This window comes from Eschrichtius robustus, chromosome 8 (genome assembly GCF_028021215.1).
Source record: "Eschrichtius robustus isolate mEscRob2 chromosome 8, mEscRob2.pri, whole genome shotgun sequence".
NCBI classification, from domain to species: Eukaryota; Metazoa; Chordata; class Mammalia; order Artiodactyla; family Eschrichtiidae; genus Eschrichtius; species Eschrichtius robustus.
The window spans coordinates 80,004,270-80,148,448 of NC_090831.1; the positions used below are offsets into that span (position 1 = coordinate 80,004,270).

At 41.3% G+C, this 144,179-nt stretch overlaps 1 protein-coding gene across 7 annotated transcripts; it reads left to right on the forward strand.

Moving 5' to 3' along the window:
* The first annotated feature begins 26,604 nt into the window (after nucleotides 1-26,604).
* On the forward strand, nucleotides 26,605-100,550 carry SNX10 (sorting nexin 10). 7 transcript variants are annotated; one of them, XM_068549178.1, is made up of 7 exons: nucleotides 26,605-26,793; nucleotides 75,391-75,437; nucleotides 87,354-87,440; nucleotides 91,237-91,337; nucleotides 91,888-91,986; nucleotides 99,066-99,278; nucleotides 99,734-100,548. In XM_068549178.1, exons 2-7 carry the CDS (start codon nucleotides 75,414-75,416, stop codon nucleotides 99,813-99,815), a joined length of 606 nt encoding a protein of 201 aa, XP_068405279.1. In that variant the 5' UTR covers nucleotides 26,605-26,793; nucleotides 75,391-75,413; the 3' UTR covers nucleotides 99,816-100,548. The 7 variants fall into 7 exon arrangements, with proteins under 7 accessions (XP_068405279.1, XP_068405280.1, XP_068405285.1 ...); XM_068549179.1 differs by lacking the exon at nucleotides 26,605-26,793 and adding an exon at nucleotides 26,847-26,920 and having other exon boundaries at nucleotides 99,734-100,550; XM_068549184.1 differs by lacking the exon at nucleotides 26,605-26,793 and adding an exon at nucleotides 27,869-27,944 and having other exon boundaries at nucleotides 99,734-100,550.
* Nucleotides 100,551-144,179: the final 43,629 nt, after the last annotated feature.

Sequence of the window (144,179 nt, forward strand, 5' to 3'; positions counted from 1 at the left end):
TTAAGAATCAAGTGAGGGCTTCCCTGGTGGCGCAGTGGTTGAGAGTCTGCCTGCCAATGCAGGGGACACGGGTTCGAGCCCTGGTCTGGGAGGATCCCACATGCCGCGGAGCAACTGGGCCCGTGAGCCACAATTTACTGAGCCTGCGCGTCTGGAGCCTGTGCTCCACAACAGGAGAGGCCACGACAGTGAGAGGCCCGCGCACCGCGATGAAGAGTGGCCCCCACTTGCCGCAACTAGAGAAAGCCCTCGCACAGAAACGAAGACCCAACACAGCCATAAATAAATAAATAAATAAATAAATAAATAAATAAATAAATAAACCCAAAAGTTAAAAAAAAAAAAGACTTTTAAGAATCAAGTGAAAGAATAGGGAAATATTTCTAAACATGTCAACATCATCATTTCAAAATGACAAATATTGACATTATGAAACAACGTGGGAAAATGTTTTCAAAATAAGTGAAAAAGAAAACATCACATCCTTGCACAGACACACTGATGACACTGATATAAAACAGGTGTTGCAGTAGAACAGGGAGTAATATTTTTACAGTATTTTATTGAGACGTAATTTACATACAATAAAATGCCTAAATCTTAAGTTTACAGCTCAATGACTTTTTTCATAGGTATACAACTATTGGACAATCACCCAGATCGAGGTAGAGAACGTTTCCTTCTTCCCACAGAGTTCATTCACGGTCATTTCCAGTCAATCCTCACCCCCACCCCAGAGGTAATCTGACCTTCATTTTAACCATAATGTTAATGTTTAAAGGTTGGTCAGGAAATTCCTGGCAGTCCAGGGACTCTGTGCTCTCACTGCTGAGGGTCCAGTTTCAGTCCCTGGTCAGGGAACTAAGATTCCACAAGCCGCGGGGAAAAGGTTATTCAAAAATCCATTCAAGGTCATTTGACATGGAACCTGAAGTCCTGGGTTCATGCCTGAGATCTGCCCTTTCCTATGGGGAAGTCACAAATGCTTTTTGTGCCTCCCATTCCTCATCTGTTTAATGGGAATGATAATTCTCCCATGGCCTTCGTGGCTGTGGGGAAATTTAAAGCACCATGAGTGAGTCCTGTTGCGGTGCCTGCTCACGGGATGCACTTCACAAACGTTTGTTGCTTGTGTATTTTTCCTGTAGTGATTAGTGTTCCAGGGGCTGAAGTCCTGGGTTTGGATCTCTGTTGTCTCCCAACCCAGCTGAGCGACCTCGGTCAACTTTTAATCTATCTCTTTCGCAATTTCATCATCTGTAAATTAAATACCTTATTGTTTTCAGAATATATAACGTGCAGAGAAAGGCACAAGAATCTGCATGCAAAAAGATTTTGAAAGCTGGAGCTAGGGCACTATTCTGAACACTGGGAGGCTTTCCCAGGTCATTGTTTTAAACCCTTTTGGAAATGGGCTCAGAGGACCTTAAACACAGTGGATTAGTGACGGAAGTAAGATCAGCTTTGTGTCATGTCCAGGTTTGACCTTCACACCACCAGACATCTCTCTTCATAGCCATATAATTTAAAAAGAACAATGAAAGCATAAAATATTATAGGGAAACCACTGTCAAATTTTCTTTCACTGACAATTTTTTTTAAAACAGGACTATTTTGTCTCAGAGACTACATAATTACTTTTTGTTATCTTGTCATCACAAAATTTTTTTTCTTTTTAATTCATCTAGTTGATCCATGCTTATTGAGTCCTTCTGTGTGCCAGGCACTGTTCTGGGCACTGGACATAAGCAGTGAACAAACCAGACAGAGACCCTATTCTCATGGAGCATACATTCTGGTGTGGGAGGTGGTGGTTGACAGAAAATATATACAGCTCCCTGATCTCTTATCTCCAGTGATGAAACTGAAAAAGCTACGAAGAAGTAGTACCCTTGTCCCTAAACAGTATTCTTTTTATAAGGAAATATTTGTTTGGATTTACCTAAAAGTCAATCACTTTCTACGCTCACCATCTTTTCTTTTTTTTTTTTTTTAATTTTATTTTATTTATTTTTTTATACAGCAGGTTTTTATTAGTTATCCATTTTATACACATCAGTGAATACATGTCAATCCCAATCTCCCAGTTCATCACACCACCACCCCGCCGCGGCTTTCCCCCCTTGGTGACCATACGTTTGTCCTCTACATCTGTGTCTCTATTTCTGCCCTGCAAACCGGTTCATCTGTACAGTTTTTCTAGGTTCCACATATATGCATTAATATACGATATTTGTTTTTCTATTTCTGACTAACTTCACTCTGTATGACAGTCTCTAGATCCATCCACGTCTCAACAAATGACTCAATTTCGTTCCTTTTTATGGCTGACTAATAATCCATTGTATATATGTACCACATCTTCTTTATCCATCCATCTTTTGATGGGCATTTACGTTGCTTCCATGTCATCACATACTTCTAAGCCAACATGGTGTCATCTATATCCATGACAACAGCTTCCAGTGCCTACTTCTGCCTTCACCATGGGAACATGGAAAAACACAAGCATAATTGAGAGAAAAATCCCCAGAAAACTGGATTTAATACAAAGTAAAAAAGGCAAGCTTGGCAAAGCAAGAACTATTAGTAAAACACCTTGATGGTAAGAGCAAAGTGGAAGCTGAGTATTTACAGTATATTATTAAAGGCAAAGCAGGAGAAGTTGTGCTTAGGAGCATTTCTAATAGCATTGTTTTATTTTTCAATTCCAAAGGTAATTCTTATTCATTCTAAAAAAGAAATGCTAAAATTGAGAAAAATTCACTATGTGAGTGTTTTGATATATATTCTTCAATCTTTTTCATGCATACTTTAAAAAATCTTAGAATCATATTAGATATAAACTCAGCTGTGCAAGGACTGTAACTTTTGAAACTCTTCTATATAAATGAACTTAATATTTTTTTCAAGCCCCCTTCCATCTAGGAGTAGAAATTGACTCTCAGTAGATTTAATATCCCTCCCCTTTCTCTGCCCAAGGTTGGGGGGAGGAAAGAGCAGGCTAATGCCAGGTCTGAGCTCATTTTCATCTATCTACACTGGCTTCTTCAACTTTTGAATCTTAAAAATCTTCATCTCTTCCACTGAGATGATGACTACCACATATTGAACGGGGAGAGAGCAAATGGTTCTAGGAAATGTGGGGGATCCTTTCTTAATCTCCCCAAAACATAATTACATTTTGTTCAACTGCAACTTATTCCCTCATATGGATATTATAATTTATTTAACTACCTTCTATTATTAGATATTTTAGGGGGAGTTTTATTTGCTTCCTTAGCACAAATTCCTTCAACTGAGATTGCTGCATCATGTGATATGCTAATGTTTAAGGATTTTGAAACAAAATGTCAAATTATCCTTGATTGTAGGAATTTACCCTTCCATCATAATATGAATTTCTATTTATTTGTACATTCCACACAATATGGTTTTGATCTCTCAGAATTGAAATAAATCATAAAATTAATATATGTTAATTTAAAAAATTAAGCAGTGCCAAAGACCAATCAGCAGAAAGTGAAAACCCTGCTTCTCCCAACTCTACTCTCCACTGCTTTATCAATATCTTTCCAGGATTTTTTCAGATAGTAAGGTAGAGATAGATAGATGATAGATAGAGAAAGGGGGGGGCCAGAGAGACAGAGACAGAGAGACAGAGACATAAAAAATATATATAATATAATGTAACACAGAGATATATATGTTTTTAAAAAACAAAAAATAGAAACATACATATTGTTTTATAACTTTTTAAACCTAATATATTATAAACGGATTCATCTAATAAATATTACTGAATATCTACAATAGTATATAAAACATTGTTTTCTATGCTATTTTTCCATGTCAATAAATATAAATCTGTATAATCATTTCAATGGGTACATAATATTCCATGCTATAATACACCATAAGTAATTAACAAATTCTCTACTATTATCATTTAAAGCTGCATTTAATTCTTGTACAACCACCTTTGTATTTTTGGATTATTTTCTTAAATTAAATTTCCAGAAGGGGAAATGCAGAGGCAATGGACATGGACATTAAAAATGTTAATACAGGGCTTCCCTGGTGGCGCAGTGGTTGAGAATCTGCCTGCCAATGCAGGGGACACGGGTTCGAGCCCTGGTCTGGGAAGATCCCACATGACGCGGAGCAACTAGGCCCGTGAGCCACAACTACTGAGCCTGCGCGTCTGGAGCCTGTGCTCCGCCGCAACGAGAGGCTGCGACAGTGAGAGGCCTGCGCACCGCGATGAAGAGTGGCCCCTGCTCGCCGCAACTAGAAAAAGCCCTCGCACCGAAACGAAGACCCAGCACAGCCAAAAATAAATAAATAAATAAATATTTTTTAAAAAAATGTTAATACATACTCCCAGATTTATCCCAAGAGATGGTTAACCTCACCAATAGGGTATGAGAATTCTTGCTTCTCAACATCTTTACCAAAATGGGCACTCCTTGTCTTCTTAATTTTTGCCAACCAGATAGTCAAACAAACAAAATAAAAACCTCAGCTTGCTATTCTATTTTGGTTTTAATTAGTACTTATTTCTATACATAGTTGAGAGAGCCAATGAAACTTCTGAGCAGGGAAGGAAGGACTTTGCTCATCAATGTGAGGGCTGGAGTTTCAGGAGGAGGCCTAGAGGCAGGGAGACCTGATGTGAAGTACTGAGGTGTGAAGCAGGCTGTGAAGGTGGGATTGGCGCTTCAGGGTAGTCAAAATCCAATTAAAATCATCTGGATGAAATATCAGGACAGTGTGGACTGATGTGGTTATGACTAAGAAAGATCAAACTGAATCATTTATATAGTCCTTTAAGAAAGAATTAACAAAAAGAGGATGATATGCATGACAAATTTGGGTGCATTTAGCCAGTTGTATGGAGGGGAGAGGGAACCTGACCCTAATGCTCATGAATGAATAAATGACCTGCCCCAGTGTACCCTGGGGGGGAGAGCTAGATAGTTCATTCAAACCTACCATGACCTGGATTTTTTTTTCTATTTAGCAGAATAATTTTTTTCTCCTGAAGGAAATCATGCTCACAAGGGAAAAAAAATCAAACATTACTAATATTTATACAACAAAAAGCAAGTGTCCTTGTCTTAAGATTGCCAGAGTTAGACACTGCTTTCCTTCCCTCTCTAGGTGTAGTAATGATAATAGCTCACATTTTTTTTTAGTGGTTACTACGTGCCAGAAACTAAACTTCCTACATATATTAACTCATTCAACACCCCCCCAACTCTCAGAATATGTTCAGTTTATGATCTCATTTTTCAGCTGAGAACACTGTATCACAGAGAGTTCAGTAACTTGAGCAAGGTCGCAGGATTTATAAGCAGTGGAGCTGGAATTCAAACCCAGATGGTCTGGCTTCACAGCCTGTTTGCTTAATCTAATCACACTGCCCAAAGTTCTTTTCAAGATAGAGGGATGGACATTTGTGTCCAGAAATGACACAAAGAGACAAGGGCCACTAAAAGGGCTTTACATTATTTCCTATCACAGGGATGCTAAGCAGATTTCATCTACCTGACTTCAGAGATGGTGTGGCCCCCTGACTGGTAGGGGTGGACCCAAGTGGTTTGTCCATAGCTGCACATTATTACCATTTCTCATCTGTCCTTCCTGGGTTATATAAGTATAGGGATAGTGTCTCTATATAACTTTTAACAAAGTGGTTACAAATTCACCTTGGACATTATTATTTTTCAATCCATAACTACCTTATTCTTTTTTATCAGCTGATATTCCATTTCCTTATTTAACCAATCCTCTGGTAATAGATATTTAGATTGTTTCTAAACAATGCTGCAATGAATATCTTTGGGTAGAAGTCCTTTCCATAAGTGAAAGCCACACTATATTCCTAGTTGTGAAATCATTATACCAAAAGGTATATGCATTTTAAAGTTTAACAGATTGTACTTAATTGCCCCCCCAAGGTACACCAATCTGCATTGCCATCAAAGTGTATGAGAGCATCCACTTCGTGGATTAAATACAGTTGACTCTTGAACAACTTGGAGGTTAGGGGCGCCAACTTCCACGAAGTCAAAATCCACATATAACTTTAGAGTCGGCCCCCCATATAAGTGGTTCTGCATCCTGGGATTCAAAGAAATGTGGATCATGTAGAACTATAGTAGCTATTTAGTGGAAAAAAAAATCTGGTATAAGTAGACAGCACAGTTCAAACCCTTGTGGTTCCAGGTAAATATACCTCTGTCTGACCGTCCCCACCCTCACCTCCAGAAATCCATACACTGACTCCGTGCTTCCAGGAAGCTTTTTTTTTTTTTTTTAATATTTATTTATTTATTTATTTATTGGCTGTGTTGGGTCTTCGTTTCTGTGCGAGGGCTTTCTCTAGTTGTGGCAAGCGGGGGCCACTCTTCATCGCGGTGTGCAGGCCTCTCACTATCACGGCCTCTCTTGTTGCGGAGCACAGGCTCCAGACGCGCAGGCTCAGTAGCTGTGGCTCACGGGCCTAGTTGCTCCGCGGCATGTGGGATCTTCCCAGACCAGGGCTCGAACCCGTGTCCCCTGCATTGGCAGGCAGATTCTCAACAACTGCGCCACCAGGGAAGCCCTCCAGGAAGCCTTTTGGTCAGTAATTCTGCCCCCTGGGCAGAAGAGGAATACAGTTGATAGAGGACATGCCTATTCCCTTCACTGGATACTTATGTGCTCTTCATTGTAAAATTAACAAATAGACATGGCATGCTTAACCTAAGCCTGTCTGCTTAACTCTGGCTTATGGACAAAAGCAAATTTCTAGAGCCACAAATCTGTGCATGAGACCCCAAAATGCTGTGACAACATCAAGGCACTGGTCATCACAGGTGGGGCCTTATGCTTTCAATAAGTTTATTTGTTTGTTTGTTTTAAGTCAGATATGACTCCAGTTGTCTTTTTTAAAAAATATTTATTTATTTGGTTGCATTGGGTCTTAGTTGCAGCAGGCAGGCTCCTTAGTTGCGGCTCACCAGCTCCTTAGTTGTAGCATGCAAACTCTTAGTTGCAGCATGCATACAGGATCTAGTTCCCAGACCAGGGACTGAACCCGGACCCCCTACATTGGGAGCGTGGAGTCTTAACCACTGTGCCACCAAGGAAGTTCCTTGATAATAAGTTTTAAAGTTAACATTACTGGGGGTAGAGGGCGTAGAACATGTAGAACCTTGTAGATCACTGAAAGGACTTTGGCTTTTACTCTGTAGTGGGAAACTATTGAAGGATTGCCATCAGAGGAGGATCTTTAAGGGGAAAAAATGCAGTAGAATTATCCTTTTCTCACTGGTCCTCCAAAGGGATTTTGTGAGAACTTTGTTAGTTGGTGTCACATTTAGAAGCCCTCTACTTAGTTGTTCTTTCAAGTCAGAAAATGAATCAATCAAGATTTTATATGCAGTATCATCTTTTAGATTTGGTGCTTACGTTATATGGCGTGGCTGTGGCTGGATCTGCTCCACATAAGCAGATAGGGACGATGCATCACCTTACAGGGAATTTCACCACTGTTCTGTTAGGACCAGCAAGGATCTGGTCTTCAGATATCAGCAGGAACACTTAGATTTGCGATTGGATACTTTCTATACTTTGTTCTCCTTGATTTCTGCACTCCAAGGAGGTAGTTAGGCTCTTTAAATGTCCTTGTCTTCTTATGTCTTTTTTACAGGACTTGAAGAAAGAAACTTCTTGAAAATGGCTATTCCTGCCTTTTGTGAAGAGATTATGCTAGGAATCCAGGAGTGGGCATGGAGGACAATGGATCGGGAATAGATCCCGGGAGAGGTGGGCAACAGGCCGCAAACTTGGGAGTGTCCCCAGCAGGGGGCAGGCAAGCTAGACCCAGACAAAGGGATCCTAGCCTCTGCAGGGATTCCTGGTGCCCCACTCCCACTTCACAGGGTGGCCAGACTTAACAGGGACCATGTGGCTTGGAAATGATTATATGAGTGGTGACTGATGGAATGGATATGACCTAGAAATCTGAGGTCCTCTGTTGTTTTCTAGATGCCCTGGAGCCCTCCAGTCTCTTGTGTGGAAGGTAAGAGAGCCCCAATAATGACTGAGATTGAATTTCTCACCAGTGTGGTGGGATGAAGACTCAATAATAATTAGATTGATTTAGAGAAAATAAAGAAAGGCAATACTTTGTTCATAATCCTTTAGCAAGAACACTGCATAGGTGATATTGTGTATTTCTGATTGCATCACATCAGAAGATCCCCTTATTTTAATTCTGTTTACACAAGGGTCTAGCTCTGTCACCTTGAGCAAGTTACTTAAACACTCTATGATTCAAAATTCTCATTAATAAAATGGGGAAAATAATGGTACTACCTTATAAAGTTTTATAAAAATTAAATAAGTTAATATATACAAAGCACTCAAAATAATGTCTGTATGTAGTGTTTGTTGTTATTATTATTCTCTATTTAAGTCATTATAATTCTTATTATAACCAAAACATTAATTTTTGGCTCGACACAAATAGCTGGTGGGAGCTCATCATGGCTATAGAGATGAATGTTGTTGGACCTGGAAATATTTCTCAAGTCAAAACCAAAGCTTTATATCTGTACAACTGTTACTATTCACAAACTTCTTCTGCATGCATGATTTCATTTGGTTCTTTAAACAAACCTTTGCAATGGGCAGATAAGGACTTCTGATTCCCATTTTATTTTTTATTATTTTTTATAAATTTATTTATTTAATTTTGGCTGCGTTGCGTCTTCATTGCCGTGCGCGGGCTTTCTCTAGTTGCTGCGAGAGGGGGCTACTCTTCGTTTCAGTGCCCGGGCTTCTCATTGCAGTGGCTTCTCTTGTTGCGGAGCATGGGCTCTAGGCGTGCAGGCTTCAGTAGTTGTGGCATGTGGGCTCAGTAGTTGCGGCCCGTGGGCTCTAGAGCACAGGCTCAGTAGTCGTGGCACATGGGCTTAGTTGCTCCACGGCATGTGGGATCTTCCCAGACCAGGGCTCAAACCCATGTCCCCTGCATTGGCAGGCAGATTCTTAACCACTGCGCCACCAGGGAAGCCCCGATTCCCATTTTAAAGAAGAGACATCTGAAACTCAGAGAGGTGTCTTTTTAAAAATCTGTCCAGAAGAATTAGTTTGTATTTTAAGAGTATTAGGGCACCTGTGAAAAGGCTTGACAGATGACATTTTACTACTATTTTACATTTACAATATACATATTATATCACTATTGTTGCAATTTATCACATATTATATATTACATATTACTTATTATTGTTGTTGTTGTTATGAAGAAACAACACTGCTTAGGTTGGTAGCTCCAGTCTGGCTTCAGGTCATTTAAAATCCAGTACAGAGGATTTAAAGGCAGCTTAACTCAATCTACAGTAACAAGTCTTATTTGCACCTGCCTTAGAGTGAAAAGGGAATGATATCTTGGTCATGCAAAGACACAATCTCTTTGAAATTCTGCTTAATTACTGTTGGCTTCTTTTGGTTCTCGGACGCACCTTATGGTGCACGGCTCTGAAGAGCAGGCAGTCATTGAGAAGCAAAGTCCTCTTCTAGTCATTCTTATTTGCTGGTGAGCTAACAAAGGAACAATTATATTGTTTCTGGCTATAAAATGAAGAGAAAATTCCCATTTCTCACCAATCTGAACTATATATACACTTGAAATTTGAGGTATTTGGTAATCAAAATTGACAATAACAAGTAAAAAAGCACCAGCAGCCTTGAACTTATGAAGAGGCTATTTTCTAATAGTTCATTTATCAGCCAGCTGTTTGGAACTAGGGCCAGAATTGCCTATTTCACCTACAAGAAATGCATAAGACAGTTAGACCATGCTACTGGGACTAATAACAGATGGAAGACAAATTCCTACTATCCCATCCTCAACCCTGTGTATATTAATATCCATGACCACTGCTTGAGCAGGTATTATATATGTTGTAGAATATATGCTATTGAGCACTTACTATTTATTGCCCTAATAGTCCTAATCAAGCCTCGAGTTGCAAGTCTCTTGGGAATCTCCCAGACGCCCAATACCTTGTGAGTTATTTTAAACCTCTCTGATTTCCCTTGGGGAAAGGCAGGCAGACAAGAATAAACCTTGTGGTATCGAATTGGAGGCACTGATGTATCTCATGATTTTGAATACATATACATATATTAGAAATTGAGATAGATATAAGTGTATATATGTGTATACATACTTACATTTCCCAGCTCTGTCCATTGAGAGGGACTAGAAGCAAGACATACCAGAAGCAATGAGCACACCCAGCACCCAGGTCTTCATTTCTAAATTAACTAAACATCATTCTCCCTGAAAAGGAATCAATGCTCCTTGAGAAATGACTGATTCAGGGCCAGGGCAGAGAAACTACAAATGGTCCTGGAACGTCTTATTGTGCTGAAATGCAAGGAAGTGCTCAAAGAATTATGGGGGCATGTCAGAAGGACATAAAACCAGTATTGAGGGGCTCCCACTGTACAATATGTAATAATTTGTGCTATAAAAATAATTTTGATTTATATAAGCCATTGCATCAGATTATAACCTATTGAATAAAATAGGAATCCTTGAGTCGGTTGTCACAAAAATAAATGAATGGATAAACAAGTGGAGAAAGTAAATTTCTACCTTTTAGTAATATGCCAACAAATAAATGTAGAAGGAATGACAAAATTAGAAAAACACCAATTGCCAACCACTGTAATAGTAATAAATGAATCATCAATAAATCCTAAAGAATCATCAATATATCCTAAAGTTTAGGGTTGAAAGCTGGATGAGAAACAGGATATTTATATAAAGTATCTCTTTACAGAAATAGTCATTGATTACTTATTAATAGTACAAAATACTTACTAATTAACTTTACAGTGGGAAAACATGGGAGACATTAACTTAACCAAGTGATAAGAGTTAACATCACCAGTAGTAGAACAAATAGACATGATGTGCCTTCTGATATGTTACACTGAGAAGAACACAGCATCACTTGTGTGGTTTTTTTTGCCAACAGTGCATAGCTTGAACATAATCACAACGAATCATCGGGCAGACCCAAATTTCAGTGCGATCTACAAAGTAACTGAACTGTTCTTTTAAAATATGTGAAGGTCATGAAAGACATGAAAGACAAACTGTTCCAGGGCTTCCCTGGTGGCACAGTGGTTGAGAATCTGCCTGCCAATGCAGGGGACACGGGTTCGAGCCCTGGTCTGGGAAGATCCCACATGCCGCGGAGCAACTAGGCCCGTGAGCCACAACTATTGAGCCTGTGCGTCTGGAGCCTGTGCTCCGCAACAAGAGAGGCCGCGATAGTGAGAGGCCCACGCACCATGATGAAGAGTGGCCCCCGCTTGCCGCAACTAGAGAAAGCCCTGGCACAGAAACGAAGACCCAACACAGCCAAGGGAAAATAAATAAATAAATAAATAAATTAAAAAAAAAAAAAAAAAGACAAACTGTTCCAGAATGAAAAGACTACAGAAGCATAACAGTAAGTGCAATTTTGACCTTGGACTGGATCTCAGACCTTAAAGGACATTATTGGAACTAACAGTGAAACCTGAATAGGGTCTGTGGATAGATGGACATATAATATCTATGTTAATTTTGTTGGTTGTATGTGGTTATGTAGAAGAGCATTTTTGTTTTTAGGAAATACACCCTGAGGAATTAAGAGGTAATAAAACTTCATGTCTGCAACTTATTCTTAAATCTCTCAGAAAAATACATATGTAACATAAAGATAAAAATAAGGCAAATATGATCAAATGTTAACAATTGGGGGAATCTGGGTAAAGGATATACAGGAATTCTTTGTAGTGTACTTGCAACTTTTCAGTAAGCTGAAATTATTTAAAAACAAAACATTAAGACAATGTTGAAAAAATAAAACAAATCACCATGCCTACAAGAAAATTCTGCTGAGCTTTCAAGGAATAGACCATTTCCAACTTAATAAAAGCCTTCCAAAGAATACAAAAGGGGGACTTTCCTAGTGGTCCGGTGGTTAAGAATCTGCACTTCTACTGCAGGGGGCATGGGTTCCGTACCTGATCAGGGAACTAAGATACCACAAGCCGAGAGGTGTGGCCAGAAACCAAACTAAACCAAACCAAAACAAAAAAACAAAAGGAAGAAACACTCCTTAATTCATTCTGGAAGAAGGGGAAATTACAGACCTATCTCATGCATGAACATAGTTGAGAAACCCTAAACAAAATATCAGTAAACTGAACCCAGCAATGTGCAGAAAAGATAATACACCTATACCAAATTCACTGTATTCCTGGAATACAAGTCTAGTCTAGCATTAAAAGTTTTATAAATGCAATTCATTACATTAAAAGATTAAAGAAGAAAAACCCTATATTCTCAATAGTTGTTGAGAAAGCATTTGTGGAAAAAACCTTGGCAAACCAGGATATAGAGTGAAATTTCTTTAGCCAGATAAAGAGTATCTACAAAAAACCTACAATCAAAATAATTCTTAGTAATAAAACATTAGAAACTTTCTCCTTAAAAACCAGGAACAAGAAAAAGATGCTCACTATTATCACTTCTATTCTACACTGTACTAGAGTTTTAGCCAGTGCATTAAGGAAGGAAGGGAAAGAGGGAAGAAGGAGGGAGGAAGGGAAGGTAGGAAGGAAGGAGGGAAGAAAGGCAGGCAAACATTAGGGTCAGAAATGAAGAAACAAAATTGGTTTTATTCACAGATGATAAATATCTACACAGAAAACCCAAGATTATTCAGACAAATTAATAAATTTAGTAAGATGGCCAGATATAAAGCCAATATACAAAAAGTCCGTTATATTTAGATTCACCAGCAACAAAGATAACTTAATTTCCAAAATACCATTAACAATAGCAAAATAAAGACCCTAGTAATGAGACAGGCTGGGACCTGGGGCCCTTTACTGCCATGCTTGCACCTGGACACACGTCTCCTCCAGCAGCAGAATACAAAGAAACTGTAAGAGACTAAAAATAACTGCAGGCATGCACAGTTGCGGCACATTATGAAAGAGATACTCAAAGGCCAAAACCCAACTGCCACTTCTGAGGTGCAGGGAGCAAAAGCAAGGTACTACCACGTGATCCCTGCACACACCACCACCAAGGGGGGTGGGCAGACCACCTAAGCCACCCCTCCCGCCCAACCCACAGGTCCGCCCCCAACCCTCTTTGCATTTAAAGGACCAGCTCCCCACCCCCGCCTCCCCCTCCAAGGAACAAGCAAGGGCATCTGTTACTTGTTCTCTCTCCCACTCACTCCTGCTCCACGAGTCCCAATAAAGCCTTGCCTGAATTCCTCATCCGGCCTCTTATCAATTTCTATTGATTAAAGAGTCCAAGAACCCAGGTCCTGGACTTGGTAATAAATTTAGTAAAAGTATACAAGACATTAAAGAACACCTAAACGCAGATATAGCCATGTTCCTGGACAGGAAGATATTATCTTTAAAACGCGGCTCAAGAGCATAAACTCTGGATGCAGATTGCCTTTGGCTTTGCCACTTTGCAGCAGGCAAGTTACTTAAGCCCTCCGTATCTCCGTAATAATAGCACTTACGTCATAAAGTTAAGAGGATTACATGCAGTAATGCATATGAGAGGTTTAGAACAGTACCTGTCACGTAGGAAAACTTCCAGAACACATGGTGAACTTGGTGTCGAAGCCAGGCGTTGTGGAGCAACAAAGTAAAAGCGTATTCCCTAACCAATGTGTACCGGCCTCTCAGTTCTTATGTTAGAAATACACTTCTATCTTGTTTAAGTCTCTCTTGTTTGGGGTTTTCCGTCCCTTATCCCTGAGCTTTATCCTAATACACTGGCCAACTCAAGCGCCATGACCAAGCCCTGCTCTCTCCTCCATCTTCCACCAGAGCGGCTCTCCCAGCCTCTCAACAGCTGAGGGAGCCCACGTGACCCAGTTTGACCAATAGGCTGTAAGAGGAGTCCTCAGAGGGCTTCTGGGAAATTCCCCCTCCCCCCAGAGGGGAGAGCACCAGGGCAATAGGGCTTCTGGTGCTGCTGTCACTCACTTCCTGTCCCCTTATAAGCAAACTCTGAAGCAAGGATTTGAGCATCAGTGGTTTATTTGGAAGATGTTCCCAGGAAACATTGGTAGGGAAGTGGGGAAGAGAGACCGGGAAGGTCAAGAAGCCAATAAAAGATGAGTTATCAAGGCAAGTCACCCAGTGTGGCTGAGACATATTCCCCCTGGGGGGGAGCAATGTAGAACATAACTTTAATGTGATTCCCCCTTCCAGGGGCGAAGGAGCAGGATTTACTCACCAACTCTCATCAACTATTGCTTGAGTGCTGCTCAAGGAGGTTTGGGTGGCCAGAGAGAGACCTCAGCAGGGTGAGGGATGCTGGCAGTTGGAAGTGGGGTGGTGGGTTGCTGGCAGTTGGAAGCTGGGCCAGCACCCCTGAAAATGGAACAGGCCATAGGAATATGGGGTGATCGCATCTGCTACACACACCTTGCTTGCCCTGTTGAAATGGTTGTGAGAGCCACTGCAGCCATCTTGCAGCCATGATGGGAAGGTAGATAGAACTCAAGAGATGCGGACCCAGAACTCTGGTATGGAAGAGTTTCTGAACCCAAAGAGCAAAGCCCTACCTCAGGACTATCTGTTGTATAAGGAAAAAAGAAACTTCTCTTTATTAAACCACTGTTTGTTGGATTAAATGCATTCTTTTTTTTTTTTTTTTTTAAAACTTTGGGGTTTAAAAATTTTATTTATTCATTTATTTATTTATGGCTGTGTTGGGTCTTCGTTTTTGTGCGAGGGCTTTCTCTAGTTGCGGCAAGCGGGGGCCACTGTTCATCACGGTGCGCGGGCCTCTCATTATCGCGGCCTCTCTTGTTGCGGAGCACAGGCTCCAGACGCGCAGGCTCAGCAGTTGTGGCTCACGGGCCTAGTTGCTCCGCAGCATGTGGGATCTTCCCAGACCAGGGCTCGAACCCGTGTCCCCTGCATTAGCAGGCAGATTCTCAACCACTGCGCCGCCAGGGAAGCCCTAAATGCATTCTTAATAGTCATACTGATTTTTCTTGATGTGTCACACAGGGACACTTAGGGTAATCTCAGTGGGGTTAGGATTTTGGAAACCAGCCAGGAGACTTAATGATATTTCTGGTTTTTGCTTGAATGGAGAGAAAAAAAAAAAAAAAAAAAGGAAAGCACTGTGGATGAGCAAGAGGTGGGGAGAGGAGAAGGAAGAATATGAGATAATATCTTTAAAATATTATCCTGCCACAGTGGTTCATGATGGCTGGAGCTTAGCGTGTGGAGGCCAGGCCCGCATCTAGGTTAACACCCCAGGCCCAGCTCTCACCTCAGTGTGTAGTCCTATTGTCCCTTGCAGTTCTCTGTCCCACTCTCAGGTAGAGACCTGAGAACTGACAAGACCATCAAGAATTCAAAACAATTCTGAAAAAGTCTGAGAACAACCTAAGTATGTAATTTGTTTCCCTGACCATACGTGTTGGGTTTAAACTGATGTGGAGAAAAATCTGACCGGATATTGGAGTGTGGGAAGAGACTACTTAGAGTCACAAGGAAAGAGTGATACTTTCTGGGGAGAAATTACACAGCCTACTCTTCTTCCTTACGCTATCTTGGCCTCTTGTGTTTCTCTGTCAGGATTAACCTTATGGTTGCCTGCATTCGGTGCCTGAACTTCCTCTTTTAAAAGCTGCTCCTTCAGTGACTGGTAGAAATTAACCTCAGCCTTAACAGGATCCTATTCCCTTGCTTCTTGTGGTTCTGTCCCACAGTACTGTGTCCATATGGCCACCGTGTTCAGCCAAGGCTGGCAGATTTATAACTGCCTTCTACCCTTCTAGATACTATCTTCAGTGTATTGTTCTAGCTTGAACATTTTTTTTCATGTTTTTTTTTCCAAACTTATCACCTTTCCAGAATCTTAAGGGAAGGGGAATGACAACATGTCAGAACTTTAGCTAGATTTACTCATATGTTACTCTCCCTATCACCCTGACAAGGTGTTGTTCTACCCATTGTGAGATCATTGACGGAGACATTTTTCAAGGTGTCCCAGAGGGATTGAAAGAAGGGGTTGCCTTTGAGATGTTATGTGATGGAAAGATTCCCTGGACGGAAGGTACGTGAGTCCTCCAAGAAGGACCACCAAAAGTTTGTTCTGCCTGGTAGAAAAAACTGGAGGCCCTCCTGCAAGGGTGCCCCAGCCTAAAATCTTTACATGAGTTTATATTTGGGTCCTAGACCCTCTTCCAGACTGCAGGCTGGGTAGTTTGTCTTAACTACACACAATGCCTCTTTCTGAACCCTGCCTGGAAGGACTGGGTAGCTGCATTTCATTTTCTGGCAGGTCCAGGGCCCTGGGAGGCCTATGGGCTTGGTGGTACCTTTAGAAGTCTGACCTATGACAAATGACCTCTGGGTTTTACCGAAGATCCTTTCCTCCTGCCAGGCATGAAAGAGGCAGAGCCTGGGCTCTAAAACTGTGGGTGACTTGATGGTAACTAGCATAGGTTGTTATCTGATGACCCAAGGTCTCCTTCGTCCCTTGGCACTGTGTAAGACCCCAAGACATTTGCCCAACCACAGCAGAGGTAGCCCCAAGAATAACTAAGATTGAATTTCTCACAGGTCAAGTGAAATGGGGAACCAGAGCCAGGTGGTTGATATAAAGAAAGTCAAGATGTTTCTTGCACACCTGAATTTATAGAGTGACATTAATATGGGTTACTTATAAACAAAGAAATTAAAGCTCAGAGAGTTTAAATAACACATCCCAGACTACACAGCTAATAAGCAGCAGAGTTAAAAATTGAATGTACTTTTCCTTCCAAAATCCAGGCTTTTCCCATTCTAACTTGCTACCTCTCAGGCATTATGAGAATGGCATTCTTTTCTGAAATTACTGCCAATCAAACCACTTGTAGTTAATCAAGACTGTCAATTTTGCTTTCTGAATGTTTCTCAAAACTTTTCATGTTCTCCACATTCATTGCCAACACCCTAGGCCATCATCTCCTACCTACACATTTGTAATAGCTTCCTAACTAGTCTACTTGTATTCACTCTTCTCCATCCCACTCCCTTCCCCATTTCTACACAATCCAGAGTGATCTTCTTCCAAAAGAAAGCTGATCATATTCCTGTCCTATGTAAAATGCTTCACCGGCTTCATGATGTTTTAGAATTTAGCCCCAAATCTCTAACCTGGCGATTATCTATCCTATAACCACCTTAGCAGCTTCATCTCCTGCTGTCATCCCCCAGCTCTGTGCTTCAGCCACAGGACCTTTGCACGTGCTGTTCCAAATGCCTCAAACACTCTCCTGTGTTCTTTCCCTATCCTTCCAGATCTTGTGTCAAATCCCATTTTCTCAGTGAAACTTCGCTTGATTCCCCCAGGTCAGGTCTTTTGGTTTTTACTTTCATAACATGCAATACTTTTTCTTCACAGCACTTAATACAGATGATACTTAATTATTAACTTTTTGACTATTAGATTAACATCTGTCTCTCTTATTAAACTGTTAGCTCCATGAGGAAAGGGACAATATCTAGTGAACCAACTAGCTTGTGGACTGACACCTAGTGGGTACTCAATAAATACATATTGAATGAATGAATAAACTTTAAGAAGATAAATATAAACCAAAGCAGGGGCAAAGGAAAGGGTGGCAATCATCTATGGTTCTGAGTTTACTTTGATGGCCTTTCTTACACAGAGGGAATTGTGGAGAACAGAGATTTCAATATTTTTTAAAAAATAAGTAGGTATGGAGGTGATGTTTTCTAACTAGGGTATTGATATACAGCTGAAGTATATTAATTTCTGTACAGGAAAAATACTCCAGAACAGCCTGTGACTGGCTTCATCTGGTCCACACTAATTTCCAGGAAAAGGGAATCACAGTGAAACTGAAGAAAGAGAAATATTCTAAATAAGGCACTGGAAAAGGACAGACTGTGATTAGCTTTGTCTCAATGCTGCCTCATGCAATTCAATGCTACTTGTATTGATTACAAAAGGAACTGAACATTTCTATTGTTAATTTCATTTTCTCTCAACTGGAAATTAAAATAGGCTTTCTAGATAGTAACACTTTAAAAAAATTCCAGAACCAAGCTATAATCTTTTTAGGGCTTGACCAAGGCGTAACCTGAGTTAGAAGAGACATTCTCTTCAAATAACTCATATCTTTGGCTTGATGAAAAGATACGGGGCTGTTTGTTTTCTTCTCAGAAAATTTGTGGGTTTTTTTTCAAGGTTCCCTTTGCTTTATGAAATAGATATTACAGGAAAAATTCACAAACGCTTTCTCTATTCTCCACACAATTCTGTTATTTAGTTGGAAATGTATTTCTAAGGAAAGAAAGGTTACCTTTATGTGTTAAAAATGCACCTAGAATTTGTTTTAATCAGATGTGGTAAGACCACAGACGTGGACATGATTGTCTTGAAGGAAGATGTTTATCCTCCCTAAACCCTAGATACAGGAGGCATACCACGCCGTCCACACAGGGCCACATGGGGAAGGACCAGGGACAGTCAGGAGGCACAGGAGTGGGAGAGGGCAGAGCATGGCCCAGAGCCTTATCGAGATTCTTTCTTTTGGAAAGGAATGGCCAGGCAGAGTAGGTACACTGAAGAGATTTAGTACTGGATGGTTTGAATAATTTCAGCAGGCTCTGGGCTATTTGGGTGGTCCCTAATTGCCAGTACCTGGCCCTGGGGCATTGTAGGGCAGGGAGAATACTGGCTTGATGTGTGAGAGTTTGATAAGGAGAGAGGGTTGGGGTGAGAGCGCTGGATTGTCTGGATTGGTTGGTTCCTTTGTATATCAAAAGCGTACTTGCACGGGAGTCATTTGTTTTTTCTAGGAATTAGCTGGCCCTGGGGATGGGGTGGGGAACAGTCTCTCCAGGATCAAGACCCCAAATACCAGAGCATCAAATATAGAGAAAACAAGTCAATACACTTTAGGATAAGCTGACTGAGGCTTTCTCAGCGGGTTTGTTTGGTTTTTTTTTCAGAGTGTTCCTTTTAGCTCGCTTCCTTTTTCCTTTCCTTTCCTTCCCTCATCTCCTCCCTGTTCCATCCTAGTGACTATTTATTGAGGCCCTACTGTCTGTGTGTCAGGCACTGTGTCTGGAGCTACAGATGTCTGCAGGCACAGTTCTTGCCCTCAGGAAGCTCATAGTCTTGTGGGGAGGGTGGACATCAGCCTTGTGGTGGGGTTGGAACTTCAAGTATCTTTTCAGACTTGCTTTCAAAAAGTTTTTCTCCCTCTTTGCTGGCGTTGTCATATCTACCTCTAACATTTTCTGTCCACTTCTGCTTTCTGGGCTACCTGATAGTGAAGAATTGCAGTAAATTAAAGGAAAAGAGGTCTGGCTGAGTTTTAAGGGTCTCCTACCTGTGAGATGTTGGGCCTTAGGAATGGGGCTTGTACCTTCTTTGTAATAATCGTGTAGTTTTGTTGCAAGCAATTGTGCTGGCCAGAATTCTCTAGTGAGTGGAGGTATTATTTTCTATTTCATCTCATCTGGAAAATGTGTAACACTATTCCCCAAGGATGTCAAGCAAATGAGTTATGGCAGAGACAAAGTAACGCATAACAAGGAATACCTGTATTTCCCCCATTTGACATTTATGTACTTTGACCACTCCCATGGCAGGGGCATTGAAGGATAAAATAAGATGGTGCATAAGAATGCCTGGCACATGGGACACCAATGCATGGCAACTGTTTTCAGAGCCAGTGCATTTTCTCGGCAACACCTGATCTCACTGTGGGCCAGAGCTGTGGCTGCTTCAAGAGCCCTGATTTTGTTTGTTTGTGGGTAGGAAATTCCCTTCATCTATGTGTATCTCAAATTTTGATTTCACTCTTGCATGATCACTTAGCTGGATAAAAAGTTCTAGGTTGTCAGTTGTTTTTGCTAAGCATTTCTGATATCTTGCTACCACTGAGAATTCTATGGCCAGTGTAAATAATTTTTATAATCTGCTTTTTCTCTCTGGTAGCTTCATGGATACCTGTTTATCCCTGATGTTCTAGAATAGCACTTTTATTGCTCTAACTGTAGTTTTATTCTTATTTTTCCTTCTTGGATTTTAGAGTGAATTTTCTATCTGAAGAATCATGCCTTTTAACAATTCTGGGTAATTCTCAACTGTCATCACCTTAAACATCACTTCACTACCATTTAATCCAGTGTCTTCTTTTTGAGCACTACTTGTATGTATTTTGGATTCTCTCAATGTTATTATCCACATCTCTTAACTGTCTCTGTGATACATTCTGGGCAAATGCTGCAGTTATGTTTTCCAGTTTAATAATTCTTTCTTCACCTGTGTCCAGCCTAGAGTTTATCTCATGCATTGACTTCTAAATTTCATTGACTACAGTTTTCCTCAGAGTTTTAGTTGGCAATTTTTTATATCCAATTATTCTTGTTTTTCTTCTGCCTATTATGGATTTATAATTTCTTTTTTCTTTAATGGAATTGCTCATTTATTTGTCTCTTTTAACATCCTTAGAACATTCAGTGTTTTTTTTCCATGCAGCTTCATCAAATTCCATGGCACAGAAATAACATAAAAGGACCATGAGACTTTGGACAATGGGCATCTCAGTGAGAACCAATGGAGACTAGAGATCTGAAACTTCCTCAGATATTTAGCTCTGAGTAAAATCTCTGGCTCCTTTTTTAGCGGGGCACGGAGGCAGGAATTGGATTGTGGGGGAAGGCATTAAGAGGCCTTTAGTAATGCCTAAGATTGACTTTCCCACTAATCCAGTGCAGTAGGGTTTAGAGTCTGATTTATTTTCATAAACAAAATAGAGAAATGGGTCATATGCTGAAAAAATGAGATTATGGTTACCACTTTGTACTTACTATATGTGCCTTCTCTAAGAAAACAAAAATGAAAGGGTAATTTACATACCTTTTATAACCTGCCATTTTCCACTGCTTCTTTCCATCCTTACGTATTTTCTCTTGCTTTTGTTAACTTTTTAAAATTGATCCCATGTAGGTTATGACACACACACACACAAAAAAAAAATTGAAATATAGTTGACTTACAATGTTATGTTAGTTTCTGGTTTATAGCAAAGCAATTCAGATATATATATTCTTTTTCAGATTCTTTTCCATTATAGGTTATTACAAGATATTGACTATAGTTCTTTGTGCTATACAGTAGGTCCTTGATGTTTATCTATTTTATATATAGTAGTTTGTATCTGCTAATCCCAAACTCCTAATTTACCCCTCCCTCCCTTTCCCCTTTGGTAACCATAAGTTTGTTTCCTATGTCTGTGAGTCTGTTTCTGTTTTGTAAAAAAGCTTATTTGTACCATTTGTTTAGATTTCACATATACTGATATCATATGGTATTTGTCTTTCTCTGTCTGACTTACTTCACCTAGTATGGTAATCTCTAGGTCCATATGTTCATTTTATTCTTTTATTTTGTTCATTGTTCAGATCAGTTGCTCCTTTATTTCTCCCATTTTCTCTTAATCCACTGTCTTTGTTTTGTTAATGAACTACTTGTGGGCATCCTAATTTTGTCCTGTGGATGGAAGCTGGAGAGTGTGCTCCTTCAGGCCTGTCTGTTGCCATGGAGACAGAGACCAGCTGCTGCTGGGAGGCTTGTAAAGCAGAGCCAGTGCCAGCCAGGGTAGGAAGGGAAACCATAGCTGGCAGGAAACCATTCTGAAGTTGTCAGGTTGTCTGAGTCCCTGAAATGCTCCTCAAAGCTGCCTTGCCTTGAAGAAAGAGCTAAATGTCTTCTCCTGCGCAGTGACATAGCAATAGGTGGACTTGATTGGGGCAGTCTGTCTCATGCACTGGAGAGCAATGTGGGAGAACATCTGGGCAAGGTCAGGGTTGAAGTTCACACGAGAGGAAAGAGACAAAGTTTCTCTCCCAATTTGCCTCCATCACAGCAACCAAGGGGAAATTCCTTGAAGTAGATTTATGGGCAGTGGACAGTAATATGGGATTGTTGGAGCAGGAGAGGAAGAATATGATGACATGCATAACATTCATATTCTAAGGTAAGTCAAGGAAAATTTAAATATAAAAATCTTTGTCTGCCCCTTGGCCTCCTCTCCCTGCTCTACTGTGCATTGTGTATCTGCATTATGCATCTACCAGACCTACCCACCAGCAGAAATGCCTGCTCAACCATAAAGAACAGCATTCTCCTAGCACCAACAGGACAACTCCTTAAAGATAACATTCCTTCTTGATTTCGTAAGGAGTCACACACAGTGACCCACCACTGTGTACCTGCAGATCCGGATGGTGAAAACTATGTCATTTAATATACAGCCCTCTGTCTCAAAAACCTATATAACAGTGCTTTGACCTCTAACGGGCAGAACAGTTCTCTGAGCTTTCTGAGAGGCTGTTCCTGGGTTATAATCCTCCATTTGGCGTGAATAAAATTTTCCATTTCTTTCTTAGATTGACTGATTAATTTTTCATCAACAATAGTCAAGAGTGATTATTTTTATTCACATTAATCTATATGTCTTCATACTATTGAAAAAAGATTATGATGTAAAATGAGAAATCAAAATCCAAATTAATTGTTTAAAATTTTTGCTCCCATCCCATTATTAGTTGTTTGAGGATAAAACCATCTTCTGTACAGTATGTGTATGTACCATGACAGTGTTTCTCAAGAAGGCGGGACAATTCATGTAAATTTAAAGATAGAGTTTTGGATAGTATAGTATCAGTTAATTATAACTTCTGAACACCAAGTTCAAGCAGCTTCCATTTTTATTGTCTGTGGATTTTGCAGTTTTCCCAGGAGATGGACGAAGGACTCAGTGTCTTTTTATTGACTCTTGAGTTAGAGGCAGGGCACAAAGCTGGCTTTCCCTAATAGGTCTAACTAAGGGCACTTTTTTTTTTTTTTAAACAGTGAGTCTGATGGCTTTTGATTCTGAACTCTCTTTTAACAAGGAAGGTAATTAATAGACTTTTACTTTTTTTTTTTTTTAAAGTATTTATTTATTTATTTATGGCTGTGTTGGGTCTTCGTTTCTGTGCGAGAGCTTTCTCTAGTTGTGGCAAGCGGGGGCCACTCTTCATCGCGGTGCGCGGGCCTCTCACCATCGTGGCCTCTCATGTTGCGGAGCACAGGCTCAGTAATTGTGGCTCACGGGCTCAGCTGCTCCGCGGCACGTGGGATCTTCCCAGACCAGGGCTCGAACCCGTGTCCCCTGCATTGGCAGGCAGACTCTCAACCACTGCGCCACCAGGGAAGCCCTAACTAAGGGCACTTTACCTGGAGATGGAAGAGATTCAAGAAGAGGATCACGTTATAATAACAGCATTATAATGCTGTCAGAATCTTGGCTCCCTGTACACAGATGCCGAAATGAGATACGGAGACAGAGTTTTGGAGGAGAAAGAAAGGGTGGCTTTATTCTTTGCCAGGCAAAGAGGGGAACACAGCAGGCTGGCACGTCAAGAACTGTGCTCCCCTCCCTGGGGAATAGGGAGAGGTCTTATAGTCAGGGCTTGTGGTCAGGGGTATGGGATAAGGATCAAGGCAGCAACAGTCCTGCATTCTTCTTTCTTCTGCAGAGTTTCAAAAGGGTGGGGTTGCTGACAAGATTAGGGTGTGTGCAGGGTCTCAGTTGGTCTCCTAATCTATTTTTAATAATTAATTAATTAATTAATTAATTATTTTTGGCTGTATTGGGTCTTCATTGCTGTGCGGGGGCTTTCTCTAGTTGCAGCGAGCGGTGGCTACTCTTCCATGCAGTGTGTGGACTTCTCATTGTGGCGGCTTCTCTTGTTGTGGAGCACGGGCTCTAGGGGCACGGGCTTCAGTAGTTGTGGCACACAGGCTTAGTTGCTGCATGGCATGTGGGATCTTCCCAGACCAGGGCACTAGGGCTCTAACCCATGTCTCCTGCATTGGCAGGTGGATTCTTAAGCACTGTGCCACCAGGGAAGTCCCAGTCTCCTAATCTTGATGAGCTTCTCTGGTCCCTTTAATCTTGTCTCAGGTGGTTTCCTGGCTGCTCCTCCCTTGATTTGCAACTGTTGAATCTGCCCTTTGGACCTCAGGGAAGATCATGGAGGCTGGAGTCCTGCCTACAAGAAATGGGGGACAAAAAGGCCTCCGTGCCTGGGAGCCCCATAGGGCCCCGCTTGGTTTCAATAATAATGAATAAAATTTATTGAGCACTTACAATGTATCTAGCACAGTTCAGGAGCTTTACCGGATTATTTCACTCAACCCTCACAACAACCTTATGAGGGTGGTTCTATTATCATCATTATTATCATCTCCCCTTTATTATCATCTATTATTATTATTATTATCTCCCCTTTTCAGATGGTAAAATGAGGCCCACAAAGTTATTTTCCCAGGATCACATAGTGAGAGGTAGTAAAGCTGGGGTTTGAATCAGTTAACCTGACCCTAGGAGCTACTGCAGAGGCAGGATTAGGGCAGGTAAGGGAATTTCTTCTTAAAAGCAATTTTATGGTGATTTTATTAGCATGCTAGGATTTCTTAAGCACAAGAGAGTCCCAGTTTTTTACCTGCCCACTGATAGTATAACAAAAAGTCACAACTTAAAAAAATTGGTGGTCACTTAGCTCAGTCCCCTGGATTCAGGTTGCACAGTACAATTCTTAAACTAGAAACACCACCTAGCAGCTACCCTGATGGAGTGGATTAAAATCCATTGCGTCATTCTATTCTGAATTCTTTTCAGATTCTTCCTTTCTTTTAGGGCCATAATTCTAACAGATATTTAAATGACCTCCTATAGACCCTCTAAAGGTTTTTTTTTTGCTGCTCTGCCCACATTTGTAAGGGTGCGCTCCTGATGATAATAATCCAGAAAGATTTTAATTTTGCAGAAGCTCTTAGGATCTTAGACACATATTGCATTTTGTTTTCCAGTCAATGCTTTTCTTTGTGGACCATAGGGAAGAGAATTTGAAAAATACACTTTAATTCGATTTTCAGAAGTGATCATGTTTACATTCACTTGTGTGTTATAACTGGGGTGTAATTTTAGGAAATTAAATACAGGTGATTCAAGATTCAGTGATGCAATGTCAGGACCCAAGATGCTAAGACACAACATTGTAGATTTAGAAGTTTTGTTATGTTAAGCCAATTTGGGTATGGAGGATAGACGTGTACATTTTCAGGTGGGCCTGTAATGGCCCTGAATGATCATCAGAGCTGGCTGTGTCTAATGGGAAAATTCATGCTTAAATAATGAAATGTTAGGCTCCTGTTAAAAAAAGAGACAATAGGCCCCAAATGGAGTCACTTATGCTAAGCACTTATGCTGAGACATCACCAAATGGGAACTTAGTACCTAACTTTTTTTTGGCTGTGTTGGGTCTTCGTTTCTGTGCGAGGGCCTTCTCCAGTTGCGGCAAGTGGGGGCCACTCTTCATCGCGGCGCGCGGGCCTCTCACTATCGTGGCCTCTCTTGTTGCGGAGCAGAGGCTCCAGACGCTCAGTAGTTGTGGCTCACGGGCCCAGTTGCTCCGCGGCATGTGGGATCCTCCTAGACCAGGGCTCGACCCCGTGTGCCCTGCATTGGCAGGCAGATTCTCAACCACTGCGCCACCAGGGAAGCCCCTTAATACCTAACTTAATAGTGGTTTCAGCCTCTCCCAGTAAAGGAATGCAGTCAATCTGCAATTACCTGGTCAGCACTGGCGAGGTAAATCTCCTTGATAGACCCCTGTCTTTTCCTAGAGGAAAGACATGACCTTGCCATGACCAATCTGCTTTTTGCTGTGATAGCTTCCTTGTCTTGCCTCCTTATGTCTGTAAAAGTCTTTCATTTTGTACAGCTCCTTAGAGCTCCCTCCTATCTGCTGGATTGGATGCTGCCCAATCATGAATCACTGAATAAAGCCAATAAAATCTTTCAAATGTACTCAGTGGAATTTCTTTTTTAAACACTACGTTTATTATTCTGCCATGTAGTCACCCATTAGCGGTTTAAGTGATTATTGCGGTTTTCCATGCAAACACGTGGGTCAGATGCAGCCCAAGGTGCCACCTGGAAAATGGTTTACTGATTCAGGCTCCTTGGCAGACCTCATTTCTTTCCCCCCAAAGTTTCCTTGTGAAAAATTTCAAACATACATAAAAGTTGAGTTTTTCGGTAAACACCCATATGCCCACCACCTAGGTTCTATTATTGACAGTCTACCGTTATCTACCATCCCTCTTCCCCATTCATCAATCCTCCCCTTAACTAAGGGGGCGGGGAGTGGTTAGCAAGCTCAAGGTGGCTTTCCAGTGGCGATTCCAAGGGCGCGACTCGCACCCCTTCAGTCTCAGCTTGGGGCCAAACACGGATGCCTCCTCCGCAGCCCCATTTCGCGGACGCGGGAGCGGGAAGCGGGCTCCGAGCGCGCTGCGCCCCCCGGCGGCCGCTCGGCTCTCCCTAGCCCCCGGGGCCGAGGAGCCGCCTCCAGGTCCGCGGCAGGGGGCGGGGCGGGCCGGCGCCGGGCAGCACCTGGGCTGGGCGGTGCGGTGGCCAAGGAAGCGGGAGGCGGGCGCGGGGCCGCTACGTGAGCTGGGAGCGCGGGGCTGCGCTCGTGTGCGCTCGCCGCCGCCTCCGACGCGCCTTTGAGTCAGCAAACTCCGCCGCCCGCCTGCCCGCCTGCCCGCCGGCCCGCCGGTCCTGCTGTGCCAGGCTCTGCCCGGAGGTGCAGCCCGTAAGTGACAGGAGACCTGCTGGGGAGGCCTCCCCCGCGCCGCCGGGGGGAGGACCGCGGCTGGGAGCGAGCCGGCCGCCCTTTCCTTTCCTTTCCCGAGGCGTGGGGCCCTTCCTGCTGCGCCCAGGTGCCACTCCCTGCGGGCTGGGAAGAGGTTTGGGTCTCCTGGGATTGGAGCCGGGCGCTGCCTCCTTTCCTGCCGGGGAGGAGAAATTGGTCGGCCTGTTTGCCAGGGGAGGGCAAGGATCGGATCGATCCGGCTAAAAAGACACCCCGGGGAGAGGGTGGGGCAGAGGTGGAATCCTGGATGCCTGGAAAAGTGCTGAGGCACCTTACACCAGGCCGGGTTGTGGGTGGGTATTTTTTAATTCACGGAAGGGTAAATTGGGAGGGGTAGGCAGGGGGTTTTCGTGGGATTGTGGGATTGCGGGGAAAGGCCAGAGAGAAAATCCACGTTGACTGATTACTAGGTCTGGTGCCACGGGAAGGCAACAGCCTGTTTTTCAGTTCTGATGCATCATACGTCTTTTTTTTTTTAAATTTAATTTAATTAATTTTTATACAGCAGATTCTTGTTCGTTATCTATTTTATACATATTAGTGTATATATGTCAATCAAAATCTCCCAATTCATCCCACCACCCCACCCCGCCGCTTTCCCCCATTGGTGTCCATACGTTTGTTCTTTGATGCATTATACTTCTGTAAGATGGTCTGCGGGTGATTGAGGGGAATGGTCACGGGGACGTAGAGCCACATGTCCTGCTTGAAAGGAAGGGCTTCTATTTCTGCAAGGCACGTTTACGTGTAAGAATAATGGAATTAGAAATTTAGAGCAGGAAGGAGGCTTTCATGTGATCTCCTTCAAACCTTTCATTTGAGGGATGGGAAACTAAGGCCCCAGGGAGGAGAGTCGTTCAGCCGGGTGGGAGCAGAAACAGGCCTAGATTCTGGCGGACTTCTGACTCCAGCGTTCTCCCGACTCCAGCGTTCTCCCCACCCCCTGGGGGCCTGGGGTGGGTGTAGGCTTGGAATACATAAACAACCTCTTCTCCCCGGGGAGTGGGCTGGGTGAGTGAAGCCACTGGGGAGAACTGGCTGCTCCAACCTTGGACCAAGCTCAGCTGGGTTGCCTCAGTCTGAGAATGGAGGTGAGTGAGGTGCTTCTCCTGCTTCTACCATCCCTTCCAGTGATGCCTAATCCTAAGGCCTTTTTTTTTTTTTTTTTAAAGGCATGGGAGATTTAAGGTTGCCTAATGGGACTGTTTTCAATAAAGATACAAAATAAAATACATCCAGAAGTAAATATATATAAGATGTGAAGTAAGGTGATTAGCACTGACCTGTATTTCACTGGATCACCCTGTTTCGCCTGCCGGTCTATTTCATTCTCATTTCCGAGGTGACTGTTTCACTAGGGAGGATATTGGTGTTGAGAGTGGGGACTTCTTGCTCAGGTGACACTGCTCCTCTCCAGATGTCTCTTGACTGACTGGCATTCTGCTTCTCCCCCCACCATACTGGGCTGTGGTAACTTCCTCTTATTTTACTTAGGGGAAGGCCTCCCGGATCTTGGTATCCAAACATAGAAATAAACACCTTCATTCTTTCCCACATAAAAGTTTGTGGTTTAAAGGCTAATGTTGTGTTCTACTGCAGCATTTCTACTTGATTTTGGAGCATTCTTTTTTTTTTTTTTTTTTTAACATCTTTATTGGAGTATAATTGCTTTACAATGGTGTGTTAGTTTCTGCTTTATATCAAAGTGAATCAGCTATACATATACATATATCCCCATATCTCCTCCCTCTTGCATCTCCCTCCCACCCTCCCTTGGAACATTCTTAATAATAGCTTTTCTCAGCCTTAGGGTCTCTACTTTCATTTTAGAGGGCTCAGTTTGTTAGTTGAGCTATTATGGGAAATGGCTTCTTTTTCCTCTTCTGGTGTCAGGGCTGCGGTTTAAGAACCACTTGAGAGGGGTTTAGAATTGACTAAGACCAGGGTCCAGCCTTTGCAGTCTTCCGTTTCTAAGAGTGGCAAAGGAGGGCTTTTGGCCAAAGTCATGGTTGACCTCCATGGAGAATTCCCCGCATTTTGAACCGTTATCACCAACGTCTTTTTTTTTTTTTTTCTCTTAGAATCTAGTAGGTATGAATCAGCTTTTATGTTCTCTAAGCCCTGTTCAAACTAAGAGGTTATATGTGGTAGTGGTTACAGCTTCTGGTTTCAGACTCATTAGAGTTGAAATCTGGGATAATCATTTGCTAACTGAGGTACTGTCAGCAGGGCACTTAACTCTCAAAGTCTGATTTATCCTTTATTCAGAGATAAAAAAAGGAACTGATAATCCTTGCCTCCCAGAATTGTTCATAGCATTAGTTGACACTTAATGAGCACTGATTATGTGCTAGGCATTGTGAAAAGAGTTTTTATGTGGCAGGGTCATTAATCTTTACAACAAACTTCTTTTTTTTTAATTTTTAAATTTTATTTTATTTATTTATTTATTTATTTTATTTATTTATTAAATTTATTTATTATTTATTTTTGGCTGCGTTGGGTCTTCACTGCTGCACGTGGGCTTTCTCTGGTTGCGTTGAGTGGGGGCTACTCTTCGTTGCAGTGTGTGGGCTTCTTATTGCGGTGGCTTCTCTTGTTGTGGAGCACGGACTCTAGGCACACGGGCTTCAGTAGTTGTGGCACTCAGGCTCAGTAGCCGTGGCTCGCGGGCTCTAGAGCGCAGGCTCAGTAGTTGTGGCGCACGGGCTTAGTTGGTCCGCGGCATGTGGGATCTTCCTGGAGCAGGGCTCGAACCCATGTCTCCTGCATTGGCAGGCGGATTCGTAACCACTGCGCCACCAGATAAGTCCCTATTTTATTGTTTTAATACAGCAGGTTCTTATTAGTTATCTATTTTATACATATTAGTGTATATATGTCAATCCCAATCTCCCAATTCATCCTACCACCACCACCACCACCACCCCCCGCCACTTTTACCCCCTTGGTGTCCATACGTTTGAATCCTTACAGCAAACTTCTGAAGCAGATTCTGCTTACATCTGGGAGAAAATGAGTTATCAAGACATCTATGGCTTTCCTAAACTCTTCAGCTCACAATCTTAACCACCCAGTAAATGTGTCCCAGATTTCTATAATATGGAATAGTTATTTAGGGCTTAGTGTGTGCCAGGCCTGGTTTCAAATACCATATGTGTATTAACAATCCTTGAGATAGGTATTGTTTTAATCCTCGCCTCCTTTTTTCTTTTCTTTTCTTTCCTTTTTTGTTTTTTTTTTTTTTTTAATAACAGAAGAAGGAACAGGCACAGAGCCTAAGTCAATTAGTAAATGATGGAGCCACGATTTGAACGAGGCAGCCTGGCTCTGGAATGGGTACTCTCCCTCAGCCACTCCTCTGTGAATGTAGGTAAAGGGCTTAGTCAGACCTTAATCAAGGGCAGCTCTTAATTGGCATTTTCATTTATTTTTCCCTAAGTAACCACTTCCTCCTCCCAGTCTCTGCGGAGGAGATGCTTTTAGTTCTGGAAATGATTCAACTTCGCTTAAGGTTTTGTGATTCTGCATACATTTCTGTTGTACTCTCTGTTATTTTTAAAAAGCTTATGGTAGGTCTCAGTGATCTTGACCTTGGGAATACAGAGATAGGCTTTAGGGAGTCTGTGAACTCCCTGAAAATGTGTGATTTCATACTCTTGTGCAAGAGTATATCATTCTGGGGGTGAGAATGCACAACTTACTTTAGATTCTTAAAGGGTCACCCATGGTAGAAAGAAAGGTTAGTAATGACTATTCTAGTCCAATAATCTCGTTTTACAAATGAGGCAGCCGAGGCCCAGTGGAGAGGCAGCATAGTTTAATCTGAACTATGCAGCTAATTAGAAGTAGAAAGGGGACTAAAACTCAGGTCTCCTGACTTCCAGCCTCATATTCTTTCCATCACACCCCAATACCTCCTTTTGGAATGAGTGGTGCCAGGTGAATAAATTATGAAATGCCAAAAGACGCCCGACTCGCCCACTAGGCTTCCCCACTGTTGGGAGAGACCAGCGAAGCTTCCTGGAAGCGCTATCAAAATATATCATCCTTGGCATGCCATTTTGTTAGCTCAACCACTCTACAGTGATTTAGGATGGGAATCTACAATGCTGAAAAATACAAGCCAAGAGGATAAAATTTGGGGAAAAGACTTGGAAAGAGTCAGAAAATGCATTGGTTGAGGCACAAGGAGGCCATTTAGGCCTCTTGGTAGAATTATAGTGTTGGAAAGTTTTTGCTGAGAGATTTGTAAATTCAAGCAAAATTCCAGTAAGTCTGAGATTAAGGGTAGGGTGTGAATCACTGGGAAGCCAGGCCACCTCTTAGCCAAAGCTTGACGCCCCAGTGACTAAATAGGACTAATATTTAGTCTTATTAGAAAGGTTTAGTCCTAAACCTCATTAGTATCAGGTAAGTGTGGATTAAAAGCAACCATGGTGGGACTTCCCTGGTGGTGCAGAAGTTAAGACTCTGCACTTCCAGTGCAGGGGCCTGGGTTTGATCCCTGGTTAGGGAACTAGATCCTGCATGCCACAACTAAAGATCCCGCACGTGGCAGTAAAGATCCCGTGTGCCGCAACTAAGACCTGGCTCAGCCAAATAAATTTTATAATTTTTTTAAAAAAAGAAAGGAAAAAAGCAACCATGGTGAGGGCGTGGGAAAATAGATTGTCACCATATACTTCTCTGGGGAGTGTAAATTGGTACAGCTTTTTGGAAAGGCACTGTGGCAGTATTTATAACATTTAAAACTTTGCCTACTTTCTGATGTATCAGTTCCCCTTCTAGGACTTTATCCCTCAGAAATACTTGCCTCCTTGAACAAAGGAGGAAATTGCTATAAATGAGCTGATATGGAGAATGTCTATTATATATTAAGTAATGAAAACAAAGTACAGAGCAGTAGGTATATTATGATCTCATTTTTTTGGGGAAAAAATAGTCTGTAAGGATATACCCCTAATCTGTAGACAGTGATTATGTTTGGGCAGTGGAATTGAAAGGGGTTGGTAGTATGGAGGATTTCATCAGTAGATTCCTATTTTTAAAAATCTTTTAAATTTTGAAATGATTTTAACCTTACAGAACAATGAACAAAAGTAATAAATCTTTTATTTTTAAAAATAATGAGTATATAGTACTGAAAATAAAAAAACATTTCTTAAGAATGCTTTTGATAAAAAAAAGGACATAATATGACATAAATGCCTGGGTAGGGTATGGTTTCCCATGCGTGGAGGACCCAGTCCTCTGGATTTCCAGGCAAGCTGTCCTCTCCCCAGCTGCCCTTTCTGCTACTCATTCCAAAGATGTGCCCCAGCCCCCACTCCTGAAGGCAGGAGTTGTATGTAGCAAGGAAGTTGCTCAGTTCAGAAGTACATTGGCCCTAGATTACGTAGTCTTTAAGCATTTAAAAAAATATCAGCATTCATCTCTCAATTTAGTTTTTGTTTCCTGGGTATAGCGCAAAACTAGTTCTGTTACCCTTTCATGGTATTTTCTCAGCATCCCCCCTCCACCCCGACCCCAGTAAATGTCTAACCTGGGCTTTCTGACTTTGAGAGTCCAGATTGCATATTATCCACCTATGCAGTTAAAAACTGCACTCAAGAAATCTGTTCTCTTGAGAACATATTCTCCTGCAGAAGAGAATATAAGGGAAGTATATTCTCTCTTACTCAACAAATCTGGCTCATTAATAGTGGAAATTATAATGAACTACATATGTAGATATCTTTGATGTCCGCCGTCCCCCCCCTCCCCCCCCGACAGCCTGGATACCCTTAGGAAGATAAGAAAAGGAAATCTCGAACCCCTTTCGGATTCAGACTGGAAATTCCTAATTAAATTCCTAATAGCTGATGCCCTCCTTTAGGGAGTGCTGGATTCCTGGAGATGGAAAAACAGAAAGAGGGAAAGGGGGAGGGGAATAAAAGGGGGCACCAGAGGGCAAGACAGACTTCATCTAGTCCTAGTTCTGTGTCCAGGCATGTGATAAAGCTTTCTGACTTGTTTCCAGGAAAATTTTTTTTATATGTTTGGCATGATGGCAGGTTTAGGAAAGAGATGGGGACCGACACCTATGCAGAATTCACCACACACTGTGCACGGCCTTGGGCACTTTGATTTACATTATGTCATTGACCCCTGTGAAATAGGAATTATTATAGCCATCTTATACTGTTCAGAGATATTTCATGACTTGACCAAGTGGATAAGGCAGGAATTGAACCCACAGCTGCTTCCATGCCTGATTTTTATTTTTCTTCAGTGCTCTATTTTAAAATTCCCACCATTGTGTTTACTTTTAGGGCCAAGATGGCATGCTCTCTGACAAAACGATTAGGGGAAATTTTTGAAAGCCATACTGGGTGCATTATTAGCTATAGGACTCTGAGGTTTCCATTTCTGATCCTCAGACATTCTCCATGCAGATTATAAAAGGCTGTAATTTGGAGGCTGCGTTATCATAAAGATTTTCAGTGATATCATAGGCCGCCAGGGTTTTGTCCTAATTATTTACGAACCGTGAGGTAGATTTAACACTTCAGAGCATTTTAGCTTTGAAATCAGTGGTGCAAAGTTATTTTCTTCTCCTTTTTTCCACCCTCCTTTCCCACTTACCATCGCAGGTGTGCATTTTCCTTCTTTGTGCCTTTTTATGCTTCCCTGATTCCACTGAGGCTCCTGCAGCATTTGGCCAAAGTTCCCTGGACATCAGAGAAAACATGGAAGGACACACGCAACTCAAGCCTCGGGGGCCCAGAACCTTAAAGGGCTGTCATCAGTGTAGGGCACCTGTCCCTGCTGAACCAAGCAAGCTGGGGTGGATGTCCCTTCAGTCTTTTCAATGCATTCCTCTGGTGCTTAGATGTTAAATAGTAAAATTAGACTATCTTTAACTAGTTTTGGAGAAGAAAGACACATTCTTTTCTAACCTAGGTGTCCTCTGGGGGCCTGCCAGTCCTTGTTCCTTAGAGAACCAATTAACCTTTGTGAGAACCCACGAGCCCATGGCCCAGGGAATTCCAAAGGCCTCCCAGGTTTGCTGCTGATTCCCTGGGCTGTGCGTTGGGGGAGGGCTCACGTGTTCTTCCTGGTTTACCTTGGTGACAGCCCTGACATGTTGATGGAGAAATCCACCCCACCACGTGCTTTGCTGGTTCAGAAGACTTTACTAAGCTAGTGGAGCAGTCACCTTGCGGGGCTCCTGACCTTCCACTTTCTCCTGGGTCCCTCTCTCGGTCTCTCAGCCCTGCCCCTCCCTCTCCCCCCTTTCCCATGAGCTCCAGGGTCTTTTCTCTTTATTTTGATGACTATGGATGCTCCCCAGTTCCTCTCAGACTTACAAACCCAAATGGTTACAAGTGCGGAACAGAGCAGGGGGCATTGTACGTAGGGAACCTATGCTTCTTAGAAATTATAAACACAATACACAGGAAGGAGGTTTCTATTACTGATAATTATCCTCCCCTTTGTCACTGACACAGCGGCTCTGTTTGCTGTAGAGTGGCATTTGGGACAGCTGAGGAGAATGCAGGTGTTCCCACAGCCCTGGGTTCTGGTGTCTCAGAGTGGGAGACGTGGAGCCTTTCAGTGGGCTATCTCTGGGTGATCAGACCCCGAGAATCGGGACTCCTTCTGCCCAGGTGCACGTGAAAATTCCTACACCAGGAAATCAACTTAACCTTTTACAGGGAGGCACAGACTGGTTGCTGGCTTTTTGTAGCCAGCTCATTTCCCTGACGGTTGGGAGATCTTGAAAAAATGTGACCTCCGTTTTGAGAACTTTGCCAAACTGAGTCTGTGGACAGATACGAGTCAGATGCCTTGGATTGCAGTCAGTGCTTCGGGCAGATAGTTTAAGGAATAATAAGTTTGGCATTTTACTCACTTTTAAAAGGACTTTCTCTATGTCTTATCTCAGCCTTCTTTGGTCAAGGCCAGGCATTGGACACCCGTGGGTAAGTATGTGCCGCAGGGAATGGCCAAGGTGTGTGCTTCACCACATGGGCTGTTTTATCAGAGCATATGGATTTAAAATATTCTGTTCCTGTGAATATTACTGTCCCACCTGACAAATCAGATACTTGAAGGTGACATTTTAAAAAAGGCACATTTTTAAAAGGCACAGTGCTCTGTGATCATCAGGAAGAGACCTCAGCATTTCCCCCTTCAAGGGTCTTAGAAAAATCTAGACAATAATGAGCAGTGACAGTAGCTGACACAGTGAGCTTCAGGTGCGTACCTCCACATTCGCTCATGTGATCTTTACAGTGTATCCATGAAGCAGGCTCTTATCCTCATTTTACAGATGAGGAAGCTAAGGCACAGAGACGTGAAAGAATTTCCCTGGGCAAGGGGCAGAATAAGAATTCGCAGCCAGGCTTTTTGGCATTCACTGTGCCCTTCCTACTCCTGTTAGGGGGACACTCCTTGCTCAAAAGTGAAATCTCCCTTCTTGCTGGTCCCTCAGATGACTTGCCAGTTCTTCCTATCTGGACTGATGTCACTTTGGGGAGAGTTGACTTGACCAGTAGATCACTACCCCTGGTGCTGCTGTCTTCCCATGTAATTGAACTTGCCTCCCCAGTGGCAGTTCTTTGTGACAGAGGTGGCGAGCTTGGTGGGAAGACTATTTCCAGTGTGTTGCAATGATTTCCTTTTTGAAAGAGAATTTATCACTCAGTTTAAAAGGGGAACATTTAATGCTGACTTTTGTCTCCAATTTGCATGCCTGTACCCTTTTCTTATCTCAACCCCAAACTGTTCTCCAGGTGCCTGAAGACTGTTCCGTGTGGATGTCCATCATCATCCTAGCTTGTTCCTAACTGAACTCAGCTTCTTTCTCTCTTACCTCCAAAAACAGACCTCCTTTCCAACTTCCCCATTGCTTATGACCCCAGTCACCCGGCTGGTGAGTCACCCTTGACTCCCTTTCTTCCATCATGCTCTGTCTTCAAGTTATTCTTGTTACGTACATCTTTTTTTTTTTTTTTTAAGGTTTCACATTATTTATTTATTTATTTATTTATGGCTGTGTTGGGTCCTCGTTTCTGTGCGAGGGCTTTCTCTAGTTGTGGCAAGCGGGGGCCACTCTTCATCACGGTGCGCGGGCCTCTTACTAGCGCGGCCTCTCTTGTTGCGGAGCACAGGCTCCAGACACGCAGGCTCAGTAATTGTGGCTCACGGGCTTAGTTGCTCCGCGGCATGTGGGATCTTCCCAGACCAGGGTTCGAACCCGTGTGCCCTGCATTAGCAGGCAGATTCTCAACCACTGCGTCACCAGGGAAGCCCACGTACATCTTTTTTAATAAACTTGATTTTTTTTTCTTGGCTGCACAGCTTGTGGGATCTTAGTTGCCTGACCAGGGATTGAACTGGGCACCCCCTGCAGTGGAAGCACAGAGTCCTAACCACTGGACCACCAGGGAAGTCCCTAATAGACTTGATTTTTTTGGTTGTTGTTGTTATTTATTTATTTATTTTTAAATGACCATTTCGTATTTATTTATTTTTGGCTGCGTTGGGTCTTTGTTGCTGTGCGTGGGCCTCTCATTGCGGTGGCTTCTCTTGTTGTGGAGCATGGGCTCTAGGCGCACGGGCTTCAGTAGTTGTGGCATGTGGGCTCAGTGGTTGCAGCCCGTGGGCTCTAGAGCACAGGGTCAGTAGTTGTGGCACACAGGCTTAGCTGTTCCGCTACATGTGGGATCTTCCCAGACCAGGGCTCGAACCCAAGTCCCCTGCACTGGCAGGCGGATTCTTAACCACTGCGCCACCAGGGAAGTCCCTAGACTTGATTTTTAAGAGCAGTTTTAGGTTCACAGCAAAACTGAGGGAAAGTACAGAGACAGCCTATGTCCTGCCTGCCTCCCCTCTCCCATTATCAACCTCAGCATCAGAGTGTACATATGTCATTACAATGAACCTGTATTGACACGTCATTGTCACCCAAAGTCCACACTTTACATTGAGGTTCATTTAACTCATAGTGTTGTACACTCTGGATTTTGACAAGTATATGATGTGTCCACCATTATAGTATCACATGGAACGATTTCACTGCCCCCCAAATCCTCTGGGCTCTGCTTCTTGTTATTTTCAAATGCGCTTGGCCATCCCCTCTCCCACCTTGAGTTCATGATCTCTTCTGCTGGCCGGTGCATTCCAGCAGCCCTGTGATGAAGCTCACGGCCTATCAATCCATCCTCCACCCCATCCCCAGATGAGTCGTCACCATCGTGGCAGGTTTCCGTGTACTACGTCCCTGCCTTCTAGCAGAAGTCAGCATTCCTCCTCTCATCATTCAGGACTTCCCCATCCTAGGATGCCCACTGAAGCTCTTCCAGACTTACCTCCTTGTGATATTCTGCCAACACAGTCCCTTCACTCTTGGTTGACTGGACCCCTAGGTCTACTGAAAGTGGTGCTCCTGCTGCTGCTTTTGTTTATTTTTTATTTTAGGCCATGTGGCTTGCGGGATCTTAGTTCCCCAACCAGGGATCGAACCCGTGCCCCCTGCAATGGAAGCTCGGAGTCCTAACCACCAGACCGCCAGGGAAGTCCCATGTGGTGCTGCTTCTTAATCACCCCAAGCTGGTCCTGTTTTCTCTGCTTGTCCTCATGCAAGCATCGAGGCCTCATCAAGTGCTACGTTCTTCGTGAAGCTTCTCTCTCTCCACTGTCCTCCTTCCTGTAATCCTGTTACCAGTGCTATTTTTTTTGGCACATACAGTGAACTCTGCATTAGAAGCAAACTGTTTCATGTCTGTGTCTGGACATCTTTAGGTCTTAGAACTCAGGGAGTGTGACCTAACCCTCGCCAGGACCAATCCTAGAACCATCACACAGTGGGCTCTCAGTGATTGCTCATTGAAGTGGATTGTTGTTGTCCTCTAGTTATTCTTGGGGGTCCTCCTTTGTAGCTAATGACCCTAAAGAGGTCATATGAAGGCACTACACTTCTCTCAATATTACCTCCTTTCTGAGGATGAAAAAGTCATTTCCAGATGTTTGGTTGTTGGCTTTCCCAGTTCATGTATAGACAGAACTCTGCCCCCAACCTGACATCCCTAAAGCGTTTGAGACATTAATAACTCAATTTACTGGTTGATATTCTCCACTCATTGCTATCTTTTAAGCATTTACCTCTAAGCATGTAGCTTGGATGCCATATTAGATGTAGGCAGGTACCGTGTGGTACCTAGCTGGGTTTGGACCCTGGCTCCTTCACTTACTAGCTGCATGACCTTGGACGCTGTTTCCTTATTTGTAAAATTGGGGTAATAAGACTTGCCTGTGGGGCTATCTTGAGGATGAGATGAGATCTTTCATGTTATAGTCTTTGTACAGTGTCTGGCCCCATAGTTAACAATCAGTTATTTTTCGTTGGGTTGCTGTTTTTGATTATGAATGGTGTGACTTTAACATCATTCTCCAGTCTCATCCTCCACAGTCTAGTGGAGTTAGGTCAGGAGGAAAGAGAGAAAACAATAGAGGAAGGCACATGGCCTTCAAGACATTCCATCCTGGACTGTTGCTGGATAAATGCTTTCTTTTCTCCCAAGATGAATGAGTAACCATGAGCAGAGGTGGGCTGCGGGAGGGGCCGGGAACGTGTTCTCTGTCCATCCTCCGAGCCCACGTGGTTGGACTGCTTAGAAACTTGATGGTGATGCAGAAATGGAGAGAATTAGCTGGGACTAATTCAGTCAAACTTAATTGACCCTATTTTAAAAAAAATTTTTAAATTAAATTTAATTTTTTTATACAGCAGCTTCTTATTCGTCATCAATTTTATGCACATCAGTGTATATATGTGAATCCCAATCGCCCAATTCATCATACCACCACCCCCACCACCCTGCCGCTTTCCCCGCTTGGTGTCCATACGCTTGTTCACTACATCTGTGTCTCTATTTCTGCCCTGCAAACCAGTTCATCTGAACCATTTTTCTAGGTTCCACATATATGCGTTAATATACGATATTTTTCTCTTTCTGACTTATTTCACTCTGTCTGACAGTCTCTAGATCCATCCACATCTCAACAAATGACCCAATTTTGTTCCTTTTTATGACTGAGTAATATTCCACTGTATACATGTACCACATCTTCTTTATCCATTCGTCTGTCGATGGGCATTTAGGTTGCTTCCATGACCTGGCTATTGTAAATAGTGCTGCAATGAACATTGGGGTGCATGTGTCTTTTTGAATTATGGTTTTCTCTGGGTATATGCCCAGCAGTGGGATTGCTGGATCATATGGTAATTCTATTTTTAGTTTTTAAAGGAACTTCCATACTGTTTTCCATGGTGGCTGTATCAATTTACTTTCCCACCAACAGTGCAACAGGGTTCCCTTTTCTCCACACCCTCTCCAGCATTTGTTGTTTGTAGATTTTCTGATGATGCCCATTCTAACTGGTGTGAGGTGATACCTCATTGTAGTTTTGATTTGCATTTCTCTAATAATTAGTGATGTTGAGCAGCTTTTCATGTGCTTCTTGGCCATCTGTATGTCTTCTTTGGAGAAATGTCTATTTAGGTCTTCTGCCCATTTTTGGATTGGGTTGTTTGTTTTTTTAATATTCAGCTGCATGAGCTGTTTATATATTTTGGAGATTAATCCTTTGTTGATTGATTCATTTGCAAATATTTTCTCCCATTCTGAGGGCTGTCTTTTTGTCTTGTTTATGGTTTCCTTGGCTGTGCAAAAGCTTTGAAGTTTCATTAGGTCCCATTTGTTTATTTTTGTTTTTATTTCCATGACTCTAGGAGGTGGATTAAAAAAGATCTTGTTGTGATTTATGTGAAAGAGTGTTCTTCCTATGTTTTCCTCTAAGGGTTTTATAGTGTCCGGTCTTACATTTAGGTCTCTAATCCATTTTGAGTTTATTTTTGTGTATGGTGTTAGGGAGTGTTCTAATTTCATTCTTTTACATGTAGCTGTCTAGTTTCCCCAGTACCACTTATCGAAGAGACTGTCTTTTCTCCATTGTATATCCTTGCCTCCTTTGTCATAGATTAGTTGACCATATGTGCGTGGGTTTCTCTTTGGGCTTTCTATCTTGTTCCATTGATCTATGTTTCTGTTTTTGTGCCAGTACCATATTGTCTAGATTACTGTAGCTTTATAGTATAGTCTGAAGTCAGGGAGTCTGATTCCTCCAGCTCCGTTTTTTCCCCTCAAGACTGCTTTGCCTATTCGGGGTCTTTTGTGTCTCCCTACAAATTTTAAGGTTTTTTGTTCTAGTTCCGTAAAAAATGCCATTGGGAATTTGATAGGGATTGCACTGAATCTGTAGATTGCTTTGGGTAGTATAGTCATTTTCACAATATTGATTCTTCCAATCCAAGAACATGGTATATCTCTCCATCTGTTGGTATCACCTTTAATTTCTTTCATCAGTGTCTTATAGTTTTCTGCATACAGGTCTTTCGTCTCCCTAGGTAGGTTTATTCCTAGGTATTTTATTCTTTTTGTTGCAATGGTAAATGGGAGTGTTTCCTTAATTTCTCTTTCAGATTTTTCATCATTAGTGTATAGGAACGCAAGAGTTTTCTGTGCATTAATTTTATATCCTACAACTTTACCAAATTCATTGATTAGCTCTAGTAGTTTTCTGGTGGCATCTTTAGGATTCTTTATATATAGTATCATGTCATCTGCAAACAGTGACAGTTTTACTTCTTCTTTTCCAATTTGTATTCCTTTTATTTCTTTTTCTTCTCTGATTGCTGTGGCTAGGACTTCCAAAACTATGTTGAATAATAGTGGTGAGAGTGGACATTCTTGTCTTGTTCCTGATCTTAGAGGAAATGCTTTCAGTTTTCACCATTGAGAATGATGTTGGCTGTGGATTTGTCATATATGGCCTTTATTATGTTGAAGTAAGTTCCCTCCATGCCTGCTTTCTGGAGGGTTTTTTATCATAAATGGGTGTTGAATTTTGTGAAAGGCTTTTTCTGCATCTATTGAGATGATCATATGGTTTTTATTCTTCAATTTGTTAATATGGTGTATCACATTGATTGATTTGCGTATATTGAAGAATCCTTGCATTCCTGGGATAAATCCCACTTGATCATGGTGTATGATCCTGTTAATGTGTTGTTGGATTCTGTTTGCTAGTATTTTGTTGAGGATTTTTGCATCTATATTCATCAGTGATATTGGTCTGTAATTTTCTTTTTTTGTAGTATCTTTGTCTGGTTTTGGTATCAGGGTGATGGTGGCCTCATAGAATGAGTTTGGGAGTGTTCCTTCCTCTGCAATTTTGAGTTTGAGAAGAGTTTGAGAAGGATGTGTGTTAGCTGTTCTCTAAAAGTTTGATAGAATTCACCTGTGAAGCCATCTGGTCCTGGACTTTTGTTTGTTGGAAGATTTTTAATCACAGTTTCAATTTCCTTACTTGTGATTGGTCTGTTCATATTTTCTGTTTCTTCCTGATTCAGTCTTGGAAGTTTATACCTTTCTAAGAATTTGTCCATTTCTTCCAAGTTGTCAATTTTATTGGCATAGAGTTGCTTGTAGTAGTCTCTTAGGATGCTTTGTATTTCTGCGGCGTCTGTTGTAACTTCTCCTTTTTCATTTCTAATTTTATTGATTTGAGTCGTCTCCCTCTTTTTCTTGATGAGTCTGGCTAATGCTTTATTAATTTTGTTTATCTTCTCAAAGAACCAGCTTTTAGTTTTATTGATCTTTGCTATTGTTTTCTTTGTTTCTATTTCATTTATTTCTGCTCTGATCTTTATGATTTCTTTCCTTCTGCTAACTTTGGGTTTTGTTTGTTCTTCTTTCTTTAGTTCCTTTAGGTGTAAGGTTAAATTGTTTATTTGAGATTTTTCTTGTTTCTTGAGGTAGGCATGTATAGCTGTAAACTTCCCTCTTAGAACTGCTTTTGCTGCATCCATAGGTTTTGGATCATCGTGTTTTCATTGCCATTTGTCTCTAGGTATTTTTTCTTTTTTTAATTAACTAATTTATTAATTAATTTATTTTTGGCTGTGTTGGGTCTCCGTTTCTGTGCGAGGGCTTTCTCTAGTTGTGGCGAGCGGGGGCCACTCTTCATCGCGGTGCGCGGGCCTCTCACTATCGCGGCCTCTCTTGTTGCGGAGCACAGGCTCCAGACACGCAGGCTCAGTAGTTGTGGCTCACGGGCCTAGTTGCTCCGCGGCATGTGGGATCTTCCCAGACCAGGGCTCGAACCCACGTCCCCTGCATTGGCAGGCAGATTCTCAACGACTGCGCCACCAGGGAAGCCCTCTAAGTATTTTTTTGATTTCCTCTTTGATTTCTTCAGTGATCTCTTGGTTATTTAGTAACGTATTGTTTAGCCTCCATGTGTTTGTGTTTTTTATGTTTTCTTCCCTGTAATTCATTTCTGATCTCATAGCGTTGTAGTCAGAAAAGATGCTTGATATGATTTCAGTTTTCTTAAATTTACTGAGGCTTGATTTGTGACCCAAGATGTGATCTATCCTGGAGAATGTTCCGTGCGCACTTGAGAAGAAAGTGTAATCTGCTGTTTTTGGATGGAATGTCCTATAAATATCAATTAAATCTATCTCGTCTATTGTGTCATTTAAAGCTTCTGTTTCCTTATTTATTTTCATTTTGGATGATCTGTCCATTGGTGTAAGTGAGGTGTTAAAGTCCCCCACTATTATTGTGTTACTGTTGATTTCCGCTTTTATAGCTGTTAGCAGTTGCCTTATGTATTGAGGTGCTCCTATGTTGGGTGCATATATATTTATAATTGTTATAACTTCTTCTTGGATTGATCCCTTGATCATTATGTAGTGTCATTCCTTGTCTCTTGTAGCATTCTTTATTTTAAAGTCTATTTTATCTGATATGAGTATGGTTACTCCAGCTTTCTTTTGATTTCCATTTGCATGGAATATCTTTTTCCATCCCCTCACTTTCAGTCTGAATGTGTCCCTAGGTCTGAAGTGGGTCTCTTGTAGACAGCATATAGATGGGTGTTGTTTTTGTATCCATTCAGCAAGCCTGGGTCTTTTGGTTGGAGCATTTAATCCATTCACGTTTAAGGTAATTATTGATATGTATGTTCCTATGACCATTTTCTTGATTGTTTTGGGTTTGTTTTTGTAGGTCCTTTTCTTCTCTTGTGTTTCCCACTTAGAGAAGTTCCTTTAGCATTTGCTGTAGAGCTGGTTTGGTGGTGCTGAATTCTCTTAGCTTTTGCTTGTCTGTAAAGCTTTTGATTTCTCCATTGAATCTGAATGAGATCCTTGCTGGGTAGAGTAATCTTGGTTGTAGGTTCTTCCCTTTCATCACTTTAAATATATCATACCACTCCATTCTGGCTTGTAGAGTTTCTGCTGAGAATTCAGCTGTTGACCTTATGGGAGTTCCCTTGTATGTTATTTGTTGTTTTTCCCTTGCTGCTTTTAATAATTTTTCTTTGTGTTTAATTTTTGCCAATTTGATTACTATGTGTCTCGGCGTGTTCCTCCTTGGGTTTATCCTGTATGGGACTCTTTGCGCTTCCTGGACTTGGGTGGCTATTTCCTTTCCCATGTTAGGGAAGTTTTCGACTATAATCTCTTCAAATATTTTCTCTGGTCCTTTCTCTCTCTCTTCTCCTTCTGGGACCCCTATAATGCGAATGTTGTTGCATTTAATGTTGTCCCAGAGGTCTCTTAGGCTGTCTTCATTTCTTTTCATTCTTTTTTCTTTAGTCTGTTCCGCAGCAGTGAATTCCACCATTCTGTCTTCCAGGTCACTTATCCGGTCTTCTGCCTCAGTTATTCTGCTATTGATTCCTTCTAGTGGAGTTTTCATTTCAGTTATTTTATTGTTCATCTCTGTTTGTTTGTTCTTTGATTCTTCTAGATCTTTGTTAAACATTTCTTGCATCTTCTTGATCTTTGCCTCCATTCTTTTTCCAAGGTCCTGGATCACCTTCACTATCATTATTCTGAATTCTTTTTCTGGAAGGTTGCCTATCTCCACTTCATTTAGTTGTTTCTCTGGGGTTTTATCTTGTTCCTTCATCTGGTACATAGCCCTCTGCCTTTTCATCTTGTCTGTCTTTCTGTGAATGTGGTTTTTGTTCCACAGGCTGCAGGATTATAGTTCTTCTTGCTTCTGCTGTCTGCCCTCTGGTGGATGAGGCTATCTAAGAGGCTTTTGCAGGTTTCCTGATGGGAGGGACTGGTGGTGGGTAGAGCTGGCTGTTGCTCTCGTGGGCAGAGCTCAGTAAAACTTTAATCCACTTGTCTGCTGATGGGTGGGGCTGGGTTCCCTCCCTGTTGGTTGTTTGGCCTGAGGCGACCCAACACTGGAGCCTACCTGGGCTCTTTGATGGGGCTAATGGTGGACTCTGGAGGGCTCACGCCAAGGAGTACTTCCCAGAACTTCTGCTGCCAGTGTCCTTGTCCTCACGGTGAGACAGAGCCACCCCCTGCCTCTGCAGGAGACCCTCCAACACCAGCAGGTAGGTCTGGTTCAGTCTCCTATGGGGTCACTGCTCCTTTCCCTGGGTCCTCAGGCGCACACTACTTTGTGTGTGCCCTCCAAGAGTGGAGTCTCTGTTTCCCCAGTCCTGTCGAAGTCCTGCAATCAAATCCCACTAGGCTTCAAATTCTGATTCTCTAGGAATTCCTCCTCCCGTTGCTGGACGCCCAGGTTCAGAAGCCTGACGTGAGGCTCAGAACCTTCACTCCAGTGGGTGGACTTCTGTGGTATAAGTGTTCTCCAGATTGTGAGTCACCCACCCAGTGGTTATGGGATTTGATTTTACTGTGATTGCGCCCTTCCTACCATCTCATTGTGGCTTCTCCTTTGTCTTTGGATGTGGGGTGTCTTTTTTGGTGAGTTCTAGTGTCTTCCTGTTGATGATTGTCCAGCAGCTAGTTGTGATTCTCAATTGACCCGTTTTTTATTGGGCACTTACTATATGCCAATCACTCTGCTTAGTGCTAAGGTTATAAAGTGTGAATGATTTAGACAAGTCCCTGACCTCATGGCACTTTCGAGAGGACAGGCAATAAACAAGAAGGTAAATTAATAGATAAAAATAATACAGAGTGTGATACATTCTAAGGAAAAAAAATAAAAAGATAGGGCATTACTGGGGAAATTTGCTTTAGTGGGTGGTCAGGCAAGGCTCCTCTGAGGAGGTGTCATTTAAACCAAGGAGCCACCTTGGTGGGTTGGGCTGGGGAGGTGGGGGGATGTCAGAGGGAACAAGAGGTGCAAAGGGCCTGAGGGGGGAGTTTCAGAAATGACCTGGTTAGGGTGACTGGAAACTGTGATGGTGCAGAAGAGTTGGGGTTGGTTGGAGAACCAAAGGGTGTGGTGTGTAGGGATTGTGCAGACACAGACCCTGTCCTCTGGACAGTGATTTTTCAAAAATTTTCTACCATCAGTACACTTGAAGGGGCATGCTATGCGCTCCTGGGGTGGCACTGTTGGGGGGTGGGTGATGGGGAACGCTGGGGTATGTGTGATTTGAAAAGAGCCCTCCATAATTTAAATATAACTCACCTTCTCCCCCTCCATAAATTGAGAAGCACTGCTCTTGATGACCCACTCAGAAGCCTTGGGATCTGGGGACATTTACATCTCTTACTTTTCAATTAAATTTTGCAGGGTTATATAGGCACAGTGTAGAAACACGGAATTCTGTCTGTTGCTGAGAACATTGGCATGGGACGTTTGAGGATGAGTCACTGTTTAATTGGATCACTGTGTGGCCCATTTAAATAAATAAATACTGTTTTTTGAATAGAAAATTATTCACGTTCTGTGGACATTATTCGGAAATGCCCTTGGAGATGTTCTTTTAAGATTTTAATGCATATGGATGTTGTCCTTTTGTGGAGAGAGGCAGTGGAGCAGAGAGGAGAGAACAGCTTCAGGAGTCCTCAGTGTGAGTTTGGACCACACAGTGCAGCGTTGGGTGGTCGTTTACCCTCTCTGGGTATTGGCTTGGGAAGTTCTCTTCTGTAAAATAAGACAGATAAGTCCTGTGCTGCCTGTCTCACTGATTGTCATGGGACGATGTTTTATAAACTGCAAAGTATCAGAAAATAAAAGTTTCTGTATAAAAATTAAAATTTGTTTGCATATGTTATGGCCAGTAGCACATTATGACCAGGATGTAATCCAAGACCATAGAAAATAACTTTTCACTGCTCATAGATGACTAGTCTCTAGAATAATCCAAAGGAGCATATTTTTATAACTTTGCAGTAGGAATGGGCTTTCTAAGTATGGTACAAAACTTAGAAGCTATAAGGAGAAGATTGATAAAATTCATTGCTTAAAAACAGTTAGCATAGCAAAACCCCTGTAAGCAAAACAAAAGACAGATTACAAATGGAAGAATATATTTGCACTTCATGTGTTGCAATAGGGATTAATTTCCCTAATACGTAAAGAATTACAAATCAGTAAGGAAAAGAACAGAACTCTATAGGAAAATGGTCAAAGGATATGAACAAATAATCCATATAAAATAAATTAGTGGCTCCTAAACACATGAAGAATGCTTGACATCACACATAATTTTAAAAATACCGATTGAAGTGCATTGAAATATACTACATCTCACCTATCTGGGGTTGGCAAAAATAAAAGATTTTGATAACCATCCGTGTTAGGGAAGATGTGGGAAAACAGAACTCATACATACACACCTGGCAAATGTGTATTAGTTCCCCGCAGAGGGCATGTTGCCAGTATCAGAGTTAATAATTCACATGGCCTTGCTTGACTCAGACATTCCACTTATAGAAATTTATCCCTCAGACAAATTCACAGGTATTCACTGAGCACTGTTTCTAAGAGCAAAAGAGTATCAGTGGGGGCTGGTGAAATGAATTATGCTGTGGCTGCACAGTGGAATAGTGCACAGAAAGAGAACCAGGGTGCTCTGTGGATAGCTGTGGAGCAGTCTATGTTGTTAAGTAAAGAGGGAGGCATGGGAAGGACTGTATGTGATGCTACCATTTACAGAAAAGAAGGGGGGGAGGTAATAAATAGGAGTATATTCTACTTGCAGATGCATAAAATGTCCCTGGAAGGATACCAAAGATGACTAAGAGGCAGAAGAGAGAGAGTGAGAATGTTTATTCTTGACCCTTTTGCATTTTTTTTACATTTTGAAACAAATGTTGTTTTCAAACATAATAAAAGTAAAATACAAAGCAAAAAACAGAAAGTAGTGATGAGGTAGGGATTGAACCAAATGTAGTAGATTCATTAGCATTGTATTTGATCCTCAGATTATCAAACATCTTTATGTGTCCACCATATGCTATCACTATCTCTGTTTGGGGGTACTCCTTCAAAGAGTTCTCAGTTGACTTGGGGGCACAGAACTAATGTCCACCTCAATCAGAGGCCAGTGAGAGGACCATATAATCAAGCCTTCAGGGGCTGGTGCAGCTGAAGTATGATGGGGACCATGGTGTTCAAGGTTTATGTACAACGATTGTGGTAGGTAGAATAACGGCCTCCAAAGATGTCCACGTCCTAACCCCTGGAACCTGTGAATATTTTTCCTTGCATGGCAAAAGAAACTTTGCAGGTGTAATTAAGTTAAGGGCCTTGATTAATGAGGAGAGTATCCTGGGTTATGCAGGTGAGCCCAATCTGATCATGAGAGTCCTTAAAAGCAGAGAACCTTTCCTGGCTGTGCTCAGGGAGATGTGACCACAGAAGGGTCAAAGAGATGATGTGTTGCTGGCTTTGAAGATGGAGGAAGGGGCCATGAGCCAAGCCTCTGGAACCTAGAAAAGGCCAGGAAACAGATTCTCCCTTAAAGTTTCCAGAAAGAATACGATGCTGCAGATGCCTTGATTTTAACCAAAAGAGATCTGTGTTGGATTTCTGACCTACAGAACTGTAAGATCATAAATTTGTGTGGTTTTAAACCACTAAGTCAATGGCAGTTTGTTACAGCAGCAATAGGAAACTAATACGAAGATGATGTAGAAATACCCCGAAGCTTTACTCATGAGCTTTCTAATCTAGAAGGGGAGAGAAGACAAGAACCTAGCCAGTCCTCACGCCCAGCCAGTGTGGAAAGTGGCATGGAGATTTGCAAGGGGCTGTCCATGAGGGGTCAGGGGAGGCCTGGGGAGAAGGTGGCAGTTGAATTGTGCTGTGAGAGGCACTGCAGCTCCCTGCTTGGGGGCAGGGACTCTGGTGCTGCCTGCTGGCTCTGCCTCCTGCTAGCTATGGGGCCTTGAGACAGTCATGTAATCTCTCTGTGCCTCAGTTTTCTAAATGTGTAAAGTGGGTATACTAATGATGCCTCCTGAAGGGGCTGTTGTGCAGAGGAAAGGAGTGGATGTGTGTAAAGTGCTTGGAGTAGTTCCTGGCCTTCCTAAGGGATGTGGGAGTGTTTGCGGTTGATGTTTTGCCCTCAACTGGGGTGGGTAAGGCAGGGGCAGACAGAGAGGGGAGGGGGGGCATCTGGGGATGCCAGGCCTCCTGCCGGGGAGAGGAGGAGGGGGGCGCTCACCTCAGTGGTGGGAGCACTGGTGAGGAGCATGGAGCCAGATGGTGGTGGCCTTGGAAGCTGGGCTGAGGCGCGTCCACTTAGTGCCTGAGGGGGTTCAGCAGGTAGGATGACAATGAGTGCAGTTAGGGTGCTGATCAGGTTTCTTTAAGTGGGGAGGCAGGCTTAGTTTCTGAGCCCTGACTCCAGAATCTGCTTCCCCCTCCCCTTGTCTTCTCTGTCTCCTTACCCTGAGTGGCCTGACCTCTAACCAAGATGATCACATCTCATCCTCCCTCTCTGCCCCCCGAGCCACCCTGGAGGTATGTCTGGATCAGGGGCCACCACCTAGTACCTGGTACTAGACCCCAGGGCTCAGTGTCTCTAGAGAGAGAACACTCTGGGGTCTATAATGGCTCTCCTGAATGGACACTCATGGTTACCTACTTCTTCAAAGCCAGTTTTCGGCCTCTGCTGTGTCCCCGCAGAGAGAGGAGCAGAAACCCCAGCCCTGTGGCTTTGGCAGGTCCCCAGGGGCTGACGGCTGGGCCTGCCGTGTTGTCTTTCAGAAGCTGGCTCCCTTCCGGCCTCGGCCATCTGGGCTTTGCCTCTCAGCACGTAGAGCTGCTGAGCCACCAGGCTCTTCGGGGTTCTTGGAGAGAACGGCCCTGGGGCGGGGGCCCTTTAAGCAGAAATGGGAATCTGGATTTCCCAGACCCAGGGCCTCTTCCCCGTGTGTTCTCCCTCTGCCTTTTGGAAATCCCTCTTCTGCCACAGTTGCTCAGATTCCTCTTGCTGACTCTGGGCTGCCCAGGGCCCAGAAATCAGGGATCTGTCCCGAAATAGGGCACCTACCTTGTGGCCGGTTCTGTGCCAAGCAGCTGGTAACAGCTAGTGATGAGACAGACACAGCGCCTGCCCTGCTTTTGTGGACAGATAACAAACAGCCAATAAAAGCGTTATGTGATGTCGGCTTACAGGTACACGGTAATGTCTGTGACAGGGCCGAGTTGTGATTTGAAATGGCGGCCTTCGGTTGACCAGGACCGAGGCCTCCCCGTGAAGCAGCGGCCTGGCTGGTGGCCTCCTTGGTCCTGGGCAGTGGTGGGGAGACGGCTGAGAGCGCTGTGCTTTTCATTTTCCCTCAGCCGGTTTCCCCACCTGGAGCACAAGATATCACATGGTACATCCTGCACCGCAGGCACATCCTGCACCGCGCTGCCTCTCAGGAGAGAACTGAGGGGTCACATGAAACAAAAACGTGAAGTTAGCAAGGAAAAGGAGAGAGAAGCTAGGGTGTGTGTGTGTGTGTCAGAGAGGCATGAAGGGGTGATTGTGTCAGCAGCATTTTAGGGATATTGGTGTTTCTCTCCCTTAGTCCTTCCTGAAGGGCTCACTAGAAAACACTTAGCAGATACCTGATTATTAAAAAAAAAATAATAATTTTATCGTGGTAAGAACATTTAGCACGAGATCTACCCTTTTAGTAAAATTTTAAGTGAACAATACAGTATCGTTAACGATAGGTACAAGGTTGTATAGCAGATCTCTAGAATGTACTCATCTAGCAGATACTTGATCTTGTTAGAACCTGTAAATGGAATTCTTTCCTCCCCAAGGCCTCCCCAAGGTTTCACTCACCTGAGGCACCTTTCTTGGTCAGGAGGTTGCTTAACTGGGCTTTTCAAGATGGTTTTGCTTGTCTGGTGGGACCTGCTTTATCCGTAACTCTCTGAAAAGACTCTGCAGAGGAATTATCTACCTATTAAAAAGGGGCAAATAGTTTAGGCCTTATGTGAATTTGAGGCTCTGCCAAACCAGTACAGCTAAGTTTGTTATTTCCCTGTTTTTCCTGAACATTCATGTAGCAAAGCCCCACCTCCTGCTTGTCTCTACTTTCTCTCTCATCTTAAAGTTCGTTGTTCACTTGTGGCATAAAAATAAAAACATTATGAAATCAAGCCTGTCATCATGATAATCAAATCCTGAGACCCTAAGAACCTCACTTTTTGACAGGCAACACATATAATTTTCTTTTTCCTTTTTTTTAAAAAAATCTTTTTAGACTAAAATAAGTTGCCTGTGGATATGTTTTCAAAGGGTAGTCTATTCTCATAAAGGACTTAATCCTTCTTCTGGTTTAGTATTTTTATACTAGGAGTGAGTATAATGTGGGATGGTGCTATATGACTTGCTTAAAATATGGTGTTCTGAAACCCTTGGGCTTTTCCTTATGACAGTGACTTGTGAAGAAGTGCTGAGATTTGATAATGGTTTTTGTTTTTGTTTTTTTTTGCTGCGTTGGCTCTTCCTTGCGGTGCGCGGGCTTCTCATTGCGGTGGCTTCTCTTGTGGAGCACGGGCTCTAGGCACGCGGGCTTCAGTAGTTGCAGCAGGTTTGCCCAGTAGTTGTGGCGCACGGGCTTAGTTGCTCCATGGCACGTGGGATCTTCCTGGACCAGGGATCGAACCCGTGTCCCCTACATTGGCAGGCTTATTCCTAACCACTGTACCACCAGGGAAGTCCCCTTGATAACTGTTTTTTGTTCTGTATATAGCTTCCTTTATTTCAGTTGATTTCAGTTTTCTAGTCGAGTGTTAAGAACCTAGCCTGTGAATGGCATGTGATTCTGCTTAAAATATTTTAACAAAAAAGATATTCGAGGAAGGGACTAGAAAGCAGATTACAATAGCGGGAAAAGTAATCAAAACAGAAATGAGCCATACGTAGTGAAAAGACTCAACCAAAATGAATCAGAAAAGCGATTTATTGTTAACAGTGTATTAATTGGATTGATGAAGAGTCCATACCTCGCACTGCCCTCCTTCAAATGCGAAGATGCAGCTGTGTCCGTCTCACCACTGCAGCGCTTTGTACCTGAGATCCTTTTCCCATTCCGAAAAAGACCTCTGCCTCAGTGTTATCTTGACCCTCCCCCTCCGAGTGAGCAGCTGGCGTGTGGTGCCTGCACATTGATGAACACTGGGCTGCCTGTGCTTCCTTAGTGCGGTGCGCAAGTGGCTGGGTGATTTCTGAGCACTGTTTTTTCCCATTTATTTGTTCAATCAGTGTAAATGTGTGCAGAGGACCCATTAAGTGCCTGGTGCTGTGATAGAGGCCAGAGGCCCTCAATAAAGAACAGTGAGAGTTGTGTTGTCCCCAAGCCTACAGTTTGGTGGGGAGACAGACATGAATTCAGTACTTAAATGAATAAGGGTAAGACTATCGCTGAGATCAGAACTACAGAGTTAGACCATGGTACGGCGGAAGTGTAACGAAGGGGATTTGCCTGTGCTGGAGGAAGTTAGGGCAAGCTCCCCTGAGTTAGTGAGAATGGAACCGAGATCTGAAAAGTGAGTAGCAGTTATCTAGTGACAGATGGGTTTGAATTCCAGCATTGCCCTTGAGCAAGTTGGTGACCTTGTGGTGGTGACCTTGAGCAAGTTACTTCCCCTCTCTAAGCCTTAGTGCCTTCATCTGTGAACTGGATGGTTGTGAGAATTAAATGACACAGCGCACAGCATCTACTCAGCATGGTGCCAGCATACAGTTGACGCTTGTAAATGGTAACTGTTTTTATTACTGTCTGTGCTTTCTGTTTATTTTGCTGGACACTTTGAAAAGATACTTACTTAAATCTTTCCTTGTTCTGGTTAGCAGGAGCCACTAAATAACTGAGAATAGTTTACTTGGAAAATGGAAGCTAAAGGGAGATTTAATGATGGTCGTCAAATAGGCCAAGTGTCCTCAGCATCTAAGATGTGGGAAAGGTTCTTATAGAGCCTTTGGTGTGAAGTCACATTCATGATGGGGCTGCCTTGGAAGCAATTGGAATATACTAGGATTTTAAGACACGAGTATTATTAGATCACATCTCCTACATTTCTCATGGCAGTCAATCATACGTAGCTAGGCTAATGTATATTTTCTGTTCTAATACCATATTCTATTTGCCCAGTGATTTTTGCTGCAGTGTTTGTAGTTATGTATGGATATTTCTTATAGCTAAATGTGCAGGGGTCCCTGTGCATCCTTTGGGGAAGGCAAGTCTTGCTTTTCTCTCTCTGATCTGTGGAGATACACATGTATATACATATATCCAGTCCAGCTTTTTACTGGATTGGATATATAATTTTATGCATTTTCCATTGTTCTTACATTTTGAAAAGAAAGGTACCAAGAATTCAGCCAGTGGTCAAACTTAATTTTTATTGCATGCTTGCTAAGTGCTTTAATTACTTACCTGATTTAGTTCTCACAGTGACCTTATGAAATAAGCACTATTAAGGATGCTTTCCCCCCCCCCACAAGAAAATGGAAGCTCAGAGAGGTTAAATAACTTGTTCAAGGTCACACAGCCATGAGTGGCATAGTTGGGATTGAACCCAGATGTGAGTGGCTCCAAACCTGAGCTCCAAACACTCTGATGCTGCCTTTCAAGCTAGTTTTTGAAGATGATCAAACCCCTGTGTCAGCAAGGTAAGTATGTGTCCAAAGATTTATTATACTTTTATATGGTCATGAGAAAGGCTTATGAAAAATGTTGGTGCCTCTGAAGAGCATGAGGAAGCTTGTGGAATTTAGATTTATTCAGTGAATCAGAAGTGGACACTGTAGCAATGTCTTTCTAGGTGATTTTCCTGATTGTTATAAACCTTGGTTTTGCAGTATAGACCTTAAGGAGCATTAGTGTATATCAACCAAAAATTAAATATGCTTATGTGTGTTAAGGGTTTATACTTAAAATAACATTTTAGTTTTTTCCTTATTCTTACCTCAATTCCTATATTAATAGCTTTACCATCTTTAGGTCAACTATTGTTCACTGCCTTGAATCTATTGGGGAACTACTTCACATTCATTTGGAAGCAAGGGGAGGATGCGTTGTAAATAAATAGTATATTCAGAGATGGGTGCACGCTCTGTGGGTGGAGTTGGAAAGGTATATCAATGAGACCTTCGGCCAAAAAAGCTGTTGGCTGTCAGTGCCTGATAGCGCCGCAGACTGGCAGAGCTCACTTCTTTTTTTTTTTTTTAACATCTTTATTGGAGTATAATTGCTTTACAATGGTGTGTTGGTTTCTGCTTTATAACAAAGTGAATCAGTTATACATATACACATGTTCCCATATCTCTTCCCTCTTGCATCTCCCTCCCTCCCACCCTCCCTATCCCACCCCTCTAGGTGATCACAAAGCACTGAGCTGATCTCCCTGTGCCATGCGGCTGCTTCCCAGTAGCTATCTATTTTACGTTTGGTAGTGTATATATGTCCATGCCACTCTCACTTTGTCACAGCTTACCCTTCCCCCTCCCCATATCCTCAAGTCCATTCTCTAGTAGGTCTGTGTCTTTATTCCCGTCTTACCACTAGGTTCTTCATCTAAACCGATTTGCTCTGCACTTCTTGTTTTGTTTTCTGCTAATTCAAATCCTGCTTCAAAAAGTAAGTGTTCTTGATCAGAACTAAATAAAAATCCAACCTGACATGTCAGCTAAGGGAGGGAGAAATATCAAACAGCTGCTGGAGAGAGGGCTTGAGTGGTCCCTTCTCCAGCCTTGCTTTCTGTCCTAGTAATTGTTTTTTCCTGATTCAGCAAGAGGCATAAAGATGATTTGGGCGGGGGCTCTTGTTTATTTTATATATGTTATATGTACTTACATATTTATTTGATCTGTATTTTCAAATCACAAAGGTAATATATTAAAAGAAAAAGAAGTTAACAATCCAGGAGTGTATAAAGTAAAAAAAAAAAAAAGGAAGTCCCCCTCCCCTGCTCCAATTGCATTCATTTTTTTTTAAGTTAAAGATTTTTTTTTATTGGAGTATAGTTGCTTTACAATATTGTGTTAATACATATACATATAATACATATGTATACATATATCCCCTCCTTTTTGGATTTCCTTCCCATTTAGGTCACCACAGAGCATTGAGTAGAGTTCCCTGTGCTATACAGTAGGTTCTCATTAGTTATCTATTTTATACATAGTATCAATAGCGTATATGTGTCAATCCCAATCTCCCAATTCATCCCCCCCCCTTTCCCCCTTGGTATCCACACGTTTGTTCTCTATGTCTGTGTCTCTATTTCTGCTTTGTAAATAAGGTCGTCTATACCAGTTTTATCAGATTCCACATATATGTGTTATTATATGATATTTGTTTTTCTCTTTCTGACTTACTTCACTCTGTATGGCAGTCTCTAGGTCCATCCATGTCTCTACAAATGACCCAGTTTCGTTCCTTTTTATGGCTGAGTAATATTCCATTGTATATATGTACCACATCTTTTATTTTTTTGAATTTTTGAATTTTATTTTATTTATTTTTTTATACAGCAGGTTCTTATTAGTTATCCATTTTATACATATTAGTGTATATATGTCAATCCCAATCTCCCAATTCATCACACCACCACCCACCCCCTGCCACTTTCCCCCCTTGGTGTCCATATGTTTGTTCTCTACATCTGTATCTCTATTTCTGCCCTGCAAACCGGTTCATCTGTACCATTTTTCTAGGTTCCACATATATGCGTTAATGTACAATATTTATTTTTCTCTTTCTGACTTACTTCACTCTGTATGACAGTCTCTAGATCCATCCACGTCTCTACAAATGACCCAATTTTGTTCCTTTTTATGTCTAAGTAATATTCCACTGTATATATGTACCACATCTTCTTTATCCATTCCTCTGTTGATGGACGTTTAGGTTGCTTCCATGTCCTGGCTATTGTAAATAGTGCTGCAATGAACATTGGGGTGCATATGTCTTTTTTAATTCTTCTGGAATCTTTTTCTATGCATCTCTAAGCATATCAGTGTATACAAGTGTACGTACACACTGAAACAATGGGATCACACTGCATGTTGTTCTGCAATTTGTTGTTTCCACTTAGTGCATCATGGACATCCCCCCACCTTAGCACTTCCAGATTTCCCTCTTTTTTGAACAACGGCAAGTTATTCCGTGAATGCAGCTCACTTTATTTGATCACTCCCTTAGGAATGGGCATTCGGTTGTCTCAACTTTCTTAGTTATAAACACGGCCACAGTGAGCAGCCTCACATGTGTGGCTTGGCGCCTGGGTGCTGGTCTTTCTCGCACGGCTTAGTTGCTCCGCAGCATGTGGGATCTTCCCAGACAAGGGCTTGAACCCATGTCCCCTGCATTGGCAGGCAGATCCTTAACCACTGCGCCATCAGGGAAGCCCCAGGATCACTAACTTTTTGCTTTCCATATAAAGGGTATAAAAACCTCCTCACAACCTATTGGATACAATCCCTGTTGTTGTATAAAAGAATATTTTGATACCCCAAAAGTAGGAAAGGCATAATCTAAGAACAATGGAGAGTCCTTTAAATTGAAAGATTTTAGCTTTCTAAAAATTGAATGCATTGTTTTCTTTTTCCCATTTTACTGTGGACCGTTAAAAACTTGGTCATGGACCTAAATGCCATATAGGGACCCCTGTTATATATTTCAGACTGCTAGAAGTTTTTTCTTTATATTTTGGTGGGGGGTCCTACAAAGCAAAAATTTAATTCCTTTAATCCAGGTGATATTGTTTATTGGTGTTGATGATGTGTTCTTGGATGAATATTTTGTTTCATTAATTTCATTATTTCCACATAATAGTTCTGGTTGATCATTTTGCAGAATAACAAAAAGGGGTTTGTAGTACTTTGCTGATTGAATAAGGATCTGTTCTCACGGCAACTCTCCTGTCCACTGTCGTTCACTCATTCTAGTTACTTGCTTGCCATCTGCTATTACGGGCTGGGCACTGGGGTGCAGCAGTGAACTGGGCAGAGTCTCTGCCCTCTTGGAGCCCACATCACAGGGGAAAAAAAATACATAGAAACAAATAATATACATTCAGATTGTGTTGAGTGCCATAAGGAAAATATAATAGTGTAACTGGAAAGAGAATGACTTTGGGAGGAAACTTTAGTTAAGGTATTGCAGCAAAGATGACTCTGGTGACATCTGAGTTGAGGACATAGTCAGAGAAGATACAGAGAATAACATTCTAGAAAGAGGGACTAGTAAGTGCAGAGGCCCTGGGATGGAATGAAGTTGGTATACATGAGAGATGGAGAGAAGGCCAGAGGGGCAGAGAGTAAAGAAGAGAGGGGAAGCAGGTGAAGCAGGAATGTAGGCTGGGATCAGACCACATGGGGCTTATAAGACATGGCAAGGGCTTTGGAGTTTATTCTTATGGCAGTGGGCAGCCGTGGGGGGACTTCAGGCAGGAGAGGCGTTTGATCTGAATTTTGTATTGAGAGGATCACTCTGCATGTTTGGAGCACGGATTGTATGGGCAAGAATGCAAAGGCCACACACACACACTGGAATGGGTCTGGGAACCCTTGATCAGGGAAGAATGAAGAAATTCGTTGGTCTAGAAGGGAACAGGGGCACTCCCCTGTTCATAAAAAATAGAATTTGTGAAATTTCCTCCTCATTACTATTTTTTTGGCTCTTCCTCACCTATACACTGGTCCTCTAAGTACCCCACAAATTCATTTCCTTTAAAACTATCTTGAAGCCACCTAAATGTTCAACAATAGAGGAAAGGTAGCATCTACCCAAGTGGAATGCTATGACCTATTATCTAGGAACATAGAATGCTATTTTTGTTGTAATGAAAATTGAAGAAAAGAATATATAGGTTTGTGAAAACACTTGATTATGATGATAAAAAAATATGCATGTGAGAAAAAGACAGCAAAGAAATATTCCAGAACTGTGGTGACGATTGTTTATAGCAGTGGATTATGCTAGGGTGACCAGAAATAACTTACATTTAAACCACAGTACTTTTGAGCACTCTTAAAATGTGTGTGTATGTGTGTGTGTGCTATTAATAATTACGGTGTGAGGAGTATAAACCAGGACTGTCCTGACTAACCCAGGGTATGTGGTCACCCTAATTATGGGTGGTAATTTTACTCCTCTGTTTTTCAAACTTCCTGAATTATACTACTTTAAATTTAATTTGAACTAAAATATGTAAAAATAATTATTTTGCTTTAGAATATTTACTGTCGGAGGTCAGAGGACTTTTCTTTGGGCTCTTTTACTTAGACTGTCCTCCTGACCATGTGGAATGACTATGTTGGTCTCCTTCAAGTTGGGAGGCTTTCCAGTTGTGATCATTTTTTCCCCCCTAGATTTTCATGCAGGAAAGAACTAGAATAGCACTTGCAGATTCCAAGATGACCTTTTCCTGTGACTGATGAGATTATGACCCCAGTAGGTTCAAAATGACCCAAGGGCTTGCTTAGATTACTTGGCAGACCTGGTCTTCTTCTTCTTTTTTTTTTTTTTTTTTAATTTCCCAAAGCAGTTTTCAAATTAAATATTAGTTTTGGGGATCTTCCTTTTAATTTCTTCTACTAAAGTGTTCCTAATATAAATTTATGTTTGACCGACTTGTATATAACCTTGTAGTAGTGAGCTGTAAAGATGGCAGTGTATCGGCTCACACTTACAGTACCAGGAAATAAAATCAGAGACAGATTTTTAAAGTATGTGTAACCTTTTCAAACTAAATCTGTGTCAAGAATCAGTGCCGGGATTTCCCTGGTGGCATAGTGGATAGGAGTCCTCCTGCCAATGCAGGGGACACGGGTTCAAGCCCTGGTCCTGGTCTGGGAAGATCCCACATGCCGCGGAGCAACTAAGCCTGTGCGCCACAACTACTGAGCCTGCGCTCTAGAGCCTGCGTGCCACAACTACTGAGCCCGCGTGCCACAGCTACTGAAGCCCGCGTGCCTAGAGCCCGTGCTCCGCCACAAGAGAAGCCACCGCAATGAGAAGCCCGCGCACCGAAACGAAGACCCAACGCGGCCAAAAAAAAAAAAGAAGAAGAAAAAAGAGAATCAATGCCAAGGGATCATGGCACTGATATTTATCTGCATGGACTGTGGGAGAGAAGGTCGTACCGTCTAGTTAACGGTAAGACCAACAGATCAGTGATTCCTTTGCCTTTTAGCTTTTCCACCTTCAGATGCAAGAGAACGAAATACTTTGGTTAAGAAAACAGAGTGAACGTACTCCTCCAACTGTTCACTACCTTGTGAAAGAGGGAGGAACTTTATATATCAAACATGACAGGCCAAGGACCTGGGCCAGGTGACAGGAAGCCGCATGTCCGATCCCACCTTTGCCTGGAGTCTCACTTTCCACCACTCCCTGGAGCCCAGCCACAGCGAGCCGCTTCCTGTTCCCCAAAGTGGCTTGCAACTTCTTGCCTCCCTGGGGGTAAGCAGACTGTCCCCTCCACCTGGAACCCACCTCTGCCATCTTACCTCCATCCTTAGGGCAACACAACAGAAGCTTAAAGGGACGACCAGCATGGACACTGCAGCAAGACCGCCTGGGCTCAAATCTCAGTTCTGTCGCTTAGTAGCTGTATGACCTTTGACAAATGACTTGTTACCTTCTTGGTACTTCTGTTTTCCTAACTCTAAAAGGGGGATAATGTTCATATCTGCTTCATAGGGTTTTTATGAGGATATATGTAAAGTGCTTAGCACAGTGACTGTTGGTCAGAAGGACTCTCTGGGTGTTAGTTATTATTATTATCTTTTGAAGTCTGGCCTGTCGTATAAGCCTGTGTCCACTAACCAACGTGGGATTTAGGGACTGTGGACCTAAGTTTGAGTCTGAACACTGCCCCTTATGTGTTGGGTGGCCTTGGATGGTTACTTAACTTCTTTGAATGTCGGTTTCCCCATCTGGAGCACAATATATCACATGGTTTCTGGGTGAGTCATGTGTGAACCATGTGTGAAGTGCCTGGCTTAGTACTTGACAACTGGAAGACAATCTATTTGTGTTATTTTCCATCCCCCTCCCCCCATAGCACTCTGTTTATCACCTGATGCCTTGTACCTGCTTGGTTGCATCTCCTCCATTAGACTATATATCCCTTAGTTTTCTTTGTTTCTACACAGCCTTCATTGGTTCTTTTGTTTGATTTCCTCATTCATCTGTCCACTCAGTCATTTTCTTTATTCATGCATTCTCTCTCATTTGTTCAAAAATCATTTATGAGAAGTTGCTAAGTGTGTTGGGCCCAAGAATCTACCATTGTTCCAGCTCGGGTCCAGGAGAGAAATGACAAGAGCCTGAATTAGTCCAGTGACATTGGGGCCTGTGAGAAGGGAATGGACTTAGGAGGCATTGAGAGAGAGGATGGTCAGGGCTTGCTGACCAGCTGGATTTGGAAAGTAAGGGAAAGGAAGCAATCAAAGACAGCTTCTGGGATCTCACTTGAGTCAACGTGTGGATACTGACACGACTAACTAAAATGGATGGCATAGGAGGTGGTAAATTGGCTGCGTTTTGGAAGGGCCAGGAAGAGGTGTCATGTGACAACCAGCCTGGGTTGGACACAGTCAGTTTGAGGTGCCTGAAGGATGTCTGGACCGGGATGTCCACTAGGAGGTTCTGATTGTGGACTCCTTTGCATGTGAGATGGGGGGGGTGGCCGAGACGGAGAAGAGTGTAGAGTGGAAGAGAAGAGGGCTGCCAGTGGCCCTTTGGGGAATTGCCCTGATTAAAGTGGAAGGTGACAGTGAGTCTGTGGCTTCTCCTGGGAAGCCACGTGTGGTTCCTCACCACAGAAACTGCTCATGTCCTCCGCCAACCACACACCGCTCACTGTCTGCAGGTCAAGGCCAGCCTTTGGGGTGTCGGTGCAGAGGTGGGGAGAAGAATGCCCTCTTCCCCATGGAGGCCTCACTGCATCACCTGCAGGCCCTAAGCTGCAGCGAGTGTCTGTCTCCTTCCCCTGCAGCATGTCTCATAGAACCCTTCTTGAATAGATGCTATGGTCCCTCTCTCTTAGCAACTGTGGCTCATCACTTTCTCTCTTGTCCGATTGGATATGCACAGATGAGGAAGCACACCAATAGCTACTTCCCCTCATACACACCTCTGCTGCTACTCCTGTGTCTGAGCCATTATCACCTCTGGTCTGCACCATGTCAGTAGCCTCCCAACGGGCCTCCCTGCTTCGGCTGTGGCCCCTGATAATCTATTCCCCACCCAGGAGCCAGACGGATCCTGCTAACGCATAAGTCAGATTATGTCACTCACCTGCTGGAAATGCTCCCATGGCTTCCAGATTCTTCACTGTGGTCCACAGGACACCTGCCTCCCTCTCTGAGCTCCTCTCTCTCATCCACCACACTCCATCCGACCACATGGCTTCCTTGGCTCCCCAGGTAAGCCAAGCTTGTTCCGCCTTGGGGCTTTGGCACGAGGTGATTGCTCCTCCTGGAGTGCTCTTTCCCCAGACTGCCTTGCACTGGCTCCCTCCTGCCTTTCAGGTTTCAGCTCAAATGTCACCTCCTCAGAGAAGCCTTCCCTGATGACCCGAATGTGAAGTCGTCCCCACCAAGTCCCCACCAAGTGATTGTGAATCACTATATTGTACACCTGTTCCATTTTCGTCATTAAGCTTGTTTATTATCTTTTTAAAAATTGAAGTACTGTTGATGTACAATATTATATGTTACAGGTGTACAATATAGTGATTCACAATTTTTAAAGGTTATGCTCCATTTATAGTTATTATAAAACACTGATTATATTGCCCGTGTTATACAATATATCCTTGTACCTTATTTATTTTATACCTAATAGTTTGTACCTCTTAATTCCCTATCCCTATATTGCCCCTCTCCCTTCCCTCTCCCCAATGGTAACCACTAATTTGTTCTTTATATCTGTGATTCTGTTTCCTTTTTGTTATATTCACTAGTTTTGTTGTATTTTTTCGATTACACGTATAAGTGACATCATATAGTATTTGTCTCTCTCCGTCTGACTTATTTCACTAAGCATAATACCTTCCGAGTCCATCCATGTTATTACACATGGCAAAATTTCATTCTTTATTTATGGCTGAGTTGTACATTTATTGGAGAACTTTCCTTCTCCTCCCACTCTGATGTAAGTGAAACCCGGGACCTGGGGTTGTTTTGTTTGTTGCCCCATCTCCAATGTCTGCAGCAGCGCCTGGTCTTTCATAGGTTGATGAATTAGGCAGGGCTGCCCATCTTCACTGGGATGAGAAGAACCTGAGCTTGCTTGTTGGGGAAGGAGAAGGGACTAATGAAAAGAAAGAAGCTGTAGTTATTAAGGGGGTGGAATAATTGATGGGCTGAGGTCTTGGAGGAGGTCAGGGAGATAAGATCATGAAGACAGGAGAGAGTTTGATGCTTTTCTTTGAGACTAAGGGAAGTGGGTGAATACATGGGTAGATTTCAAGGCGGCAGAGGATCAAGATGAAGAGTGTAAACCTGATGGTCTTACTATCTGATGAAGTGGGAGATACAGTTATCAGATGATAGAGGAGGAGTAGACTGGGAGGAGGAAGGAGGCTGGGGATGAGAGATAATGGTCTGAAGCTGCTGGATGAGTGGAAAGACTCCTGAACCCTGGAGGGCCGCACTTAGGCTGGAACTCAGAACCTGGTGATGGAGCCTGTCACAGAACGACTGGATTTTTCTTCAGTATTGGACAGGACAAGAGAGAAAGTGGAGGAGGCAGAGCCTATGTTGATCCATGTTTGGGGGGCTGGCAGGTAGAAGGAGCTATGTGTCAATGGAGCAGGAAAAAAAGGATGCTGGAGGGGGGAGAATATTTGAATGGTAGAAGGAAGTGAAGTCCAGAGGGAGAATAAGAAGGGTAGGATCAAAAGTTTTAGTGGCTTTTCATTCAAGTGGAAGAGCAATTTGGGTGAGAATGAGGAAGTGAGAAAAGGAAGGGTGGGCAGGTGGTGGTCAGAGGGGACTTTTTAGTTTTCCATTTCAAAGAACAGTTCCTGGTTGGGATGTAGCCACATGGTAAATACATTGTTGGTAAACAAAGTGTTAGGTCACAGGAATGAAGGAGAACAGGCTAAGGTGAGACCAGGGAATGTTAGGTCATTCTGTGAATGAGGTTCTCCTTGGAGGGATCAGGAAAAAGTGGGGAGGAACACACAGAGGAGGAGGTCCCTAAAAATGTAGAAATGAGGAGCAGGAGCCTGGAGAGAAGGAATTGATGCTAGGAAGTGAGGAGAAGGGAGTTAGTTGGTCCCATGCCTAGGTTCTGGGTACTTCTTGGTAGGTTACTGTCTGGAGATAACAGTGACCAGGGAAATTTGGTTTCTCCTGGTCCTGAAAAACAGGAGGGCTGAGGAAATGAGCAGTTTTGACTTGGGAGGGTTACCATGGAAGGGGAGGGTGGAAGAACCAGGACCCAGCTAAGATAAAGCTGCTGAGATAAGTGCAAATGTGGGACATTTGCTGGCTCTAGATTGAGGGTTCCAGGGGCATATTGGAAGGCAGGGTTAGGAGAGATGGCAGAAGGACAGGAGCCAGGTAAGGATGAGAGAACCCCAGGGGAGGGTTGATGCCTGGAGGGCCTTCAGCTTGGCAGACGTTGTGGTTTGCAGGATGAGTGACACTAGGGCCACGAATGAAGGGTTTCAGATAGTACTTTACTTTTTTTTTTTTTAAGTGGCTTTGTTGTGATATCTGCATACTATACGATTTCCCAATTGCAGTGTACAATTCAGTGGTTTTTAGCATATTCACAGATACGTGCAACCATCATCACAGCCAATTTTAGAATATTTCACTACTCATTTCACTGTCCTTTAGCTATCACCCTCTGTACCCCCAATCTCCACCTTTCCACCCACTCCACTCAAGCCCCAAGCAACCCAGAATCTCTTTTCTGTCTCTATAGAGTTCCCTATTCTGGACTTTCATGTGAATGGAAGTCATATAATATGTGGACTTTTGTGACTGGCTTCTCTCACTTACCATGGTGTTTTCAAGGTTTATCTCTGTTGTAGGATGTGTCAGTATTTCATTCTTTTTTATTGTCGGATAATACTCCATTGTATAGATATACCACACTTTGTCTATCCATTCGCCCATTACTGGACAGTTGGGTTGTTTCCACTTTTTGACTATTATGAATAATGCTGCTATTTATATACCAGTTTCTCTGTGGACATATGTGTATATACCTAAAATAGAATTGCCAGGTCAAATGGTAAACTATGTTTAATTGTTTGAGAAAATGCGAGTGTTTTCCAAAGTGGCTGCACCATTTTATATATCCACCAGCAATATATGACAGTTCCAATTTCTCTACATTCTTGCCAACATTTGTTATTATCTGACTTTTTGATTCTAGCCAGCCTACTGGGAGTGAAGTGGTATCTCACTGTGGTTTTGATTTGCTTTCCCCAATGACTAATGACATCAAGCATCTTTTTATGTGCCTATTGTCCATTTGTATATCTTCCTTGGAAGAATGTCTATTCAGGATCCTTTGCCCATTTTTGAATTGAGTTATTAGTCTTTTTATTATTTTTTCCAGCTTTATTGAGGTGCAGTTGACAAATTTGTGAGGTATTTAAAGTGTACAATGTGATAGTATGTGTATACGTTGTGAAAGGTTCCCCCACTGAGTTGATTAACACATCCACCACCTCACTTATTTACGTTTTTTTTTTTTTTTTTTGGTGAGAACATTTAAATTCTACTCTCTTAGAAAATTTCAGTTATACAATACAGTGTTATCAACTATAGTCACCATGTTATACATTAGATCCTTAAGTCTTTTTATTACTGAGTTGTAAGAGTTCTTTATATATTTTGGATAGTACAAGTTCCTTATCAGATAAACAATTTGCAGATATTTTCTCCCATTCTGTGCGTTGACTTTTCACTTTCTTGATGGTATCCTTTGAAGCGCAAAAGTTTTTAATTTTTGTGAAGTCTCATTTATCTATTTTTTCTTTTATTGCTCATGCTTTTATTATATCTAAGAATCCTTTGCTAAATCCAAGGCCATGAAGATTTCCTGTTTTCTCCTAAGACTTCATAGTTTTTGCTCTTAACATTTAGGTCTTTGATCCATTTTGAGTTAATTTTTATATATGGTATAATGTAGGGGTCCAACTTAATTCTTGGCTATCCTCTTGTCCCAGCACCATTTATTAAAAAGACTGTTCTTTCCCCATTGAATGGTTTTGGTACCCTTGATGAAAACAGTTGATCATAGAAATATGGGTTTATTTTTGGACTCTCATTTCTATTCTGTCCGTCTATTTGTTTATCCTTGTGCCAGTCCCACACTGTCTTGAGTACTGTTGCTTTGTAGTGAGTTTTAAAATCAGGAAGTGAGAGCCCTCCTACTTTGTTCTTCTTTTTCAGGGTTGTTTTGGCTGTTTTGGGTCCCCTGCAATTAGATGTGAATTTTAGAATCGGTTTGTCAATTTGTACAAAGAATTCAGCTGGGATTATGATAGATTGCACTGAATCTATAGATCATTTTGGGGAGAATTGCCATCTTAACAATGTTAAGTTTTCCAATCCATGAACACGGGATGTTTTTCCATTTATTTAGATCTTCTTTAATTTCTTTCAACAGTGTTTTGTAGTTTTCAGAGTATATGTTTTGCACTTTTGGTAAATTTAATCCTAGGTATTTTATTCTTTTGATGCTTTTCTTCAGGTAGTGTTTCGATGGGAACTTTTGTGGTAATACTTTCGCAAAGTCTTCTTATCAGGTGAAGGGGTGGGGTGAGTGGAGAGTTAAAAAAATGTCTCTCCAACTGTTGGCTGGAGAGAGGAGCAGGGCATTTTCTGTCATTCTTTAGGAGGCTGTGTGTTTAGGTCTTTCACGGTCCTGTGGCAGGGCACTGAGGGATACATCAGCCTGCAAAGAACTCCATAAACCCAAAAGCCGATGGTCTTGTGTGGTGGGGGAGGAGAGTGAGTAGCTGAAGATTGTTCACTCTTGGTTAATAGGAATGCAATCCGATTGGACTAATTCACATTAATATTTAAGTTACTAATACCCCTCCCCCAACTTCTGAGGTTTGTCTGCTTTTCTAAAAGGGGAAAATGAGTAGCCCAGATGAATCAGTAATAGGAGAAACTTAGTAGCATAAAAAAGGAAGGAGACCATTTGGGAAGTGTGAAAAATATTTTTGGATTTGATCTGGGAGGTTAAGTTTCTTGTGAGGAAAGAAGATGTCACAGCACAAGTTAGGAAGTCCATTATTACCTGCCTGTCTGCTCTAGCGGTCTGCTCCTCTCTCCTACATCTGCTTTTTATGGCTATTTTCCTTCCTCTGTTTATCCTAGTTGTGTTTTGTTCTCCCCTCAGTGGCTCTCCTTAGCATGTGTATGAAGGGAGGTGGAGGTCAGGCCCAACATGCACATGCCTGTGTCCGGAGCATCTGTAAGTCTAAGGTAGCACTTTTCCTAAATGCCACCAAAATGGTTGTGAGGCTAAAATTATATATATATATATATGTATATATATATATATTTTTTTTCTTTTTCTTGTCTCTGGATTTCAAACCCTAAATTTGTCCTAGCATCATATTCATGACTATAAATGGAACCCATTATAGAGATTATATCATCGAGATTAGCAAGTTAGTGGTTTCATTATTTTATGTGTTAGGAACCAGTATTTTTTTAGACTGCTAACCCTCTTTAATATATTTTTGTGTATGTGTGATAAATGCTGGAAAAATTTAATGGTAATTTTATTTGTCTTCCAACGTTAACTGAATTTCAGATTTCTGCTTTTTTTTCCATTTTCCATTTTGGTTTTGCCTTTTTAAAGTTCTAAGATCAGACGGAGGAAGAACAGCTTGGGCTTGATTTACACATGGTTCTGCACACCTTGCCGGCCCTCCTCAAAAGTGCATGACTGCCCCACTTCAGTCCATTCTCATGTTTGGTGTAGCTCTTTTTCCTTTTTCTTTTTGGTTGAGCTCTTTTGATTGCACAAATTGGGATCTTCCTCAAGCTACATCAAGTACGGGGTTGCTTATTGTAAGGACACTGTGCATGGGAACCCAGGAGACACTGGGCACTTAAGCCACTGGGGAAGTAAGAACTCTGGGTTACGGCGCTGGCACCAAGCAGCCCTGCGGACATCAGCAGCTGAAGCCGGCTTCTGTAATTCAACTTTTCTGGTGGCCGGTTTCTTTAATATCTCAAGAGATCTTTTATTTACATCATGGCTTCTGTTTAAGTGTAAGCTCTGGTCCCTTAGAACTCCAGTTAAGACATCGTTATCTCTCCCTTTTCTCATCATCATTTCCTAGCTTCAGGACCCAGAGAACTGCCAAGTCTTGGTGTTTCCTAGTCTAAATGCTGGGAGGGAGCTGGTGTCCAGCCGTCCCTGCTTTCCATGCCAGGCCGTGCCTCAGGCACCTGGCTAACCTGTGCATGGGCTTCCCTGGAGTCCGATGCCCATCACTGATACTGTTTCCTGTGTCCGAGGAGGGCCCCATAGGTGATAGAAAACAGGGCTACCTGTAGAACTACCCCTCCAGCAAGACCCTGGCCAAGAACTTCCCCCTAGGGGAGATTTGGGAGGGCTATACCGCACCCCCCCGCCCCTATCCCCACTACAGACCTGCAAAGGACATAGGTAGCACTGAGAGCAGGTCTGGGAAAAACTGGCACTAAATTAAATTTTGAATTTTAAATAACACCACTGATGGCATATCCTTATACAGATGAAAGTAAGAAGCCAGTGATTTTTTTAATTTAAATAGAAAAATTGCTGAACATTTAGGAGGAAATGAAACAAACACTGAAAGTGAAATTAGCTATTGTTTTTTTTTTTGGAGGGGGGAATAATAAAAGTAATTGAATACATTGTTTACTATCTTTTTAAAAATATATGGTTTTCTGGGAGTTCCCTGGTGGTCCAGTGGTTAGGACTTGGTGCTTCCACTGCCGTAAGCCTGGGTTCAATCCCTGGTTGGGGAACTAAGATCCTGCACGCCAAGCCATATGGCCAAAAAAGAAAAGAAATCCATATATATATATATATATATTTTTTTTTTTTTTTTCTTTTTCTCCCCCCACTTTCTTATTGGGATGTAGTTGATTTACGTTTCAGGTGTACAAAGTGATTCAGTCATATATATACACACACACACATACACACACACACACACAGATTTTTTCAGATTCTTTTCCATTATAGGTTATTACAAGATATTGATATACTTTACTGTGCTATACAGTATCCTTGTTGTCTACCTATTTCATATATAGTAGTGTGTATCTGTTAATACCAAATTCCCAATTTATCCCCCCCCCCCTTTGGTAACTGTAAGTTTGCTTTCTATGTCTGTGAGTCTATTTCTGTTTTGTAAATAAGTTCATTTGTATCATCTTTTAAGATTCTGAATATAAGTGATATCATCATGGTTTTCTTACTTTAACAAACGCATTGTAAACTTTTGGAAAAATACAGAAAAGAAGGAAATAAAACAGAAGTGACCACTGTTGACTTGTCACATGTAGGTTTCGGTTCTTAAATAAATAAGTAAAGAAATAAAAACGTGTAAAAAGATCACTTAATACTTCTTGAACAGTTCCTATCATTTAATATTCTTCTGTAACATAATTTGGAATGGCTACAAGGTGGTCTCTTATGCAGCCCTACCATAATTCACTTTTCCTAGTGTACTACTTATGGACATTTAGGTTTCTATTTTATTTGATTTTTTAAATGAAAAATACTGCATCGTGAACATTCATACAAAAATTATTTGCACATGTCTGACCAGTTTTTTTAGGTTGAGATTCCAGATGTGGAATAATTGAGTCAAAGAACATAAGCAATTTAAAAATGCTTTTGAAACATATGGCCAAATTGTTTTTGAGAAATATTGAAATAGCTCACATTCCTACCAGCAGCATTCAGTTCCATTTCCCATGATGCTTGCCAGCAATGGATATCATTGAAGAAACATTCTAATTTGATAGACAGAAATATGGCATCTCATTTTTATTTGCACTTACAGCAAGATTAAACATTCGAAATATATTATTGACCTTTTTATCAAAAAAATGTTATTTTTAATTGTGGTAAGAAACATAAAATTTATCGTCTTGCCTGTTTTAAGCATACAGTTCAATAGTGTTGAGTATATTCACATTGTTGTGTAACAAATCTCCAGATCTTTGAAACTGAAACCCTATACCCATTAAACAAGAACTCGCCATTTCCCCTTCCTCCCAGCCCTGGCAAACCACCGTTCTACTTTCTGTTTCTATGAATTTGACTACTTTAGAAACCTCATAAAGTAAGTGTAATCATAAAATATTTGTCTTTTTGTGTTTGGGTTATTTCACTTAGCATAATGTCCTCAAGGTTCATCCATGTTGTAGAGTGTGTCAGAATTTCCTTCCTTTTAAAGGCTGAATGGTATTCCATTGTGTATACACACACCACATTTTGCTTATCCCTCATTTGTTGATGGACACTTGATTTGCTTCCTCCTCTTGGCTGTTATGAATAACGCTGCTACGAACATGGGTGTGCAAATGTCTCTGAGATCCTGCTTTCCACTCTTTTAGATATATACCCGGAAGTGGGATTACTGGATCATAAGGTAATTCTACTTTAATTTTTTTAGGAACCTCCATACTATTTTCTATAGCAGCTACACCATTTTACATTCCCACCAGCACAAAGGTTCCAATTTCTCTATATCCTCACCAATACTTGTTTTCTGTTTTTTTGGTAGTAGCTATCCTTATGGATGTGAGGTGATATTGAGTATATTTCATAAGCTTTTTGGCCATTTGTACATTACCTTTGGAGAAATATCTATTCAGGTCCTTTGCCCATTTTAAAAATCAGGTTGTTTTCTTGTTGAGTTTGACCTTTATTGTCGTTGTTTTGTGAACTGATTGTTAGTAACCTTTGTTCACTTTTCTACAGGAATATTCTTTGCTATGGATTTGTAAGAGCTTTCCACAAATTAAGAAATATTAATACTTTGTCATACATATTATAAATATTATTATTATGTGACATTTGTCTTGAAATCCCTTTTCAAACATACAGCAGGTTTAAATTTTCATATGGTCATGTCTATCACTGTTTTCTCAAGTTCTTTGTATTTTTATGTTTATGTGAGGTTAGGGAGATGTTTACTAACCATACTACTAGGACCAATTCCTCTCGGTGTCCTAGAGGACTCCTTGGGGACTTCAGTGCCCTAGGGAGCATGATGGCCACAACATAAACTCCCTGGCATGGCCAGCCTTTCCCCTGTGAGGCAGTGAGCTGGTGAGACACAGGCATGGCAGAACACGGCTCTCTCCTCTGTGCACACTCGAGGAGCCTCAGGCACAGGACTGGTGCAGTGGGAGGAAGTTCTCCCTTTGAAGGGTGGGCACGAAGCTTTTGAGAACCCCAGATCAACACAGCTACTGGATGCCCCTGGAAGTAGCCACCCCCCGCCCACCACTTCTTTTTTTTTTTTTTTTTTAAAGAGCTATTCTTTTTTTTTTTTAGTTAATTAAATTTTTTTTGGTTGTGTTGGGTCTTCGTTTCTGTGCGAGGGCTTTCTCTAGTTGTGGCAAGCGGGGGCCACTCTTCATTGCGGTGCGCGGGCCTCTCACTATCGCGGCCTCTCTTGTTGCGGAACACGGGCTCCAGACGCGCAGGCTCAGTAGTTGTGGCTCACGGGCCTAGTTGCTCCGCGGCATGTGGGATCTTCCCAGACCAGGGCTCGAACCCATGTCCCCTGCATTTGCAGGCAGATTCTCAACCACTGCACCACCAGGGAAGCCCCCCCCCCCCACCCCACTTCTTAGATACCTCTGAGAGTGACCCAGGCTATTCGGCCAACTCCCCTTGGACCCTCTCAGGTGCTCCCTGGGGTTCCTATCTTACACCCTTTCCCCCACCTCAGTACCAAGGCTCTTGTCTAACTGTCTTATAACCCTCTCTGGAGGCAGAATTGTAATAGGAAAGGAACCAGGTAAGTGATGCCATTCCCCAAGCACGGGTGTCCCGTAGTGGAGTCTCTTCTCTAAGACTAGGCAGGAAGCAGTGTCAAAGCAAGACGGTGAGACATGGAGGGAAATAATAATCAGATGGTATCTTTTTTAGTTTTTTGCCTTCTCCACACCCAACTTACAGGCCTGTCCCCAGCCTGAAGCCCCCCACTCTTGGAACCTGGCCACACTTCCTGAAGGGAGAAGAGGTTAAGTATATTTTGTATTTTTAAGTATATTTCCTCCTAACACAGCAAAGAAAAGAAAGATAACAAAGTTGTTTCCTTATAAAAATACACTCATCTCCCCTTACGCTTAGGCCTTGTCCACTGTGAGGTTAGTTATGAATCCACCTGCACTTTATTCTGGAAACACAGGAGGTTTCTCTTGGTTTCTGTATTGGAAGTACAGGAAAACATGTCTATTTGGTTTATGAAATTGTATATTGTTATGGTGGGTCAATAACTGTAGATTTTTGATAAAACCAGTTTCATTCTGTTCAGGATATCCTTGTGACTTTGATGTAAATTCAGATCTTGTTTCATGATTAACAAGTTTGTTGTTTGGACATGGGATGGTAGGAAAAACCAAAACTGTGCTACTTGAACCTCACCCCCTTCTATTTTCATTTTAAAGAAATCTAAAAACCGTGCTTGTTATTCCTTATTTCACTGGTGGAGAACATGTGTAACCCTTTTTCACTCCACTCACATATAGAGCCTAGTTTTGGTCAGTAATTTGCTTGGCGGAGAGGAGACCACCATTAGGTGTACAGACCAAGCTTAGCGATATGAAGGTTGTCCCCTGTTGATTTAAGAAAGGGCTTTTAAGGTATAGAACTGAAAGCACAATACTCGATTGCTCTGTAGCAGGGGTCTGCAAACTACTGTCACCTGTTTTTGTAGATAAAGTTTTACTGGAACACTGCCGTGTTCATTTGATTACTTACCATCTGTGGGGACTTTCTTACTACGAATGGCAGATTTGAATAGTTGCAGCAGAGTCCATATGACCTGCAAAGCCTCAAATGTTTACCATTTGGCCCTTCATAGAAAAATAGTGCTGACCTCTGCTCTAGAGAATTCTGTTTGTTTCACAAATGTTTTCTGTTTTATAGAAGAAATATTCCAGGGTGAAAAGTGGAGGCAGGTTCCTCCTGGAGTTTCTGGTTTTGGCAAATCCTACTCTCAAGGTGGTGATGCAGTCATGAAGACACACGTTGAGTCTCTCAGAGGATTCTCGGTAGCTGCCATATTTTCCAGTGGGGTGGGTCACCATGTAGCTCCGTCATCTGTGTGTCCCCAACTCTAACCTGAATAACAGGTTTGAGAAATCATCCCTGTTGTTTGGAATGGCTGTGAGATTGACCAATTCTTGTGAGGATAGTAAGCGGGAGGGAGAATGGATTGCAGTGGGTGACCATGGACGTATGCTGTGGTTCCCTGGTTGTGGTGGGGAGAGAAAATGCTCCAAGCACAGCCTTGTTGATGGTCACCTGGGGTCAGATCTCCACACTGGTTCCTGTAAGTCTTTCAGTGAGGCAAGAATTCTCCATATCCATTATTTTGACAGGCGTAGGGGCTAACCTGGGGAATTTGGAAATCTAAACAAATGAAAAATTTTACAACCCACCAGGAGGGCATAGTTTATCAGGGGGCAGTTCCTGACTAGTGGCTTTGGTTTGCTAAATTATAGACATCTAACTTTTCTCTCAAACCATTCTATTGTGCTATCATTTAATTTCCTTCTCCCCATCAGTAAATGCCATGGCAAGGTCTAGTACCAGATGACATTTTCTATTGCGTTATAAAGGTAGCATCTTTTCCTACGTTTGAATCTGCTGTTTATTTTACATGAAGTAAAAATCTTCCATAATTTATGTTTGAGTCATTATTTCTTCTGTTGAATAACAAAAATTCAACCAAGTAGATTTAAAGATCTATTTAGCATTATTGAACGATTCATGAATTGGGCAGCATCCCGTCTAGCAAGTAGAGGGGAGCTCCAACGGGCTGCAGAGAGGGAGAGGTTTTCAAAGGCAAGACAAGCCATAAACAAACAAAAAGATTATTTCTGGCTTAGGTAACCTCCCTATGGGGGACCGAAGGAGTTACCTCATCTTCCTTTGGGGGGATCAAAAGAGTGACCTAATTGGTGCTGACTAGAAAATTTCACATTTTCTAGTTGGGATTACATTCCTGGGGAAGGTTGTAATGGCAGTTTGGTTAGGTATTAAGTCTTGGTTTTAGCACAGGTGTCTCCATTTTGGGCCTGTCATTTCTTTTTTAATACTTCTGATAGAATTATTGTGTTTATTTTTAAATGATTGTTACCTGAAAAAATGTAAAATTAATTTGTGTTCACTGGAAAAATTCAAACAATGTGGAAGTGGATGGAGTGGAAAATGGAAGTCTTCTCCCCTCTAACCCCACCCCCATCCCTCTATCCAGCTTTAAAATATTAAAGCTTGATTGTGTGTTCTCTGTGATGTTTTGGAGCCAGTTTAAACTTTCAGTTTCCTATTTGTACAGTTTGACTTGGTCTGTAGCATCTCAGGGTGGCCCATGCCCTGTGAGAACTGTTGAATCCTCCTGCCTTGGGTGGGGGTGGGTGAAAAGCTCAAGTCCTTTGGGGAGAATTAAATTAAGACCCAAAATTTGAACCGTTTGTCCAGCCACACAGTCATGGAGGCAGCCTCAGGCAACGGGAAGACCTGGGTTGGGAAGCAGACTGGCTTGAGTTCACACTGGACTAATCGAGCTCTCTCCCTCCCTATGTGACCTGGGGCAACCCGCTCCCTCCAACCTTCTGTTTTCTTACCTGTAAAGTGAGGACACTCAAATCTCCCTCACAGAATGGTTGTGAAGTTCACACAAGAAAACGCAGATGTGCTTTGTTGGAGACATTCAGTCAACTGGGAGAAAGAGAATATACAAGTATTATGATGCAAGTGAGGTTAATGCCGGCAGGGACTTGCACAACACGCTGTGTAATGGGGGTGAAGAGCTGGGGCAGGAGCGGGGAAGTGGTTTCTGAGCAGGGGTGGGGAAGAGGAGTGGGAGGTGGCAGGAGGATCTGGAAGGGGTGGAGGCATGGGGTCAAGGACCCACCCGATCAGTGTTTCGGGCGGAATCCCAAGATGGATGTAACCCATGGCCTAGCCTTCAGCCAATGCAGGGATTCCTTCAATAACCTGAACTCTTGAGCTGCTCCTCCTTCCAGCCTCCGCCCCTTTGCACGTGCCAGGCCCTCTGCTTAAAATGCCTTTCTCCTGTAGCCTTCCTGGCTAAGTCACACCACTCTTTAGGCCTCAGCTTAAGTGCCACTTTCTCAGTACAGCCTTCCCAGGCGACATTCCCCCACCTCCCTATTTAGTCTCTCTGTTCTTTCAAGAGGCTGTCCTTTCCTTTCCTTTCTTGTCATTTCTACACTATATTTATGAAGTCATCTCGTAAGCTCTGAGTCTGCTCTGCACTCTACTGTATGTTCCACTCCTACTCCAGCACATGGCACATAAATACTGAGTGAGTGAGTGAGTGAATGAATGAATTCCCCCTTCCCCAGCTACGTTCCCAGCCTACCTTTCTAGTCTAATCCCCAGAGAACCTCTCTGTATTAGTTTCCTGTGGCTGCCATAAGAAATTACCACAAACTTTGTGGCTTAAAACAACAGAAATTTATTCTCTTCACCATTCCTGAGGCCAGAAATTTGCAATCAAGGTGTTGGCAGGACTGTGCTCCCTCTGTAGGTGCTAGGAGAGAAGGCTTTCTTGCCCTTCCAGCTTCTGGTGACTCCAGGTGTCCTTGGCTTGTGGCTGCATCACTCCAGTCTCTGCCTCCATCTTCACATGGCCTTCTCCTCTGTGTGTGGATGATTTCTTCTCTTCTGTCTCTTATAAGGACAGTTGTCATTGGATTTGGGGCCCACCCATCTGCAAAGACACCTTTTCCAAATAAGATCACCTTCACAGGTTCCAGAGGTTAGGATGCAGAGCTACCTTTTTGGCAGCTTCCCACCTTCCATGAACCCTTTCCCTCAGCTGAACGGGCCTGGCCCCCATCTCTGGATTGTCCATCATGCTTTTCCCCCATCCTCTGTGTATGCCACTGTCACACCTCTTCCTCCTCTTTCCGTGAACACTGAAATTCCCCTGGGGGTCCTCCTGCTCGCTCACTCACTCTGGCTGAAAGGACCTTCCTTCCCCTTGGAAGCACAGCCACTGCTCACGGTGTGGCTCGCTCACCTCCTTCGGGAGCTCTTTCCTCTGCCTGCTCTGGGTTCTCCTCCCCGACACCCACCATGTGGGACTGGAGACCAGAACTGGAATTCTTGCTTCCTCGTATTCCCTGCAGTGCCAGGGACGTTCGTGGAGACTCAGGAAATACTTGTGGATGATAATAATCATCTGGAAAGTGGGGTCAGACTTATATTATCAAAATAAAGGCAAATCGTGACCATGCAGCCATAGCCACCTTTCTGTTGTAAAACATATGTGCATGCATGGAGTGAGGGGATTAAAATTTTTTTTTTTTTTGGCAGGGAGTAGGTGTTAAGTCCAACTAGCTAAGTGGGGTTTTAAGGAACAATAGACAATCTTAGGAACATGCAGGGCCTGGAATCAGCCCAGAGGCTGACTGCACTGACTGGAGGCTCAGAATCAAGGTTCCGATCTTCATCCCTCTTGGGGCTACACCATCTCTTATCTGAACTCTGGAGTAGTTTAAATGTCACAGGAGTGACCTGTCCCTTGAAAGCTTGGGTTGCTGGTGAAACCGTCAGGGCTGTTCTCAGTGGTGGCTCTCTGGGCATCTTTTCCATTCTCTTCACCTCACTGCCAACCAGCATCCCCTGCTGCCCCTCGTGGCCCTCTGCTCCCCAACATCTCCAGCCCCCTCTGATTTCCCCAAGGCTCCACCTCCAGCCTGACTCTGCCTGGCCTTCAGTTTGAGGGCCGGTCATCATCTGGCTGTCTTGGCCTTGCCATGTCCTAAACTCCCAATTCCCAGATGGACCGATGTTCACCTTGGTTGGGTCAGCAGGAGACAGGGTGGGGGAGAGGCATAGGTATACTTTTCAGAGACTGTGGGAGGGCAGGCTCTCGAGGGGGATCTGGGTGGGAGGCCCTGAGAGGCATATCTGCTCCTGTATGGAGGTTCCAAATCACTGAGTGTTGGTATCTTATTTTTCAGGTCGATCGTGTCCTGTGTTGAAGATGTTTCCAGAACAGCAGAAAGAGGTATGTCATCAGAAATCTCCAAATAGATAATCCATGTGCTTTGACTCACTACAGGTTAGTTCTTCATTCTCTAACCATAAATCTGTAGAGGAGAGTCAAGATATACCACAGGACGTCATAGAAGGGGGCTAATGAAAGAACAAAACAGCTGCCCTCCTGAACCTGCTGACCCCCACTCTCCAGCATCAGTGCAGCCTTCTTGGCCCTACCCAGTACGAAGACCAGGCATGCTTCTTCCTTGTCCCTGTGTTAAACAGTGCTGGGACCAAGGTGCTTGCTTCAGGAAATACCTTCTCTGTGAAGGTGGCCAAACTGCAAGTCTCCACACTGCCCTCACTTCTGATACCAATTTCAAATTTGGAGGTTCCCCAGACCATTTTCAGTTTTGATAATTCACAAGAAAGACTCACAGAACTCACTGAGAGCAGTTATACTCACCGTTATGGTTTATTACAGGGAAAGGATACCAGTTAGAACCAGCTGAAGGAAGAGATGCAGAGGGCCAAGTTGGGAAGGGGCCCAAATGCAGAGCTACTGCTTATTCTCTCCACAAGGAGCCAGTGTGCGATAATTTCCACAGGGAAGCTCCCCTGTGCCTTTGGTGTCCAGAGTTTTTACTGGGGCTTATCCTGCCTGCATGGCCGACCTTTTTGTCCACTCCTCCTGGGATCAGGCTAGTACCATTAGTCTCTAGTTCCTCCAGAGGTCACAGCTGATAGAGCGTGGCCCTAAGCCTCCATCATATTCACATTGTTAGACTGTCCAGTGGCCAAAGCCCAGGCAAACAAAGATACTCTTGTCAGGCAAGACATTCCAGGGGCCTAGAGATCACCTCCCAGAAGCCAAGGGCAGAGGCCAGACCTCCTTTCAGGTAAGCTGAATGCTTCACTACACACCTGTATTGGCCTGAGAGTGGAGCTGTGCTGACAGCCGGCACTATTCCAAAGGCACATTTTAAAAATTGTTCTCGGGGGGAGAAAGCTACCCATGAAAGCAATAAAGACTTTTTTCCAGTGAGAAGTTTTTTCTTTCTTTTTTTTTTTTTTGCTTGGTTGGTTTAATCACGATTTTTAAAGTTCATTTCAGTTAATAAAAACTAGACACAAACTTTAACCAACTGCATAAAGAAAGCATTATATTGACCTTGCAAAGTCCTTTATTATAATTAATTATATAATAATATTATAACATTAAGCAGTTTTAAACTGGAAAGTCCTTCAATTGAAAAGGAAAATACCGTTAAGGAGAAAGAGGTATAATGCCCAGAAATTTACTTGAGCCTCTGTCAGCAAGAAATAAGCACAGCAAGGCGAGATTCTGGATGTGCCGTAACATACTACTGTTCATCACATATCAATTCATTTTCTGTGTGTGGCCAGAATTTCTTGGTTTCTCTCATGTTGCTCTTAGAACAAAGTCCAAACTCCTAAATGTGGTTTCTAAGGCCCTGTATGGTCTGACCCTACTTCTTTCCCCAGGCTCGTCTCCTGCTCCTCCCTCCACCCACTGCCCTTCTCACGCCTTATTTTGGAAACTTGATTGCTCTGTGTGCCCTGGGCCCCTGGGGTTTCACAGATGTTTTTCCCACTGCCTGGAATAATCTCTCTCCCCAGCCTTCACACCACCTTGACAGGCTGACGACTTCTTATCTTTCAGGCCTCAGCTTAGAAGTCAAGGAGAGGCTTTCCTAAAGCCTCAGTTATCAAGATATTTTTATCTCAGCAGCTACCGCATCAGCACCCTGTAGTTAATGCCAGTTAGAAGTGGAGGAGGTTTTGGCTGAGCCTTTAAATATCCTGGTGGCTGGTGGTTGTTTAGTGGAAAAGAATTCAAGTCCCACCTAACTGCATATGTAAGAGCTGAATGCAATATCACTGATTGTTCTAGAATCTAGACCAGGGGGCAGCGTGTGTGTAAGCCCTTTGCGCTTGGTGCCCACAGGAGACATTGCTAATTAATCGTAAGGTTGACATGTGAATTGAGACCTAGTTACCATCCTTGTTCAAGATGCAAACGGCCCAGGACTGACATCTTGGTTCTACCTAAGCTGGTAGTGCCAGCTTAGGAGTTTGGTAAACTTTTTTTTTTTAAAGATGGGGTGGGTAGAGTGGGGAGTCGATTGCAGTCTCTCTTGTTAAAATAGCTTTATTACCGCAATAAATCTAGAGAGAGGAGAACAGGGAGGGAGAGGCTCCCTTGTTAGCTAAACATGTTCCATTTGCACATTGGTTTGAACTCCCACGAGAGCAGTTTCCGTGCTGATGGATCTTCCCTGTAAAAAGGCCTTGGCATTGGGCCATTGTAAAATTAAAATGAATTCAGATTCATTCATGCATGCAGCTTTAATTTACAATTAAAATATTATGGTTACATATTTTAATAAGAATAATGAGGTGGACCCAACTGAATCAACTCTTCTGTTTAATGAGACAGAACTCAGAACCCTAATGAAAAGGCAGGTGGCTGTGACAGGAAACGCATTTCAGACGGCGTCTTGTGTGGAGCCAGGCGTTTTCGTTCTCTTTATATTCTAACACCCAGAATGAACAGGTTGATTTTCCTGCATCACTAAGGACCTTTGGCTTCAGCCACATTGAACTCATCTTATGTGGTATGTAAATAAGCAGTTTACACTCTTTCATGGAGTCTGACATTCTAGCCCCTCCAAGGAACTGTGTTTGTGTCTCTGCCCAGGGCTTGCTTGGTGGAAGTGGGATAGTCCTTCATATGTGATGTGACTGGAAGGGTGGGCTGAAACCTCTTTTCTGTGTGTGTGTGTGTGTGTGTGTGTGTGTGTGTGTGTGTGTGTGTGTGTGTGTGTGTGTGTATCTCCCCAACTCTCCTGGATCATGATGGCTGAATTCTACCTTTAGAGATTCATACCTTTTGTATAAGAGTTTTTTCTCCTTCAAAATTTACATGCTTTATATTGGATATAATGGCAATTAGCATTTATTGACACTTGAGTGACAGTAAATCCAAAGCTCCGTGGCAGGAGATCCCTTGAGTGGAGCAGACCCAAGTGGGCCCGGGACAGTTCCAGGCACCATGAGGACCCTGCCACACAGGGCCCTACAGGGAGAGGTGGGAAGGATGTGCTGCTGTTTTGGATGTGTTGGCTCTAAGCTTAACATTTAAGTGTTCAAGATACACTTACACTGATTGATGGTAACATTTTGGGCTTGCTCTAGGAAAGCATGGTTTTAATATTGATTTCTGATTGGAAACTGACTGAGCTGGAACCAGTGAGTAACGTTAAAGAATATCCCATAAGCAAGACCTCCACCTGGTGTCCTGAGATGCTGGGGACTTTGAAGGGAAGTGACAAGACAAGACCCTTTCCCAATCCCCAAAACTCAATTTTTCTTCCTTCCTCCTTTCCTCCCTGCCTATGTGACGTGGTGTAATAATAGGGAAAACTGGGTATGGGATATATGGGAATTCTCTACTGTCTTTGAACAATTTTTCTGTATTTTTAAAACTGCTCTAAAACAGTTAGTTCTAAAACAGATAACATTGAATTATATGTGCTCACACATAAAGATTTCTAAAAGACTGTGCAATGAATAAACCAAGGTACAAAACAGTATTTACAGTGTGCTCCCATTTGCATTAAAAATTATATATACATGTATATACACAAACATATATATACATGTATGTGCCAATTACGTGTATAATAGAAAAAGTATATAAAAGTCCTAGATAGGCTGACAGGAAACTGGAAGTCCAGTAGGAGGGGGACTTCATTTTCATGGTGTTCTCATCTGTACTTGAAATGATCTCTTTCTCTTTCTTTAACCACATACGTATTTTATTATTATAATAATGAAAAAATCTAATTTTTCAAAGGTGGATAAGTATTAAGATGTCATTATGTTAACGGTGTCAGTACCTGTTGAACTCATGGTTAACGCTTTCAGATTCCTGTTTCTGACTTACTTTTGCTTTCAAGTGCCACATGTGTCTCTTTTCATAAAGCAATCCCCTTGAGATGACCTCTTCCCTTCTTCCCTTCCTCCCTTCCTTCTCTTCCTTCTCTTCCTTTACTGGTTTTAACTTTTCATTATAAATTTTAAACATACACAAAGTAGAGAGACTAATATAATGAGCCCTTATGTACCTGAGGGTTCAAGAGTTAACACGTTATTAATTCATGACCAAGCTATCGCCCCACCACCACCCATTCCCTCCTGCTACCACACAGTGAATTATCTGAAACGAATTTTAGGCATAGTGTAATTTCATCTGTCAATATTGTAGTATGCATTTATAACAAATGACCCTTCTTAGAAACAAACCACATTATCACACCTTAAATAATTAACATTAATTCCTTCATATCATCAGATATTCAGTCAGTGTTCAAGTCTCCCTGATGATGTTGAAAAAAAAAATTGTATATTTGGTTGTTCTAATCATGATCCAAATAAGAACTACACATTGCATTTGGTTAATATATTGCTTAAAACCTCTCATTCTGCCCATTTTCCCCCTTGTGCAATTTATTTGTTGAAGAAACTGCATCTTTTGACCTATAGATGTTTTCACATTCTGGATTTTGCTGATCGTGTCCTTGTGGTGTAGTTGAACACAGGTTGGCAGTTATTTCTTGTTGTAAAAGATGAGTTTTTTCCACTAATGTATTATGAAATACCAAAAGGTAACTCTCCTTAATTCTGGACACTGCTTGTGTAAAGAAACTCGTAACATCATGAATTATTATAAGTCATGTAAAAGGCAGGCCTAGTTGAATTTCATTCACAGCTATTTATCCCGACGTAATAAAAGCTTTCTTAAAAGTCATCGTTCAAAACTGCCAGAGAACGGCATTTAAACACACTCAAAGCTATAAAGTGACAAGTAACATTCCTTGGAGTATGTCTTTTAGGTTATTTGTCATAAATATTATTAGGAAATAAAGGAAGGTTACTTGATACATTCCTTCTGCCTTTCAAGCATGTTATTTGTAAAGAATGTATAGTGTGTTAAAGGGGCTAAATTTTAGTTTTGAGATTGTTATGTGGGAGTCCTGGATAGAACCTTGGCGAATAAGACATTGGTTAAATGTCAGTGCCTCGCACTGAACCAGGACTCAATACATTTTAATTGAATGAATGAGTCTCCAGTTCAAATACATAAACATATAAAATGAGTATATACTTTGGAATAGGATAAAAATGGCCTGAGAAAGTGAGCACAAAATGAAACAAGTTTTCATTTTTGTGGTAGAAGATTCTCATCAAGGCTATGAAAAACTAATACTAACACCTAGAAATTCTTCGTTTGTTAGCTTTTGTCTGTACTCATCTTTTTGTAATGAGAATATTTTTACAGTTAGCACACAGTTATGTTTACTGTACTATAAAAATAGTAGAAACTGTGATAGGTATGTAGTGACATATCATTGTGGTGTTAATTTGCATTTCCCTAATGGCTAATGATGTTGAACATCTTTTCATGTGCTTGTTTGCCATCTGTATGTCTTCCTTAGTGAAATGCCTCTTCATGTGTTTTGCCTATTTTCTAATTGAATTCTTTGTTTTTTTTTACATGTTGAGTTTTGAGAGTTCTTTATGTATTCTAGCTACAAGTCCTTGGAGGGATGAGTGATTTGCAGATATTTTCCAGCCTGTAATTTTTCTTTTCAACCTCTTCACAGGAGGTGCAGAGCAAAGGTTTTTAGGTTTGGCGAGGTCTAATTTAGCTCTCTTTCCTTACATGGATTATCATTTTGGTGTCAAGTCTAAGAACTCTGTCTAATCATAGGTCGCAAAGATTTTCTCCTATGTTTTTTTCTAGAAGTTTTATGGTTTTATGTTTCCATTTAAATCTACGGTCCATTTTGAGTTAATTTTTACGTAAGGGGCAAAGTTCAAGTCAAGGTTCATCTTTTGGCCTGGGGATGTCCAGTTGGTCCAGAACCACTTGTTGAAAAGGCTATCTCTCCTCCATTGAATTGTTTTTACACCCTTGTCTAAAATCAGTTGGGCATATTTGCATAAGTCTATTTCTGGGTTTTCCGTTCTGTTCCATTGACCTGTGCCCCTCTACCCGTACCACACTATCCTGATTACTATAGCTGTATAGTAAGCCTTAACATCAGGAAGAAGGATTCCTCCCACTTTATTCTCTTTCAGAATTATTTTGACTATTCTAGGGTCTTTTCCTTTCCATGTAAATTTTAGAATAAGGTCAGCTGTGTCTTCAAAAAATCTTGCTGGGATTTTTACAGGAATTGCATTAAACTTATAGATCAATTTGGGGAGAATTTATCTCTTTACTGTGTTGACTCTTCCAATACATGAACACAGTATAGAATATACTTACACAGATATATACAAAGAAGTATATACTTCTTCGATTTCTTTCAATAGCACCTTATAGTTTTCAGCATACAGAACCTGTACATCCTTTGTTTTTGAATCTTCTTTATAATCAATTGGTTAATTCTCAGACATTTCATGAGCACTTACTAATGAGTGCCAATACTGTGCTTGGTGCTAGAAATATAAAAATGAAATACAAGGCCTTTGAGAAGCTAGTGGGACAGAGTTTCAGAAGAACATGTTGTTTGAACTGATGTTTTAGCTAATAGCAAAGAAAATAATTTTTTCCTCTCCAAAATAATGCACTTATGTGACATTGGAAATATAGTGAAATCGGAGATTTATTATTTATTGTTAAAGAACCACCCAGTAGAACATGTTTGAGAGCACAGGCTTTGGAGCAAGGCAGAACAGAGTTTGAAACCTAGCTCAGCCTGTTGGCCATTTGACTTTGGGCCAGTTGCTTAAGCTTAAGAAGCCTTATTTTTCTTATCTGTAAAAAGGGGGTGATAATATTACTGACCTCTTAGGATTGTCATAAAGATGAAAGGAAAACATGTATAAAACACTTAACCACAGTGCCTGGCACATGCACATGCCTTGTTCAGTATGGTTATTTTTATTGTTGATTTATTCTCATATATCAGGGCTAAGGAAAAAAAGACGAGGTAGATGGATAAATGGATAAAGGTTGAACCTGGGATGGGAGTTGGGGAGGGAAGGGAGTACATTGAAATTGAAGAGTGATTACTATAAGACAACACAGGAATTAGATTTTCAAAGAGTGCAGTTCTCTTTCTCCAGAAGTTTGTTTTCACATGGAGAACAGTTAGCTTGACAGGGATCAGTTAGCTTAAATTTTTAATTCTCCTCTGCCTGACTTCTTCCTTCATACTGGATATAATCATTAGGCCCAAGAAGTCATTAAAGTGTTTAATAAGGTTATTAAATTGACTAACTGCTGCTACTGAAGCAATTTTCATAGGAAATCCATATGATTCTAGTTATGGAACTTGGAGCTGTCCTCTGCGGCTGACAGGCTGTCAACATTCCTTTGAAGGATGGTGGGCAGCGTCATGAGGGATGTATCTAATTAAGTGATTATAGGTGAACCTTGGCTTCCTGGGTGTGCTATTCGTAGCTGGCAGTATCGCAAAACTTCACTAATTCCTACTAATTGCAGATTGGGGGAGGGGGGCCCATCTGAATTATAGAATATTTTAAAATAAATGTACTTTTATTACTTTCAAGTACATATTTTAACTCCAACTATGCGAACAAATTGTTGTCTGGTACAAGTCTTAGGGGACTCAAGTTATTGGCGCTCTCAGAATGATTTTCAATTATTTCTATGTAAATAGGTGCTTCTGGAGTTCTTTAGGGTGCTTGAAAACAGTTGATTCTCATAGATCTTAAGCATTGCTCTTGTAGCCATGTGCTGTTAATTGGCACACCCTGAGAGGAAGGGGTTTGTTAAATTAAGATAAACTTTAGACCAGCTGCTAAATAACTTACCATTAATTCGTGGAGTCCAAGAACCCAAGTGGATGAGGTTTTTATTTCAGTTGAAGTTTGATCTCATCTTTTTTTTTCCTGAAGCCAGTTCATTTATTCCTGTAGGCATGCATTTATTCATTAAATGATATTAATGGACAGCATTGGTTGTACCAGGCACTCAAGTCATGCTGGACAGCCTAAGCTACCCTAAAGGAGCTTAGCATCTAGTGGAGGAGGCCTGCAGGTAATTACAGTGCAGTAAGGCATGGTGAAGAGGGAGGATACCCAAGGTCTGCCCAGAGGCAGTAGGGGCTCGGAGTAGAGTCAAATTAATCAGACTGGGTGAATCTGAGGATTTCCAGAGGAATTCCAGAAGGATTTCTGGAGACTGAGTTGCATTTTGAAAATGGATTGGAGTTAGCAGAACATAAAAGAAAGAACCAGATGATGGCGATGAAGGAAAAAGCAGAAACTGGAGTGAGGACAGCAGTGCAGGCAGAGAGAACAGCATGTTCAAAGGCATGCAGGTGTGAAATTGCATGTTGTGTATGGGGATGTAAGCTTCGCCTTTGGAGATAAGGAGAGTGAAAATCATGAAAGGCTATATTGTGCTAACTACAGAGTTTGAACTTGATCTTGAAGGTTATGGGGCAGGTTTTGTAGGATTTTCAGCGGGAAAAGGACATCATCAGATGTGTGCTTTGGAACCATTCTTGTTTTAGTGTGGGGGATGAATTATGGGCCCAGAGATCAATTAGCAGCCCTTGCATTAATGTTGGGCAAGCAGTCCTTGGGTCAAAGCACTCACAGAGGGAATAGAGTTGTGGGTGGATCAAAGAAGGGTGAATCTGGAGGATGTGGTCAGTGAGTCAAATAGAGAAGTCTGGGGACTCTGGGTTTCTGGCTGGGGTTGCTGGGGATGAGATGCGGAGGAGGATGTGCGAAGGGTGTGGACTCTCTGTGCTCGTGGGATTTCCCAGTGAGCTGTCTAGGCAGGAGGCTGGGTATGTGGGGAGATGCCTGGGCTGGGATGGAGAGAGAATCATCAGCTCATGCTGAGCACTTGAAACCATATGTTTGGATGAGGTCGTCCTGGAATCCTAACAGGGTGTGAAGAACAGCAGCCTGGGATGGCTCTCAGGGCAACAGCAACGTTGAAGGGAACGAGAAGGAAGAAAGTTCGCCATTTAGCACTTCAACCAAGTTAAAGATTTTCAGGATTGAAAAAGCATTTGGAGCCTTAGCACCACAGTTAATTTTGAGTGTTCATTTAAAGTGCATTGCTGTGTTCTTAGGAGATTCTTTTTCCAGCATGGCTTTAGAATATGTTTTCAACATATCTTTCCTACATAAAGATTAGTCATAATGAGTAATAATAATGGTACAATCCAAGAATTACAATCCACTAAGATGAGGAAAGTAGATTCTTTACTGTAGAATCTACAGTATTCATTATGGTGTTCATTCCTTTTACAAATATTATGAGGGGCCTGCTCCAAGCAAGTTCTGTGAAATCTTTAGGTCACTCTGCCTTTCCCTGAAAAATTACAGTATTAAAGTATTTGCAACTAGGTTCTTAAATTAATAAATTTTTACTTAAAAAAAGATATACATCTGGATTAGCTTTTCTGAATTGCTTATTGCCAAGGTCTATGGGAAGACCTCTGTGCTTTGGGTTTATAAGCATTTTCCTTTCTATGTAATAATAGTTGACTTTCATGTAGCACTTAATGAAAATTTCCCCAGTGCTCTCACAGGTATTTTTAAATTTGATCCTCCTAACCAACAGCTGAGATGGGCTGGACAGGCATCATTCCTATTTTCCTGATGTAGAATCGGAGGCTCAGTGAATAATTTCATAATTTAGGAAGTAAGTGAACCAGAATTTACCCCTGGTCTTGTGACCACAATTTCAGTGCTCTTTCCATGAAAAGGGACATGTTACCAAAAGTGTAGACTGTCAGTAGTTAGGCAGTAGTGAACAAATACGGGGAAAAAAGTCCTGATTTTTTTGAGAACTATTTGTCATTACTACCATCTTCAATTAATAATATGTTGAGTGTTCAAGGGGTCTGTGATGCTGTGGTAACTGTGGATTTTATAATTTTAGTTCAGAAACCTTTTTTTAAATGACAGGTTTGTAGAAAATTGACAAACGCATTTCTTTGTCTTTTCATTTTTGTTTAACCTGAGTGGAGGCCCACTATTTCAGTAACAGGTGCATATCTTCTACTGTTAATATGGAACATTGAGGTGTTGGAAATATTTAATTTCCCCTGTGGGATATTCAAGAACTTCTGCCTCTCCAGTGGAAAAGTGGAGCTGCCAGCACCCTGTGAGGGAGTGTGGCTTACATGTGACCTGATGACTAGCAGCCTTCTCCCTTAGGCTGGCTTAACGGGGGTAGGATAACTTTGTCAGCCCTTGTCAACATTCTGCCTTGCCCTGGGTGTGTTGGGGGCATTTGGAGGGTTAGATGTGGTCTACCCTGGATTCTGGTCTTCTCTCCTATTCCTGACCTATTTGTCCTTCTGTTCATTGATTCATTGATGATTGATTCACTCCTTCTAAGAACTATGGATGTGTGAAAAGCACTCTGGGAAAATGAGTTACACACACACACACGCACACACACGCACTAAGGGCAGGGTGCCTGGGTTCTGTTTCATTTCCACCTCTGGGCAGGATCTACTGTACCCTGACCCAATCACACTATATGTAAGAGGGCTTCTTATTAACAATTGTCTTTACAGTCCCTCTTATAATTTAGAATATGCTGTTAAGAAAAAATGGCCAAAACGTTTAGAGTATTGCTATATTGTTGTCTTGTTTTTATTGTCTGTCTTCTAAATGACTTTAAAAATACATAATGAAAAGATTTTAAAATAAGACTTTTTGGAACATTAACTCATCATCCCTGTATATATACTGAGGGCAAGCAGTGGGGCAGAAGTCTCCAATGCAAGAGCAAAGCATTACTTTAGAAGGTGAACTTGATAGGTGGCAAAAGCGATTTAAGGGAATGTGGACTATTTTTCTCCTTCTCTCTTAATCCTCTGTCCTGAAAATTCTCATTTTATTATCTGCATAACAGAATGGAGGTGCTCTGTCCAGAAAACCTCATAATCTTTTTTCTTCTTCTGCTCTAGAGCGCTGACGGCCTGCTTTTCAGATGTGCCAAAGCAAAGCAGTAAGAAATGCCTAAAATTTCAGCCCTGAAGTCTTTTTTTTTCAAAACAAAAAGTTAAAATATTTAAAATGAAATACAGTTAGCAATGAATTGTTGTGCCAAACATAACACTTTTTTTGTTGTACGTTTTCATATTTTAAAATTAAGCTGATTTAGTGAAGAGCACTTTTTAAAAAAAATATTGTATTTAAAATTTTACCCCCTATCTCCTGTTCTTATTATCTTTAAAAAGGAACAAAATGATCTACTTTGTATTTTTTTTAACTTTTCTAACTCTTATCTATAACATGGGGTTGTTATGAAGATGAAATGATTTACTACATGGGAAAGTATATTTTTAAAATACAAGAGTGTGTCAAAGGTGCTCATCTTTCTATTACTAAGTTAGTAGTGCTTATTCTCAGGAAGTCGGGGTGCACACACAAAGTCATTTTCAGCTCTCCTTGCTTGCTTTTCACATGACCTTTGTCACTCTTTCTTACTTGTGTTCTAGCAAGTGATTTATCAGGCAGGGCCTATAATAGTTTTAATTCAGAGAAATGAAGAAGGTAAGAAATGACCACTTTTAAAACTTGATAAAAATGTGAACCTATTTTTCATGATGCAAAATTAAAAATCAGTTTTAGAGTATCTGTTCTTATTGTCTTCACATAACCTGTAAAGCTATCCAAAAGTGCAACCAGCTCGGTTTTGCGTTATTGTAAAAATTCCATTTGTGGCAACAGCGTTTTTTAGACTTCCTGTGGTGCCTGATTCATTAACTTCTTGTTTTTTAAAGGATTACAACCACATCGGTTAAAGCTCATTTCAGTTTTGTTCTTGTACAGTCGTTTCTCTCAGCCCTTCTTAGCCCTACTTGCGATTCTGAAACCTGTTTCTTTGCTTGTGATGCCCTTACAGGAATTTGTAAGTGTTTGGGTTCGAGATCCTAGGATTCAGAAGGAGGACTTCTGGCATTCTTATATTGACTATGAGATATGTATTCATGTAAGTATGCCGTCAGTAGTCCATAGAAATCATAGTAATTTTTAGGTAGCATACATTTGATGGGATACTATGATATACTTATAATTGAAATTTATAAAAATTTTTCTAATTCAAAGAACTGAATTTGAATGATTACAATTAGTGCTTGTCTCTTAAATGAAGTAGTACGATGGTTCCTAAAGTTCTTTATTTGAATTCCTTATTGTACCTTTGTTAATATTTTAATGTTTATTGCCTTCATGTATGAAGATGTGAATACATCTAAAATTCAGAAAGTTTTTAGAGCTCATTAATGGTATTTCTTTATGATCTGTTACAGCATATTTCTGGAGACTATATTGCCTGATAAATCTTAGGTTTTGAGAGGATGTAGAGTTCTCTGGAAAAAGAGATGTGCAGTGTTTTATATGTAGAACAGGAAAGTAGGAAATGAATATATGGAATTATTTTGCCTTAGTCTCAATTCTGAGTAATTAAGATAAGTAAATAACTAGAAATGATTTACTTTACTTGGAAGTAGTACTGTATCATAATCTCTTGAGCAGTGTTGTGTGGTGTGTCGCCTCCTCTGATTATCTTGAATAAAGGTCAGCAATCTTTTTCTGTAAAAGGCCAGGTAGTAAATATCTTTGGCTTTGTGGGCCATACAGACTCTCAAAATTACTCAGTTCTGCTGTCGTAGGGTGAAAGTAGCCATAAACAATACGTAAATGAATGAGTGTAATTGTGTTCCAATAAAAATTTATTTGTGAAGACAGATGGTGGCTGGATTTGGCCCACCGGTGTATATAGTTTATTGGCCCTTGATCATGAAGATAGTGACTTCTTTTGTCTAATTTAGTCCAGACTTTTCTTGAGAGCATGGAAATGGGCTCAGATTTTATCTGTGACTGTATAGAACAGGTGAGATAAAATTTAGCCATCCTTTGATCTTCACATTGTTAATAGCTACATTGGTATATTGGGTACCCAGATACCACCCACAAAACTTCTCTTTTTTCTCCTTTCTTCCCTTTTTTCTTTCAAAGTTCCCCAACTTAGAAAATAAAGTAAAAACTCAGAATTGCTTTTTTTGATGATTGTGTTGAAGGCCATTGCCAGGGTATGCCATGTATTTTGATTTTGTTTTGGTTTTACTCATGAGGTCACACCAGATATGCATTCTGTGTGGAAAATTATAACACAAATATGTAAGACTAAGCATTTGAAAATGAAATGAAATTCTTTAGTTGCCTTTTGACTTCCTCTAAAAAATTTGTGGGTCCTTATGACACACTATAGTAGGCATGAAATTTAATTATCTTCAGGGAGTTAGTGAAAGTATAGATCCTTCTCTTCTACATAAATAACATGACGTGAATTCAGAAATGTCCATCTAAAACCAGAAATAATGGGTTCCACACATGTTATTTGGTGGCGGCTCTGGTGTTTCTCTGAGATGCTAATAAACTGACAATGAATAAATGTTCTTGGCTTGATAGATAGCAGAAACAAGCAACTAGATTTAGAGGAACTTAATAAATTAGTGATCTCAGTGTAGCCTGATCCTGGAGAGGCTTCTACCTATTGTTGTACGATTAGGAATGGGTGGGGAGACTGGAGAGTTCTAGTTACCCTCACTTAGATGCTGTACCCATAGAGCTTTGCAGGTAGAGAAGCTGGTGTTTAACGCACTTAAACTAACCTCAAGGGAAATGATACCAGGCAACTCCGAAGTTGTAGCATTTACTTGGAATTTTAAACTAGTGGACTGCCGAGGTGGGTAGTCCTTCATATATCCTCTCCTGAGCTTGTCCTGCAAACGAAGGACTTATAGACAGACCCTTGTCTGGTGCAGGCACCAGATGGATCTCCAGTTATTGCATGCACAGTGATTCTGAGCAAAGAAATGAAAGGCAGTTGAACTGAACTCCATCTCTGCCTGAGGTTCAAGAGGCCCTGCAGTGGCCCGGTCCCCTCTGGGGAGAGAGCACTGAGAGGATACTCACCCAGGCCTTGTTAGGGCACGAATTCTGGAGTAAACGGCCTGCTGCCTGAGTCCCTAAGGGTCACGTTAGAGGGAGGCCCTGGTGTGCTTTGAAATCCACACACACAACATTATTATTATTATTATTATTATTTTATAAATTTATTTTACTTATTTATTTATGGCTGTGTTGGGTCTTCGTTGCTGCGCTCAGGCTTTCTCTGGTTGCGGGGGAGCGGGGCCTACTCTTGGTTGCGGTGCGTGGGCTTCTCATTGTGGTGGCTTCTCTTGTTGCGGAGCATGGGCTCTAGGCATGCGGGCTTTGGTAGTTGCGGCACGCGGGCTCAGTAGTTGTGGCTCGTGGGCTCTAGAGCGCCGGCTCAGTAGTTGTGGCACACAGGCTTAGTTGCTCCGCGGCACGTGGGATCTTCCCGGACCAGGGATCGAACCCGTGTCCCCTGCACTGGCAGGCAGATTCTCAACCACTGCGCTACCAGGGAAGTCCCACAACGTTATTATTGTGCCACAGACTCCATCCAGTGCGTTTGCTGCTGTATCATCCATGACGGGATTTAGGCCAGTAAGTATTTTGAGGGCAAGTCTCTTAACCTCTCTGCATCCTGAGGTTCTTTGAATTTTAGGAAGTTCAGGGATACCAGGAACTGTGCCATACATTTCATGGGAACGGTTAGGAACTAATGCACGCCATCACTGACACTTCCCAAGGAAAACAGCGGCTGGGTGCTTATTAAGTGGTAGATTGATAACAGTTTTTGAAATGATATAAATCTTGGGGGCAAAAAAATTTCCCATTTGGCAGTGTAAAGATTATGAAATAGAATTTTGAAATTAATAGGCAGAATAGAGATCTTCTTACAAAACCCACAGACAAATAAGTCAGTCTCTTGTTTTACAGAAAGGAGAAACACACATATTTACCAGCCTTGTGTTTACCCAAAGGAGAAGCATTGCTGTTTTGCTTTGGGTAGGGACTTTGAGGGTGGCTTTTTCTAAGTCTGCCTTAAGGTAGCTGGAAGGAAACCAATGTCTAGTTACTAATAATACTATTAAGAGATAACATTTGCCATGTGCATATTATCAATCCTAATAACAACAACCCTGTGAAATTGGGATGTACTATTTCATCCCTATTTTACCATTCAGGACACTGGAGTTTAAGTGACTTGCCTTAGAGCAGAGCCAGGACTGGAATTTGGGTCCTCCATGCACATGCTCGTCCTGTGCACCACATGTCTCTTTTTACTTGATCATGCTTCCTTGCACATCTAAGTAGAGAAGGGAAATGCTGATCTCTTGTTTAAAAGTGATTTCAGGATTCTGGGTCATTTGTGTGATCTGTGGCGATGGCCATATCAAGGACACAACAGCTTCTGCGATGTCATGTCAAGGACCAAGAGAAGGTGTTTCTAATCCCCAAAGGCTTCTCCACGGATGGATGGATGGGGTTGAATGCAGTGGATGACCCTGAGCTCTTATTGGTCACTTATTCTTCAGGATTTGTTTAATGTTTGTGATTTGTCTCTGAAGGGAGTGCTAATAGGTGAGCAGGAAGCTACTTCAGGACTCAGGGAAGGGCAGGGTCATGCCTTGCCCCAGGACAACACTGCTCATTTATGTCACCCCAGCTGTCTTCATGGATGCTACATTGGTGGGTTATGTGCACGATTTGAGTCTGGCATAAATGCAAATGTATTTTTGATTTTTTAAATCCTACTTTAGATGACTATTGGGGGCATATAGGGAGTTATAGATATAAGAAAAGCATTTTTTCCTCAAGTGAGGTTTATATTTTTTGTTTTCTTTAAACAGACCAATAGCATGTGTTTTACAATGAAAACATCCTGTGTACGAAGAAGATACAGAGAATTTGTGTGGCTGAGGCAGAGACTCCAAAGTAATGCATTACTGGTGTAAGTGATTTAAAGAGTATATTGTGGAGACCTTATTATTATATTCAATATTTTAAAATTTGACATGCCACTATATATAAAATAAACAACAGGGAACTGTATTCAATATCTTGTGATAACCTATAATGGAAAACAATCTGAAAAACAATGGAAAACACCTGAAACTAACACAGTATTGTAAATCAACTATACTTCAATTAAAAAATTGACATGTATTAAGATATATAAAATATGAAGGATTTTGTAGGCTTTCTTCTTGATCGCAATATATAGCTTTAGTTATTTTTTTTGGCCACTGCATCTGAATTCAAAACTTATCACTTGAATTATACCAACTTGTGTGAGTATTGACCATGAAAGTCCTCAAAAATGTTTAAAAATGTTTTTTCTTTAAGTTAATTGATTTTCTCACACCCGTATTGTATAATATAACCATATAATATGTATATAATAGTTGTGTGCACGCACAATTTGCTTTCATTTTGAGGGATTTCTGTAACAAAACCACCTTAATTTGATGATTAAAAACATTTTTTTTCTTTCTCATAAGACAACTGCCAGAACTTCCATCTAAAAACCTATTTTTCAACATGAACAATCGCCAGCATGTAGATCAACGCCGTCAGGGTTTGGAAGATTTCCTCAGAAAGTAAGTGTGCAGAAACTTTTGCAGCCAGACGGGAGATATAACTCTTTGCAAGAGTTGAGTGTCCTGTGATCAAGTCGGAGAGAATGTTCCCATTTCTAAAATGCTAGTAATGTGCTCTGGAGGGACGCTCAGTAGTTCATTTCCTATATTAGAGCACCATCTTGTGGCTCACATTACACAGTGCATATTCGGGACCAAACTTTCCAGAAAGAAAACAATCAACTAATTGAATCAGATAATAAATATATACTCCCTTAAGCTATAAAGCAGAGCCAAATTGCTTGGGAGTTTAGCTGACAAAAGTAAAATTTGCCAGGAAACAAATGTGCCTTATTAAAAAGGCACTTCTTAGAAATTCTCTTTATTTACAACATTTAGGATCGACAGACCAAAATCAGCTCTACGTTGGGCTGCTAATACCATTCTGAGCTCCTCTAAATGAATAGCTTAATGATACTCTTTGGAGAGAATGTTTATAAGGGAGTATTAATTGGTGTTTGAATAGTCTCGGTGGGTTATTAACTCTGGGGTACTTGGTGATGGTTGGTACTGCAGTGAAAGTGACTTGAATTCACACTGCTATAATTCCCCTTTTTTTCCACTCTGGAATGCTGGAATACCTACCTATCCCACGGGACAACACAGTGGTTTGCACACAGACCCTAAGGCCAGACTGCCCGGGTTCAAATCCTGCTTCTGCTACTTATTAGCTGGGGACTTGGGCAAGTCTTTTACCTCCTCTGTGCCTGTGTTTGCCCATCTATAAAATGGGGTAATAATAGTAGCTACTTCATAAGGTTGTCGAGAGGATTAAATCAGTTAACGAATGTAAAGCACTCACAACAGACTGACATATAATGTGTGGTATCCAAGTATCGGCCATTATTATTTTTTTTTTTTTAATTAATTTATTTTATTTATCTTTGGCTGTGTTGGGTCTTCGTTTCTGTGCGAGGGTTTTCTCCAGTTGCGGCAAGCGGGGGACCACTCTTCATCGCGGTGCGCGGGCCTCTCACCACCACGGCCTCTCTTGTTGTGGAGCACAGGCTCCAGACTTGCAGGCTCAGTAGCTGTGGCTCACGGGCCTAGCCGCTCCGCGGCATGTGGGATCCTCCCAGACCAGGGCTTGAACCCGTGTCCCCTGCATTGACAGGCAGACTTTCAACCACTGCGCCACCAGGGAAGCCCCCCGGCCATTATTTTAATGCACTTAAATGTAATAGCTTTGAGCTAATTTTTTTATCTTCCTATTTTGTAGATAAGGAAATAGGATGAGTCCTATGACCACTAGTTAGTGGCAGGGCCACTAACAGGAGACCCTGAACTGTCTTTTTCTACTAGCTTCAGGATCTGAAGCCATCTCCTTTTGAGTTTCCTACACGGTAACTTTGAGCTAGCCTGAAATAATATACTGCCCTCTCCCCATATGGCTCACTCATCAAGGGTTTGGGTATTAAGTATCCACATGAATATTAACATTTATTTCTATTAGATTGATATCATGCTTTTCCTTTGAGAGGGTCATGGAGACATACAGAAACATCCAAGATTATAAACTGAGGGAGGGCCGGAAGAGAACAAGAAGGCAGAAGAATAAAAATGACAAGAGACCAGAAGAATTGATTAACCGAGCCAAGTTCTCGGAAAACCTCACAGTGGTGTTCTTTGGGGTATCATAGGCATGACAAAGACCCAGTCAACTTTCTTCTGCCCTTTCCCTTTGGGGATAGCTCCAATTTTAACTGTCTGTATGGGACCCAGGTGGCTAATGGCCTCTCCCTTAAGACGTGGTCCCCGCAGCCAAATTTGCAGAGTGGCTTGTCGCTCCAGATGCTGCTCAGGGAAGCTGCAGACTGGCCATCGCCAGTGAGGCCTGGACAGAGCTAGTCAAATCCTGCAGTCCCCATAAGCGTTGGGGAGCTATGTGTTTTTGGTAGAGAAATCTCCTTATTTGAGATCAAAGGACAGCCTGTGTCTCTATATTTATGTTGCTGGTTAAGTGCAGGGCATGTGTTTTTCGACCAGGAATCACTTCATTGTTTTAAACATGACCTTTCCTTGCACAATTGGTCAACCAGATTCATGTCAGAGTGAGAGTCATTGGGCTGCAGAGGGGTTGTGCTTAGTTACTCTAGGTTGTTTTGGCATGCTGTGTCGTTTGGCAGTTTGCTGGTTGAATTTGATGCAGAGGTCATAATGGAAAGTGTCGTGGGTCAGGGGCTTGAGGAACTGGGTTCCAGGTCTCCTGTGAATCTTGGCTCCTGATTATTTTCTGGCTCTTCGACCTTGGAAAAGTCACTTCATTCCTGTGAGCCTTGGTTTGCTAGAAAGAATGCAATAATGTAACACATGTATTACCGACCTCATGGGTAGTTAAGTCATTCAGAGGATGGCTTGGAAAGGACTCTGCAAACCTATTTATTAAGTGACTGCTTTGGACCAGGCTGGGTACTGGGGATATAGGACTGCACAAGATGGACACATATCCTTGACCTCTTGAAGCTTCCATTCTAGTGGGAAGCAACTATATACATACCAGGGATGGCTAGATTCGTTAAAATTGGATCTGGATTACCATCCAGAAGTCAAATCATGAAACAGACACCAAGTTCTCTTGTGATGTTATTTGTTCCGTTATGGTCTGTGAACATTAGTCTCCAAGTGATGAGTTTCACATTAAAAATGAAAGCTGGTGCTTCTACGTGGTTTGAACCTGAAGGAAGTCTAATACCACACGGTTGGATTCAGTCCTGACCTAAATGCCCTGAATACTGTGGCCCTTCCAATCCTCCCCACCTTCTTTTCTGTGCCCCTCAGATTCTGATGCATAGTCTTTATGTTCTTTGTGTAGTTTGTGTAGAAATAGCAACCTCGCATATCTTTGCCCCGGGTACACCCCCTCTGTCACCCCAGCCTAAGTCCACTTTGGGAAACTGGATGTGACATGCAACTCAGCCATCTGTGTCCTGACCCCACCTTGATGTCCTCTGAGGCCCTGTTGGTTACCCATTAAGTAGGGCCACCGTTAGTAGCCTGTACCTTGTTTGTAGAGCACTTTCGGAACTTGAGAGGGAAACACCACAGCATTAAAATGTGAAACATGCCTGTGTTGTAGATTTTTAGCAGGTATTTTTAAAACTTGGTTTTTAGGTAAGTTTTGAAGTTATGAACTAAGAGCGCTATGTATGTTCAAACCCTTTGAAACCAAAATGCTGCTGTCTCTGTGCATAGGTGTGTGTCTGTAATACAAATATATATTTTTTCCATTTCAAGGTCATTTGTGAAGTAATACATAATTAATAGCAAAGTACATATCCAGGCCGGTCTTCATAGAGGAATTAGAAAGTTGTTTCTTTGCCAGGATATCAAATAAGAGTAATTCATACTATTTTATTGAACACTGGCTATGTTTAGCTTTTTACATGTTTTATCTCAATACTTACAATGTTAGGAGTCAGGTTTCATCTCAATTTTATAGACAAGGAAATTATAAGAAAGGTAGAGGCACTATATTAATCCCAGGAACTGGCAGGTTTATAATTAGAACTCTTAAATGCTAGCTAAATTTGGTCAGTATGATTGTGAGATTTTTCAAATGTATTCATTTTTCCTCAGTCTTGGCTATAATCTCCCTTTTGGGTCTCCCCTCGCCCCCCGGCTACTTTTAAATTGTAAGTCACTTTTACTAATAGTTATGAAAAAAGAATTTATAGACTAAATTATAAACTCTGTTGGTAAGTCTCTAACTATGAAAATGGCATTCCTACTAATTTTTTACATTTGATTGCTATCACACATGGGAGCCAGCTTTCCTTCTTTACTGAATCCACCCCATTAATATAACTACATGTACCTTACAATGTAGACTTTTGTATTACAGTTTTGTATTTCTTAAAAATTTAAGGAATTGAATAAAAATTTTTTTTTTGCAAAAGGATACCATGGAAACACTACAGCTAGTTTTATACACACACACACACACACACACACACACACAATTTTTATAAGACTTTGTGTTCAATAGAGGGCACCACAGCACAGATCATGAGTGTCTTCAATGAAGATTTGTAGGTTTTATTTTTTTCTCATGGTAAGAGGTAAACAGGCTGAATTAATTTTTTTTTCCTACATCAAACTGCTAACCTTCCACACGCTATACAGATGTGTATATATATCATTATATTGGGTTCAGTAGACTCAGGGCATCCTTAGTTAGGATTACATGGTTTTGCATAGCTATATATATTCTCAGCTGAACCAATATATAATACACCTAATAAAATCACGTTGAGGAAAACCAGATTTTCAGCTGTGTTTAATTCAAGGAAGAACAGGTTTTGCTTTGTTTAATTTATAAGTTGGTATGGAGAAAGGAATAACTTTTGACTTGTGTTGTAAATATCCTTTCAGAAATTCCTTTAAAATTCTAGAGGCTATGTTTTGTTCCTTTTATAAAGGCTTGAAAATTGTATACATTTATTTTTATGGAGGCTTATAAAGATGACATTTTATTGACTGTTTTACAAAGTACTCTTTATATTAAGTTTGAAGTTGATTTTCTGCTGTTAGATTTGTTGGTGGAAAATGTGGCACAAGTATGACTAAGGTAAAAATAAGGTTTAATATTATGATGGCAGTCACAACACTCTCTGATGTATAATAAACCAGATATTACTTAAAATGAACTAATTATGCTCACTGAACTGGATGGGAAAGCACTCTAAAAATTTTGTATTTTTAATTTTGGAATGAAATACGGGACTGAAAATAAAAATCCTAAATACAATAAAAAAGTATTTATGCTTATTTAAAACTCATACCCATGGAGTACGGTGGCATAAATTTAGCCAATCAGACAGAAGCAATTCAAAAAACCTAAACTGTGCCAGGCAGATGTTTTTGAACTCAGGGCCTGTGTGGGTGTTCAGATGTTCCCTGAACATCCTTCTCCCAGTTTAGAATTGTGAGCTGGGTGTGCCAGGCTCCCTCTGGCTGTTCACCTGTGTGTCCTCCAGATGGCAGTATTAAGCAGAAAAGAAAACACTGGGAAATGAGTCTAATGCACAGTAAAATTGGAAATTGAATTATAGCTCAAGAAAAAGGACAGTAGCCTTGAGGTCCCGATCAACCTGGACTCGATCACTTTTGTTTGCTGTACCCATGTGTTAGGTTACTAGCAAGTTAATAACAGTGTATGACCAGTTCAAGGCTCAGTAGAATTGCTTTAGACGTGAAATAACGCTAAAATGAATTTGTGTCCAATATCATTGGCATTAGTGCTCATTACTTTTGTGGTGTAATGCCTCGAACCATCTAAAATCAATTTTAAAGATTACCCATTATTTTATCAAGAAAGTACATTTCCAACAGAAACAAAGCAGTAAGTATAATCCCATGAACAGTTACTTGTAACATCGCTGGCAGGAAACCACTGACAAAAGGACACAGGAAACACTCCGTTCAAACTTCACAGCAAATGCAAGGTAATATTAATGGGTCGTTGCTATATAAATCTTCTCTTGATTTGAAGCATTTAAAACAAGAGTGGTAAACATTTATAAAGGTAGAAAATAAATCTCAAAGAGTAGTAAAAGGGATTTACTACTTTACTCCTTATACTTGGTAAATTAATCTTTATCATGTGATATGGTCATCTTCTGAGGGCACCCAGGGCAGAGGACATGGAGGGAGTGTAAATATTTAACTGTTTTGCTTGAGACTTTGCCTTTTAAAAAGGCACAAAGGTTTTCCTTTTCCTTTTAGTAGGTCAGTAAAGAATATTTCTCAAACTACATTTGTAAGCTTATTTGAAGCAAAGAGGACAGCTAGATTTTGGTTTTGATACTGTGCATTTTTAGACGCTCGCCTTCTTGAAGAAATAATTCTGTTTTATTTGGAAGAGAAGGAAGTATTCCAGTGGCCTTGGATTTTTAGTAAATTGATATGAATGGCCAAAAGAGACTTACTTATCTAATTACTTGTTTAAAAAATGCAGAATATAAACTAAGTTTCGTTTGGTATGAAATACATACTCTTTTTCATAGACCTCTATATGAAAAATCCCATGTTGGACAGAGTTATACTTGGGTTTCAGTGTTTCAGTTTTGTCCCCTATATCTGGTTTTAGTGTCTGTGTTATATCATTATCGAGCTATTAATAGAGACTAAATTATCATACATCAAAATCTTTGCTAAAAAGAGAAAACCAGTTTTTATTTAAATATAAGGGTATTCTTTGACATGCATTTCAGAAAAAGACACATTCACTGCTAATATGAATTTGAGCACGTGCAGATTTTGCTACAGGGCAGTTTTTCATTCTCCATGTAGTTCTGATGCACCTGCTGAAATTTGTACTCTCTTTGTAAACTTTGATCTTGCATGTGGGAAGGCTAGTATGTACTTATTACAAAATTATCATACTTTAATTACATATATGGTAAAATTGGCTGGGAGCAATTTTATTTAGGGACTCATTTTAAAATAGATACGCAGTGCTGCTGAAGATTTTATAGAAATTTCCAGTCAAGTTTAAGTATTCAAAAAAGCCACCTCTCAACGAGCCCTTGTGAACGTGTATATAAGCATCCTCGTAAAGTTTGAAAATGTAAGACATGCTGAGAAATCTATTGACTTTTCAATATAGTTTTTAATAGTCGTTGAAAGTTTTGATGTTTCATGACAGCCTAGCCAATAAAGATCACAGAATTGACATGCTGGTTGGCAGTAAATTTTTTAAAAGCAGAATAAATTTCTGTGACTATCTAAGCAAAATATTTCCATAATTAATCCACATGGTCACAACAGATGGTTAAACTGAAGAAATGTCCTTGAAGTTATTCTTTTAACAGATGTTCTTAACTATTAGCTTCATGTTTTTACTCACCTAAATTTCCAAATAATCGAATAAAAGTTAACATATGCTTTCATCCCTTTAATAGGAAGAGTCGCAATTGATGCCAGGTTTGCCATAGTAGAGAAATTACTTCAGTGGCACATTTCTAATGTTTTTTCTCTTTCCCACCCTATAATTGTCCATCCCCGTCCACTGGTCATGTCTCCTTTTTTCTTTTACATAGGGTCCTACAGAATGCACTTCTGCTTTCAGATAGCAGCCTTCACCTCTTCCTGCAAAGCCATCTGAATTCAGAAGACATCGAGGCATGTGTTTCCGGGCAGACTAAGTACTCTGTAGAAGAAGCAATTCACAAGTTTGCCTTGATGAACAGACGTTTCCCTGAAGAAGAAGAAGAAGGAAAAAAAGAAAATGATATAGATTATGATTCGGAAAGGTATTTCCTTGCATTTTGATTTAATGTATACGTATTTATATAACACATCGTGCACATATGCGTGTGTATAGATATATACACACACTCCACTTTTTTGTTGATGTAATACTAAGATAATGAAAAAATTAATTGACTGAGATTTCATTGAGCTGTGACAGTTCATCATAGAAGTCTTCACACACACCTCCACACTGAATTAATGAATGCAGTAGAAATTCAATTATCTGCATTCTGATTATGTGACTTTCATTTAGTCAGACTTGAATTATTCGCGTTTAAATTATCTAGCTAAAAAAATATCCAACTGCACTCCAAATGGCTAATTAAAAGTCCAAATTTCCTGTCTCTCTCTGTGACTGGAGATAATTAAAGTTCTCCTCTGTTACTCAGGCTTTGAGTGTGTTGTGAAAACCAATTTCCTCTTTTTATTATTTTCCCCCTCTCTTCTTTTCCAGTTCATCCTCTGGGTTTGGACATAGTAGTGATGACAGCAGTTCACACGGATGTAAAATGAGCACAGCTCTGCAGGAATCCTGAAAAATAATTGTAATGTTACCATTTTAGGAATAGCAAACTGTGTCCAGTCATAGAGCAGAAAGCTTGCTAATAATATATTCTTACCTAAAGCTCACTGTCATATTAAGTATTTAAATTCGTAAAGACGTTGTGTTGTTTATTAGTGGTATTTTTATGTTGTCCTGTTTTGGCTAAGCTTCTGTAAAAAGCTAAAAGCCAGTGAATGCAGTATTCTCCTTGATAGGCGCACACTATTGGTAAAACAAGATCCTGCCCTCAAATGAAATGATTTATATGTTTAAAAAAACCTAGTTGGCTTTATTGCATTTTAAAAGATAGGTAAATAGGTAGCATTTGAAATCCAGATAGAGAATTCCTTCTTGTATCACTGGGGCAGTGTTAGCATAAACACAGCAGGTATGGTCTGAGCCACTACGAAGACTTTCGGCACAGACCAGAATGCCTCTCAGACAGGCGGTTGGAATTCTGTGGGTAGCTCCCCTGCACTGGGAAAACACTTACTTTTGGGGTGGTTGATTGAAATATTTTAAGAGTGTTTAACCTTTCCAGTATTCTATTTCACACGTAAATGGAAAATGTATCTTATGAATAGAGAGACATGTTAAAATAATGTTTACATCTTAGAGAAAAAGCCCAGAAATAGCACTAGTCATTTTGCTTATATTTGCAATATATAGATTCAGAAATACATTTTCATTGTCCAAAATCAGCTTTAACACATGGTTTTTGGAAACAAACCATTTGTTTTCATTATCTATGTGTAATTAGAATTACAGGTTCATGATTTATTTTCTGACTTAATGTGCAGTTTCTTATCACTAGATAACTTTCAGTGTCAGTGACAGTTGCTTGTTACTTTTTTAAGTTAAAAGTAGGATCTTATAAAAATTAATAAATTTTGCCAATAAATATTCCCATAATTTAGAAAAGGATATGAACTTGCTAATTTCAGAATTAATTATTCATTTCTAAAAAGTCCTTTCTTTTAAGGCATTTGCCTGAGCATCTATAAATGCTTATTTTATAAAGCATTAATTAAATGTTTTTTTTCTTTTTTTAGTGGCCCAAAGATTAAATGTCTTAGATAAAGTACATTGAACGTCAAACTTTCAGATAAAGCAGCATTTTCTTGAGATAATTGTTCAAGTTTCTTCCTGTTGAATGGTACAAAATATCTCTGAAATTAACAGGAAGATATTTTTACATAACCGGTATAACTTGTTGCTTTAATTAAATATTACCTCACCTCATTTTATTTTAACCAGGAGTTTAAAAGTATTATTTAAAGAGCCTTTGAAATGCTTGTAACTAAGAACCAACAGAAAAAATTAAATTTAGAATACGCATGATCTCCTTAATTTCGCCTTTTTGTTTTTTGTTTGCTCTAAAACATTATTGAACTTTTCATAAATATTTTGATTTAAGGTATCTTGGATCTTGTTACTTTGTCATTTAAGACTCATTATTTTAATACAGGGGGAAAAAAAGATTAAGCAATTTCTTTTTATCTTGCTAACATGTAGTTTGCCATCCAGTCATTTGAATGTGATCCCTAGGTCCTTGGCAATACGTATTTGCATTCACGTTATTTCTGTTTTACTGCAGTTTTGAAAAGCATATAACGTGCCACCAATCGTCATGTGATTTTTAGATGATGTAACTATAGCTATCAAAATTGATATTAAGTAATGCCTAATACTGTGATATGTAAACTTCATGAGATCTTCATTTTCACATTAAACATGAAAAAATCAACTTCAGTTTGTTGGATCGCTTATTTTATACAAGAGAATATATTTCTTCTGTGTTAGATCTAAATTCAGTGTGTTTCTGAATGATTAGTAATTTTTAATGAATAATTTTGGTAAAATTTGGTTTCATATTCACTGTAGTTGTGTACATTTAAGGCGTTTAGCCTTGGTTTGGTTGTTTTGATATCTAAGCACTGGCTTCTTTAAACTGATTTCCTGCAGCTGAGATATTTAAATGAACTTCAGCCCCCAATGGCTTTCTTGTTTTGTTCAAGTCTCTTATTTTTCTCCGCCATATTTTTATAAAGCTTTCTTTAGAAAAAGAAAACAATTACTTAAATAACTAAATAGCATAGATGTTTATTTAAAACTATTTTAAATGTAACAGATTTAAAGAATTCTAATCCTGGTTGCTTTATGATTTACATACAAAAAACTGTATTTCCCTGGCTAATTCTTAAAGGGCACACTTATTCACCTATAAAGATAGTTTATGTGTTCTGTTTGAGAACTGGTTTTATATATAACCCAAAGGTGTCAACAATGAAAGTCAATAACCTGTTACTTAGGGCTTCTTTTAAAGTCTCACTTGGAAGAAAGTGATTTAAATTCTAGTTAAAATTTCAAGTTTTAAAAATTACTAAGGAAAAACAGAAATGTTAATCTTTAAGTAGTTATGTCCATTAAGATATTAAATATCTTGCAGGAGCTTTTTAAGCCTAGTTCACATTTTACTAAGTAATTAAATACAAACAAGTGATACGCAATAACCTTACTATAGTCTGGTAAAAAAAAAAAATTTCTTTTATGGCTATTAAGAATTTAAACAAATTCATTTACCCTAGCCACAATTACCATTATATCCCAACAGTAAACTGAATGTTGTTTTGAACTCAGTTTATGTTTTTTGGTGCCTTAAGGAGTCATCATTATTGAGCTACTGTGGTACAAATAAGGTTTTCAGTATTTCAGCTATAAAGGAAGACCCTTTTCCATGAAAGGCCTCTAAAATTTTAAGATAAAAATAACAAAAGTTAATTCTATTTCTAAATAGTTTTCCTCTTAATATTTAAATCACTTAGTTGGTATCCTGTGAATACAATGCAGCATCTTTTCAATGTAGGAACAATTTATTTCAATACAATTTTCTGCTTTTGTTTGGAATATAGACCTCTATTATATATATAATATATATACACATATTTTCAAATACACAAAGCTGACTGAAATTAGTTATTGCAGTTTGACAGTCAAAGCATAGATACAATTTCCTTTGCACATAAAGGTCACAAGAAATTAATACATTTTAGTAGAATGGAGTTCAAAAAGTTTAGGACGTAAATAAGCAACAATTTCTTTAAGTTTGAAGTATTAACAAAGGATTTTGGCTCTATTCTTTGCCATATGCAGCTCACAAACGAGTCACCATTGTTCCTTTAAGTCAGGCACAATTGCTCTTCACTCTTGCTGGAAACTTTTCTAGATCATTGTTATGAACAGTGCATTGGACACTAATTTATTTTAGCTGCGCAAACTCTGGTAGTGACCCTTTTCTCTTTCTCCAAAATTCCAAAGACTTGTTTTCAAAAGATAGGAAACGAGAAAAAAAAATTAAGCTACAATTTTCTGCGGAATTTAAACTCTGGTCTAAAGACACTATGCAAATGGTTTATGCTAAAGAGGAAAATACCCTTTCTCCCTCGACGAGAAGTGTAGACGCATCCAAAGCCCCACACCGCTTGTCTTTGCCGCTAGAGGCACAGCACGGGCATAACTTGCGGTTGTGTTTTTGCTTGTTTCTTACCTCTGGGCCTTCTTTATAGCTCTGCCCCCCACCCCACCGGCGGCGGCGCTCCCGCGGCGGCACCCGGCACGCCTGTTGGCTGCAGCGCCCGGCCGGCTCGCGCACACTCCCCGCGCTGCGGCCCGCACACGCGCGCTCCCGCTGCCTCCCGCCCTGGCCGCTCCGCCGGCGGCGGCGGCGGCGGCGGTGACTGGGTGGCAGGTAGCGAGCCGGTCGGCCTCGGTCCGGTAACCCATGGCAACCGCCCTGGTAACCCATAGCAACTGCGCGGTGGAAAGAAAGGGGGGGGAACCCGGGTGGAGGGGGGCGGCGGGTGGTGAGTGGGAACAACAACCGCAAAAAGACAGGATTTACAGCACCGACCTGCAGCGCCCCCTCCCCTGCCCATCTGCCTCGAACGTGGGCACCGCGAGGCCCCCTTCCCAGCGTTAGAATGACAGCTTGGCGGCTTGAGAAAAAAAAATAATAATAATGCAGAGGGGCCTGGGGTGGTGGGTTTGGTGCAGGAGGGAGCTTTGAATACCGATGACCCCCTGGGGCCTCCGGGTTCAGTCGTCTCCGGGGCCCCGCTGGTTTGGCAGCGCGCGTGGAGCCGGCCCCCGCTGCTCGGGTGGGTTTCGGGCTTAGCTGGGTCAGGGTGGCCGGGCCGGGGAGACGGCGGCGGCCGTTCTCAGTCTAGGGCTGGACCCGAGTCTTTGTTCTGCAGATGCTCGCGCGGCACTAAGGCCTCCGCCCCGCCGCCCGGCCCGAGAAGGGGCGACGACGCGCCGCCGGCGCGGGTGTGGTTCAGGCCTAGAGCGGCCCCGGAGCGTCCCGGGGTCGCGGCGGGGTTGGGGCCAAGCCCACGCGTTGCGAAAGTTTTACCTGCGCACGCACCGCACACATTAGTCGACCCCTTTCTCCTCTAGTCTCCCCAGAACCCTAAATAAAACCTGCGGGTGGGCGCGCCGTCGCGTTAATCCGTTAATCTGTCTGGGAAGGGAGCGGACCGACGACGCTTGGTGTCGGGACTGGCTCGCCGGGGAAGAAGTGCGTGCCTCTGGGTCCAGAAACGGCCCAGGGTCAGGGTTTAATGTGTGTGTGGGGGAGGGTGGGGGACGTATAGGGAGGGACAAGTCCCTCACCCCATCAGGCTCGGAGCCCGGAGGCCGAGCTTCCTTTACCCTGGAAAAAAGCGCGCGGCCAGTGGCGACCCGATGCAAGGCTGCGGGAGGACAGAGGGGGGCGCTGCCGGGCCAGCGCGGTGGCCCGGCGGTCCGCGACAGAACGCGCCGCCTGGGGTCTGGCTAGCTGTCTGTGTGGTGGCGTGGTGGCCTGGTGTTAGGGCTCCCAAGTGGAACGAACCCACGCCTCACACAGCTTTCCGTCGGTGCATCATCTGCTCGCTTGTGTATTCGCAGAACACCCAGCCCTCAAAAGGATGATGCAGGAAACACAACCGGAACAAGTTCCATTGGATACAGAGTACCTAGGTACTTAAAAAGTCCACCCCACCAGGAAATGTAGTGTGGTGAAGAGAGATGGCACTGGACGCCTATAGTTCTAGGTCTAAATCTAACTAGTTGTGATTCCAGGTGCATTTTGATGTTTTAAGAAGGATAAGGCCAGGATAATTTTTGAAGTCCTTTGAGATCTTAATCCTCAATTATTCTCCCTCTGTAGGTGTGTGCCAGTTACAAATACAAATAGCAAAGCCTACACAAAGACCTGCACAAGTATAACGTATATTTGTACAATACATGGTCCTGAAAAGGTGAGTAGATCAACAGTGTTTTATATATCTAATACTTTTACTGGTAAACAAAAAGGAAATTGGCTAAAGAATCCTATTTTAATCCCTTCATAAGGAAAAGAATCTTCTGAATATATGCTTTTGTTGCCACAGATCTTAGGGAAACTTGTTTTATTTTCACAAACATGCACGTTCTGGGCTCTGCTGCCTACTGGGCACCAGGTACAAAGGAGACTGTAAACTCTCAGACCTGTGTAAACTGTAAAAGATAGCTTGCCTGCCCTGGGATCCATTCAGTACAATCCCAGCCCTCTGCATAGTGGTGTACTGGGAGCCCTGTGCTGTAGTTTAATTTTTTTTTTTTTTTTTTTAACAAAAGCAATTACAGAAAAGTGCAAATTTAACGTGTGACATTTAACATTTTGCTGTGGCAGGCAGCCTCCACTTAAATGGGGCCTTTCTGCAGAACAACAGGAGCCAAAAGGCCTTGTGTCATGGAGTAATGTAAGACACAATCTGGGCTGCAAATGCACAATGAATCGGGAAGGATTTATGTAATTAATTGACCAGTCTTAACCTGTTATCGTGATGTAAGGAATTTGGAACTCATTAATTTGGGTTCTGACAGATTTCATATTAGAGCTGGCAAATATGGATTGAGCCTCTTATTCTTGTAGCAGCTGGAATTTCCATGACAGTGAGGATTAGTGAAGAAGACCTATTGCTGGAGTCAAACTGCCTCTTTGTAATCAGTAGCCCTGCTCTGTATTAAAAGGATAATGGGAAAAAAAAAAAAAGTAAGAAAAAAAAAAAGGAAAAAGCTTATTACCTGGCTGAAGGAGCGGAAGGGGCTGGTGCTCACACTGCTGGTATGTGTATTGAGCTCAAGCATCTGCAGTTGAATGGAAACATTAATTTCAATCATAAAGTTAGCTGGTTTCTCAAGCACCTTGAGAGCATGTGAAGGTAGAAGGGTCTCAGGGTCAGGTTTAGTATAGTTGTCAAAGTTAAAAGGGATTAAAAGATGGAGGCTTTGAATTTCCTCTGTGTGCACACAGAAATGTATGAAGAAGGACACAGAAGTCTTATGAGGGGCAAATGGCATTTTCTGAATATCATATCCACAAATGAGCGATTCAGAGCCCTGAAGGAGAAACTGGCTTTCTCAGGAGCCACTGACTGTCTCCTAGTCAGAGCTCCTTCGTGGACCTCATGAAACCCAGAATTCACATAATGAGCAGTTCGTCGATAATCTAATTTGTGTCCTTTTCACAGAATACGATGTTTAATGAATCACCCATTTGGAACTCTCTAGTTTCTTCTTTGAGATTTTAAGAAAATCCAGTAGAAATCTAACTTTCATTTTCACCCTCCTTGATAACCAGAAAAATGCTAGGTTGGAAAAAAGTTCCAAGATTAAACTAAATGCTTTTTCTTTTCCTTTCTTTCACAATAGGTTTCCCCAATTACTGTGCAACATGATAAGGTTAAATAACAACTGCCATAAGGATCATTAATACAGGAAGATAAGCAAAGTTGCACGTTTAAAACATTTTCAGGGTATCATTTGCCTCCTTCTGCTAATGCAGAATACAAGCACTGCATATTTAACTTTTTAGACATAAAGCCCAGTTGACCTTTTCTAGTATGTTATTCATACTAGAATATTCATAAATACTCTTCAAAGTTGGATACTGACTGCTCTTGAAATATGTTTTAAAATTTGTATATTACTTAAAAAATTTTCCAAACAACTTTAATTTTAATATAAGAAATATTGTTACAGTGTGAATCTTTGCAAAAACGAAAGGATTTCCAATCTCCTCTCCCACTTTTTTTGCTGTCTTGACTCCAACCAAATTCCAAAGTAAATAAGTTTTTTTTTTTATTTAGTGATAATGGGATATGATCTAGCAGTGAAGTGCTTGATACAAAGATTTGTTTTGTGATTATCTTGTTAAGGTGTGATTTCTTCAGCTTTGGTTCCATTTAAGTGCGTGCATAAAGACTGGAAATTTGCATCAGTATATTAATATTATCCTTCACTTTGAGAGCAAAAAAAGAGCTAGTAGTTGTTGTTGGTATTATTATTTCAGTGGGAAGTCTGTGAAGATAAACAGTTGATATCAGCAAGACTTGGATAACTAGTATAAACCTTGACAAGGGCGATTAATAGTGTATATAAACACACTTCAAATTTGTATACACCATCTCAGCTCTCACCTAGGGATTTCTTTGTATTTTTTTAAAAGGGTAATTTGTAAGTTGACAATTACAAGGTTATCAGCTCATGTGCTGTATGTACTGTTTATATATTGGAGGTATGGAATGGACACTTTGAAGTGTGATTTAGCCAAGAGGGTGTTGACAGGAAGGAAGTCTAGTGAACCAGGTTCTGGCTCTGCCACTAACGTGTACCCAAAGGCAACTCCCACCCTCTGTAGACTGCAGTTTCCTCATCAGTACAATAAGAAGACAATACAGAATGTCTTTAAAGGTGTTAATAAGGGTTATTGAAAGAAAGAAAGAGAGAGAGAGAAAGAGAAAGAAAGAAAGAAAGAAAGAAAGAAAGAAAGAAAGAAAGAAAGAAAGAAAGAAAGAAAGAAAGAAAAAGAAAGAGAAAGAAAGAAAGAAGAAAGAAAGTAAAAGAAAGGGAAGAAGGAAGGAAGGAAGAAAGAGAGAGGGCAGAGGTTTTCATGGTCTGTTATTTCTGCAGGACTTCTCAGTGCCTTTCATATGTTGATATACAGTGAGTGAGTGAGAGAGAGAGTGTGTGTGTGTGTGTGTGTGTGTGTGGTGGTGGTGGTGGGGGAATACTGTTTTTTAAAACCGTATCCAAGAAGACAATAAAAATTTTATGATCTTTTGAATCTATAATACTTTGGATTCCTTCCCAGAATGGTTAAGGGACACTTGTGTTCATCCTAAGTGTTCCTGAGGCCAAGGTGTGAGGGATGTGTGGACATCACCAAATGAGAAGGAATCCCCTTCTGAGACTACATTCTGTAAAGAGGCAGGGAGTATGGTGCTAAGTTTAAATCTTAGGTTCACTGTCTAAAGATGAGTGACTTGGGGCAGGTCCCTCAACCTTTTGGAGTTTGTTTCTTCATTTACCACATGAAGATAATAATACAACCTGAGAGCAGGTGTGAGGTGCTGATGAAATCACTGCGTGTTCCCGGTACTTGGAAGGGTCTTTTCATTTCCCCTCCTATGCCTTCTCGCTTGGCTAATTTCTCCTTTTCAGGACTCTGATGAAATGCCTCCTGGTGCAGATGCCCACTCTGACCACACCCTCTACAGAGCAGGGACGCTTGCAGTGTTTTCTGGGCAGGACCTGCCTCACATTCGCACATGCCTTTCTGGCAGCACCCATCCCCCTGTGCTGCATCGTTGTTCACCCATCTTCTCTTCAGGCAGTAGCCCCCGGAGGGCGAGGACTGAATTTTATCTCTGACCCGCCCCGCCCTCCCAGCGCCAGCCACAGTTTAATAAGGAGCACGTTCCAGAGTCAGGGATGAATTACTGTCCTACGTAGGACCCTTCTTCTTTTTTTTTTTTTTTAATTAATTTTATTTATTTATTTGTTTATTACATCTTTATTGGAGTATAATTGCTTTACAATGGTGTGTTAGTTTCTGCTTTATAACAAAGTGAATCAGCTATACATATACATATATCACCGTATCTCCTCCCTCTTGTGTCTCCCTCCCATCATCCCTATTCCACCCCTCTAGGTGGTCACAAAGCACCGAGCTGATCTCCCTGTGCCATGCAGCTGCTTCCCACTAGCTGTCTATTTTACATTAGGTAGTGTATATATGTCCATGCCACTCTCTCACTTCGTCCCAGCTTACCCTTCCCCCTCCCCATGTCCTCAAGTCCATTCTCTGCGCCTGCGTCTTTATACCTGTCCTGCCCCTAGGTTCTTCAGAACTATTTGTTTTTGCGTACGGTATTTGTTTTTCTCTTTATGACTTACTTCACTCTGTATGACAGTTTCTAGGTCCATCCACCTCACTACAATAACTCAATTCTGTTTCTTTTTATGGCTGAGCAATATTCCATTGTATATATGTGCCACATCTTCTTTATCCATTCATCTGTTGATGGACACTTAGGTTGTTTCCATGTCCTGGCTATTGAAAATAGAGCTGTAATGAACATTGTGGTACATGACTCTTTTTGAATTATGGTTTTCTCAGGGTATATGCCCAGTAGTGGGATTGCTGGGTCGTATGGTAGTTCTGTTTTTAGTTTTTTAAGGAACCTCCATACTGTTCTCCATAGTGGCTGTATCGATTTACATTCCCACCAACAGTGCAAGAGGGTTCCCTTTTCTCCACACCCTCTCCAGCATTTATTGTTTCTAGATTTTTTGATGATGGCCATTCTGACTGGTGTGAGGTGATACCTCACTGTAGTTTTGATTTGCATTTCTCTAATGATTAGTGATGTTGAGCATCCTTTCATGTGTTTGTTGGCAATCTGTATATCTTCATTGGAGAAATGTCTATTTAGGCCTTTTGCCCATTTTTGGGTTGGGTTGTTTGTTTTTTTTGATGTTGAGCTTCATGAGCTGCTTGTAAATTTTAGAGATTAATCCTTTGTCAGTTGCTTCATTTGCAAATATTTTCTCCCATTCTGAGGGTTGTCTTTTCGTCTTGTTTATGTTTTCCTTTGCTGTGCAAAAGCTTTTAAGCTTCATTAGGTCCCATTTGTTTATTTTTGTTTTTATTTCCATTTCTCTAGGAGGTGGGTCAAAAAGGATCTTGCTGTGATTTACGTCATAGAGTGTTCTGCCTGTGTTTTCCTCTAAGAGTTTGATAGTGTCTGGCCTTACATTTAGGTCTTTAATCCATTTGGAGTTTATTTTTGTGTATGGTGTTAGGGAGTGTTCTAATTTCATTCTTTTACATGTAGCTGTCCAGTTTTCCCAGCACCACTTATCGAAGAGACTGTCTTTTCTCCATTGTATATTCTTGCTTCCTTTATCAAAAATAAGGTGACCATATGTGTGTGGGTTTATCTCTGGTCTTTCTATCCTGTTCCATTGATCTGCATGTCTGTTTTTGTGCCAGTACCATACTGTCTTGATTACTGTAGCTTTGTAGTATAGTCTGAAGTCTGGGAGCCTGATTCCTCCAGCTCCGTTTTTCTTTCTCAATATTGCTTTGGCTATTTGGGGTCTTTTGTGTTTCCATACAAATTGAAATTTTTTTCTAGATCTGTGAAAAATGCCATTGGTAGTCTGATAGGGATTGCACTGAATCTGTAGATTGCTTTGAGTAGTATAGTCATTTTCACGATGTTGATTCTTCCAATCCAAGAACATGGTATATCTCTCCATCTGTTGGTATCGTCTTTAATTTCTTTCATCAGTGTTTTATAGTTTTCTGCATACAGGTCTTTTGTCTCCTAAGGTAGGTTTATTCCTAGGTATTTTATTCTTTTTGTTGCAATGGGAAATGGGAGTGTTTCCTTAATTTCTCTTTCAGAGTTTTCATCATTAGTGTATAGGAATGCAAGAGATTTCTGTGCATTAATTTTGTATCCTGCTACTCTACCAAATTCATTGATTAGCTCTAGTAGTTTTCTGGTAGCATCTTTAGGATTCTCTATGTATAGTGTCATGTCATCTGCAAACAGTGACAGTTTTACGTCCTCTTTTCTGATTTGGATTCCTTTTATTTCTTTTTCTTCTCTGATTGCTGTGGCTAAAACTTCCAAAACTATGTTGAATAATAGTGGTGAGAGTGGACAGCCTTGTCTTGTTCCTGATCTTAGAGGGAATGGTTTCAGTTTTTCACCATTGAGAACAATGTTGGCTGTGGGTTTGTCATATATGGCCTTTATTATGTTGAGGTAAGTTCCCTCCATGCCTACTTTCTGGAGGGTTTTCATCATAAATGGGTGTTGAATTTTGTCAAAAGCTTTTTCTGCATCTATTGTGATGATCACATGGTTTTTCTCCTTCAATTTGTTAATATGTTTTATCACATTGATGGATTTGCATATATTGAAGAATCCTTGCATTCCTGGGATAAACCCCACTTGATCATGGTGTATGGTCCTTTTAATGTGCTGTTGGATTCTGTTTGCTAGTATTTTGTTGAGGATTTTTGCATCTATGTTCATCAGTGATATTGGCCTGTAGTTTTCTTTCTTTGTGACATCTTTGTCTGGTTTGGTATCAGGGTGATGGTGGCCTCGTAGAATGAGTTGGGGAGTGTTCCTCCCTCTGCTATATTTTGGAAGAGTTTGAGAAGGATAGGTGTTAGCTCTTCTCTAAATGTTTGATAGAATTCGCCTGTGAAGCCATCTGGTCCTGGGCTTTAGTTTGTTCGAATATTTTAAATCACAGTTTCAATTTCAGTGCTTGTGATTGGTCTGTTTATATTTTCTATTTCTTCCTGGTTCAATCTCGGAAGGTTGTGCTTTTCTAAGAAGTTGTCCATTTCTTCCAGGTTGTCCATTTTATTGGCATATAGTTGCTTGTGGTAATCTCTTATGATCCTTTGTATTTCTGCAGTGTCTGTTGTTACTTCTCCTTTTTCATTTCTAATTCTATTGATTTGAGTCTTCTCCCTTTTTTTCTTGATGAGTCTGGCTAATGGTTTATCAATTTTGTTTATCTTCTCAAAGAACTAGCTTTTAGTTTTCTTGATCTTTGCTATTGTTTCTTTCATTTCTTTTTCATTTATTTCTGATGTGATCTTTATGATTTCTTTCCTTGTGCTAACTTTGGGGTTTTTTTATTCTTCTTTCTCTAATTGCTTTAGGTGTAAGCTTAGGTTGTTTATTTGAGATGTTTCTTGTTTCTTGAGGTAAGATTGTATTGCTATAAACTTCCCTCTTAGAACTGCTCTTGCTGCATCCCATAGGTTTTTGGTCGTCGTGTTTTCACTGTCATTTGTTTCTAGGTATTTTTTGATTTCCTCTTTTGATTTCTTCAGTGATCTCTTGGTTATTTAGTAGTGTATTGTTTAGCCTCCATGTATATGTATTTTTTACAGATTTTTTCCTGTAATTGATATTTAGTCTCATAGCATTGTGGTTGGAAAAGATACTTGATGCAATTTCAGTTTTCTTAAATTTACCAAGGCTTGATTTGTGACCCAAGATATGGTCTCTCCTGGAGAATGTTCCATGAGCACTTGAGAAGAAAGTGTATTCTGTTGTGTTTGGCTGGAATGTCCTATAAATATCATTTAAGTCCATCCTGCTTAATGTATCATTTAAAGCTTGTGTTTACTTATTTATTTTCATTTTGGATGATCTGTTCATTGGTGAAAGTGGGGTGTTAAAGTCCTCTACTATTATTGTGTTACTGTCGATTTCCCCTTTTATGGATGTTAGCATTTGCCTTATGTATTGAGATGCTCCTTTGTTGGGTGCATAAATATTTACAATTTTTATATCTTCTTCTTGGATTGATCCCTTGATCATTATGTAGTGTCCTTCTTTGTCTCTTGTAGTAGTCTTTACTTTAAAGTCTATTTTGTCTGATATGAGAATTGCAATTTCCGGCTTTCTTTTGATTTCCATTTGCATGGAGTATCTTTTTCCATCCCCTCACTTTCAGTCTGTATGTGTCCCTATGTCTGAAGTGGGTCTCTTGTAAACAGCATATATACAGGTCTTGTTTTTGCATCCATTCAGCCAGTCGATGTCTTTTGGTTGGAGTATTTAATACATTTACATTTAAGGTAGTAATCGATATGTATGTTCCTATTACCATTTTCTTAATTGTTTTGGATTTGTTATTGTAGGTCTTTTCCTTCTCTTGTGTTTCCTGCCTAAAGAAGTTCCGTTAGCATTTGTTGTAAAGCTGGTTTGGTGGTGCTGAACTCTCTTAGCTCTTGCTTATCTGTAAAGGTTTTAATTTCTCCGTGGAATCTGAATGAGATCCTTGCTGGGTAGAGTAATCTTGGTTGTAGGTTTTTCCCTTTCATCACTTTAAATATGTCCTGCCACTCCCTTCTGGCTTGTAGAGTTTCTGCTGAAAGATCAGCTGTTAACCTTATGGGGGTTCCCTTACATGTTATTTGTTGTTTTTCCCTTGCTGCTTTTAATATGTTTTCTTTGTATTTAATTTTTGATAGTTTGATTAATATGTGTCTTGGCATGTTTCTCCTTGGATTTATCCTGTATGGGACTCTCCGTGCTTCCTGGACTTGATTGACTATTTCCTTTCCCATATTAGGGAAGTGTTCAACTATAATCTCTTCAAATATTTTCTCAGTCCTTTTTTTTTTTCTCTTCGTCTTCTGGGACCCCTATAATTCGAATGTTGGTGAGCTTAATGTTGTCCCAGAGGTCTCTGAGACTGCCCTCAATTCTTTTCATTCTTTTTTCTTTATTCTGCTCTGTGGTGGTTATTTCCACTATTTTATCTTCCAGGTCACTTATCTGTTCTTCTGCCTCAGTTATTCTGCTATTGATTCTTTCTAGAGAATTTTTAATTTCATTTATTGGGTTGTTCATCATTTGTTTGCTCTTTAGTTCCTCTAGGTCCTTGTTAAATATTTCTTGTATTTTCTCCATTCTATTTCCAAGATTTTGGATCACGTTTACTATCATTACTCTGAATTCTTTTTCAGGTAGCCTTCCTATTTCCTCTTCATTTGTTTGGTCTGGTGGGTTTTTACCTTACTCCTTCGTCTGCTCTGTTTTTTTCTGTCTTCTCATTTTGCTTAACTTACTGTGTTTGGGGGCTTCTTTTTGCAGGCTGCAGGTTGGTAGTTCCTGTTGTTTTTGGTGTCTGCCCTCAGTGGCTAAGGTTGGTTCAGTGGGTTGTGTAGGCTTCCTGGTGGAGGGGACTGGTGCCTGTGTTCTGGTGGAGGAGACTGGATCTTGTCTTTCTGGTGGGCAGGACTGCGTCTGGTGGTGTGTTTTGGGGTGTCTGTGACCTTATTATGCTTTTAGGCAGCCTCTCTGCTAATGGGTGGGGTTGTGTTCCTGTCTTGCTAGTTGTTTGGCATAGGGTGTCCAGCACTGTAGCTTGCTGGTCATTGAGTGGAGCTGGGTCTTTGCGTTGAGATGGAGATCTCTGGGAGATTTTTGCCTTTTGATATTACATAGAGCGGGGAGGTCTCTGGTGGCCCAATGTCCTGAACTCGGCTCTCCCACCTCAGAGGTACAGGCCTGACACCCGGTTGGAGCACAAAGACCCTATCAGCCACCCATCTCAGAAGAAAAGTGAGAAAAAAAGGAAGAAAGGAAGGAAGGAAATAAAATAAAGTTATTAAAATAAAAAATTAAAAAGTAATAAAAAAAGAAAAAAAAATAATGAAAGTAGAGAGCAGCCAAACCAAAAAAGAAATCCACCAATGATAACAAGTGCTAAAACCTAAACTAAAAGAAAAAAGAAAGAAAGAAAGAATAGATCAACCAAACCAAAAAACAAATGCACCAATGATAACAAGCGCTAAAAACTATACTAAAAAAAAAAAAAAAAAAGGACAGACAGAACCCTAGAACAAATGGTAAAAGCAAAGCCATACAGAAAAAAATCACACAAAGAAGCATACACATACACACTCACAAAAAGAGAAAAAGGAAAAAAATATATACGTCTGTATATATAAAAATAAAAAAGGAAGCGAGCAACCAAATCAATAAACAAATCTAATGCTAATAAACTCTACATACTAAACTAAGATAAACATAAGACCAGAAACAAATTAGATGCAGAAAGCAAACCCCAAGTCTACAATTGCTCCCACAGTACACCACCTCAATTTTGGGATGATTCGTTGTCTATTCAGGTATTCCACAGATGCAGGGTACATCACGTTGATTGTGGAGATTTAATCCGCTGCTCCTGAGGGTGCTGGGAGAGATTTCCCTTTCTCTTCTTTGTTCACACAGCTCCCGGGGTTCAGCTTTGCATTTGGCCCCGCCTCTGCGTGTAGGTCGCCTAAGTGTGTCTGATCTTCGCTCAGACAGCACAGGGTTAAAGGAGCGGCTTATTAGGGGGCTCTGCCTCACTCAGGCTGGGTGGAGGGCAGGGTACAGAATGTGGGGCGAGCCTGTGGCGGCAGAGGCCGGTGATGTTGCACCAGCCTGAGGCGCGCCGTGTGTTCTTCCGGGGAAGTTGTCCCTGGACCACGGGACCCTGGCAGTGGCAGGCTGCACAGGCTCCCGGGAGGGGAGGTGTGGATGGTGACCTGTGCTTGTACACAGGCTTCTTGGTGGCGGCAACAGCAGCCTTAGCGTTTCATGCCCGTCTCTGGGGTCTGCGCTGATAGCCACGGCTCGCACCCGTCTCCGGAGCTTGTTTAGGCAGTGCTCTGAATCCCCTCTCCTCACACACCCCAAAACAATGGTCTCTTGCCTCTTAGGCTGTTCCAGACTTTTTCCCAGACTCCCTCCCGGCTAGCCATGGCGCACTAGCCCCCTTCAGGCTGTGTTCATGCCGCCAACCCCAGTCCTCTCCCTGGGATCCGAACTCTGAAGCCCGTGTCTCAGCTCCCAGCCCCGCCCGCCCCGGCGGGTGAGCAGACAAGCCTCTCAGGCTGGTGAGTGCTGGTTGGCACCCATCCTCTGTGTGGGAATCTCTCCGCTTTGCCCTCTGCACCCCTGTTGCTGAGCTCTCCTCCGTGGCTCCGAAGCTTCCCTGCCCACCCCCATCTCCACCAGTGAAGGGGCTTCTAGTGTGTGGAAACTTTTCCTCCTTCACAGCTCCCTCCCACTGGTGCAGGTCCCGTCCCTATTCTTTTGTCTCTGTTTTTTCATTTTTCTTTTGCTGTACCCAGGTACGTGGGGAGTTTCTTGCCTTTTGGGAAGTCTGAGGTCTTCTGCCAGCGTTCAGTAGGTGTTCTGTAGGAGTTGTTCCACATGTAGATGTATTTCTGATGTATTTGTGGGGAGGAAGGTGATCTCCACGTCTTACTCCTCTGCCACCTTGAAGGTCTCCTCTATGTAGGACCCTTCTTAAAGCCCCTTTCCTGTGGCAGAACCAGCAAAAGTAGTTGAAGAAGAACTTCAGGAATGGTAGTAGGTAATTCAGAGATGTCTGCCTCCTTGAACTTGAAAATGTTGGTCGTCCTGAGGGTGTAGGAGAACCCTCTGTTACAGTGCCTCATTTCTCATTTCTCTCCAGCAGTAGACCTTGAAATGGTGATGTAGTTGTCCATTCGTGAGGTCTACGTGGCGGTCAATCAATGCTTTGCTCAAGATTCCTCTTTTCTTTGATCAAAGAGACCATTTGATGAAATACTTTGGTGAAATATTTCATTTGGTCACCTTGTTTCTAAGGCATTGTGCCTAGCGCAGTGTGTACATACTAGATTGACGTTCAATAAATGGTTGATGATTAAGTTGAAATACTTGACTATATGGACAGACTAGCATGTTCTCCAAATGTATGCTGCTATGTCATATAACCCCATAAAGCTGAAACCCAGTCTGGCTTTCAAAAAGCAATTGAAAAATAATTTAAAGCTTTACTAAGTTCTCCTTAAAAAACACTGAAGGATTCTAATATTAACATCCAAAACTTTCTTAAAAGCCCCAGTCCCTCTTCCCTCTCTATCTGTAGATAGATATAGGTCTATCTATCTATGTACACCTCACATTCCTTGTCAGCTTTTTTCAAACTCCTGACAACTGTAACCTCTTTCCAAACTTCCAGATCCCAGCCCACACTGGCTCTTGTCTTTCTCCTCCTTTTCTCTAACCTTCTTTGCACTTCTCCCAGTAGCTCTTGGTGTAAACCCAATCCTCTCGATTCCTGCCCACACTAATTCCAACCTGTGCAGCCATAGCTCAGGAACTAGTCTGGCAAAGACAGAATTCTCCTGAAGGGTGGGGGCAGGAGGGCTGGGAGTGGAGTGTGGAGTGTGCTGGGGGGCAGAGGGTGGGAACAGGTCAGCTATACTCACAGCCGATTATTTTTTTTCCTGTGAGCAAAAGTGGGCAAAGTGAAACCTGCAGTCTAACCCTGCAAAGAGAACTTCCCGAAACTCCTCATTTTGTTTAGTTTCAGTGAATAAGAAACATTAGTTTGCATCTCATTTTTGCTTTCCTCTTTGTTGGTTTACCTACCAAGTTCACCCTCTGACCTTCACAGGACCTCCCCTAAAAGCCATTGTGTGAAAATCTACCTTATTTCTAAGGACTATTGGAGAGAGAGTCTGTGACCTTCTTAGGCAATTTATTACAAGGATTAACGACTCCTTTTAGAAAATTATTTTAACCCACACGCCTCATGCTACATGTTAAGCCCAATCTATGGCCAGGGTCAGTGTGGAAGAGGCTGCTGTGAGGCCACAGGGAAGGGCAGAAACTCTTCTGGACTGGAGAGTATCTTCCCTGTACACACACTGAAATTCAAAAGTCCTAAAAGCACTGTGCTGGACTGTGCCAGCCCTGGAGAGGGAGAGACAAGACACTGATGGGTCAGATGCAGCCTAAATGGTGGTTTAGAATACAACCATATTTTGTGTGGAGAAAATTAAATTTTTTCTTAACCTTTTATTGTCTAGCTGAAATGTTTTCAACATTACTATTTCATCCTAAGTTTTGCTGTAATAATGTAGGGTTCTTTTTTTGAATAAAGTTTGTCAATAGCTATATTAAATAGTAGACTTTCAAACTCAAAAGTGACATTTTTGTAAGGGTTTTGACAGTGAGTTGGATTGTGAGCAATTTAATTTAAGTTGGTCTTAGTGCAATCTAGTTATTTGTGTGGCTTGTGGTTCTGCCTGATCTCCAGAGGAACAAAAAATGTAACCATAGTAAAGGTTGATTGAGTTCTAACACTCTGCCAACCTAAAAGAGAGCCAGAGAAAAGTAAAGGAATGGGGAAAGCAGGTGAGATTCTACTTTCTGTTAGAGTAAAGGAGACTTTTGAAACAGAATGTAAGTAAATAGGGGGCTGGGTTATGTAGAGAACTCTGTAGCTGTAACAAAGAGACCCCACAATGCAATGGCTCAAATGAGCGAGAAATCAATTTCTCTTTCAGTAAGTCTCCAAGGCAAGTGAGTAAGCCCTGTTCCAGGAAGTCAGTCAGGGACCCAGTCTGGTGGGGTGGCTCTGCCATCCTCCACAGGTGCTTTCCAAGGTCACTCCAGTCATTTCTATTTCCAGCCAGTAAGAAGGAAAGGGGACAACACATCTGGCGCAAGCACCTTTGAATTTATTTTTCAATAGAAAATTACAAACATATCCATATAAAGGTAGGGATAATGTAGTATAATACATCCCCATGTGCCCATCACTCAGCTTCAAGTTATCTCCACATGGTCGGACTTGTACAATTATATCCCCCAGATATGTCCTCCTTTGCTGGATTATTTGAAATCAAATCCCAGACATCTTTAAGCAGATGATCTGGAAGTTGTACACATTGCTGCATCACTTGGTAGGAACTCAGTCACATGGCCACGTCTAGCTACAAGCAAGGCTGGGCAGAGTCTCTAGCTGGGCAGCTGTAAACCCAGGAAGAAGGAAAGAAGGCCATACTTGAGATTATAGGCTTTGAGGGGAGTCCTTGAGAAAGGCCAGAGAGATGGAAATTAAATGACCCAAGGAAAGAGTAAGGACATTTCTACACCGCAGTAAAATCCAAATGATGACAACTGCATACTAACACCTTGTGAAAGGACACAGAGAGTTGTAGGCACTTGAATTTTCAGCAAATACACCATTTGCTGAACAAAAACAGAACAGCAAAATGAAATGATTTAGAAAGGCACCGCAGAAGCTTGCTTTTCTCACCTGTGTAAAGTTAGCTGAGGGAATGATTTTACAGGACAGTCAATATATGTGTAAATTATGAACATAGGATATTTGCTTCTGCTGTTGAAATCCTGTCTCTGATGGTGTTAAAAGGTGTATGTGTGTGTGAGATTTTATGTATATCCATGTAGTAAAAAGAACAAGGCACCACAGAACTTAAAATGAGCAAAAGATGAACTGGTTTAAACTAGTTTAATGAAACAATAATGTCAAGAAATATTTACTGAGCATATACTATATTCGGAGGATTGTCCTGGGTCCTCCAGGAGATACAGTGATAACAAATACATAGTCCAGATATATAGTTCTCAGGGGCTCTCAATCTGAGGGCAGATACACATGAAAACATCTAACCATAATACCAGACAGAATGAATCAGGGGCGGTAGCTGAGGGACAACTAGTAGACATAGTAAACATCCATTGTTTCACCTGCCCACTGTCCCTTCTCTTCTCACAAGTCTCTTGGCTTTCTTTGGGCCACACCTTTCGCAGTGGAGCTGATTCAACCTCCATGTCCAGGTTTCTTTACCTATAAAATGGGTATACTGACCCTACCTCGAAGCATAATTTTGAGGATGAATGGAATTACTGTCTGTGAAAAGCCTGTATATATGAGTTATTACCATTATTTCTGATTTGCAGTGAGTAAAATAAATATATAAGAATAAAGAAAGTCATGAAATTTTCTATTACCAATATTGTTTGGGAATAATTGATTTCAAGACAAAACAAAATACAGGATGATTTTTGCTGTCATTTTCAAACACCATGTATATATTCATTTGAAAGTGAGCACTTTGTATTTATGAATTTGAATTTGGGGCATTTTCTGCATGCTGCCTCTTTCTGGTTTCCCATGCCCCTTCTTGCCCAGGCTGTTTATGCACATGCACCGCCCTGAAGCCAGGAGGCAACCCTTCAGTCCTCTGTCAGTTGGGCTGGAGAGCCGCTTGCAACCGTTCCCTTCCCTTGCCCGCTTGCAGGGCATCTTGCTCTTCTGCCCTATGTAGCCAGGAGGTTGCATATCTTGTGTGTCTTTCTAGAAAATCATTGATTATATTTATGCATTAGCTTTTTATATAGTAGGTTTTGAGTTAGGTTTAGTCCCAGTGGCTGAAAGTTCAATGTTTCCTGAGTATCTTCCTCCAAATCCACAACCATATTTGGCAGTGAAGAAGCTGAGGGATGAATAGGCTTCCATGTTGCTTGGTTATAGATAGGGAGATGCTGGCAGAAATTTGCAAGCATTTGCATATATACAATTGTCTGTCTGATGTTTGCTTGCATGCTTGCTCTCCTCCTCTGCCCCCTGTTCTCTTTGTGCAGTGAATTACTAATACAAATACAGATGATGAAATTTCTGATCCCAGCTTGCAAAGTGGATGCACATTTTGGAAGGTATCTGGGGAAAATGGATAGATTCTCTTGATCTTGTTGCTTTATCCAGACAAGGAAACGAAGGGGAGAAAGTAATTACAGGGACTTGTCTTTGAAAGCAGAATGAGTGGCACTGACAGGATTTCTTTTCAGAGAATCTTGTAGAGATGCTATTTTCTTGTTAATACCAATAGGTATTTCCCTGGAAATAGAGTTTCCTTATTAAAATGTGTGTTCAGCAGATGGGACGCTGTCCACAGGAAGCAGGACAAGTTCCATGCTTGTGGCTTCAGAACAGAGCGGGTCTAGGGGCAGAGGAAATGTGCCTCCACGATGGACGTATTCCCCAGGGAAGCCATTATAGTGCAAATCCTAGAGGCACGAGGAAAGCAAATTTGCATCTTTTGGTAAACCACTGCTCCTGCACACTCAGGAATCACCAGTTCCTTAAAGCAGAAGCCTGACTTTGCTGAGCAATTGGAGGTGGTGGCTCAGTGGCCCTGATTAGGTGGCAGTAATATCAAGAAATCTCCAGAATACATTCCTATTAGCTATTAGAAACTTCCCGTGGAGAAAAAAGCTGAAAAGCAACTTTAATTGGGAACTTTTCAGGGTAATAAGAATTTTCTTATACCTATCCCTGCAGTGAACCAAAAGTTAATATCTGGTAAGTAAGCAACTAAAATCAAGCCCCACATTTTCTTAAACAATCAAATGAATAAACAATGAAGTTTTAATTGTCAATTTACTATATAAGTTATGGCATAATGTGATCAACTTTGGTTCCACAAATGCATGTTACCTATTGTTGACCTTTTACCGTATGTCATGTAGTAAGTGCCAATTCTGTTTGTCTGAACAGGTTTCTAAACAACCCAAGTTTGTGCTGACAGCTTGTATGAAAAGAACAAATATTTGCTTTATATTTCATGTAAATGCTTGCATGCTGTCAAACAAGACGGGCTTAAAGAGGCTAAGATTTTGTCTTTCATGGCTCACTGAGGGACAGCTAATCTATATCAGAAATAATTTTAGATGTAGAACTGCAGTGCGGAAAATACAGATCTCCCACTGGTTGAAATGACATTAATAGAAAAAAAATTTAGCTGAAAAAGGTTATGAAATGTTTATTTTGTCATACAGCTTAAAATATGTTGGGAATAGAATTAAAAAAGAGAGAAATAGTTTAGAAGACTGTTTTAACAGCTATTACCCTATTGGAAATAGTTTAGTGGTATTATAACACTTTAAGTAGACATATAGGAAATGATATAACTTTACATTAGAACAGGGTTAAGTAAAAAACAGAGATGCATTATTTTAGATAAAGTAGATGGATTCCTTAAAATTACTGGTATTAAAGAAGTCATTGGGCAATAGTTGGGCTCCGTGCTTTCTTTCAATTCTTTTGTGGCATAGCCTTTATAGTCCATAATGAGGTAGGTAGAGGTACACTGTTATAGCTGCAGTTTTGTAGCGGAGAGTGAATGAAAGAAAATTTCTCTTAAAACTAAAAACGATGTTCATCCTAATGGTGATGTGGAGGTTTCAGCTGGTGTATGAAATTTGTTTGCAGATATAATGGATACCAATCTGAATATGAAATATTCATTATGTGCCATATTGCTTCTGTTTGGATTCATGCTGTCTGCCATCTTAGGTGGGATTGTGGACCGATTTTCCCCTTTGACTCATTTCCTGTTTCACGATGCCTACTGTGCAATATTACTGGGATATGTCAGCCATGAGCTACCTTACTGGTGTGACTGTTGTTCCCACTTTCCCTTATACAACAAAGAATGAACTGTTCGCATACTGCCATCTGCCTTAAACAACACACTTCATAACACAGAACAAGAATTTTAACAAGACCTCCAAGGGGTCTGCTGCCATTTTTAGAGGGAAGGTTTCCTACGAAGGAAGTGCATGGAAACTCCCAAGAGAAAGCTGTTGAAAACACCCCCGGTGAGAGGAACCGGTGTCATCCCATCTTATTGTCTACCTGTCACCACAGTCTTCGCGTGATTCTGACAGGCTGCTCTTTTCTCTTGTAGCCAGTGCTGCTTGATGTCATTTTCTTGGTTGAACATCTTTATATTTCTGACTTGTTACAAACCATTAACTAGTTTCTAGGTTTCAGTGTCCTGGCTACTTTTGACTAGTAAGTCATTTAGCATAATAAGGTTTCCCTTTATCTTCTTGCTAAGGAAAACCTCTACATGAAATGATCAATGTTCCAATTTTTATGAATCCTAGCAGATAGGAAGTGCCTGTCATCGGATGCAAGGCATCTTTCTGAAAGCATATTCTAGTTCACATAACAGAACTTGACAGACACACTAGGTAACCATTACACTGTTTGTAGAAGGCTTCAAACAATTTAGGTGAAAAGCAGAACATTTTATAAATATACTTACCTGTGGTGGTTTCAAATAAATATAACCTTGTTTTTAATTAGATTTCCTAGATGAAATGTTTTCAAACATAAAATTCTTTGAATATACTTTGAAAAACATTCAGTGGTTTAACAGTTGTCAATCTCTATAAACATCCTTAGTTATGGGTAGCACTGCTAGAATGAAGACTGGCTGCTTTGGACATTGATGTTAAAAATAGTATATACAGACACGTGGCTTGATGACATATTGCTAAACCATTAGAAATGACTTCGGCTTTAGTCTGCTTTTGCAGAAAGCTACTCACATATGAAATTAATGTAACTAAAACCTTACATAATCTTTTTCCTAAATTACTCCCTATTCTTAAAGTTTTAAAAGTATGTTTTTTTAAAAATACACTTAAATATTATGAGCACATCTATTAATGAAATGTTATAATATTTAAATCCTAAATGGTAATATTTATTGGTTCTTGCCTAACTGACCGGTTAAGGGGATTTAAACAATCAGTTACTGACCTAGCAATTCCACTTCCAGGACGCTGCCTTAGTGAAATAGTTAAGCAAGTGCATAGTATGTTCAGTGTATGTGGCATTGTTCTTTAATTGTGAAAAATCTGAGACAGCTTAACAATCTATTAATAAGGGGATGGATAAATGAGCCATGGTACCTCTATAAAATAGAACACTATATTGTTGTTTAAAAACTGAACTACAAATGTATGTGCTGATATGGGGAATGTCTTTGATATATTGTTGAGTGAAAAAGCAAATTGCAGCGCAGTATGTAGAGTGTGATACCATTTTTGAGGGTAGGGGAAACTCTATTCCTACCTCCACGATCTTTGTGTGAGCATAGAACACAGTCTGGAAGGATCCACATCAGACAAACTCTGAGTGTGAAGGAATGTGGGAAATAAGAAGACCTGATCTTTTGCTTTCGACACCTCCATATTGCTTGAATGTAGATTCTCTAATGTTTATAGACACCATGAGTTCACTTGGAAATCTGATTAAATAATTTAAAAAGGAAATTTCATGGCATGGAAAGGATAGGATGAAAAGAGATAAATGTAGCTACTTGAGATTTCTAACAAAGAAGCATGGCTTCCTTCCATTCAGTTAGCCCTGGCACTTACAGCACTTGTGTCTCTCTACGTATTTTAACAACAGAACCTCAAAATCCGGGTGCACATGCTGTCAAAACCGAGTATATGTCATTCCAGGCAGCGGCAATGGTCCTCAGTTGGTTTCTTGGTGCTGTATTTCAAGTCAGCTCATAAATTATTAATAGTACATGTGTAGGTCAGAGACACACTAACCCTGACAATCATTCTATAATATTCTCTCTTTAGCATTAGAAGAGAAGAGAAGGGAGTAATCAATATGCAACATCAGAGGTACATTTCACACAGATATGGTATATGCACTTAGAAAAAAAGAGTCAGATCTTTACAAAAACCTGTCAGCCTGGCATTAATCTTGTATTATGAATAATGTGGCTATCTATGAATCTTTAATATTTTTTAAATGATGAAATTTTATGGTATGCTCTACCAAAGCAAATCTGATAAAATGTGGGAATAGTTTGATCGGTGAAGATGTTGATATACATGAATTAAAAAATTTAAACCTAGCTCATGAAAGCAGAAAAAGTAACAGCTATACTTTGATCTCAGGGCAAATTTTCAGCCCGAATAAATTTAGTTCTACTATTATCCACAATGCCTAGAAATTATTCTTTAAACAAGTTATATAATTATTGTGTGGTTAAACCCATCATCCCATAAGACAAGGAGCTCTGGTAATATACTACTAAGAACCAATATGGTGCTGGTTCCTAGCTTATAATAAAAGCTATATTTGAAAATTCCTTTTCAAATTCTTTTAAAACACACAGATTAATGTTTCGTATATAAGATACAGCAGTGCTTGAGAAAGATTATGAATCCAATGGCTTGTTAGAAATACTGTTGTATTCCTTTTTTTCCATGAAGTAATCCTGGGATAATTTGGTCCAGGTTTAATTTTCAGTGAAAGTACGAAAAGTAGATCAAGAACTTTGCTTATGAAATCTGCCTAATGAAGACATTTAAATCAGTGCTTGTTGAACTGAAAATAAAAATATAGTTTGTTTCTACAGATTTGAGGAGAATTAACATGTATCTGATTGTTAATATTTGATTCTTGTTCAATTATTTATGATATCAAGGAATGAATCTGTCAAGTAAATAATGAAATGCGTACATGTAGCATATGTAATTAGGTTAGGTGCATAAATCCTAAGTGTTCACTTTATAGTTGTCACTGTAAAATTTATTAATAATGAGAAATGTTAAGTGAAGAAAATTCTTAGCACAGTCTACCTCATTACTGTGGATTTTAGCAATTGCTGGTCAAAGAAGAAGAGGAGGAGGAGTAGGAGGAGGAAGAGGGGGATGAAGAGGCTTCATTCTCTAGTTGTGCTTTGATTGTTAAAGATATTAGAGAATTAGAGCGTGTTTTCCTTTCTCCTGTTTAGAAGTATACGATTTGAACAAATGAGTTGTGGGTTTAAATAAATGATGCAAATGGAATAATTCCATATTGGGAAAATACAGGCCCCAGGGTTTCTAAGTCCAGATAATTATTTAAGGGGGAAAATTCAACTAACATTTGAGAACGAAAAACCTAGTTATATGATTGAGCTGTCAGATTCTAGTCTTAAAATTTGGCTTTAAATTCACTGCGATAGTGAGAAGATGGAGAGCAATGCGTCATCAACTGCATTCTTCCATTTTCCCCTTTCCTCACTAGCTAAACAGGCGTGGAAGAGAGAAGCACCTTATCAAGTACGTTTCTTGTACCCTGGTTTTGCCTGGGCTGCTGGGACATGTTATAAAACAGGGATTTGAGGAGACCTTGGGAGATCTTGAGGAGGTCTTACCTGTGAGTGGGGCTTGATGGTACGTAGTGCTAGGTGGGATCTCTGGATATGATGGGCTGGAGGTAGAGGACAAGCTCTCTGCCCCTGAGGATATAATGGGAACCCTGACCCTGCAGGGACTAGGCTGAGTGGGTGCCACCAACTCCATAACGAATTTGACTTGATAACCTGGTTAAACTTAGTTCTGTCCTAAAGGTTAATCATTAATAGTATTATGTGGTGTAAAGGGCAGTCAACCAGGAAACAAGATAATGAGATCTCACACTACCACTAGCTAGCCTGGAAACTTCCAGAAAATTCTTTAGGCTCTTTCTTCACTCATCAAATGAGAGGGCTGTAATTCTGGCTTTAATGGTCTACAATTCACAGAGGTGATGTTGAAATACATCCAATTTTGTGCAAGCAGTGCCCTGAGCTTCTTGGGAAAAAAGGGGTGAGAGGTAGCATTAATATATGAACATTCATCATCTGACTACGTATTGTTATAGAGGCAGCTATACATTTATAAGAAGATGGAAGATATAATCACAAAAGGAAGACCATGTATTATCTTAGTAAATGATATGAATCTAACTATAGCCACCACTTAAGAACTTTCTTTTTTATTTATTTATTTATTTATTTATTTATTTATTTATTTATTTATTTCTGGCTGTGTTGGGTCTTCGTTTCTGTGCGAGGGCTTTCTCTAGTTGTGGCAAGCGGGGGCCACTCTTCATCGCGGTGCGCGGGCCTCTCACTATCGTGGCCTCTCTTGTTGCGGAGCGCAGGCTCCAGACGCACGGGCTCAGTAGTTGTGGCTCACGGGCCTAGCTGCTCCGCGGCATGTGGGATCTTCCCAGACCAGGGCTCGAACCCGTGTCCCCTGCATTGGCAGGCAGATTCTCAACCACTGCGCCACCAGGGAAGCCCAAGAACTTTCTTTTTTTTTACCTCAGGTATATAAAAGTTAAAAGAGAACTAGGGGCTTCCCTGGTGGCGCAGTGGTTAAGAATCCGCCTGCCAATGCAGGGTACACGGGTTTGAACTCTGGGCCGGGAAGATCCCACATGCCGCGGAGCAACTAAGCCCGTGTGCCACAACTACTGAAGCCCGTGCGCCTAGAGCCCATGCTCTGCAACAAGAGAAGGCACCGCAATAAGAAGCCCGCGCACCGCAACGAAGAGTAGCCCCTGCTCACCGCAGCTAGAGAAAGCCGGTGCGCGGCAACGAAGACCCAACGCAGCCAAAAATAAATAAATAAATAAGTTTATAAAAAAAGAGAACTAGAAGGCCTATTTAGGATAAGGAAGTGACATTACAAAACAAAGAATGTATGTTGCAGTTTTCCTACCTGCCCTGATGAAAAGAGGGAGATGGTTATTTAATAATTTAATCTTCAAAAGCGTCTGTGATTTACTGATTTTCAAAAGGGTAATATTCTGATGGTGAGCAATTCAGTTATCAAATTATTTGCTAAATCAAAGGAATTATTTGCTATCCTCCTGATCTAAATTCTTAGATGTCTGCAAACTAAAGAATTTAGGGCAAAAATGACTTAGTTCAGTCAAGCATTATTATTGAAAAGGAAAACTATGTGGAGTCCATTATATGGCTAGTTATTTCAGAAAAAAAACAAAGCAAAGAGTAGAAATGATTTTACCACCCTCTAAGAAAATTACCAGTTGAATTCAGCCAATTTACTATTGGCTAAATCAATATACACCATTTTTGGAACACATTTTGTGGAAAAGACCAATACAAGAATAATCTAAATATGACTATCTTTGACTTTCAAATGATAAACCATCATAAGTTGCAGAGAGACACTTTTAGTTACCAACCCAATAATCTTCCTTTCTTCCTTGGGAATCACTTCCGTCTCCCCAGTACAGATTCTTGAGAAAAATAGATAATTTTTTTAAGCCAACAAGCTTTGCAGTAGTTTGTATGCAGGAATAGGTGGCTGGGAGACAGACTAAAATTCAGCTTTTGTTTTAATATTGCCTGTCTTATTTCCTGCCTCCTCCCACACCTACCCCCCAATATAACTCAAGGGGTAAATCCTGATTATCAGTGATGATAATCTCATCTCCCTTGCTAGTGAAAGTTTAGAGATAGGCATGTGACCCAGTTCTGGCCAAAGAAATATGAGCAAAGATCTTCCAAAGGGGCTTTTGGTATAACTTCCCCACTCTTTTTTTTTTTTTTTTAACATCTTTATTGGAGTATAGTTGCTTTACAATGGTGTGTTAGTTTCTGCTGTACAACAAAGTGTATCAGCTATATGTATACATATATTCCCATATCCCCTCCCTCTTGCATCTCTCTCCCACCCTCCCTATCTCACCCCACTAGGTGGTCAAAAAGCACCGAGCTGATCTCCCTGTGCTATGCGGCTGCTTCCCACTAGCTATCTAGTTTATATTTGGTAGTGTATATATGTCAATGCTACTCTCTCACTTTGTCCCAGCTTACTCTTCCCCCTCCCCGTGTCCTCAAGTCCATTTTCTATGTCTGTGTCTTTATTCCTGTCCTACTCCTAGGTTCTTCAGAACCATTTTTTTTTTGATTCCATATATATGTGTTAGCATACGGTATTTGTTTTTCTCTTTCTGACTTACATCACTCTGTATGACAGTCTCTAGGTCCATCCACCCCACTGCAAATAACTCAGTTTCGTTTCTTTTTATGGCTGAGTAATATTCCATTGTATATATGTTCCACATCTTCTTTATCCATTCATCTGTCGATGGACACTTAGGTTGCTTCCATGTCCTGGCTATTGTAAATAGTGCTGCAATGAACATTGTGTGGTACATGACTCTTTTTGAATTATGGTTTTCTCAGGGTATCTGCCCAGTAGTGGGATTGCTGGGTCATATGGTAGTTCTTTTTTTTAATTTTATAGCTACTTTTATTTTTATTTATTTATTTATTTTTGGCTGTGCTGGGTCTTCGTTTCTGTGCGAGGGCTTTCTCCAGTTGCGGCAAGTGGGGGCCACTCTTCATCGCGGTGCGCGGGCCTTTCACTATCGCGGCCCCTCCCGCTGTGGGGCACAGGCTCCAGACGCGCAGGCTCAGTAGTTGTGGCTCACGGGCCCAGCTGCTCCGTGGCATGTGGGATCCTCCCAGACCAGGGCTCAAACCCGCGTCCCCTGCATTAGCAGGCAGATTCTCAACCACTGCGCCACCAGGGAAGCCCCTGGTAGTTCTAATTTTAGTTTTTTAAGGAACCTCAGTATGGTTCTCCATAGTGGCTGTATCAATTTACATTCCCACCAACGGTGCAAGAGGGTTCCCTTTTCTCCATACCCTCTCCAGCATTTATTGTTTGTAGATTTTTTGATGATGGCCATTCTGACCGGTGTGAGGTGATATCTCATTGTAGTTTTGATTTGCATTTCTCTAATGATTAGTGATGTTGAGCATCCTACATGTGTTTGTTGGCAATCTGTATATCTTCTTTGGAGAAATGTCTATTTAGGTCTTTTGCCCATTTTTTGGATGGGTTGTTTGTTTTTTTAATATTGAGCTGCATGAGCTGCTTGTATATTTTGCAGATTAATCCTTTGTCAGTTTCTTCGTTTGCAAATATTTTCTCCCATTCTGAGGGTTGTCTTTTTGTCGTTTATAGTTTCCTTTGCTGTGCAAAAGCTTTTAAGTTTCATTAGGTCCCATTTGTTTATTTTTGTTTTTATTTCCATTTCTCTAGGTGGTGGGTCAAAAAGGACCTTGCTGTGATTTATGTCATAGAGTGTTCTGCCTGTGTTTTCCTCTAAGAGTTTGATAGTGTCTGGCCTTACATTTAGGTCTTTAATCCAGTTTGAGTTTATTTTTGTGTATGGTGTTAGGGAGTGTTCTAATTTCATTCTTTTACATGTAGCTGCCCAGTTTTCCCAGCACCACTTATGAAGAGGCTGTCTTTTCTCCAGTTTATGTTCTTGCCTCCTTTATCAAAGATAAAGTGACCATATATGCGTGGGTTTACCTCAGGGCTTTCTATTCTGTTCCATTGATCTATATTTCTGTTTTTGTGCCAGTACCATACTGTCTTGATTACTGTAGCTTTGTAGTATAGTCTGAAGTCTGGGAGCCTGATTCCTCAAGCTCCATTTTTCTTTCTCAAGATTGCTTTGGCTATTTGGGGTCTTTTGTGTTTCCATACAAATTGTGAAATTTTTTTTTCTAGATCTGTGAAAAATGCCATTGGTAGTTTGATAGGGATTGCATTGAATCTGTAGATTGCTTTGGGTAGTATAGTCATTTTCACAATGTTAATTATTCCAATCCAAGAACATGGTATATCTCTCCATCTGTTAGTATCATCTTTAATTTCTTTCATCAGTGTCTTATAGTTTTCTGCATACAGGTCTTTTGTCTCCTTAGATAGGTTTACTCCTAGGTATTTTATTCTTTTTGTTGCAATGGTAAATGGGAGTGTTTCCTTAATTTCTCTTTCAGATTTTTCATCATTAGTGTATAGGAATGCAAGAGATTTCTGTGCATTAATTTTGCATCCTGCAACTTTACCAAATTCATTGATTAGCTCTAGTGGTTTTCTGGTAGCATCTTTAGGATTCTCTATGTATAGTATCATGTCATCTGCAAATAGTGATAGTTTTACTTTTTCTTTTCCGATTTGGATTCCTTTTATTTCTTTTTCTTCTCTGATTGCTGTGGCTAAAACTTCCAAAACTATGTTGAATAATAGTGGTGAGAGTGGACAGCCTTGTCTTGTTCCTGATCTTAGAGGAAATGGTTTCAGTTTTTCACCATTGAGAATGATGTTGGCTGTGGATTTGTCATATATGGCCTTTATTATGTTGAGGTAAGTTCCCTCCATGCCTGCTTTCTGGAGGGTTTTTTATCATAAATGGGTGTTGAATTTTGTTGAAAGCTTTTTCTGAATCTATTGAGATGATCATATGGTTTTTATCCTTCAGTTTGTTAATACGGTGTATCACATTGGTTGATTTGCATATACTGAAGAATCCTTGCATTCCTGGGATAAACCCCACTTGATCATGGTGTGTGGTGCTTTTAATGTGCTGTTGGATTCTGTTTGCTTGTATTTTGTTGAGGATTTTTGCATCTATGTTCATCAGTGATATTGGCCTATTGTTTTCTTTTTTTGTGACATCATTGTCTGGTTTTGGTATCAGGGTGATGGTGGCCTCATAGAATGAGTTGGGGAGTGTTCCTCCCTCTGCTATATTTTGGAAGAGTTTGAGAAGGATAGATGTTAGCTCTTCTCTAAATGTTTGATAGAATTCGCCTGTGAAGTCATCTGGTCCTGGGCTTTTGTTTGTTGGAAGATTTTTAATCACAGTCTCAATTTCAGTGCTTGTGATTGGTCTGTTTATATTTTCTATTTCTTCCTGGTTCAGTCTTGGAAGGTTGTGCTCTTCTAAGAATTCGTCCTTTTCTTCCAGATTGTCCATTTTATTGCCGTATAGTTGGTGTAGTAATCCCTCATGATCCTTTGTATTTCTGCAGTGTCGGTTGTTACTTCTCCTTTTTCATTTCTAATTCTATTGATTTGAGTCTTCTCCCTTTTTTTCTTGATGAGTCTGGCTAATGGTTTATCAATTTTGTTTATCTTCTCAAAGAACCAGTTTTTAGTTTTATTGATCTTTGCTATTGTTTTCTTCATTTCTTTTTCATTTATTTCTGATCTGATCTTTATGATTTCTTTCCTTCGGCTAACTGTGGGGATTTTTTGTTATTCTTTCTCTAATTGCTTTTGTTTTAAGGTTAAGTTGTTTGCCTGAGATGTTTCTTGTTCTTGTGGTAGGATTGTATTGCTATAAAGTTCCCTCTTAGAACTGCTTTTGCTGCATCCCATAGATTTGGATCATCGTGTTTTTATTGTCATTTGTTTCTAGGAATGTTTTGATTTCCTCTTTGATTTCTTCAGTGATCTCTTGGTTATTTAGTAGTGTATTGTTTAGCCTCCATGTATTTGTATTTTTTACAGATTTTTTCCTGTAATTGATATCGTCTCATAGCGTTGTGGTCAGAAAAGACACTTGATACGATTTCAAGTTTCTTAAATTTACCAAGGCTTGATTTGTGACCCAAGGTATGATCTATCCTGGAGAATGTTCCATGAGCACTTGAGAAGAAAGTGTACTCTGCTGTTTTTGGCTGGAATGTCCTATAAATATCATTTAAGTGCATCTTGCTTAATGTATCATTTAAAGCTTGTGTTTCCTTATTTATTTTCATTTTGGATGGTCTGTCCATTGGTGAAAGTGGGGCGTTAAAGTCCCCTACTATGATTGTGTTACAGTCAATTTCCCCTTTTATGGTTGTTAGCATTTACCTTATGTGTTGAGGTGCTCCTATGTTGGGTGCATAAATATTTACAATTTTTATATCTTCTTCTTGGATTGATCCCTTGATCATTATGTAGTGTCCTTCTTTGTCTCTTGTAATAGTCTTTATTTTAAAGTGTATTTTGTCTGATATGAGAATTGCTATACCAGCTTTCTTTTGATTTCCATTTGCATGGAATATCTTTTTCCATCCTCTCACTTTCAGTCTGTATGTGTCCCTAGGTCTGACTTGGGTCTCTTGTAGACAGCATATATATGGGTCTTGTTTTTGTATCCATTCAGCCAGTCGATGTCTTTTGGTTGGAGCATTTAATGCATTTACGTTTAAGGTAGTTATCGATATGCATGTTCCTATTACCATTTTCTTAATTGTTTTGTGTTTGTTATTGTAGGTCTTTTCCTTCTCTTGTGTTTCCTGCCTAAAGAAGTTCCTTTAGCATTTGTTGTAAAGCTGGTTTGGTGGTGCTGAACTCTCTTAGCTTTTGCTTGTCTGTAAAATTTTAATTTCTCCGTCGAATCTGAATGAGATCCTTGCTGGGTAGAGTAATCTTGGTTGTAGGCTTTTCCCTTTCATCACTTTAAATATGTCCTGCCACTCCTTTCTGGCTTGCAGAGTTTCTGCTGAAAGATCAGCTGTTAACCTTATGGGGATTCCCTTGTATGTTATTTGTTGCTTTTCCCTTGCTGCTTTTAATATTTTCCCGTTGTATTTAATTTTTGATAGTTTGATTAATATGTGTCTTGGCATGTTTCTCCTTGGATTTATCCTGTATGGGACTCTCTGTGCTTCCTGGACTTGATTGACTATTTCCTTTCCCATATTAGGGAAGTGTTCAACTATAATTTCTTCAAATATTTTCTCAGTCCCTTTTTTTTTCCTCTTCTTCTTCTGCCACCCCTATAATTCGAATGTTGGTGCGCTTAATGTTGTTCCAGAGGTCTCTGAGACTGCCCTCAATTCTTTTCATTCTTTTTTCTTTATTCTGCTCTGTGGTGGTTATTTCCACTATTTTATCTTCCAGGTCACTTATCTGTTCTTCTGCCTCAGTTATTCTGCTGTTGATTCCTTCTAGAGAATTTTTAGTTTCATTTATTGGGTTGTTCATCATTGTTTGTTTGCTCTTTAGTTCTTCTAGGTCCGTGTTAAACGTTTCTTGTATTTTCTCCATTCTATTTCCAAGATTTTGGGTCATCTTTACTATCATTACTCTGAATTCTTTTTCAGGTTGGCTGCCTATTTCCTCTTCATTTGTTTGGTCTGGTGGGTTTTTACCTTTCTCCTTCATCTGCTGTGTATTTCTGTGTCTTCTCAGTTTGTTTAACTTACTGTGTTTGGAGGCTCCTTTTTGCAGGCTGCAGGTTGGTAGTTCCCGTTGTTTTTGGTGTCTGCCCCAGTGGGTAAGGTTGGTTCAGTGGGTTGAGTAGGCTTCCTGGTGGAGGGGACTGGTGCCTGTGTTCTGGTGGATGAAACTGGATCTTGTCTTTCTGGTGGGCAGGACTGCGTCTGGTGGTGTGTTTTGGGGTGTCTGTGACCTTATTATGAGTTTAGGCAGCCTCGCTGCTAATGGGTGGGTTTGTGTTCCTGTCTCGCTAATTGTTTGGCATAGGGTGTCCAGCACTGTAGCTTGCTGGTCGTTGAGTGGAGCTGGGTCTTAGCCTTGAGATGGAGATCTCTGTGAGAGCTTTTGCTGTTTGATATCATGTGGGGCCAGGAGGTCTCTGGTGGACCAATGTCCTGAACTCAGCTCTCCCACCTCAGAGGCTCAGGCTGGACACCTGGCAGAGCTCCAAGACCCTGTCAGCCACACGGCTCAGAAAAAGAGGGAGAAAAAAAAAGAAAGAAAGAAAGAAAAAAATAGAATAAAATAAAAAGTTGTTAAAATAAAAAATAAGAAAATATTATTAAAAATTAAAAAGTAACAAAAAAAAGGAAAGAAAGAACAACCAAACCAAAATACAAATCCACCAATGAAAACAAGTGCTAAAAACTCAAAAAAAAAAAAAAAAAAAAGCCAGACAGAGAGAACCCTAGGACAAATGGTAAAAGCAAAGCTATACAGACAAAATCACACAACGAAGCATATACTTACACACTCACAAAAAGAGAAAAAGGAAAAAGTATATATATATAAAAAAAGGAAGAGAGCAACCAAATCAATAAACAAATCTACCAATGATAATAAGCTCTAAATACTAAACAAAAATAAACATAAAACCAGAAATAAATTAGATGCAGAAAGCAAACCCCAAGTCTACAGTTGCTCCCGAAGTCCACCGCCTCAATTTTGGGATGATTCGTTGTCTATTCTGGTATTCCACAGATGCAGGGTACATCAAGTTGACTTTGGAGATTTAATTCGCTGCTCCCGAGGCTGCATGGAGAGATTTCCCTTTCTCTGTTCGCACAGCTCCTGGGATTCAGCTTTGGATTTGGCCCCTCCTCTGTGTGTAGGTCGCCTGAGAGTGTCTTTTGTGAAGTCTGAGGTCTTCTGCCAGCGTTCAGTATGTGTTCTGTAGGAGTTGTTCCACACGTAGATGTATTTTTGATGTATTGGTGGGAAGGAAGGTGATCTCCACGTATTACTCCTCCACCATCTTGAAGGTCCCTCTCCACAATACCTTCTCACCAGCGGCCAGGGGAACGGAGGGCACCGGCAGGTACTGCTTTCGCGGGAGCGGAGCTTCTGTGGGAAACTTCCCTGAGCTCAGGGGCAAACTCTCCTGGACTCTGCCCGCTGTGGGCCGCAGGGTGGGCAGGAGCGCAGTGCGGGAGCTGGGGCAGTGCAGAGCCCTGCACTCGCCCTCGTCCTCTGCCCGACTGGGGCTGCGTCGCCACCTGGGCTCCCGGCTGCTCCCACTCCTGCCACCGCCCTGCCCCCAACTTCCCCACTCTTAAGAAGAAATTTAAAGTAAGACTAGTTCCACTTTTTTGGCTGGACTTTACCATTTCTTCAAGTGTTGCCTGGAACTGTGGCAGCCATCTTGAGACCCTGAGGAGAACTAGCTAAGGACAAGGTCAATAAGCTGAGGATGGAGGAGTGGAAAGATGAGAAGAACCTGGGTCCTTGACAACATTAAACATGAATTAATCAACCTCAGCACCTGCTACCTGAGACTTCCTACAGGAGATATTACGTTTTCCTTGTTGTTTAAGCTAGTAGAGACAGGTTTCCTATTTTATTTACATCAAAGTTATTCTGTCAAAAACAAGAGGTGAAAGAAACTTTATTTTATTGCCTTTAAGAGAACAGCTCATCCTTAAGCTGGGAGTGAGCTGTATATACATTCTGCTGATAATATTTATAACCCATTTTACTTTTTTGCATAATAATATTTAAGTCCTCTGCTATTTGGACATGTGCATTATTTCTAGAATACCGGGTGTCAATAAACACAAAACATATGCCAAATATTACTGAGAACAAATACTAGACAACTCAATATTTTGTGTTGCTAAATGTGAGGAATGGGAAAGGCTTCTTGCAAAAGGTGGTATTTAATCTGGACTTGGAAAAGTTGGAGGTGAGGTTCAAGGGCATTCTAGACAATGCGGGCCCCCAACCTGCTGAACTGTATGTCATGGGAGAGGAAGTGCAACAGTATGATTTGGAGGTATATAACGGTAGACAGATAAGGCTGGAGCTGATTAGGTACAGATTGTGGGCTGTCCTGAATGTCTTGCTAAGGAGTTTGGGTTTCCTTTCCTCAGTGGTGGGAAACATTAGAGATGTTTGAGCTGGTCACCACTTATTGATTCTGGATGAATTGTTAAAGCATATAGTATATATTAATATTTTACATAGGGTTTTTGGCATATTTTAATAAGTGTGCATGACTTTAATGAAACAATAAAAATCAATTTTCCATTCTAATTTGGATTCTATGTTTTAAAGCAATTGCCAAGGGAAACAAGTAAGTGACTGGTTAAGTAGCCATTGTTTTCCAAACGTTCAAAACCAGACGCAAGTTCTCCAGAGAGACTACTTGAAGGCCAGTAAACAACATTTCAAAGGCAGTCAAGCTCAGACACGTGGATGTGCACGTGCAGGACAGTTAGATAGAGGGTCTGATGCTCTGGGAGGGAAGGGATGCCTTGCCTGTGTAGGCAAAGAGATGTCTTGACGGAAAAGGGAGTCAAGGAAAAGCTGCTTAGAGCCTTGAGACTGAATGAGGTTGGTGCCCAGTAAGAGAAGTTGGAATGGTGAGGTTCCCTTTGCCCAGGAGCAGAAGCTCTTCAGTCATTTTACTGATGAAGAAATGGAAACAGAGTGGGGAAGAGACATGACGAAATTGCTCAAGTTTTCATTTGTTAACTTCTTTACATTTTCCCTTGTTCCAAAAAGGAATCAACCTTAAATATAATCCTGAAGCAGCATGATTTCACTGCTGGTAGAGATGGGAATAGAAAGCCACTTTCCTAAACTTCAGCCCTCGCATGAATCGTACTAAATCTTGCAAATCTGTCTCCGTAGAGTAGCTTTGCTGCTGGTTACCAGGTGGTGGACACCGCCCAAATACGCACAGCGCTAAGATACCATGTGGCAAGGAAGCATTTCCCAGAACCCCCTCCCCCCCACAGATGTCCCCCCTACCTGGCGTTGGCCAGGACTGGTCACATGCTCTTTTCTGAACCAAGCCCTGGACAAAAGAAGGGGTTGATCTGATTGATTTATACTATTTAGGATTCACCCTTCAGTCGCAAGGGAGGAATGGCTTGGGAGGCTAGGGGACGTAGGGGAGAAGGAAGAGGGCATGGGACAGCAGCCTGAGCTGCAAGAAAAGCCCAGAAAATTGAGGAGTGGTTGAGGGCACAGGCTCTGGAGGGAGGGATGCCTGCTTTCTCACCTGTGCTCCACGCCTTCCTAGCTGGGTTACCCTGGGCTCCTTGCAAGGCTTGGCTAAATCCCGGTTTCCAGGAGAGCACTAGGGTCATTGTGGCAAAAATAAAATAATCTCGGTAAAGCAGTGGGCATAATGTTTTGTGCATAATAAGCCTTCAGTAGATGTTTACTATTATTGTTATTGCTGCTGCTGTTTTTATTATTAATAAAAATGACCTCGCTCCTGCTCCCCAGAAGTTCACAAGGAGTCCACACGGAATAACCGCAGCTGTCGCAAGGCAGGAGGTGACTTCTTGCCGGGAGTCAGTCCTCCCCTTTTTATCTATGCCAAAGGAAGGAGAGAGGCTCTGGAAACACAGCTTTTCCTTCTGCACACGACTTGCCTCCATTCCCATATGGACTGCTCAACTAGGCCGGGGGTTTGGGAAGGGGTTCTGCACGGTGACGCAGCAACGTCCTGGTGGCAGCAGGACCCTAAGGTCTGGGGAACAAGGAGTAGCACCCCCCCATCACCTGCTTGCTCAGTGGGTGAAGATGGGGCGCTGGAGATGCTTTCGTCCAACTTAATCACCAGGGTAGTGGTGGTCGGGAACCAGTGGGGTCCAACCTCTTCTATCAGGGTTCAAGATTAGGAATCCTACGCACAGAGTACTCTCTTTTTCTGGCATTTCCATACGTTAATTCGATGACAGTTAAGAAGCAGGGCATTTTAACATTCACGATCAAATCTTAGTAGATTAGCAATTCCCAGTCGCCCACACCCCGTTGTGTCCCTAGCCGGGCTCGCCGGCGGGGCGCCGGCGGCACGGAGAGGGGGCGGCACTGCGCGGTGCCCAGGGGGAAGGGGGCGCTGCGCGGGATGTGCGGAGGAGGCGGTGCTACGCGGAGCCCCGCCTGAAGCCGGCTGCCGCGGAGGCAGGCGGCGAGACGGGCGCCCCGTTTGCATTCTCCCGCAGTCATTTTTATCCGCGGAGGTAATGAAGTTGTCAGCGGCGCCCCGAGCGTGGCAGAACCTGATATTCAAATAGGCCTGCCAGGCGCCGGCCTTCCCCCTTCCCCCGCCCCCTGCGTCCCGCGAGTACCCGGATGAGCGCGGCGCCGCGTGTCCCCCGCCTGCCGCCGGCTTTGTCTGTGGCTCGGCCCGCACCCGCGCCCGCTCCCGCTCTCCCTGTCTTCTCCCTCTCTTTGCACCTCCTCCCCCTTTGTGTCCCTGGGAAGACTCAACCTCAGACCCCAGCCACCCGACCTGGGCCCCCCCCCCCGTGACCCCGCAAGCCCGGCTGACGGCACGTTTTGGGGGGTTAGTGGCAGGGAGGCCGCAACCCTCACACTGGGCGCCGTCCCCGCTCCCTTTCCCTACCCCCAGCAGCCCCTCGCTCTCCTTTTAAGCTCCATCTCCAAGAAAGAGGACCTGACACTGACAGTATCATTTTGGCCTAAAGTCGTTCTCTCCCCTTTCTGAAGGCTTATTTGTGGTCCTTTTTAGGGTTACAAAGCCCCAAACAGATCTACCCACTGAGGCGGCTGAGAAAAGGCGGTTGTTCGGCAGGTGCAGCGCTGTCAGGAGATGAGACGGCAAGCTAGACACACATCTGCTTTGAGACAGGTAGTTGATGGGGCACAGTGAATGTTTAAGCTGCTGGGATTCGTTTTCCTAGGCCTCTGCAGCTGTGCGGTCCCCTGGGTCAGCCACTGGACACATGTGGCTATTGAGCACTTGAAGTTTGGCTGATCCAAATGGAGATGTGCTGTAAGTGTGAAATACAGACTGGATTGCGAAGACTGAAAAAAAGAATGTAAACTGTCTCAATCATTTTAAAATATTGATGGGTTATTGAAATGATAATGTTTTGGATATATTGGGTGAAATAAGATATATTATTAAAATCTATTGTCTCTTTTTACCTTTTAAAAAATGTGGCCACAGAGAACATTTAAAATGACATATGTGGCTCACATTATATTTCTATTGGACAGTGCTGGTCTAGAGGCTTAATTAAGACTCAAGACCCTTCCCTCTAACCCTCTCACCTTACTCTGCAGGTGCTTTGGAACAGGGCAGGGAGAGAGAGAAGGTTCTTGGATCTTAAGCATCAAATGCCCAGGCAGATAATTAGGAAGTAATCAGGATTATTGAAAACCTTGACAACACAGAGTTGAAGCAGTGGCTTAGGTTGCATGAACTGGCTGTTCCTTTCCCTTTGTTCACTGTAAAGAAAGACCCACGCTCCCGCCACAGTCTTGCCGCAAATTCCCTGGACTAACCGTGATTCCCTGGACTAACCATCCGTGTGCGAAGTTGGGCCTCTAGGAGTGCTTTGTGCCTTTTAGGAGTTATTTGTCGCACACTAAACTTGCTGACATGCCATTTAGAAGAGTGAATACTGTGTATGCACTGTAACAACTATTTCATAAGTATTTTTGGTATACGTTGTTCCTCAGCACGCACAGGGCTCCCGAAGTATGCATTGACATGATGTGCTGCCAGTGATGCGGGCCTCGGGGAGTCTCTCAGTGTGCATCGACTCCACACACGGCCACGGCTCCTACAGGGCTCTTATGGTGCAGCTTGCCAATGATCCGTGCATTAAAGACTCCTGGAATATACATTGACATGGTAGACTGGAGTTGTTTGGGTCTACCGTGCCAATGATCCGGGGATAATTGCGGTGTGTTATGTACTTTCACTGGGATTGGAGTGTGCGTGGTCCTAATGGCAGAACCAGAACTGCCCCAGTTAAGCCCTGCTGTGACTCCCTGTGTGGAGTGCATGGACCTTTGACCTCCTGCGTCATGACACTGTGGCATTGCTAATGTTTGCGGATGTTTTAACTGACTCAATTGAGTTAGCATTTTTTTTTCCAAAAGTACTTTCTGTAATTCAGTACCTGGATTGGGGGTCCATGTACTGATGCTTTCATCTGGTTAATCATAAGCTAAAGATCTCGGAAAGGTCATATTTAAAGCAGAAAAAGTGGTTTAGAGAGAATAAGTTTGGGAGATGTGTATGAGTTTGAGAGGGTTAATATGGAATAAATAACCTAGTCTTGAGAAAACCTAGTTGCTTAAACTGAAATAGATAAAACAAGGAGGTGATAAGAAGATGGAAGATGGAAGAAATCATAAAATATATTCAATAGAAAAATAATTCAAACACTGCAGAAGTGTATCAAATAAAAAAATTGTCCTCCTGTCCCTTCCTTTCTTCTATACCGTCCACTGTTACAATCTCTGTTAATATTCTTTGTATACTTTTTAGTAATTTTTATACATATATGAATAAGTGTATCTATTCTTTGTTTACAGAAGTGGGGTATTACCAAACCTTAGCTCTCCAGTGCCTTGTATTTTGAACTAATAATATATCGAACATCTCTCCTTCTCAGTGCATTTAGATCTGTTGCATCCTTTGTAATGATTGCATGGAATTCCAGGATATGGACGTAACAATTAAAAAATTTATGCTACTTCAACCATCACTGCAGTGAATATCGTTATACATTTGCAGATTTGTGCAAACATGTTCATGGGATAAATTTTTAGCAGCGGAAATGCTGGGACTAAGAGATGTACATTTAAAATGGTGATAAATATCGCCAAGTCGATAACCAGAATGATTGTACTGCTTTATACTCCAACTAGCAGTATGTGTGCCTATTTCCTCACTCCAGGTCAACGCATAGTTTTTTCATGGGAGACACTTCTAATGTGTGTGAATGAATTTTTCCACTGTGTTCTCTGTAAAGCTTTATGGTGAGAGCCCAGCACTGGGGGCTGTGATAAATGCAGTGAAGTGAGAAAATCAGGACCACAAAGTAGGAAGTCTCGTTAATCAAGATAAAAAACGATGCCTCCACAAAACACACTGAGATCGTCTGAATTTTGGTAATAGCTTATCAACATGGGAGAAATGGAATTAGATCACGTTAATTCATCATTCAGCAGATATTTATTGAGAAGTTATAAGTGAATTCTCCATTGGATTGTAAGCCCCTTGAGAGCAAAACTGTTGTCTTTTTAATCTCTGTGGCTTCAACAGAATTATGGAATGGGGCCGGGCCTAAATTTTTTTTTAAATCGCTGCTGTTGTCGATTTGCTTGTTTTAATTTGGCCATTTATTGTCACCATATACCTGGCTCTACCTGAAGTTGGATTTTCAAGATGGCTGACATTTTATCCTTGCTCCCAGCAGCTCACAGTGGAAGAGACAGCGGGATGTAAACCAGTCTGAAAATTCACATAGTATGGACAAAGTGAACATGAGCAACTAACTGTGGTGGAGTAAATAGTTTCCCCAAAGTCTGATATTTGAGCTGGGTCCTGGAAGATGATTAGGCAATGGTTTCCAGACCAACAAGGCAGGACTTCTAGACAGAGGAAGTCACAATAAAGGGATGGAGCTTTGTGGGAATGCTGGTGTGAATGGCTCACAGGGAGTGTGTTGGGAAGAAGGGGACCTGAAGGAGAGGCACCACCTACTTATAAGGAAGCATTGAGTCAGGCATCCTGGAGCATCAAGGGAGTGACGTATAGGGAGGGAGTGGGCTTCTCATTCAGGCTTTATCTCTGAATTGTAGTGGGGCATTTGGAAGTCCTGAGAATCCTGTAGCTTTAAAGTGCCTCATTTGTAATATGCGACATACAGGCTAGATAATTTCTAATATTTTTATCAGCTCTAAAATCCAGTGGCCTTTGAGCTATAGGACTTGAACTTGCCTGCAAGGACTTTATCTTGTGTGTGTGATATCTTGGGGTGTTCCTTTAAGATGGTAGTAAATGGCTGGCTGTAATTTGCTGGAACTAACTACCATGGACACGTACCGTGATCTCAAAGTCTGCACACATTTTTGCCCCCACCCCAAAAGAGGGTTACTAATGAGAATGAAGAAGAAAACAAAACAATAGCAGGCAGTATAAGTCTTTTGATAATTACTCTTCATATGCCACTAAATCCTATCTTCACTGAAAATTGAACAGACACTGCTTAAACGGTTTCTCTGAAGTGTATTGCAGAATTGGATGTCAAGTGTCCTGTTTCTTGGGATTCATATGCTGAATGAATTTCATCGGATTTGATAAGCATGCCATCCGTGTCCTTGTCTGTGGCAGAGGGAAGCGTTTTGATTGAGACAATGTCTAAGGACAGAAAGAACGCTGTGGCCTATTGATTAGAGACCTTCCTCCAAGCTGACACCTTGAGAATTATTACCCAGCCCATCTTGCCCCAAAGAATGAGGGACTTGCTTAAAGTCTGTGCTGACTTCCAGATGAACTTTACGTAATTCCCCCAATTTTTAGGCTCAGGGTTTTCCAAGTTGTATTGGAGGCTATCTAGAAGCAAATAAAATAAACACAAGCAGATTGCCCATGGGACCAAACATATGGCATGATAACAACTCTTGTGACCAGTGACTCGTCTAAGATACGGGAGTTTGGTGAAATTATTGAATTATTGAAGAAGGATGTTTTGCTAGTCCTATTGGGCACTGTTCAGAGTCTTGAATTCTACAAATGCAAGCCAGAAATCAGAGAGGCTTTGCTGAAACCTCACAGAGTCAAAGCCTCTGCCCCACACGTTGATATTGGGGATTTCCAAAATAGCTTCCTGTGAGATCATCTTATGTGTGGAATCCGTGGCAATGACTTCCAAGGGAGACTCCAGACTGATCCCAATTTGATGCTTTCTTTGGCATGGGGTGAGGCCTGGGCACTGAGAGTAAATTTTTAATTTTCTCAGAAATCAAACAGCAGTACAAGTTTGTTGAGACATGAAGAGAGAGATTTTTACTGCCTGGGTGAGCAGGTGCCAATCCCAAATCATTATCAGGACTTTGGAGACAAGCAATCCCTGTTCAGACAGCAGTCTTTTATCAGTGATCCACTCCCAGATTCAAGATAATGAGTAAAGATTGTTTTGAAAGAACGGTAACTGTGAAAGAGTGTGTCCCTCAACCAGTATGAAGTAGAGCAACTGGCAGAGCATGTCATATATATCATCGGGTGGTAGGATGCTTAGGTATTTCTATACCAGTGAAGACCAGGAGATCCAAAAGTACCCAACTGGGGGCCATGAGCACCAGATGAAAGTAATGCTAGTTGTTAGTCCCTGACTGGTAAGATATCTTGCTAAAATTTTTTCGTGGCCATTTACCAAGATTATTGAGCCTAACCTCATGGTAGTTGTAGAGCTGATATTTCTGGAGCTATGTTGTGATTGTGGAGTTTGGCTCCTTTCTGGGGAAGCATAGGGAAGAACAAAATTAGATCACTCAATTAGTTTCCAAAATTCTTATGTGCTTATGATCTAGCAAGGTAATTAGACTGTATCTTGGTGCTCAATAAGAACTGATCAAACAATGATTGAAGAAGGAAGGAAGGAATGATCTAATGTTAGATAAACAATAAAAAGGTAACAGTTGTTTTTATCTAGCACAATAATACATATGTATGAGGAGAGAAATGACTGAAAGCTTAAACATGTGGGTTGCAGGACCCAACTACTTGTCACTAAAAGTTGAAAGAAGAGAAAAAACAATTAGAAAAAACGATCCATTTTTAAGGCCTTCACATCCTTTGAAAAACCAATTATAGGAAGCTGTCTCAAAGTAGACTACATTTAAGTCTAGACATGTCATCAATTGACTTGAAATCTTAAGTTTCTAATCTAACAAGATAGTTTTGAATAAATCACACATAACTAGTGAACTGTACTATTGTCTCAATACTTCAAGCCTGTGAAGCTCCTAATATTGACATGAAAACTGAGGAGGGAAAGAGGAGCCAATAGAAACTTATAAAGGTCATTCCAAGTTTATGAAAAAATCTGATTGTCAGGATGAAGCAGGAAAGTTCCAATAAAGAAGCAGAATTTTTTCACCTTAGAAAACATGTGTAGCATCTCCACTAAGTGAAATTCATACTGCACACAGAAGATTGAATTCCTGTAAGAGGCATTTAACTGGGGGAAGACAGACCTCGCATACTTCACACCATGGAGCTGCAGAGAATTTATTGTCATACCCCAGAATTGTTTTCCTGGCATAAAATGTAAGCCGTCTTGAGGGTAAAACCTAGACAATAAGTTTCATTTGGCACCAGCATTTTAACATCAGGTCTTAAGGGGCCACCAAAGCTACAAGACAGAAAGCAATTCTTCAATGGCCAACGTAGCTGTTTTAAGAAGCACTGGATATTTTTACATCTCCTGGTAAATATGGAGATAGTCTCTCAGTGTACTTATTTTCAGGTTAAAATGTTCTGTGACTGGATATGCTATTATAGTTTTCAAAGTGAGGTTAGCAGGCGAGACACATCAAGATGCTTGTTAAATTTTAAAGGCAAATTCCTCTACCCCTGAAATCAGCAATAAAACCTTCCTGGGTGATTCTTTTTTTTTTTAAAATAAATTTATTTATTTAATTTATTTACTTTTGGCTGCGTTGGGTCTTCGTTGCTGCGTGTGGGC

Bases quoted from the DNA above. Each gene is read 5' to 3' on its own strand.
- SNX10 (XM_068549178.1), top strand. From the start codon at position 75,414: ATGTTTCCAGAACAGCAGAAAGAG. The intron at 87,441-91,236 runs GTAAGTATGCCG...TTCTTTAAACAG, and splicing joins ACTATGAGATATGTATTCAT to ACCAATAGCATGTGTTTTAC. The intron at 99,279-99,733 runs GTATTTCCTTGC...CTTCTTTTCCAG, and splicing joins ATAGATTATGATTCGGAAAG to TTCATCCTCTGGGTTTGGAC.